This window comes from Nelusetta ayraudi, unplaced genomic scaffold (genome assembly GCF_046127955.1).
Source record: "Nelusetta ayraudi isolate G7.1 ecotype Tasmania unplaced genomic scaffold, CSIRO-AGI_Nayr_v1 ptg000088l, whole genome shotgun sequence".
Lineage (NCBI taxonomy): Eukaryota > Metazoa > Chordata > Actinopteri > Tetraodontiformes > Monacanthidae > Nelusetta > Nelusetta ayraudi.
The window spans coordinates 1,161,609-1,298,536 of NW_027466138.1; the positions used below are offsets into that span (position 1 = coordinate 1,161,609).

Here is a 136,928-nt window from a genome sequence, read left to right on the forward strand (position 1 = left end):
CAGGAAACTTAAATTACTTTGAAAAGACTGACGTCAAACAACCTGTAACAACATGTAAAAAGCGACCATTGTTTTAGCTTTTAGATTTTCTAAAAACAAAATACAAACAAAACAGACAAGACATACAAACAACCAACACACACACACACACCACGTTTCCCTTCATGTTTGTTGTTTCTACGGCTGCTGTGAGTTTGTGGTGCTTGGCAGTTTGTTTTCTTTTTTACACGTCGGTGAAAACTAAGTTCAGCTGCACTACATTTTCTTTTTTTTTCTGTATTGCAGATTGTGGACGTAGGCCACGGGCATCCATGAACATTGCATGTTGGGGACTTTGTGTTGGCGCCTATGAAGGGGTCAACACACTTGTCACAGAAAAAAGTGGAGCCGACGTCCCCAGTGAGCCTGTTACCTCCTGAGGGAAAATAAGACTGAAGACAACAAGGAAAACAAATGTAACCCGGTTAAAAGTACCTAAATACCCTAATGTGGAGGGGCAAAGTGGCCTCCCCACGAAAAAGGGGATCTGGACCGACCGGATTGAGGTGGTGGAGTAGAAGGAGGAGGCAGGCAGCGTCAATTGCAGGAAGAAATTAAGTTTTATTCTTTTAACCCAAAAACCATAAATAGGCGCCAGGAGACAGCTTCACAGTCCTCTAGTCCCTCACCAGACTAGTCAGCTCTCCCCTTCCAACAGGGAAATGAGCCACCATTATAGTGGGGCAGCATTTCATTGCCAATTGGGCCACCCCACTACCCGTGGTGACATCGACACAGTCGAACATTCCAAAACAAAACAATAACCAAGAATCACACCCTTCAATAAGCAGAACACAATCCCCCTTAAACCTACAAACCCTTAAATACAAATAAACCCCACATTCTCTCCTTAATTATACATTCAAACCAAAACCAACACCCCCCTCTTACGGGAATGGGCTACTCCACTTTAGCCGGCGCTCCATAAAACCCCACCCCTGCAGCGGCGCGCGCTTCCGCCCAGGAGCAGTGGAGCCGACTGGGACCAAGCGGGTGCAGGTGCAGGTGAGCAGCATTGTGTGTGTGTGGAGATCGCTCACTTTCTCACACCTAATACTAGTTATATATTATAAAATAGAAATTGGTTAAAGGTTGGTTTTCAGTTATTTTTGTTAAAATGTTTAGTAGGCGTTTTAACGTTTTTTATTTTTTATTTTTTATTTTTTTTATTGTACTTGCACCTGAACCATCACCGGGACTCGCAGCAGGTGTGTTCAGCGTGGGCGGGTCATCAATCACGGATACTTAAGAACCAGGTGTGTTCGGCTGAGGGGGGGGGGGCAAAGAGAAAAGGAAACCAGCGGCGCGGAGGAAGAACGGACTGCAGGGAGTGTTCAACCCGGACTCTCGCCCTAAAAATGGATTATCTGCAGCCGGCTCAAGTTTGTCCTGAGGAAGGACGGAAAAACCTAGCAGCTAACCCAGCAGCTAGCGGCCCCACGCTCTGCGGCAGTTAGCCTCCCGCTAACTGGGGGAGCGGAGACCGTGGGACGGGAGGAGCAGCAGACGGCGGGCGAGCGCCCCGCACATCGTCACCCTCCATCGTGAAGCAACGCTCTGACAAACAAAAGCAACAAGGGAATGCAGCTACGAAAGAATGTTTATTTCACAGAATAAAACGAAAGTTAAATGCTACAGAACACAACAGCCTATATCTGTAATGTTGGTTGTCGGTGGTGTGTGCGAGTGCATGACTGTCAGTGTTGTCAGCGAACTAAGCATAAAGAAATAGTTGGTGCGCTGCAGCATCCAGCCGGTGCATGGCGGGCCGCTGGCAACAGAGCAGCAGTTGGGCAGCAGAGAGGGAACAGGTGAGCTCTGCAGGTGTTTCATTCACGTGGCTCTCTCTCTCTCTCTCTCTCTCTCTCTCTCTCTCTCTCTCTCTCTCTCTCTCTCTCTCTCTCTCTCTGGAGATGTAAAAGTGGAGAAGCAGTGGGACTACAGAGGGCGTGCACAACGCCATGCTTCTGCTCAGGTGCTGTTCGCCGTGGTGAGGCGTGCCAGTGTAAACATGCCCTTATTGTCCAAAATGAATGAATGTTCATTCAAGCCAAAACGTTTTTCATGTATTCAAGGAAAATTGAAAAAAACATTTGGTTCTTTTATTTAGTGGTCTGGCACATTATACCCACATGTCTACCATAGTTATTATGGTTATTGATCCACCTCAAAGGATATATTTGTGAACATGGATGGCTCTTCAGTTCCAATGAAGAAAAGATTGTATTTTATCTTTCCTTCTAGTTGCACTTTAGAATTTCAATGTATACAGGTGTGTATATTTGACATTTGTAGCATGTTCATTTGCACTGTATATTTTGTATAATGTCATGTATCAAAGTTTGTTTTATTTTTTAAGTTGTGTTTTGTGATCAGTTTTATAATCAGTTGCACTTTATATTGTTGCTGGTTGCTTGAATAAAACGGATGCTTGAAGAGTAGTTTGATCTCGTATAGTTTCGTGTCGTATTCACTGAAGTTTCTTCTAGTTTTAGAACTTGTATTGAGCTTTCACTTCTTGTTAAGCTGCTGTAATCGTGATCAGACCAGTGTTAATGGTCAGCAAAGAAATTCTGTTTGGGCTTAACTGGTGCAATTGAAACCCACCAACCAATACCACTTGGAAATATCACAATACAGCAAAAAAATATAGAATTTATTTTTTATGTCCCCCCCAGGAATTTTACTGTTTATTGTCCCCCCCCAACAATGAATAGGGATTTTCTCCCCTGATTGTAACACTAAAATAAATCACTGCATTTGACTCACACAGCCTCAGTCACTTACCCTTAATTCTAAGAATGCATAGTCCATTAACAATCCTCTTAAATTACGTGGTTAAAACTAAAAGCTAAAGATACGTGATACTCATCAAGGCAGCTGTGAGGCTCTGACCAGCCAAACCTCTTCACTAATTAACAAGCCAACGACACTGCACATTGAAACACAACTGAACCTCTTTTAGACCTCATTCCAGAAAATGTCAATCATATTAAACAATACCATGTTTATGAAAATAATATTGTGTCGCAAATATATTTAATACAGTTAAAAATATATTTATACAATAATAAAACAATTGCCTAAAACATATTTAGTTTTTTTTTATTCTCTTTGTGTCTCTCCTACGACGTTACAGCATCCATTGCGATAAAGTGCAGATTGTCAATTATGCAAATTAGGCGATGACTGTAGTGGTAAAATTAATGCTTGCATATATTGTTGTGAAGACTGCTAAAATAACCATGTCTGTACAGTGTCGACAGAAACTGTCCGCAGCAACCCAGACGGCAGACACGTTATCTGATCTACAATTGTCAACAACAACTCCTTGTGAGGTGTTGTTGTTTCACACCCCGAAAGAGCAGTCTGTACCCTAAACTGTTAGTTCCCGTTTTCCAGTTATTCTTATCTGCTGCTCAAACTTGCCGTCCAAACTTGCAAGTCCCCGTTATCTCTGAAGGTGCAGCCACTCCCCCATTGCGCTGCTGTGTACTTAAATGTCTTGCTCACCAGTGTCCGGTGAGCATTTTCAGCAATTCTGTCTGTGTGCTCCCAGCTGTAATAAACTCTCACTGAGCTCGTGAGACCGTGAACTAAAATGAGTTTGACACCCCTGCTCTAAACTGTCCCAAGTTGTCTATGTGTGTGTGAATGGTTGATTGTATGTGTCCCAAATAAAGTGGCCACTTGTCCAGGGTGTCACCCTGCCTTCAGCCTATGACAGCTAGAGGAGGCTCCAGCAGACCCCCGACACCCTGAGCAAGAAGTGAGTATAGAAAATAAATGTATGGATGTTGTAGATCAGCGGTCCTCAATGTGCAACTGGTTTGTGGCCCTGAGGTTCCCGTTCAACCCGTTCCTCCAAAGCGTGTTTTTTCTTTTTTTGGACTGGGTTGTGTTTTCTTATATTCTGTGTTTTATTTGTCGGTTGTGGTGGTGAATGTTGCCCCATGAAGGCAACGCAGTATAATAGGCTGAGGTTGGGTCGGGGTGGTTCCCAGTGCGGAAGTGAGAGTGAGACACGGTGAACAATTCAGGGTCTGCTTCCTTCGAAGCCTGCATTTAAAGGCCAGTTGCATCATAGCACTGCGCAAACGCTTGTCCCAATTCACTAAAATTCAAAGGACGCTCCAAATGCACCCTTGAAATGCGCCCTACTTTTAGCCAATTTGAAGGATGCACCGCTACTTTCCTTTGCGTCCTTCTGTATCTTCATATTTAAATTAAATTTTTTTGGCATGCATAGTTTTTTTGTTTTTTTTTGAAAGTCCAAAAACAGACCATGACTGAAAGTCTGCAATAGGAACATTTATCATGAACACAGTCGTCCTGTCTGCCATTTTACAGCTTTGTCTTTTTGCATTGCAGTCTATGGAAAAATACTGTTTGGGCCCCATGGGACCTGTTGCTGCAGTACTTACAGTGTCCACACGAGTCCGGCACTTACCACAAGACGTGTGTGCAATTTACCCAAGAAACAATAAACCAAAGAAAAAACTAGAAAGAAAACAAAAAAAGGGGCAAAAGAAAATGAGCAAACTAATGACCTCCTTTTTGGATGATTAAGGCAACAGGTTTGTTATACTGGTGGGACAGAGACATGATTCCAGTTTAAAGAAAATATATTTATTTTGGGACAATAAACAACCAAACCAAAGGGGAAAAATAAGTGACCACCGGCCTCACAGACTAAAACAGAGCTCCTCCGGGACAGGGCCTTACTGAGTTACTGCAGGTGAGGTGAAGGACCACCACGTGAAACACACACACACACACACACACACACACACACACACACACACACACACACACACACACACACACACACACACACACACACGGGGCAAAGGAAAGAAAGGGTGGGGGGTCACCTGTGTGTCCCACAGCACCTGGAGAGAGCAACAGAGACACATTGATGGATAACAACATAATAATAATAAACAAACAAACATAGAAAACAACCAAAACATTTCAAACTAAACTGATGACCTGGAAAATGTTTTTTTTTAATTTAAATATGATAAAAACTCAGGATGAAAGTAAATGACTGGCAAATCAGGAGACGACGAAAATCAGGCAGTCAAACCAAACAAACAACCCATGGAGTGAAGGGAGCATGAAAGAAACAAGCAAAGCTCAGTGTGGAGGTGATGTGGACCTTCCAAAGCAACAGCAGATGCTCCAGTTGGTGCTCCTCGAGGAGATGCTTAAAAGTTGCATGAACTCTCACTCCAATCTGGAGACTGGGGCACAACATGGATTAATCACGGTGTGATCTGATTAATCTCCTGGCAGCACGACTTCACAGCACAAAGTAGGAACTCGTGTCTCTCTGCTATTTGGTTGTGTTATTGTTGAATCAAATCTGTTAGCAAGGAGCTTTGTACCAGCAGAAGACCCGGGACTGATGGCCACTCCCAGGCTTAACCCAACTGCGTTTTTCTTCCCACCTTTTGTTGTCACACACAACTCTTTTCTTTCTTTTTTTTTTTTTTTAGCAGGGCCGGGGCCCAGGACCACATCCTCACCATCTTCTCTTTCATTTTCATGACTTTCAGCAGCAGCGCTCATTTTTCCACACGAGGAAACAAAGTAAACAGACTGACATGCGTGCCGCAGCCTACAGCCTTGCAACACACGCAGCACAGGGACGCACGTACGCACTCACACGCTGGCACCGTCGTGCCTTCCCTGTCAACTGCGTGGTCCTAAAGTCCTTCCCATACAGCACACAAACACCAAGGCAAGCAGACACAGACACACACTGCATGGCGAACCAAACGGAAAAAAAAAAAAAAAAGCACGTTCCCTTTACCCGGGAGGCGGGACAAACAACGCGCGCGACTCCACTTGGGACAGAAGTCGAGGTTTGCTTCCTCATTCCTGCTTCTTTCCAGCTTCTTCTCAGTCAGAAAGTCGCAGCAAAAAGCTTCAGTATGTCCGTGTGGAATGAATCTATGGTGGATGTTGGCTGCTGGAGATAGAGACTCACGGCTGAGGGTGAGTAGGCAATTACGGAGCATTACATTACATTACATTACCCGAACAATGTCGACGTGATCGTGTGGTGGATCGCCGAAAACACCACAAGGCTTTGGTTTGTTTGTTTTTTCCAACGAGGTCCAGATGTTAATTGTACGTCAGAAGTCGTAAGTCTGATCTTGTGTTGCTTACAAAACAATTAAATTGAGTGCATGTTCACCAGAGAGAGACCAAACGTCTTCAAGATCTCCAGAACTGAGTCCAGTTGCTCCAACTCAACCCTTCTACACTACACATTAGTACTTATTTTTAAATCAATCACTTCATAGTAAAGTTTATGCTCAGTTTATTATTATGTTCACGTAGCTGTTCTCACTGTGTGTTGGATACGTGTCAGTTCACTTGTCCATCCATCAGCCACAAACACATGAACACACTCAGACATTTCCTGATGACTCGTATTCACATTCTTTTTCTGAAGACTCACTGAAAAATGATCAGTGATTCATTTCTGTGTCTTGCCTAAATCTTTTAGACTCCTTTCTACCTTCCAGTTTACTACTTAGTTTACAGTTTATTGTCAGCTGTGTCATCATAATAATCAGACTGCAGAATTATATTTTGTCCTCAACCTGGTTTCAATAAATGTTTTGCTAGCAATTTAAAAATGTCCTCAGGTGTATTGCAGGGACGAGTGGTTAATAATCCTTATAACAGTCATGATAATAGTCAAGGATGCTCTCAGGTCTGAGTGCAGCGTTACTACAGTAAAGCAGTGTCAACTGGCAACTTTCAATTGGCTGTAGGTGTGAAGCTGAGTGCAGGAGAAGCAGTGAGAGAAAATGTATCCTCAGTTATGATTCTAAAATATATTAAATTAAATTGAAAAATGATTTCTCAAAATAAAAGCACATTTTAACACAATGCAGGAATATTAAGGTTTGACACTTCCAACACAAAGATAGAACAGATAGAAAATCAAACTCCAGTTGATGGAAAGTCTAATCAAACATTTGTCTTTATCAAATTAAATGTGTTAACTTGAATTTTCTTTTCCTTGTTTTTCCAGTGATGGATGCAGTTTTTCCAGTTGGTGTCCTGGTGATGTTGACATTTTGCTCAGAACTCAGTGTGATGACTCCTTCAAGATATATGATAGAGTCTGCCACAGTGTCTTTTCTAATGGTAAAATAATTTGTAAATTAATCTTTTATTATCTATATTGTTTATGTATACATTTCTACTGTGCTGTATTTCATACAGTGTCTTGCTCCTCATCAACTTTTGCCTTTATTTCTCAGTCTCATACACTTCAGGACAATATTTAGAAATAAATAAATGGAAAACACAGCTTGTGTCACATTTATATTTTTATATTATATATATGAAAATGTTTATTATTCATTCATTCATTCATTCATTCATTCGTTTTCCATACCTGCTTCTTCCCGAGCTCAGGGTCTCGGGGGTCTACTGGCGCCTCATGAAAATGTTTATTTTTTGTAAATTATTATTGCATTTCTCAGCCATCAAACCATTTGAGAAAGTGTCTAAACAGGCCAGTGGTAACTGAGGACTAAGAGGCTGTAATGCTCAATGAAAACTGTTGTTGTTGTTGTTGTTTTTTTAACCAAAATTATTGTGCATATATGTGGAACACTGATGACCATGTAGATATGAGGCAGTATGATGAAAGTGTTTGACAGATTTTTAAATACCACACATGATCAACTCAATACAAATATATTTGATGAAGTACTGCAACTAATAATTAGCAGTGAGAAAAAAATAAAAAGCTTTTACTCTTTCACTTTTCACAGGTTCTGCTGCTGAATATCAGTGGATGTTTTTCCCAGCAGTGTCATCCTTCAGAGTATTGGAGTGGAACTGACTGTTGTCCAAAGTGTCCTGCTGGTAAGGTCCAACTCACACAGTTGTTTAGTCTACAATCTATTTTATAGACTAATCATTAGCAATCAGTCATTTTTTAGGGTGTCACATACACATTTCATAAAGTCATTTCATAGATCTATCTGTCCATCCCACAAGATATAAATGAACAGACCTGAGGATTATTATAATCATTGCTTCATGTATTGTTTTTTTCCACCAGGTAAACATGTCAAAACTGACTGTACTCAGCACCGAAGCACTTCCTGCACATGGTGTGAGGGAGGAACCTTCATGGATCAACCAAATGGACTCCAACAATGTTTTCCATGTCAAAGCTGTGACACAGGTAGAGCCACCTTCCCCCCAATTAATAACTCTTGTTGATGTATTTACTGAAGTGCTTTTGTGTGACTGTATTGCAAACAAAGCAAATCTCATTAAGTGAGAAATACTTCCTGTCAGGGATAAAAAAAGAAAGTGAAGATATCAGTTCCTATGAGTCACTTTAACTTGTAGTTTTAAATGGAAAGCAGACAGATCCTCAGCTGACATGTGGACTCTATCAAAACAATGTAGAAGGCTAAAGTTGAGGCAACTGGACTTGTTCTGGACCAAAAGGCTTGTTCAGTTCCGAAGAACAGGTCCAGTTGACTGTGCCATTGACCAGTGGTACAATGTTTCACTGTTATTTCACTGCATTATCAAGACAGTAATGCGCCTCCACAACACCTGTGCACTCGAGATGGACAGCAGCGCACTCACACCTGCAAAATATATAAGAATCCTTATAACGCCCCCTACCTGAATCTCAGGTGCGTGACAGCGTAGCCACCCCCACCTCCCTGCCTCCAGAATCCAGCAGTGTGTTCTGGTCTTCAAGGCCAAACCTGCATCCATCAGCTAACTGACTGCAAAAACCACAATGTCACATCAATATGATTTGGCATTTGTGATAAAGACTGCACAAAGTTTGGCTGTCACAAATATTCAGAAGCTAGCATGACACAAGAGGAAAGCTTTCCTCCTTTTTTGTTTCAGAAACTTTGAAAGTGTTCAATATATACACTTCTTATTGCAGGATTTCTTTGTGCATGAGTGATTTCTTTCCAGTCATCAGGTTAAGCAGGGCTACCAGTCTAATAATAAAGAGTGGTGAAGAGAGAACACATAGAGAGACATGATCTATGTGTGTAAATCTGCTGTTCCTTGCTGGCTTTGCAATAGATGGCCACACTGACAATTAGGGAGGAGGAGTCAATGGTGAAAAAGTGCTTTGTTATATTGAAGTTCTTGTTTCTGTGTTGACAGATTCAGGATTAACTGTAAAGACTGAGTGCACAACAACTTCAAATGCAGTTTGTGAGCCAGTGGAGGGATTCTACTGTGTGGACGTCAGTCAAGGAGGCTGTGCAGCAGCAAAGCAACACTCAAGCTGCCAACCAGGACAATACATCAGTAAGAAAGGTTGGTTTCAGGACTTTGACTCTTGACTGTGGACCAAAGTTTTCACTGTGTGGGAACAAAAGTTGTCGGTCCTGTCTGCTCTTGTTGTGAATGTCACCTGATTGACACACACAAAACAAAAACAATATTTTAACCTGACTGGAAACTGTCGATCACATTTACATGAATTATATATGAATAAGACACTGCATGTGGTGGATTGTGCACACTGGACAATGACATTTAGAATATGCATTATGTTTTAAACTTCCCAAATTCCCAAATGTAAACAGATTTTTAAAATCTCTGTAAACAAAACTTGTCAATAATTATTAGTCTATGCATCTGTTTTCAATGATTTTAGAATTGTTTTCTTGAAATTATTACTTAATCCACTGAAAAAATGAAACTCTTTGTTGGATGTTGTTGTCACAGGTTCATTGTATGAAGACACTGAGTGTTCTGCCTGCCCTGGTGGAACCTTTTCAAATGGAACCTCTTCCTCCTGTCAGCCACACACACAGTGAGTGAAGCTTCAGACAGCAGGACAGCCTTTCCTCTGAACGCTGCTCGAACCTGCTCTTCTGTCTTTCCAGATGTCAAGCTTTGAATCTGGAGTTGATTAAAGCAGGAAGTTCATCAGCTGATACTGAATGTGGACCACCAGGTTCTGATCACACGGGAGTCATTGTTGGCGTTGCTGTGTCACTGATAGTGGTGGTGGCCTCAATAGCTGGAGGACTTGTTTACTACTGCTCACGCCGAAAAAGAAAAACTAGAGGAGAAAACAAGAAAAAAGAGATGGAAAATGAAAATGACCAAGCAGGTATGAAAAGTACAGTTGGCAGAATACACAATGCTAAACAGTGTAGTAAATATTATTTATTATATTGTATCTTGTCCCAGAGAAATTGGTGTTATACTGCCATCTATAGGCTGGAGGACTGTCAGGAAACTTAAATGACTTGATTGAGACGGATATAAGCTGCCGTTGTTTTAGCTTTTAGTTTCTGTAAAGAAAAAATACAGGTTTATTTTCTTTTCTCTCTCTCTCTCTCTCACTCTCCCTCTCTCTCTCTCTCTCCCTCTCTCTCTCTCTCTCTCTCTCTCTCTCTCTCTCTCTCTCTCTCTCTCTCTTTCTTTCTGTAATGCAGAAGGTGTCTCTTTTCAAAGTCCGGAGTCAACAAACTTGGTCCTGAAAAGACAAAACAGAACTCCCCCAACTGAATTGCAGAGTTCTGACCATTGATAAGAATGAAGACAGCAACAAAAAAAAAGAAAGAAAAGGAGTGGATTCCATTTTTTTTTTTTTTAACAAAGTGGAAAAAAGGCTCGCAGCACTGCAGGACTCCATGCAAAAATACCTCTTAATTAGGTATTGCTTAATTAAGAGTTCTTAATTAAGCTCTTAATTGACTGTTACATGTGTATTTTCTGCTGATACACAGTGGGTTGCCTGTGTCCATTGCTATATTGTAAACCTACAGTGTGCAGAGCTCTTAAATTTTTCACGACTCCCTGACTCAGACTGGACTACAGACTTTTTCATTTGTTTATATATCTGTTTTTGAGAATATGCATTTAATTCTTCAAAATGTTTGCCTTATTGTATTTGATCTCTGTCACGTATTTAGTGCAGCTGATGTGTCACGTGACGTTAATAATACCACGTGACTCGTACTATTGAAGATGGCTGCGTGCAAGGTGTAACTGTGTGAAGAAGAGCTATAAGCGTACGTCACAAATACATTTTTCTTTTTGCATGGAGTCCTGCAGTGCTGCGAGCCTTTCCTGCATTTCATTCACCTTTGACTCAGCACCTGCCATCCTTGCTGAGGTGTGCGTGTCTTCAACTTCACTTTTGTTGTTTGTTTTTTAACAAAGCTTCATGTTTCAGAAGAGCTTTGTTATGGTTACTGGAAATACGACTATTGCAGTTGAAAATGTGTCTGTTTGAGCTTCCTTCACCTCTGTTGACCTGGTCACAGCTCAATGCTTCAACAACTGAAGTGATGAGTGTTCAATTGAAAACAGAGCAGAGACTGTGAGCTGCAGAGGATTCCCTGCTATTGTGTTGCTGATGGTGCTGGTGGTCTTTCTAGCTGAAGGAGCTGTTTCCTCCCACAGAAAAAATCGAAATATCTGCCAGAAGAATTGTGTGTTTACATTTTATTTATTTATTTTTTTGTAGTTTTGAGGAGGAAATTACTCCTCAATTGTAATTTGCAAGATCAGTCATCAGTTTGAGTCCTGAGTCCTGGACACAGCAGGTGAGGTTGGGTCATGACCACGAGGCTTTCACTACTGGCTTTTTTGCGGTGGTCACCGCGAGACATGAAGCGATGTAATATTCTTACCAACCACCAGGGGGCTCCTGCCTCACTGACTGAATATCCTGAAAGGCACCGTATTGACTGGACCTTGTGTTATCAGAACTCATAGGAGGACATTTTAAGAATCAAATCCAAAGCAGATGTCAATGAATTCAGTCAGTCTGGCTGGAGACGAGTTCGACTAAGAAGTTGTGAACTTACTGAATGATATGAACTTCAAAGATTCCTTGAGACTCAACAATAGCATGTGTGTGTTTTTTTTTGTTTTTTTTTAAATAAGAGCTTGTGTGACAGGAGACCCCTGGTGGTTGGTGAGAATATCAATTTTATTTTCAAGTAACAATGAAGTTGTTCACAGATATAGATTTTAAAAAAAATCCCAAAACAAAAATATTTCATATTATACAAAATATTTGAGAAAGGGGAAGAGAGCAATGAGGGCGGGTCTACATTTTACTTTCGGTTTTGATGGTGAAGACGCACGAGTCCACTTGGGACAGAAGTCGAGGTTTGCTTCCTCATTCCTGCTTCTTTCCAGCTTCTTCTCAGTCAGAAAGTCGCAGCAAAAAGCTTCAGTATGTCCGTGTGGAATGAATCTATGGTGGATGTTGGCTGCTGGAGATAGAGACTCACGGCTGAGGGTGAGTAGGCGATTACGGAGCATTACATTACATTACATTACCCGAACAATGTCGACGTGATCGTGTGGTGGATCGCCGAAAACACCACAAGGCTTTGGTTTGTTTGTTTTTTCCAACGAGGTCCAGATGTTAATTGTACGTCAGAAGTCGTAAGTCTGATCTTGTGTTGCTTACAAAACATTTAAATTTAGGGCATGTTCACCACGAGGGCGCGCCTCGCCCTTGTTAGGTGAGAAGTTTGCGTCAAGTTTGGGGCAACCGTGATGTTGGCGCCCCCACCCTCAATAAAACATTTTCAAAATACTTTCAATCGTTTGTGCTGGTTTGTGCAGCAAAAAGTTTCGTTTGTGCTGCTTTACTTTTTGAGATATTAAACGTTATTGCTAAGTGGATGGGCGCGGGCGCGAGCCGCTTCTTTACCTCGTGACGTCAAGCGGAACCCCTCCCCTCCCATATCATCCCATTGAACTCAAAATGGTCTTGTTTGTTTGTGCTTGATTTGTGCTTTACTTTTTCATACGTGAATATGTTCAGTAATAAAGAAGTGTCCAGAATTGCCTGTCGTTCCGCGTGACGTCACAGGTCATGGATATATTAATATCTCAAATAGTAAGGCAGCACAAACAAAAATCTTTGCGGCACAAACAAACGAGACCATTTTGAGATCAGTTGAACGATACTGGGGGGCTGCGTGACGTCACTCGTTATGGATATATTATTATCTCAAAAAGTGAAGCAGCACAAACGAAACTTTTTGCTGTACAATCCAGCACAAACGATTAAAAGTATTTTTGAAAAGATTTTTTTGAGGGTGGAGGGCCAACTTCACTGAGATCATGTAGCAGCACTGAGAGGTCACTGTCACCTCAAGCCACTTTGCACAGTAGGAGAGAACGGGGCTGGCTGTCACACCTTTTAATGTGCTGTGAATTGCTCATCATCCAAACACACTTCAACACACATTCCTACATCAAATGGAAGCGGAAGGTTTTGGCTTGAAATATGCAGCCCTTTCATTCTTCATCTTAAGGTAAACTAGACTACAGGCCACCCCCGGGGCTCCAGCCCCGTAGCACAGTCCCCCACTCGCACCAGGGGGGCCCAGCCTTAGGTGGTTGCAGTGTGCGGCGCCCTCTCGATCAAGCTGTCCCCCAGGCCACCCAGTCGGTTGCATTAACCTCCCAGGTCTTAAAGATGAACGGTTAAGTTGGAGCAACTGGACTCGTTCTTGTGATCTTGAAGATGTTTCAAGGCTTCTTCAGTTGGAAGCCTTTCAGATGAGAGACCAAACGTCTTCAAGATCTCCAGAACTGAGTCCAGTTGCTCCAACTCAACCCTTCTACACTACACATTAGTACTTATTTTAAATCAATCACTTCATAGTAAAGTTTATGCTCAGTTTATTATTATTTTCACATAGCTGTTCTCATCCATCAGCCACAAACACATGAACACACAGGCTCCTTTCTACCTTCCAGTTTACTGCTTATTTTATAGTTTATTGTCAGCTGTGTCATCATAATAATCAGACTGCAGAATTATATTTTGTCCTCAACCTGGTTTCAATAAATGTTTTGCTAGCAATTTAAAAATGTCCTCAGGTGTATTGCAGGGACGAGTGGTTAATAATCCTTATAAAAGTCATGATAATAGTCAAGGATGCTCTCAGGTCTGAGTGCAGCGTTACGACAGTGAAACAGTGTCAACTGGCAACTTTCAATTGGCTATAGGTGTGAAGCTGAGTGCAGGAGAAGCAGTGAGAGAAAATGTATCCTCAGTTATGATTCTAAAATATATTAAATTAAATTGAAAAATGATTTCTCAAAATAAAATCACATTTTAACACAATGCAGGAATATTAAGGTTTGACACTTCCAACACAAAGATAGAACAGATAGAAAATCAAACTCCAGTTGATGGAAAGTCTAATCAAACATTTGTCTTTATCAAATTAAATGTGTTAACTTGAATTTTCTTTTCCTTGTTTTTCCAGTGATGGATGCAGTTTTTCCAGTTGGTGTCCTGGTGATGTTGACATTTTGCTCAGAACTCAGTGTGATGACTCCTTCAAGATATATGATAGAGTCTGCCACAGTGTCTTTTCTAATGGTAAAATAATTTGTAAATTAATCTTTTATTATCTATATTGTTTATGTATACATTTCTACTGTGCTGTATTTCATACAGTGTCTTGCTCCTCATCAACTTTTGCCTTTATTTTTCAGTCTCATACACTTCAGGACAATATTTAGAAATAAATAAATGGAAAACACAGCTTGTGTCACATTTATATTTTTATATTATATATATGAAAATGTTTATCATTCATTCATTCATTCATTCATTCATTTTCCATACCTGCTTCTTCCCGAGCTCAGGGTCTCGGGGTTCTACTGGAGCCTCATGAAAATGTTTATTTTTTGTAAATTATTATTGCATTTCTCAGCCATCAAACCATTTGAGAAATTGTCTAAACAGGCCAGTGGTAACTGAGGACTAAGAGGCTGTAATGCTCAATGAAAACTCACTGCACTTTTCAGTTCAGTTGAATAATTTGTTGTTGTTTTTTTAACCAAAATTATTGTGCATATATGTGGAACACTGATGACCATGTAGATATGAGGCAGTATGATGAAAGTGTTTGACAGATTTTTAAATACCACACACGATCAACTCAATACAAATATATTTGATGAAGTACTGCAACTAATAATTAGCAGTGAGAAAAAAATAAAAAGCTTTTACTCTTTCACTTTTCACAGGTTCTGCTGCTGAATATCAGTGGATGTTTTTCCCAGCAGTGTCATCCTTCAGAGTATTGGAGTGGAACTGACTGTTGTCCAAAGTGTCCTGCTGGTAAGGTCCAACTCACACAGTTGTTTAGTCTACACTCTATTTTATAGACTAATCATTAGCAATCAGTCATTTTTTAGGGTGTCACATACACATTTCATAAAGTCATTTCATAGATCTATCTGTCCATCCCACAAGATATAAATGAACAGACCTGAGGATTATTATAATCATTGCTTCATGTATTGTTTTTTTCCACCAGGTAAACATGTCAAAACTGACTGTACTCAGCACCGAAGCACTTCCTGCACATGGTGTGAGGGAGGAACCTTCATGGATCAACCAAATGGACTCCAACAATGTTTTCCATGTCAAAGCTGTGACACAGGTAGAGCCACCTTCCCCCCAGTTAATAACTCTTGTTGATGTATTTACTGAAGTGCTTTTGTGTGACTGTATTGCAAACAAAGCAAATCTCATTAAGTGAGAAATACTTCCTGTCAGGGATAAAAAAAGAAAGTGAAGATATCAGTTCCTATGAGTCACTTTAACTTGTAGTTTTAAATGGAAAGCAGACAGATCCTCAGCTGACATGTGGACTCTATCAAAACAATGTAGAAGGCTAAAGTTGAGGCAACTGGACTTGTTCTGGACCAAAAGGCTTGTTCAGTTCCGAAGAACAGGTCCAGTTGACTGTGCCATTGACCAGTGGTACAATGTTTCACTGTTATTTCACTGCATTATCAAGACAGTAATGCGCCTCCACAACACCTGTGCACTCGAGATGGACAGCAGCGCACTCACACCTGCAAAATATATAAGAATCCTTATAACGCCCCCTACCTGAATCTCAGGTGCATGACAGCGTAGCCACCCCCACCTCCCTGCCTCCAGAATCCAGCAGTGTGTTCTGGTCTTCAAGGCCAAACCTGCATCCATCAGCTGACTGACTGCAAAAACCACAATGTCACATCAATATGATTTGGCATTTGTGATAAAGACTGCACAAAGTTTGGCTGTCACAAATATTCAGAAGCTAGCATGACACAAGAGGAAACTTTTCCTCCTTTTTTGTTTCAGAAACTTTGAAAGTGTTCAATATATACACTTCTTATTGCAGGATTTCTTTGTGCATGAGTGATTTCTTTCCAGTCATCAGGTTAAGCAGGGCTACCAGTCTAATAATAAAGAGTGGTGAAGAGAGAACACATAGAGAGACATGATCTATGTGTTTAAATCTGCTGTTCCTTGCTGGCTTTGCAATAGATGGCCACACTGACAATTAGGGAGGAGGAGCCAAAGGTGAAAAAGTGCTTTGTTATATTGAAGTTCTTGTTTCTGTGTTGACAGATTCAGGATTAACTGTAAAGACTGCGTGCACAACAACTTCAAATGCAGTTTGTGAGCCAGTGGAGGGATTCTACTGTGTGGACGTCAGTCAAGGAGGCTGTGCAGCAGCAAAGCAACACTCAAGCTGCCAACCAGGACAATACATCAGTAAGAAAGGTTGGTTTCAGGACTTTGACTCTTGACTGTGGACCAAAGTTTTCACTGTGTGGGAACAAAAGTTGTCGGTCCTGTCTGCTCTTGTTGTGAATGTCACCTGATTGACACACACAAAACAAAAACAATATTTTAACCTGACTGGAAACTGTCGATCACAATTACATGAATTATATATGAATAAGACACTGCATGTGGTGGATTGTGCACACTGGACAATGACATTTAGAATATGCATTATGTTTTAAACTTCCCAAATTCCCAAATGTAAACAGATTTTTAAAATCTCTGTAAACAAAACTTGTCAATAATTATTAGTCTATGCATCTGTTTTCAATGATTTTAGAATTGTTTTCTTGAAATTATTACTTAATCCTCTGAAATTATATTCATGCAGAACTCCTTTTAAAAAATGAGACTCTTTGTTGGATGTTGTTGTCACAGGTTCATTGTATGAAGACACTGAGTGTTCTGCCTGCCCTGGTGGAACCTTTTCAAATGGAACCTCTTCCTCCTGTCAGCCACACACACAGTGAGTGAAGCTTCTGTTACATCCACCTGGTGAACCCAGTTGGTGGACAAACACGAGACAATCAGAAAATCAAACAAGTCTTAATGAAAGTGAACAAAGGATTTCTTTTGATAAATGAACACAAGGTGGGGGAGGACGGGGCAGGGTGCCTGTGCCAAAATAAATGAAATCAATATAACAAAAGTAGGCCTGCCTGGCTGAACTCTAAAGAAAAACAAACAAAATGCCTCACTGCCTTATCTAAAAAAAGGTCTCTGAAAACGTACAAGTGTGGCACAACCAATAAACCTAGTGGGATAACAACAAATCAACTGCGTGCGTGCAAAATGTATAGGTAGCCTATATAAGGTAGCCTCCGTCTTGATAGGCCATCTGGAAAGACAGGAGGCCAACAGGAGGCGTGGCCTGCTGCTGCAGGCGAGCGCCTGAAAGAAAAGGAAAAACACAAAGGGGAGGGTAGAGTGAAAACACAAAAACGCACGCTATCTGCTTGACACGTAACACTTCAGACAGCAGGGCAGCCTTTCCTCTGAACGCTGCTCTAACCTGCTCTTCTGTCTTTCCAGATGTCAAGCTTTGAATCCGGTGCTGATTAAAGCAGGAAGTTCATCAGCTGATGCTGAATGTGGTCCACCAGGTTCTGATCACACGGGAGTCATTGTTGGTGTTCCTGTGTCGCTGATAGTAGTGGCCTCAATAGCTGGAGGACTTGTTTACTACTGCTCACGCCAAAAAAGAAAAACTAGAGGAGAAAACAAGAAAAAAGAGATGGAAAATGAAAATGACCAAGCAGGTATGAAAAGTACAGTTGGCAGAATACACAATGCTAAACAGTGTAGTAAATATTATTTATTATATTGTATCTTGTCCCAGAGAAATTGGTGTTATACTGCCATCTATAGGCTGGAGGACTGTCAGGAAACTTAAATGACTTGATTGAGACGGATACAAGCTGCCGTTGTTTTAGCTTTTAGTTTCTGTAAAGAAAAAATACAGGTTTATTTTCTTTTCTCTCTCTCTCTCTCTCTCTCTCTCTCTCTCTCTCTCTCTCACTCTCCCTCTCTCTCTCTCTCTTTCTCTCTCTCTCTCTCTCTCTCTCTCTTTCTTTCTGTAATGCAGAAGGTGTCTCTTTTCGAAGTCCGGAGTCAACAAACTTGGTCCTGAAAAGACAAAACAGAACTCCCCCAACTGAATTGCAGAGTTCTGACCATTGATAAGAATGAAGACGGCAACAAAAAAAAAGAAAGAAAAGGAGTGGATTCCATTTTTTTTTTTTTTTAACAAAGTGGAAAAAAGGCTCGCAGCACTGCAGGACTCCATGCAAAAATACCTCTTAATTAGGTATTGCTTAATTAAGAGTTCTTAATTAAGCTCTTAATTGACTGTTACATGTGTATTTTCTGCTGATACACAGTGGGTTGCCTGTGTCCATTGCTATATTGTAAACCTACAGTGTGCAGAGCTCTTAAATTTTTCACGACTCCCTGACTCAGACTGGACTACAGACTTTTTCATTTGTTTATATATCTGTTTTTGAGAATATGCATTTAATTCTTCAAAATGTTTGCCTTATTGTATTTGATCTCTGTCACGTATTTAGTGCAGCTGATGTGTCACGTGACGTTAATAATACCACGTGACTCGTACTATTGAAGATGGCTGCGTGCAAGGTGTAACTGTGTGAAGAAGAGCTATAAGCGTACGTCACAAATACATTTTTCTTTTTGCATGGAGTCCTGCAGTGCTGCGAGCCTTTCCTGCATTTCATTCACCTTTGACTCAGCACCTGCCATCCTTGCTGAGGTGTGCGTGTCTTCAACTTCACTTTTGTTGTTTGTTTTTTAACAAAGCTTCATGTTTCAGAAGAGCTTTGTTATGGTTACTGGAAATACGACTATTGCAGTTGAAAATGTGTCTGTTTGAGCTTCCTTCACCTCTGTTGACCTGGTCACAGCTCAATGCTTCAACAACTGAAGTGATGAGTGTTCAATTGAAAACAGAGCAGAGACTGTGAGCTGCAGAGGATTCCCTGCTATTGTGTTGCTGATGGTGCTGGTGGTCTTTCTAGCTGAAGGAGCTGTTTCCTCCCACAGAAAAAATAGAAATATCTGCCAGAAGAATTGTGTGTTTACATTTTATTTATTTATTTTTTTGTAGTTTTGAGGAGGAAATTACTCCTCAATTGTAATTTGCAAGATCAGTCATCAGTTTGAGTCCTGAGTCCTGGACACAGCAGGTGAGGTTGGGTCATGACCACGAGGCTTTCACTACTGGCTTTTTTGCGGTGGTCACCGCGAGACATGAAGCGATGTAATATTCTTACCAACCACCAGGGGGCTCCTGCCTCACTGACTGAATATCCTGAAAGGCACCGTATTGACTGGACCTTGTGTTATCAGAACTCATAGGAGGACATTTTAAGAATCAAATCCAAAGCAGATGTCAATGAATTCAGTCAGTCTGGCTGGAGACGAGTTCGACTAAGAAGTTGTGAACTTACTGAATGATATGAACTTCAAAGATTCCTTGAGACTCAACAATAGCATGTGTGTGTTTTTTTTTTGTTTTTTTTTTTTTTTAAATAAGAGCTTGTGTGACAGGAGACCCCTGGTGGTTGGTGAGAATATCAATTTTATTTTCAAGTAACAATGAAGTTGTTCACAGATATAGATTTAAAAAAAATCCCAAAACAAAAATATTTCATATTATACAAAATATTTGAGAAAGGGGAAGAGAGCAATGAGGGCGGGTCTACATTTTACTTTCGGTTTTGATGGTGAAGACGCACGAGTCCACTTGGGACAGAAGTCGAGGTTTGCTTCCTCATTCCTGCTTCTTTCCAGCTTCTTCTCAGTCAGAAAGTCACAGCAAAAAGCTTCAGTATGTCCGTGTGGAATGAATCTATGGTGGATGTTGGCTGCTGGAGATAGAGACTCACGGCTGAGGGTGAGTAGGCGATTACGGAGCATTACATTACATTACATTACCCGAACAATGTCGACGTGATCGTGTGGTGGATCGCCGAAAACACCACAAGGCTTTGGTTTGTTTGTTTTTTCCAACGAGGTCCAGATGTTAATTGTACGTCAGAAGTCGTAAGTCTGATCTTGTGTTGCTTACAAAACATTTAAATTTAGGGCATGTTCACCACGAGGGCGCGCCTCGCCCTTGTTAGGTGAGAAGTTTGCGTCAAGTTTGGGGCAACCGTGATGTTGGCGCCCCCACCCTCAATAAAACATTTTCAAAATACTTTCAATCGTTTGTGCTGGTTTGTGCAGCAAAAAGTTTCGTTTGTGCTGCTTTACTTTTTGAGATATTAAACGTTATTGCTAAGTGGATGGGCGCGGGCGCGAGCCGCTTCTTTACATCGTGACGTCAAGCGGAACCCCTCCCCTCCCATATCATCCCATTGAACTCAAAATGGTCTTGTTTGTTTGTGCTTGATTTGTGCTTTACTTTTTCATACGTGAATATGTTCAGTAATAAAGAAGTGTCCAGAATTGCCTGTCGTTCCGCGTGACGTCACAGGTCATGGATATATTAATATCTCAAATAGTAAGGCAGCACAAACAAAAATCTTTGCGGCACAAACAAACGAGACCATTTTGAGATCAGTTGAACGATACTGGGGGGCTGCGTGACGTCACTCGTTATGGATATATTATTATCTCAAAAAGTGAAGCAGCACAAACAAAACTTTTTGCTGTACAATCCAGCACAAACGATTAAAAGTATTTTTGAAAAGATTTTTTTGAGGGTGGAGGGCCAACTTCACTGAGATCATGTAGCAGCACTGAGAGGTCACTGTCACCTCAAGCCACTTTGCACAGTAGGAGAGAACGGGGCTGGCTGTCACACCTTTTAATGTGCTGTGAATTGCTCATCATCCAAACACACTTCAACACACATTCCTACATCAAATGGAAGCGGAAGGTTTTGGCTTGAAATATGCAGCCCTTTCATTCTTCATCTTAAGGTAAACTAGACTACAGGCCACCCCCGGGGCTCCAGCCCCGTAGCACAGTCCCCCACTCGCACCAGGGGGGCCCAGCCTTAGGTGGTTGCAGTGTGCGGCGCCCTCTCGATCAAGCTGTCCCCCAGGCCACCCAGTCGGTTGCATTAACCTCCCAGGTCTTAAAGATGAACGGTTAAGTTGGAGCAACTGGACTCGTTCTTGTGATCTTGAAGATGTTTCAAGGCTTCTTCAGTTGGAAGCCTTTCAGATGAGAGACCAAACGTCTTCAAGATCTCCAGAACTGAGTCCAGTTGCTCCAACTCAACCCTTCTACACTACACATTAGTACTTATTTTAAATCAATCACTTCATAGTAAAGTTTATGCTCAGTTTATTATTATTTTCACATAGCTGTTCTCATCCATCAGCCACAAACACATGAACACACAGGCTCCTTTCTACCTTCCAGTTTACTGCTTATTTTATAGTTTATTGTCAGCTGTGTCATCATAATAATCAGACTGCAGAATTATATTTTGTCCTCAACCTGGTTTCAATAAATGTTTTGCTAGCAATTTAAAAATGTCCTCAGGTGTATTGCAGGGACGAGTGGTTAATAATCCTTATAAAAGTCATGATAATAGTCAAGGATGCTCTCAGGTCTGAGTGCAGCGTTACGACAGTGAAACAGTGTCAACTGGCAACTTTCAATTGGCTATAGGTGTGAAGCTGAGTGCAGGAGAAGCAGTGAGAGAAAATGTATCCTCAGTTATGATTCTAAAATATATTAAATTAAATTGAAAAATGATTTCTCAAAATAAAATCACATTTTAACACAATGCAGGAATATTAAGGTTTGACACTTCCAACACAAAGATAGAACAGATAGAAAATCAAACTCCAGTTGATGGAAAGTCTAATCAAACATTTGTCTTTATCAAATTAAATGTGTTAACTTGAATTTTCTTTTCCTTGTTTTTCCAGTGATGGATGCAGTTTTTCCAGTTGGTGTCCTGGTGATGTTGACATTTTGCTCAGAACTCAGTGTGATGACTCCTTCAAGATATATGATAGAGTCTGCCACAGTGTCTTTTCTAATGGTAAAATAATTTGTAAATTAATCTTTTATTATCTATATTGTTTATGTATACATTTCTACTGTGCTGTATTTCATACAGTGTCTTGCTCCTCATCAACTTTTGCCTTTATTTTTCAGTCTCATACACTTCAGGACAATATTTAGAAATAAATAAATGGAAAACACAGCTTGTGTCACATTTATATTTTTATATTATATATATGAAAATGTTTATCATTCATTCATTCATTCATTCATTCATTTTCCATACCTGCTTCTTCCCGAGCTCAGGGTCTCGGGGTTCTACTGGAGCCTCATGAAAATGTTTATTTTTTGTAAATTATTATTGCATTTCTCAGCCATCAAACCATTTGAGAAATTGTCTAAACAGGCCAGTGGTAACTGAGGACTAAGAGGCTGTAATGCTCAATGAAAACTCACTGCACTTTTCAGTTCAGTTGAATAATTTGTTGTTGTTTTTTTAACCAAAATTATTGTGCATATATGTGGAACACTGATGACCATGTAGATATGAGGCAGTATGATGAAAGTGTTTGACAGATTTTTAAATACCACACATGATCAACTCAATACAAATATATTTGATGAAGTACTGCAACTAATAATTAGCAGTGAGAAAAAAATAAAAAGCTTTTACTCTTTCACTTTTCACAGGTTCTGCTGCTGAATATCAGTGGATGTTTTTCCCAGCAGTGTCATCCTTCAGAGTATTGGAGTGGAACTGACTGTTGTCCAAAGTGTCCTGCTGGTAAGGTCCAACTCACACAGTTGTTTAGTCTACAATCTATTTTATAGACTAATCATTAGCAATCAGTCATTTTTTAGGGTGTCACATACACATTTCATAAAGTCATTTCATAGATCTATCTGTCCATCCCACAAGATATAAATGAACAGACCTGAGGATTATTATAATCATTGCTTCATGTATTGTTTTTTTCCACCAGGTAAACATGTCAAAACTGACTGTACTCAGCACCGAAGCACTTCCTGCACATGGTGTGAGGGAGGAACCTTCATGGATCAACCAAATGGACTCCAACAATGTTTTCCATGTCGAAGCTGTGACACAGGTAGAGCCACCTTCCCCCCAATTAATAACTCTTGTTGATGTATTTACTGAAGTGCTTTTGTGTGACTGTATTGCAAACAAAGCAAATCTCATTAAGTGAGAAATACTTCCTGTCAGGGATAAAAAAAGAAAGTGAAGATATCAGTTCCTATGAGTCACTTTAACTTGTAGTTTTAAATGGAAAGCAGACAGATCCTCAGCTGACATGTGGACTCTATCAAAACAATGTAGAAGGCTAAAGTTGAGGCAACTGGACTTGTTCTGGACCAAAAGGCTTGTTCAGTTCCGAAGAACAGGTCCAGTTGACTGTGCCATTGACCAGTGGTACAATGTTTCACTGTTATTTCACTGCATTATCAAGACAGTAATGCGCCTCCACAACACCTGTGCACTCGAGATGGACAGCAGCGCACTCACACCTGCAAAATATATAAGAATCCTTATAACGCCCCCTACCTGAATCTCAGGTGCATGACAGCGTAGCCACCCCCACCTCCCTGCCTCCAGAATCCAGCAGTGTGTTCTGGTCTTCAAGGCCAAACCTGCATCCATCAGCTAACTGACTGCAAAAACCACAATGTCACATCAATATGATTTGGCATTTGTGATAAAGACTGCACAAAGTTTGGCTGTCACAAATATTCAGAAGCTAGCATGACACAAGAGGAAAGCTTTCCTCCTTTTTTGTTTCAGAAACTTTGAAAGTGTTCAATATATACACTTCTTATTGCAGGATTTCTTTGTGCATGAGTGATTTCTTTCCAGTCATCAGGTTAAGCAGGGCTACCAGTCTAATAATAAAGAGTGGTGAAGAGAGAACACATAGAGAGACATGATCTATGTGTGTAAATCTGCTGTTCCTTGCTGGCTTTGCAATAGATGGCCACACTGACAATTAGGGAGGAGGAGCCAAAGGTGAAAAAGTGCTTTGTTATATTGAAGTTCTTGTTTCTGTGTTGACAGATTCAGGATTAACTGTAAAGACTGCGTGCACAACAACTTCAAATGCAGTTTGTGAGCCAGTGGAGGGATTCTACTGTGTGGACGTCAGTCAAGGAGGCTGTGCAGCAGCAAAGCAACACTCAAGCTGCCAACCAGGACAATACATCAGTAAGAAAGGTTGGTTTCAGGACTTTGACTCTTGACTGTGGACCAAAGTTTTCACTGTGTGGGAACAAAAGTTGTCGGTCCTGTCTGCTCTTGTTGTGAATGTCACCTGATTGACACACACAAAACAAAAACAATATTTTAACCTGACTGGAAACTGTCGATCACAATTACATGAATTATATATGAATAAGACACTGCATGTGGTGGATTGTGCACACTGGACAATGACATTTAGAATATGCATTATGTTTTAAACTTCCCAAATTCCCAAATGTAAACAGATTTTTAAAATCTCTGTAAACAAAACTTGTCAATAATTATTAGTCTATGCATCTGTTTTCAATGATTTTAGAATTGTTTTCTTGAAATTATTACTTAATCCTCTGAAATTATATTCATGCAGAACTCCTTTTAAAAAATGAAACTCTTTGTTGGATGTTGTTGTCACAGGTTCATTGTATGAAGACACTGAGTGTTCTGCCTGCCCTGGTGGAACCTTTTCAAATGGAACCTCTTCCTCCTGTCAGCCACACACACAGTGAGTGAAGCTTCTGTTACATCCACCTGGTGAACCCAGTTGGTGGACAAACACGAGACAATCAGAAAATCAAACAAGTCTTAATGAAAGTGAACAAAGGATTTCTTTTGATAAATGAACACAAGGTGGGGGAGGACGGGGCAGGGTGCCTGTGCCAAAATAAATGAAATCAATATAACAAAAGTAGGCCTGCCTGGCTGAACTCTAAAGAAAAACAAACAAAATGCCTCACTGCCTTATCTAAAAAAAGGTCTCTGAAAACGTACAAGTGTGGCACAACCAATAAACCTAGTGGGGTAACAACAAATCAACTGCGTGCGTGCAAAATGTATAGGTAGCCTATATAAGGTAGCCTCCGTCTTGATAGGCCATCTGGAAAGACAGGAGGCCAACAGGAGGCGTGGCCTGCTGCTGCAGGCGAGCGCCTGAAAGAAAAGGAAAAACACAAAGGGGAGGGTAGAGTGAAAACACAAAAACGCACGCTATCTGCTTGACACGTAACACTTCAGACAGCAGGGCAGCCTTTCCTCTGAACGCTGCTCTAACCTGCTCTTCTGTCTTTCCAGATGTCAAGCTTTGAATCCGGTGCTGATTAAAGCAGGAAGTTCATCAGCTGATGCTGAATGTGGTCCACCAGGTTCTGATCACACGGGAGTCATTGTTGGTGTTCCTGTGTCGCTGATAGTAGTGGCCTCAATAGCTGGAGGACTTGTTTACTACTGCTCACGCCAAAAAAGAAAAACTAGAGGAGAAAACAAGAAAAAAGAGATGGAAAATGAAAATGACCAAGCAGGTATGAAAAGTACAGTTGGCAGAATACACAATGCTAAACAGTGTAGTAAATATTATTTATTATATTGTATCTTGTCCCAGAGAAATTGGTGTTATACTGCCATCTATAGGCTGGAGGACTGTCAGGAAACTTAAATGACTTGATTGAGACGGATATAAGCTGCCGTTGTTTTAGCTTTTAGTTTCTGTAAAGAAAAAATACAGGTTTATTTTCTTTTCTCTCTCTCTCTCTCTCACTCTCCCTCTCTCTCTCTCTCTCTCTCTCTCTCTCTCTCTCTCTCTCTCTCTCTCTTTCTTTCTGTAATGCAGAAGGTGTCTCTTTTCAAAGTCCGGAGTCAACAAACTTGGTCCTGAAAAGACAAAACAGAACTCCCCCAACTGAATTGCAGAGTTCTGACCATTGATAAGAATGAAGACAGCAACAAAAAAAAAGAAAGAAAAGGAGTGGATTCCATTTTTTTTTTTTTTTAACAAAGTGGAAAAAAGGCTCGCAGCACTGCAGGACTCCATGCAAAAATACCTCTTAATTAGGTATTGCTTAATTAAGAGTTCTTAATTAAGCTCTTAATTGACTGTTACATGTGTATTTTCTGCTGATACACAGTGGGTTGCCTGTGTCCATTGCTATATTGTAAACCTACAGTGTGCAGAGCTCTTAAATTTTTCACGACTCCCTGACTCAGACTGGACTACAGACTTTTTCATTTGTTTATATATCTGTTTTTGAGAATATGCATTTAATTCTTCAAAATGTTTGCCTTATTGTATTTGATCTCTGTCACGTATTTAGTGCAGCTGATGTGTCACGTGACGTTAATAATACCACGTGACTCGTACTATTGAAGATGGCTGCGTGCAAGGTGTAACTGTGTGAAGAAGAGCTATAAGCGTACGTCACAAATACATTTTTCTTTTTGCATGGAGTCCTGCAGTGCTGCGAGCCTTTCCTGCATTTCATTCACCTTTGACTCAGCACCTGCCATCCTTGCTGAGGTGTGCGTGTCTTCAACTTCACTTTTGTTGTTTGTTTTTTAACAAAGCTTCATGTTTCAGAAGAGCTTTGTTATGGTTACTGGAAATACGACTATTGCAGTTGAAAATGTGTCTGTTTGAGCTTCCTTCACCTCTGTTGACCTGGTCACAGCTCAATGCTTCAACAACTGAAGTGATGAGTGTTCAATTGAAAACAGAGCAGAGACTGTGAGCTGCAGAGCATTCCCTGCTATTGTGTTGCTGATGGTGCTGGTGGTCTTTCTAGCTGAAGGAGCTGTTTCCTCCCACAGAAAAAATCGAAATATCTGCCAGAAGAATTGTGTGTTTACATTTTATTTATTTATTTTTTTGTAGTTTTGAGGAGGAAATTACTCCTCAATTGTAATTTGCAAGATCAGTCATCAGTTTGAGTCCTGAGTCCTGGACACAGCAGGTGAGGTTGGGTCATGACCACGAGGCTTTCACTACTGGCTTTTTTGCGGTGGTCACCGCGAGACATGAAGCGATGTAATATTCTTACCAACCACCAGGGGGCTCCTGCCTCACTGACTGAATATCCTGAAAGGCACCGTATTGACTGGACCTTGTGTTATCAGAACTCATAGGAGGACATTTTAAGAATCAAATCCAAAGCAGATGTCAATGAATTCAGTCAGTCTGGCTGGAGACGAGTTCGACTAAGAAGTTGTGAACTTACTGAATGATATGAACTTCAAAGATTCCTTGAGACTCAACAATAGCATGTGTGTTTTTTTTTTGTTTTTTTTAAATAAGAGCTTGTGTGACAGGAGACCCCTGGTGGTTGGTGAGAATATCAATTTTATTTTCAAGTAACAATGAAGTTGTTCACAGATATAGATTTAAAAAAAATCCCAAAACAAAAATATTTCATATTATACAAAATATTTGAGAAAGGGGAAGAGCGCAATGAGGGCGGGTCTACATTTTACTTTCGGTTTTGATGGTGAAGACGCACGAGTCCACTTGGGACAGAAGTCGAGGTTTGCTTCCTCATTCCTGCTTCTTTCCAGCTTCTTCTCAGTCAGAAAGTCGCAGCAAAAAGCTTCAGTATGTCCGTGTGGAATGAATCTATGGTGGATGTTGGCTGCTGGAGATAGAGACTCACGGCTGAGGGTGAGTAGGCGATTACGGAGCATTACATTACATTACATTACATTACATTACCCGAACAATGTCGACGTGATCGTGTGGTGGATCGCCGAAAACACCACAAGGCTTTGGTTTGTTTGTTTTTTCCAACGAGGTCCAGATGTTAATTGTACGTCAGAAGTCGTAAGTCTGATCTTGTGTTGCTTACAAAACATTTAAATTTAGGGCATGTTCACCACGAGGGCGCGCCTCGCCCTTGTTAGGTGAGAAGTTTGCGTCAAGTTTGGGGCAACCGTGATGTTGGCGCCCCCACCCTCAATAAAACATTTTCAAAATACTTTCAATCGTTTGTGCTGGTTTGTGCAGCAAAAAGTTTCGTTTGTGCTGCTTTACTTTTTGAGATATTAAACGTTATTGCTAAGTGGATGGGCGCGGGCGCGAGCCGCTTCTTTACATCGTGACGTCAAGCGGAACCCCTCCCCTCCCATATCATCCCATTGAACTCAAAATGGTCTTGTTTGTTTGTGCTTGATTTGTGCTTTACTTTTTCATACGTGAATATGTTCAGTAATAAAGAAGTGTCCAGAATTGCCTGTCGTTCCGCGTGACGTCACAGGTCATGGATATATTAATATCTCAAATAGTAAGGCAGCACAAACAAAAATCTTTGCGGCACAAACAAACGAGAGCATTTTGAGATCAGTTGAACGATACTGGGGGGCTGCGTGACGTCACTCGTTATGGATATATTATTATCTCAAAAAGTGAAGCAGCACAAACGAAACTTTTTGCTGTACAATCCAGCACAAACGATTAAAAGTATTTTTGAAAAGATTTTTTTGAGGGTGGAGGGCCAACTTCACTGAGATCATGTAGCAGCACTGAGAGGTCACTGTCACCTCAAGCCACTTTGCACAGTAGGAGAGAACGGGGCTGGCTGTCACACCTTTTAATGTGCTGTGAATTGCTCATCATCCAAACACACTTCAACACACATTCCTACATCAAATGGAAGCGGAAGGTTTTGGCTTGAAATATGCAGCCCTTTCATTCTTCATCTTAAGGTAAACTAGACTACAGGCCACCCCCGGGGCTCCAGCCCCGTAGCACGGTCCCCCACTCGCACCAGGGGGGCCCAGCCTTAGGTGGTTGCAGTGTGCGGCGCCCTCTCGATCAAGCTGTCCCCCAGGCCACCCAGTCGGTTGCATTAACCTCCCAGGTCTTAAAGATGAACGGTTAAGTTGGAGCAACTGGACTCGTTCTTGTGATCTTGAAGATGTTTCAAGGCTTCTTCAGTTGGAAGCCTTTCAGATGAGAGACCAAACGTCTTCAAGATCTCCAGAACTGAGTCCAGTTGCTCCAACTCAACCCTTCTACACTACACATTAGTACTTATTTTAAATCAATCACTTCATAGTACACTGAACAATAGCATGTGTGTGTGTGTGTGTTTTTTTTTTTTTTTTTTTAAATAAGAGCTTGTGTGACAGGAGACCCCTGGTGGTTGGTGAGAATATCAATTTTATTTTCAAGTAACAATGAAGTTGTTCACAGATATAGATTAAAAAAAAAAATCCCAAAACAAAAATATTTCATATTATACAAAATATTTGAGAAAGGGGGAGAGAGCAATGAGGGCGGGTCTACATTTTACTTTCGGTTTTGATGGTGAAGACGCGCGACTCCACTTGGGACAGAAGTCGAGGTTTGCTTCCTCATTCCTGCTTCTTTCCAGCTTCTTCTCAGTCAGAAAGTCGCAGCAAAAAGCTTCAGTATGTCCGTGTGGAATGAATCTATGGTGGATGTTGGCTGCTGGAGATAGAGACTCACGGCTGAGGGTGAGTAGGCAATTACGGAGCATTACATTACATTACATTACATTACCCGAACAATGTCGACGTGATCGTGTGGTGGATCGCCGAAAACACCACAAGGCTTTGGTTTGTTTGTTTTTTCCAACGAGGTCCAGATGTTAATTGTACGTCAGAAGTCGTAAGTCTGATCTTGTGTTGCTTACAAAACAATTAAATTGAGTGCATGTTCACCAGAGAGAGACCAAACGTCTTCAAGATCTCCAGAACTGAGTCCAGTTGCTCCAACTCAACCCTTCTACACTACACATTAGTACTTATTTTTAAATCAATCACTTCATAGTAAAGTTTATGCTCAGTTTATTATTATGTTCACGTAGCTGTTCTCACTGTGTGTTGGATACGTGTCAGTTCACTTGTCCATCCATCAGCCACAAACACATGAACACACTCAGACATTTCCTGATGACTCGTATTCACATTCTTTTTCTGAAGACTCACTGAAAAATGATCAGTGATTCATTTCTGTGTCTTGCCTAAATCTTTTAGACTCCTTTCTACCTTCCAGTTTACTACTTAGTTTACAGTTTATTGTCAGCTGTGTCATCATAATAATCAGACTGCAGAATTATATTTTGTCCCCAACCTGGTTTCAAAAAATGTTTTGCTAGCAATTTAAAAATGTCCTCAGGTGTATTGCAGGGACGAGTGGTTAATAATCCTTATAAAAGTCATGATAATAGTCAAGGATGCTCTCAGGTCTAAGTGCAGCGTTACTACAGTAAAGCAGTGTCAACTGGCAACTTTCAATTGGCTGTAGGTGTGAAGCTGAGTGCAGGAGAAGCAGTGAGAGAAAATGTATCCTCAGTTATGATTCTAAAATATATTAAATTAAATTGAAAAATGATTTCTCAAAATAAAAGCACATTTTAACACAATGCAGGAATATTAAGGTTTGACACTTCCAACACAAAGATAGAACAGATAGAAAATCAAACTCCAGTTGATGGAAAGTCTAATCAAACATTTGTCTTTATCAAATTAAATGTGTTAACTTGAATTTTCTTTTCCTTGTTTTTCCAGTGATGGATGCAGTTTTTCCATTTGGTGTCCTGGTGATGTTGACATTTTGCTCAGAACTCAGTGTGATGACTCCTTCAAGATATATGATAGAGTCTGCCACAGTGTCTTTTCTAATGGTAAAATAATTTGTAAATTAATCTTTTATTATCTATATTGTTTATGTATACATTTCTACTGTGCTGTATTTCATACAGTGTCTTGCTCCTCATCAACTTTTGCCTTTATTTCTCAGTCTCATACACTTCAGGACAATATTTAGAAATAAATAAATGGAAAACACAGCTTGTTTCAAAAAAGTTTGAAAGTGTGTAAACAGGCCAGTGGTAACTGAGGACTAAGAAGCTGTACTGCTAAAAGAAAACTCACTGCACTTTTCAGTTCAGTTGGTGATCTAGCAACAGGTTGGTGCTGAGAAACAAAGAGCATTTCAAACACACTGAGATTTTGACACAGAGCAGTCAAGTCCTTTAGTTTCCACTTTATTTCTCAACTTGAGAGCGTCAAGCTTACTTTAAATGTCAGAAATAGTGAATTAACCTGTATGCAACAAACAAGGCTGTAAACTTGTGGTGGCCTCCTTCCTGCCTCCCCACCACCCTGAGTGAAATATTGAATATATATGTGAAACACTAATGGCACTGCAGAAGTGAAGCAGTCTGACACAACTGTTTCACACAGTGTTAAATGCCACACACAACCAGCTCAATATAAATACATGCTAAAGTACTGCAACTACAACTTGGCCGTGACAGTGAGTGTCTTTTACTTTTCACAGATTCTGCTGCTGAGTATCAGTGGATGTTCCTCCCAATGTTATCATTCAGAGTACATGCTTGGGACTAACTGTTGTGCAAAGTGTCCTCCTGGTAAGATCCAACTCAAACAGTTTTTCAGTCTACATTTTACTTTAGAGTCTCATTATTATCAATCAGTCATTTTTAGTGTTTTTAATGATGGAGGTGTGTCACAGAAACAGATAATAAAGTAATATTATACATCTATGTGTCCACCTCCCCAAACATAAAGAGACCTGAGTGTTATTATGATTATTCAATTACTTATTTTTTCACCAGGTGAATATGTGAGGAAAGACTGCAATGAAATCCGTCCAACATCCTGCAGGGGGTGTCGAGAAGGAACCTTCATGCATCAGCAAAACGAACTCCAACACTGTTTTGCATGTCAAAACTGTGATGCAGGTAATCATCAATCATCATCAATCATCATCAATCATCAGGTTCAGTAGAGCCCCGAGTCCAATAAAAGGATAATGAAGAGAGAACATACAGAAAGACAATGAAACATTAAAGAGGGGCAGCAGTGGTGAGTGACACCAGAGTAGGAACAACAATAACAGAAACAACCACCAGTCACAACATCCTTAAACAAACACAAACATGAACAAATGTGTAAGCAAAGAGTGAAAGTGGACAAAGCTGCCACCACTGCACATTGAAGCACCAACAGCAGCCCCACATGCAGCACCAGTTTGACCAAATCCTAAAGGTCCCTAATGCCAGAGTCTTTGTGGGTCATTGTGCTCGGCCAGTGTGTCATCATGATCTATGTGTGTAAATCTGCTTTTCCTTGCTGGCTTTGCAATAGATGGCCACACTGACAATTAGGGAGGAAGAGTCAAAGGTGAAAAAAATGCTTTGTTATATTGAAGTTCTTGTTTCTGTGTTGACAGATTCAGGATTAACTGTAAAGACTGCGTGCACAACAACTTCAGATTGTGTTTGTGAGCCAGTGGAGGGATTCTACTGTGTGGACGCCAGTCAAGGAAGCTGTGCAGCAGCAAAGCAACACTCAAGCTGCCAACCAGGACAATACATCAGTAAGAAAGGTTGGTTTCAGGACTTTGACTCTTGACTGTGGACCAAAGTTTTCACTGTGTGGGAACAAAAGTTGTCGGTCCTGTCTGCTCTTGTTGTGAATGTCACCTAATTGACACACACAAAACAAAAACAATATTTTAACTTTTCTGGAAACTGTCGATCACATTTACATGAATTATATATGAATAAGACACTGCATGTGGTGGATTGTGCACACTGGACAATGATATTTAGAATATGCATTATGTTTTAAACTTCCCAAATTCCCAAATGTAAACAGATTTTTAAAATCTCTGTAAACAAAACTTGTCAATAATTATTAGTCTATGCATCTGTTTTCAATGATTTTAGAATTGTTTTCTTGAAATTATTACTTAATCCACTAAAATTATGTTTATGCAGAACTCCTTTTAAAAAATGAAACTCTTTGTTGGATGTTGTTGTCACAGGTTCATGGCATCAAGACACTGAGTGTTCTGCCTGCCCTGGTGGAACCTTTTCAAATGGAACCTCTTCCTCCTGTCAGCCACACACACAGTGAGTGAAGCTTCTGTTACATCCACCTGGTGAACCCAGTTGGTGGACAAACACGAGACAATCAGAAAATCAAACAAGTCTTAATGAAAGTGAACAAAGGATTTCTTTTGATAAATGAACACAAGGTGGGGGAGGACGGGGCAGGGTGCCTGTGCCAAAATAAATGAAATCAATATAACAAAAGTAGGCCTGCCTGGCTGAACTCTAAAGAAAAACAAACAAAATGCCTCACTGCCTTATCTAAAAAAAGGTCTCTGAAAACGTACAAGTGTGGCACAACCAATAAACCTAGTGGGATAACAACAAATCAACTGCGTGCGTGCAAAATGTATAGGTAGCCTATATAAGGTAGCCTCCGTCTTGATAGGCCATCTGGAAAGACAGGAGGCCAACAGGAGGCGTGGCCTGCTGCTGCAGGCGAGCGCCTGAAAGAAAAGGAAAAACACAAAGGGGAGGGTAGAGTGAAAACACAAAAACGCACGCTATCTGCTTGACACGTAACACTTCAGACAGCAGGGCAGCCTTTCCTCTGAACGCTGCTCTAACCTGCTCTTCTGTCTTTCCAGATGTCAAGCTTTGAATCCGGTGCTGATTAAAGCAGGAAGTTCATCAGCTGATGCTGAATGTGGTCCACCAGGTTCTGATCACACGGGAGTCATTGTTGGTGTTCCTGTGTCGCTGATAGTAGTGGCCTCAATAGCTGGAGGACTTGTTTACTACTGCTCACGCCGAAAAAGAAAAACTAGAGGAGAAAACAAGAAAAAAGAGATGGAAAATGAAAATGACCAAGCAGGTATGAAAAGTACAGTTGGCAGAATACACAATGCTAAACAGTGTAGTAAATATTATTTATTATATTGTATCTTGTCCCAGAGAAATTGGTGTTATACTGCCATCTATAGGCTGGAGGACTGTCAGGAAACTTAAATGACTTGATTGAGACGGATACAAGCTGCCGTTGTTTTAGCTTTTAGTTTCTGTAAAGAAAAAATACAGGTTTATTTTCTTTTCTCTCTCTCTCTCTCACTCTCCCTCTCTCTCTCTCTCTCCCTTTCTCTCTCTCTCTCTCTCTCTCTCTCTCTCTCTCTCTCTCTCTTTCTTTCTGTATAATGCAGAAGGTGTCTCTTTTCAAAATCCGGAGTCAACACACTTGGTCCTGAAAAGACAAAACAGAACTCCCCCAACTGAATTGCAGAGGTTCTGACCATTGATAAGAATGAAGACGGCAACAAAAAAAAAGAAAGAAAAGGAGTGGATTCCATTTTTTTTTTTTTTTTTTTTTTTTTTTTAACAAAGTGGAAAAAAGGCTCGCAGCACTGCAGGACTCCATGCAAAAATACCTCTTAATTAGGTATTGTTTAATTAAGAGTTCTTAATTAAGCTCTTAATTGACTGTTACATGTGTATTTTCTGCTGATACACAGTGGGTTGCCTGTGTCCATTGCTATATTGTAAACCTACAGTGTGCAGAGCTCTTAAATTTTTCACGACTCCCTGACTCAGACTGGACTACAGACTTTTTCATTTGTTTATATATCTGTTTTTGAGAATATGCATTTAATTCTTCAAAATGTTTGCCTTATTGTATTTGATCTCTGTCACGTATTTAGTGCAGCTGATGTGTCACGTGACGTTAATAATACCACGTGACTCGTACTATTGAAGATGGCTGCGTGCAAGGTGTAACTGTGTGAAGAAGAGCTATAAGCGTACGTCACAAATACATTTTTCTTTTTGCATGGAGTCCTGCAGTGCTGCGAGCCTTTCCTGCATTTCATTCACCTTTGACTCAGCACCTGCCATCCTTGCTGAGGTGTGCGTGTCTTCAACTTCACTTTTGTTGTTTGTTTTTTAACAAAGCTTCATGTTTCAGAAGAGCTTTGTTATGGTTACTGGAAATACGACTATTGCAGTTGAAAATGTGTCTGTTTGAGCTTCCTTCACCTCTGTTGACCTGGTCACAGCTCAATGCTTCAACAACTGAAGTGATGAGTGTTCAATTGAAAACAGAGCAGAGACTGTGAGCTGCAGAGGATTCCCTGCTATTGTGTTGCTGATGGTGCTGGTGGTCTTTCTAGCTGAAGGAGCTGTTTCCTCCCACAGAAAAAATCGAAATATCTGCCAGAAGAATTGTGTGTTTACATTTTATTTATTTATTTTTTTGTAGTTTTGAGGAGGAAATTACTCCTCAATTGTAATTTGCAAGATCAGTCATCAGTTTGAGTCCTGAGTCCTGGACACAGCAGGTGAGGTTGGGTCATGACCACGAGGCTTTCACTACTGGCTTTTTTGCGGTGGTCACCGCGAGACATGAAGCGATGTAATATTCTTACCAACCACCAGGGGGCTCCTGCCTCACTGACTGAATATCCTGAAAGGCACCGTATTGACTGGACCTTGTGTTATCAGAACTCATAGGAGGACATTTTAAGAATCAAATCCAAAGCAGATGTCAATGAATTCAGTCAGTCTGGCTGGAGACGAGTTCGACTAAGAAGTTGTGAACTTACTGAATGATATGAACTTCAAAGATTCCTTGAGACTCAACAATAGCATGTGTGTGTTTTTTTTTTTTTTTTTTTTTTAAATAAGAGCTTGTGTGACAGGAGACCCCTGGTGGTTGGTGAGAATATCAATTTTATTTTCAAGTAACAATGAAGTTGTTCACAGATATAGATTTAAAAAAAATCCCAAAACAAAAATATTTCATATTATACAAAATATTTGAGAAAGGGGAAGAGAGCAATGAGGGCGGGTCTACATTTTACTTTCGGTTTTGATGGTGAAGACGCACGACTCCACTTGAGACAGAAGTCGAGGTTTGCTTCCTCATTCCTGCTTCTTTCCAGCTTCTTCTCAGTCAGAAAGTCACAGCAAAAAGCTTCAGTATGTCCGTGTGGAATGAATCTATGGTGGATGTTGGCTGCTGGAGATAGAGACTCACGGCTGAGGGTGAGTAGGCGATTACGGAGCATTACATTACATTACATTACCCGAACAATGTCGACGTGATCGTGTGGTGGATCGCCGAAAACACCACAAGGCTTTGGTTTGTTTGTTTTTTCCAACGAGGTCCAGATGTTAATTGTACGTCAGAAGTCGTAAGTCTGATCTTGTGTTGCTTACAAAACATTTAAATTTAGGGCATGTTCACCACGAGGGCGCGCCTCGCCCTTGTTAGGTGAGAAGTTTGCGTCAAGTTTGGGGCAACCGTGATGTTGGCGCCCCCACCCTCAATAAAACATTTTCAAAATACTTTCAATCGTTTGTGCTGGTTTGTGCAGCAAAAAGTTTCGTTTGTGCTGCTTTACTTTTTGAGATATTAAACGTTATTGCTAAGTGGATGGGCGCGGGCGCGAGCCGCTTCTTTACATCGTGACGTCAAGCGGAACCCCTCCCCTCCCATATCATCCCATTGAACTCAAAATGGTCTTGTTTGTTTGTGCTTGATTTGTGCTTTACTTTTTCATACGTGAATATGTTCAGTAATAAAGAAGTGTCCAGAATTGCCTGTCGTTCTGCGTGACGTCACAGGTCATGGATATATTAATATCTCAAATAGTAAGGCAGCACAAACAAAAATCTTTGCGGCACAAACAAACGAGAGCATTTTGAGATCAGTTGAACGATACTGGGGGGCTGCGTGACGTCACTCGTTATGGATATATTATTATCTCAAAAAGTGAAGCAGCACAAACGAAACTTTTTGCTGTACAATCCAGCACAAACGATTAAAAGTATTTTTGAAAAGATTTTTTTGAGGGTGGAGGGCCAACTTCACTGAGATCATGTAGCAGCACTGAGAGGTCACTGTCACCTCAAGCCACTTTGCACAGTAGGAGAGAACGGGGCTGGCTGTCACACCTTTTAATGTGCTGTGAATTGCTCATCATCCAAACACACTTCAACACACATTCCTACATCAAATGGAAGCGGAAGGTTTTGGCTTGAAATATGCAGCCCTTTCATTCTTCATCTTAAGGTAAACTAGACTACAGGCCACCCCCGGGGCTCCAGCCCCGTAGCACGGTCCCCCACTCGCACCAGGGGGGCCCAGCCTTAGGTGGTTGCAGTGTGCGGCGCCCTCTCGATCAAGCTGTCCCCCAGGCCACCCAGTCGGTTGCATTAACCTCCCAGGTCTTAAAGATGAACGGTTAAGTTGGAGCAACTGGACTCGTTCTTGTGATCTTGAAGATGTTTCAAGGCTTCTTCAGTTGGAAGCCTTTCAGATGAGAGACCAAACGTCTTCAAGATCTCCAGAACTGAGTCCAGTTGCTCCAACTCAACCCTTCTACACTACACATTAGTACTTATTTTAAATCAATCACTTCATAGTAAAGTTTATGCTCAGTTTATTATTATTTTCACATAGCTGTTCTCATCCATCAGCCACAAACACATGAACACACAGGCTCCTTTCTACCTTCCAGTTTACTGCTTATTTTATAGTTTATTGTCAGCTGTGTCATCATAATAATCAGACTGCAGAATTATATTTTGTCCTCAACCTGGTTTCAATAAATGTTTTGCTAGCAATTTAAAAATGTCCTCAGGTGTATTGCAGGGACGAGTGGTTAATAATCCTTATAACAGTCATGATAATAGTCAAGGATGCTCTCAGGTCTGAGTGCAGCGTTACGACAGTGAAACAGTGTCAACTGGCAACTTTCAATTGGCTGTAGGTGTGAAGCTGAGTGCAGGAGAAGCAGTGAGAGAAAATGTATCCTCAGTTATGATTCTAAAATATATTAAATTAAATTGAAAAATGATTTCTCAAAATAAAATCACATTTTAACACAATGCAGGAATATTAAGGTTTGACACTTCCAACACAAAGATAGAACAGATAGAAAATCAAACTCCAGTTGATGGAAAGTCTAATCAAACATTTGTCTTTATCAAATTAAATGTGTTAACTTGAATTTTCTTTTCCTTGTTTTTCCAGTGATGGATGCAATTTTTCCAGTTGGTGTCCTGGTGATGTTGACATTTTGCTCAGAACTCAGTGTGATGACTCCTTCAAGATATATGATAGAGTCTGCCACAGTGTCTTTTCTAATGGTAAAATAATTTGTAAATTAATCTTTTATTATCTATATTGTTTATGTATACATTTCTACTGTGCTGTATTTCATACAGTGTCTTGCTCCTCATCAACTTTTGCCTTTATTTTTCAGTCTCATACACTTCAGGACAATATTTAGAAATAAATAAATGGAAAACACAGCTTGTGTCACATTTATATTTTTATATTATATATATGAAAATGTTTATCATTCATTCATTCATTCATTCATTCATTTTCCATACCTGCTTCTTCCCGAGCTCAGGGTCTCGGGGTTCTACTGGAGCCTCATGAAAATGTTTATTTTTTGTAAATTATTATTGCATTTCTCAGCCATCAAACCATTTGAGAAATTGTCTAAACAGGCCAGTGGTAACTGAGGACTAAGAGGCTGTAATGCTCAATGAAAACTCACTGCACTTTTCAGTTCAGTTGAATAATTTGTTGTTGTTTTTTTAACCAAAATTATTGTGCATATATGTGGAACACTGATGACCATGTAGATATGAGGCAGTATGATGAAAGTGTTTGACAGATTTTTAAATACCACACACGATCAACTCAATACAAATATATTTGATGAAGTACTGCAACTAATAATTAGCAGTGAGAAAAAAATAAAAAGCTTTTACTCTTTCACTTTTCACAGGTTCTGCTGCTGAATATCAGTGGATGTTTTTCCCAGCAGTGTCATCCTTCAGAGTATTGGAGTGGAACTGACTGTTGTCCAAAGTGTCCTGTTGGTAAGGTCCAACTCACACAGTTGTTTAGTCTACACTCTATTTTATAGACTAATCATTAGCAATCAGTCATTTTTTAGGGTGTCACATACACATTTCATAAAGTCATTTCATAGATCTATCTGTCCATCCCACAAGATATAAATGAACAGACCTGAGGATTATTATAATCATTGCTTCATGTATTGTTTTTTTCCACCAGGTAAACATGTCAAAACTGACTGTACTCAGCACCGAAGCACTTCCTGCACAAGGTGTGAGGGAGGAACCTTCATGAATCAACCAAATGGACTCCAACACTGTTTTCCATGTCGAAGCTGTGACACAGGTAGAGCCACCTTCCCCCCAGTTAATAACTCTTGTTGATGTATTTACTGAAGTGCTTTTGTGTGACTGTATTGCAAACAAAGCAAATCTCATTAAGTGAGAAATACTTCCTGTCAGGGATAAAAAAAGAAAGTGAAGATATCAGTTCCTATGAGTCACTTTAACTTGTAGTTTTAAATGGAAAGCAGAGCAGATCCTCAGCTGACATGTGGACTCTATCAAAACAATGTAGAAGGCTAAAGTTGAGGCAACTGGACTTGTTCTGGACCAAAAGGCTTGTTCAGTTCCGAAGAACAGGTCCAGTTGACTGTGCCATTGACCAGTGGTACAATGTTTCACTGTTATTTCACTGCATTATCAAGACAGTAATGCGCCTCCACAACACCTGTGCACTCGAGATGGACAGCAGCGCACTCACACCTGCAAAATATATAAGAATCCTTATAACGCCCCCTACCTGAATCTCAGGTGCGTGACAGCGTAGCCACCCCCACCTCCCTGCCTCCAGAATCCAGCAGTGTGTTCTGGTCTTCAAGGCCAAACCTGCATCCATCAGCTAACTGACTGCAAAAACCACAATGTCACATCAATATGATTTGGCATTTGTGATAAAGACTGCACAAAGTTTGGCTGTCACAAATATTCAGAAGCTAGCATGACACAAGAGGAAAGCTTTCCTCCTTTTTTGTTTCAGAAACTTTGAAAGTGTTCAATATATACACTTCTTATTGCAGGATTTCTTTGTGCATGAGTGATTTCTTTCCAGTCATCAGGTTAAGCAGGGCTACCAGTCTAATAATAAAGAGTGGTGAAGAGAGAACACATAGAGAGACATGATCTATGTGTGTAAATCTGCTGTTCCTTGCTGGCTTTGCAATAGATGGCCACACTGACAATTAGGGAGGAGGAGCCAAAGGTGAAAAAAATGCTTTGTTATATTGAAGTTCTTGTTTCTGTGTTGACAGATTCAGGATTAACTGTAAAGACTGCGTGCACAACAACTTCAAATGCAGTTTGTGAGCCAGTGGAGGGATTCTACTGTGTGGACGTCAGTCAAGGAGGCTGTGCAGCAGCAAAGCAACACTCAAGCTGCCAACCAGGACAATACATCAGTAAGAAAGGTTGGTTTCAGGACTTTGACTCTTGACTGTGGACCAAAGTTTTCACTGTGTGGGAACAAAAGTTGTCGGTCCTGTCTGCTCTTGTTGTGAATGTCACCTGATTGACACACACAAAACAAAAACAATATTTTAACCTGACTGGAAACTGTCGATCACAATTACATGAATTATATATGAATAAGACACTGCATGTGGTGGATTGTGCACACTGGACAATGACATTTAGAATATGCATTATGTTTTAAACTTCCCAAATTCCCAAATGTAAACAGATTTTTAAAATCTCTGTAAACAAAACTTGTCAATAATTATTAGTCTATGCATCTGTTTTCAATGATTTTAGAATTGTTTTCTTGAAATTATTACTTAATCCACTGAAAAAATGAAACTCTTTGTTGGATGTTGTTGTCACAGGTTCATTGTATGAAGACACTGAGTGTTCTGCCTGCCCTGGTGGAACCTTTTCAAATGGAACCTCTTCCTCCTGTCAGCCACACACACAGTGAGTGAAGCTTCAGACAGCAGGACAGCCTTTCCTCTGAACGCTGCTCTAACCTGCTCTTCTGTCTTTCCAGATGTCAAGCTTTGAATCTGGAGTTGATTAAAGCAGGAAGTTCATCAGCTGATGCTGAATGTGGACCACCAGGTTCTGATCACACGGGAGTCATTGTTGGTGTTCCTGTGTCGCTGATAGTAGTGGCCTCAATAGCTGGGGGACTTGTTTACTACTGCTCACGCCGCAAAAGAAGAAATAGAGGAGAAAACAAGAAAAAAGAGATGAAAAAAGAAAATGACCAACCAGGTATGACAAGTACAGTCCTCAGAATATGCAATGCTAATATTGTACTATATATTACTTTAATATATTGTATCTTCAACAAAATATTACTGTTATTCTATTAAAGGGCCAGAGCAGCAACCACCTCCTGAGGATCTTGAACCCCTGCAGGGTCAGCAGGGCCCTTTTCTGGCCATTCTATGACACTGTGGAGAACCTGAACGGCTCCTTCAGCTCAAGACTGCTGCACCACAGGTAATTCCTGCCTGCAACTATCAGGCTGTGTAACTGCCCTCAATAAAATGCATCCTCTTAACAGCTTTACTTTTTTCTCAAAGGTGCAATAAAGTCTTATTATTGTCAGTATGTAGATAGCTGTAAATTCAACTGTCCATAAGATGTAAATATCTTGTTTTTTTTCTTTTTATACCTACAAATATTCTATTTGTATTTTTTAAATATTTTATTGCCTTATTTCTTTAATTAATATAATTCTCGATCTTCTTCTGCTGCAGTATCCTGGTCCCAGTCACCTCCTCCAGCTCATCCATTGGGACCCCATAGCGTTCCCAGACCAGCCCAGAGACCTAGTCCCTCCATCGGGTCCTGGGTCTCACCCTCTCCACCACACTCTGGACAGACAGCAGTGTGTCTTCTCCAAGAGACTGAGGCAGCTGCATTGTCTGAAGGATCGCTTCAGAGGATCCTTCCTACCGAGAGCCATCACCTTGTACAACTCTTCCCCCCTCTGTGACAGATAGCATTCTGGACTTTTTATCTGGACTCAATGGCAAATAATGCACAAATGTTTTCTAAAGCCTGGCTTATCCCCGCCTTTGCACATCTGCCACAGGTGTTTGTTGTACATATATTTCATATATATATATTTTTTAATAGTTTATCGTGTAACTATATGGATTTTTTATATTTTATTGTATATCTTGTAAATACAGTATAGTTTAACAAATAAAATACTGTAAATACTGTGTAGTTTATTATTATTATTATTATTATTATTATTATTATTATTATTATTATTATTACTTTTTGTATTGTTTTTGACTGCTGCAACAAAGTTGCAATCTAATCTAAGTCTGAAGGATCTCATCCTCTACATCCTATCTCTCTATCTCTCGCTCCCTCTCCCTTTCTCTCTTTTCTTTTTTCAGAAGAACTTTGTTTCTTGTTACTGGAATTACCACTATCGCAGGTGAAAATGTGTCTATGATAATGAGACTCTGAGAAAATAAAAACCTTGGAGGCAGTGATGTCATTAGGCCTTTGCTTTTCCAGCAAATGCTTCAGAACTTTTGCTTTAGAACTTTTACATTTTTTGGATCTATAAATAATTTGTAAATGATTAAACTAGTAGGATCTGGAAATAATTGCATTTTGCTTGAAAAATGATGTCTGTAATTTTTATTTTATCATTTTATTTTTTAAATAAAATAAAAATAAAATGTTCTGACACCATGGACTGCCGACCAACATTTTTAAAGCTCTGTATATGTTACATTTACTGTAGGACTGACAATAAAGCTGCCTTGATCAATTTTTGTATCAGATTTGTCAAAATTTGACACGTTTTATTGACAAGAATTTGAAATATAGACTCCAAAAAGAAGAGAACAGAACAGATTAATTGATTAATTTAGGTAAGGTATGACCATTCAGGAAACAATACATTTTTCACCTGCAGTATTAAATCAAATATATTTACAAAACTCGTAATGGTACAAAACATGGTAGAGTATAGCCTGAAATTGAAAAAAAATATTTCGAAGTGTTGCTGATGACGAGTTGACCTCGTTCGACTCTTCTTTCGAGATCAGCCATCGGTTGTTCCTACATGAATCACGAGGTGTCGCTAAAACTAAAGGTTTTGAGTGAAGCCCTCACTGCCAGCACCGCAGACCTTGAATACGCTCTTCGACAAACACTTCTCTTCCGTCAGCCTTTAATTTGTATTGAAAGGTGAATTAACGCGATAAATTGTTTGATTTTACGAAAATATTTCATCACTGGACGTCATTTGTATTTGTAAAAAAACAAAACAAAACAAAAAAACAATGGCAAAGTTGCTATTGTTGGTCTTCAACTTCTCTGCTGATTGAGCTTCAACTCATTTGATTCTTTTTCAGAATCAGCCATCTGTTATTCCTACATGAATCACTAGGTGTCGCTCATACTAAAGGTGTAGAGTGAAGTCCTAACGGCAAGTACTCGCAGACTTTGAATACTCTCTTCGAAAAACAGTTGTCATTTGTCAGCCTTTAATTTGTCTTGTCTCAGAGGGTGTATGAAGCCTATATAATATGGTATATTTTTATGTTTTACATAAGGGCGTTATTGTAGGATTTTGTTTTAAATCATAATCTCGGATATAGAAAAAAAACTGAAGAACATTGTCGTATTTACTGTTAAATTGTATAATGACAAAGTTGCTATTGTTGATCTTCAACTTCTCTGCTGATTGAACTTTGCAAACTTTGCGTTGTGTGACCAACACGCCCCGTTCCAGATAACATAACAGGTGAACATGGATTCCGGTAACCATAGTGAGCAGACAAAGTGTGGCAAAGTTAGCATCATTGCGCGCTAAAACACTGACGGCGCCAGCAAAGTTTCCGCATCAAAATAAAAGCCCAGCTGAAAACCGAAGACTGGTTGAGGGAGAAGAATGACCACTGGTATTTTATTTCGAAATGCAAAGCAGGAAACTGTCTCGGGAATTTAGCAGCAGGGACAGCCTGTGACGTTTCAACGAGCCGCTGATGTCTCGAGAGTAACTTTGAAGCACCTTCGACAAACTTTAACTCGCTTTGACTCGTGTGGACGAACCGTAATGTTCACCACCGAGACACATAGAGGTTTGACTGTCGAGCCGCCTGGTTGTCAGCAGCGGTGAGTTCGGGTCCAGTCCACTGGAGTCAGGAGAACACCACAGAATCGCTTCCAATGCAAATGCTGCCGTCGAACGGATCCATCATGGACCTGCACTCGGAGCGGGTGAAAGTGAAGGCGCACTACTGTGGGTAAGTCAGTACTGTGGCTGAGCACAGCAGACGGGACCAGACAGTGGAGTGTTGAGGTGCTGCAACACTTCCGGTGGTGGTAGGGGGGGTACATCTGGGCAATGGCAATGGAGACGCTTCAATGTTGTGGGTTCGTCTTGAGAAGGTGTCACCAGGTTCCACAAGTCCACCCAGGTCGAGATGATGTTACCTCAGATGCTACCAGACACTCCTTGGCTGCGTGAAGATAGTAAAAGTAGACGTATTTACTGTAGTTGAGTGTTTCTTTTCAGCCTTGACATTGCAGGATAGACCTCCCATGTAGGTATTTGCTGTTGCAAATAATATCTATCTTCTCAGATAAGCTGTGCCCTGCAGTCTTCTTTAGCTACATTCTATACTTCCCCCTTTTGCTCGTCCATCTAATAACCAAACTACATGAATAATGTAACATAAACAGCCTTTTGGTGTCTTGAAGAGACTCTTTTACTGTGACTTTGCCTAACGGTGGCAGGTATGGAGTGGAGGTTTATGTGAATGACTTCTTGCTTCATCGGAATGCTCCAAGAACGTTTTTTTACGGTTTCAAAGTCCACAAACTTCCAGAAGCGTTGGTGACAAATGTGTATGTTTGGGGTGGAGACAACAATATATCTACCTCGCGTCAATTTACGACAAGCTTTTATGACGCAAAACGTGTAGATCAAGTTTCCTATGATCAGGCATGTATTCATTAACAAAAAGCAAGCAGTGACGATAATGTACAATTAATATTTTCTTTATCAATATTTCTTCCTCACGTGCATGGTCTAATTTTCTGCTATCTATCTATCTATCTATCTATCTATCTATCTATCTATCTATCTATCTATCTGTCTAGAACACACACACATGCTCTCATGAATGGAGTGCAAGATTTCCAGATGTTTGCCAGACTTACAGTGACAGATTGTGCAGCATCTAGAGCCTTGTGTGCACTGTCAACACCTCAGACATCAGAAGAGGTTGAATAGAAAAAGAAAATGTTGGAAAATAATAAAGCTGAAGAATGAATAGCTACTTTGTTCTCACTAATCCAGTCCGCATGCATCTGGTGCAGAGTTCAAACTCCCAGTTTCTGTTGAATTTGTCTCTTTTACAAACCAAAACCAAATGTTCAAATGACTGATGGAGCTTCAATGTTGTTCAGATTTTTGTTCAGTTTGTTGTGTTATCAAGAGACGTGGTGGGTGGGCGGCAGTGCTAAATATGTCACAATATCTCACATTTTGATGTATTTTTCATCTCAGTGAGGCTGTTGGGATGACCTGATGAACTTGTTGTTGGAAGTTTGCATGTTGGGTTTTTTCCCTTCCCCCCCCCCCTCCTTTTTCTGGCCTTGTTCAGGAGTGGCATTGCTGTGATTTTAGCTCTAGAAGTGTCACAGTCAGGTCGGTCTTGAAAACCTCTAATCTGATTTGCTTTAAGTAAGTTGGAATCTGAATAGACCAGAGGCAGTGCCCATGGCTTGGTTGTTGTCTCCCCCCCCCCCCCAAAAAAAAAAACAAAAAAAAACTTCATTCATGAATCGAGCTGCAAAGTAGGGAATCAAAGGTCTTCCTTAAAACAGATTTCTGACTGGCAAGACTGTGAAGTGAGTGGCTTGCTTTGAGTGTGACAAACAACAATTTCTAAACTATGCTTAAAAGCTTTCGTAATAGGCTCTGCTTTGACTCTCTATGCGACTCCTCCCATGATTTAGTCGTCTGACCAAAGCACGACGACCTGACAAAGTATGTCTGTCTCTGGGAACATCATGATATACAATAATCGTCAATACATCAATTGTTGAACAATTCGAGTACTTGATAAAAAGCAATGGAGTGAAAAGAAAGACAGTCAGAAAAAAATTGCTATGTCATAATTTGGGACAAAAGCTGTGTTTAAAATCACAAACTTACCACTCAGCTACGTATTGAATACGTATGGAAGAGTCAATATTTTGATTGAAAGTGCATCTATTATTCCCACCCTCTAAATGATCCACTAATGGCTTGATACACCTGCATTCAATTAACTTCAGCAGTTATGGCTTCATGCCAGTGACATATTTGTCTTGTAATTCCAGGGGTCAAAGATCAACTCATTTATTGGCAGGTTTGCACTTGTGAATGACCAACCCTGCAGTATGTTGGCAATGCTAACTCCTGGGTGAACAGTGCAAGGGTCAGGCACTGGTACCAGAGACACTTCTTCACACAAATACCCAAGCAGTAGAGAATATCCTCAACACTTTTGATACACCTAATGTGTTAAATTCCAAATGTCTTTGTACGGTTTGTAGTCATGAGGAAGAAAGAAGGGAAGTGTTGGACTCTTGACAAGATGTCCCAGAAAGTAAACCCAACACATTCTGCATCACATTGATCACATCAGAGCAGAATCAACACTTAATTTTCATTCACACCACTCAATTTTTTCCTAGGTTGGACTCGATACACAGTGAGTGCGTGTGCTTGTGGTAATATTCCAGACTGCCTGTTTGCTGCAGTGCCTGCTGGGAAGCCAAGTGTCTCTGCTCCACCTTGTCAGAGTCCAACATACACCTGCCATAAACTCTCAGCTCAACACACCCAGAAAGATTTCATCCTCATTCTTGTGGAGTTTCGTCGTAGTAGCAGCGGCTCAGAACACTCTGGAGCACCGACACTCAGACACTCAGATAGTCCAGACAGTCCAGACAGTCCAGACACACCAGACAGTCCAGCCACTTCTCTCCTCCATCTTCAACAGTGAGATGGTTCATTTGAAAACAAGACAAAAACAAAATTCCCTCCATCTTTTCAATTTCTTGTGCGTCTTCTCATATAAAACAATGTAAATCACTAGTGAGTCTGCAGGAGTGCAGTGTTGTGATGACTTGCTGCAAACTTTGTGTATCTATCTGTCTATCTTTCATCTGCATAAATATGTTTTCTTTTCATTTTCATGTCCTCTCACAGTCTTACATATATTTATTTCTTTATTTCAGACCCAAGAGATCCATATCACAGTACATATACACATATAAGTATATGTGTATATATATATATGTATATGTAGTACATACAGTATATACAGTATGTATATACTATACTATTATACTCACCTTTCTCAAAAGTGGGCCAAGGCAGGTAACAGGTGGATGTTTCTCCTCTTCCTCAGAATCCACTGACAGCATTGCTTGTGCTGTTGCTGGTTTCATTGAACTCCTGAATGGGCCTCTTTGATCTGGTTCCTCTCTGCACAGCCGGTCAATTTTGACATTTTGTCTGTGTGCATCCCATCCAGGGACATGCTGATCACAGACCTGGCAGCAACTCTGACCTTTGGGGAGTTGTGTGAGGAGGTGAGGACAATGTGCAGCGTTGCCCAGCAGCAGCCCATCACACTCAAGTGGATTGATGATGAAGGTAGGTTGGTGTTTCACTTGGGCCTCTCTGTCCTGTCCTGCCTGCTGTGGCCTCGTCATTCAACTGCTTACAGACCTGCTGGCTCACTTCCAGGTCTTCTGACCAATAAAAAAAACTTGTCACTGCAGCATCATCATTCAGTCTGGAATGGCACCAGACTCAGTAAAGATCGTGTGTGTGTGTGTGTATGTGTGTGTGTGTGTAAGGTTGTGTGTGTCTCAAGTGTTGTGTGTTGCCTGTGCAGGAGACCCTTGTACCATCTCCTCTCAGATGGAGCTGCAGGAGGCTCTTCGTATTTACAACAGAACGAGGAGCTCCGGTCTGCTTCTACATGGTAAATTCAATTCTTTACTTCCAGTTATGATGTCATGCTTTTGCGTATTCCAAAACTTTTTATTTTTGGTTTTTACTTTTAGTTGCAGTTTAAAATGAATTTCAGTAAATATGCTTTGAGGAAAAAAAACTCTGGTGATGGAAGTGTGTGTTGAGATGATGTCCCAGCGTTGGTTTGACCTTTGTTGACATATCACCCTGTTCATGGTCTGTATTTTGCAAAACCTGAGGATGTTTTGCCACTGTTCTGCTCCTCCTCCATCACTGCTGAGAGCAAACAGCTAAACTGTGCTGTTTTCTTTCCATGTCCGTGTCCTCTCACAGTCTTCCCCAGCATCCCAGAGAGACCCGGCATGCCGTGTCCAGGAGAGGACAGTAAGTAAACCAGCCCAGCCCAGTGGTGTGTAGAAGGTGGTTGGCCAGCTTGAGGGAACATGCTTTTATTCAAATTTGCCTTTAGACTTGCACAGTGCTAATGATGATGATAATAATGATGATGATGGGGCAGTGGTGTTACAGTTGTTGATGGGTTTAGCGGTTTGAATCCCACACTGAGCCCTAGATTGCTGGCAATGGGCCTTCCAGTGCCTTGCATGGCAGCAGCTGCCAGTTGGTGTGTGAAAGTGTGTGTGAATGGGCAGATGAGAGGCTTTATAAAACACTTTGAAATACCGTGAAGGTGCTGAAAGAAAAAATACCTGATAGACTGAGAATGTGGAAAAATCCTGCTAGAAGTACAAGAAGTTCACACCTGAAGGAGAGATTACCGGTCTGGAGTATTGACACTGGTGGCGGGAATTAATGGAGTTGGTCGATTTATTTAAATAAAATTCACTCAGATCATTTGCTTGAAGTTTTATTATCCTGAACTGATCCAATACGCACCCTGTCTATAAGGACATACAGTCAATGTCACATAAACTGATGCATAATAAATGATCGTCAGCATAGCGTAAAAGACATTTAGGTCTGGCCGCCATCGTCTTTGTATTTGTTGGCTGTTTTTATTGATCTATTTATTGACCTTTATTTATACAGGTTGAAAACCTCATTGAGACCCAGGGTCTCATTTACAAGAGGGACCTGTTACAAACAAACAAGACATACACATTGTGTACACTACAAACGCACGATGTGTAGCTAGCTAGCCGAGTCTCGCATGGTTACGTGGCTTCTTGCAAACGTTATAAGTTCCGCCACACAAAGATGAATCCAAGTGAGACTTGCTGCGATCAAGTGAACACTGACAGTTCAGCATTTAGATGCATCTTTTTAAGTGGCAACTTACAGGCATTCCAGTGAAAACACGACTTTGATTTAACTCTTTCGCTACTCCGAAATTTCCGATTGGATTGAACCTTGTACAGACTGGACGTCATTCTGAAAGGTTAAAATCTCAATGGAAACGCAGCTATTTTTTGTCTTTTGTTGGTTGGGACCAATGGGAAACCAGTGGTCAACAAATTGAAAATGACAAAAACAAATGTATTTGTTTTTATGTTCTATTTAAAGCATTCCTACGCTGTGTGTGCAGTAGCTGTAGGTGTGAACGGTGTCAATGTGACGACAATCTCTCTGCTGCTCCCATGTTGTTTGCTGCACTCCCTCACTGTGTGTCTGCTGTGACAGCAGCTTTCAGCAGATTGCGGTGTGTGTGCACGCACTACTCAGTGTACTGGCACTACTCAGTGTACTGTGAGTGTGTTCCATGGGAGGAGAGCGTTGAGCTTTGCTTGCAGCAGACCACTGGCTTACAAGGGTTTTTTTTTTTTTTTTTGCAAGGTAATAATCACGACACACATCTGAACTTACACACACACACACACACACACACACACACACACACACACACACACACCTGATTGAGTTCTGTTGTTGTGTGTCAGGGCTGTTTTGTTGCTGTGCGTTTTTATTTCACTTTTTCCCTGCTGGGAGTTTTCTGTCAGTCACGTCGTGTTGATGCCAACACATGGAAGGAGAAGGAAGAGGAGAGATGTTTTCCTTTCAGAGCTGGAGATGAAGGGAGGGTGCAGCAGCATCCAGGACTGTGGACAGGAACATTCACTCTGCGCCTTTAATAGGTGTTTGTGCTGTTGGATGCCCAGGCTGTGCTGCTATCAGCTGGTTTGCTGCTTTGGAAACATTGAATCATCAAAGGTTTTTAAACTTGAGCGTTTGGAACTCAGCGTCCAGATAATGATGTGAGTCATTTGGGGGTAAAGACTGTGAATTTTGTTGTGCACAAACACACACATACACACACGCACACACACTGCAAATCTGTTGTGGAATTTCCAGAACTGCCGTGTAGTTTTCAAAGTGTGTAATCATATTGTTTAGATCATACTTGGCCTGGCATTTCAATGAATTCATCTTATTTATTAGAGTCTCTGCTTTATATTTGTTGATTCCTTCCCTCTGAAAATATCTTTCCCTGTGTGTCATCCACCTCCCTGCTAGTCTTCCTGTTCTTTTCACAACTGCTTGATGGGTTTTTATCCATAGTGTGTCTTTGTTGACTGGCGACCAGTTTGTTGCTGGTATTGAAACTACCTGGAATACACTGCTGCTGCTGCTGCCTGGCTTTTCTGCTCACTTGGCACATGGTAGATGGTGCAGCAGCATTGCCTTTGATAGACAAACCACACAGTAAGTGAGCAATCTTGAGCTGTTGGGTTGTTTTCTGGTTGGAAGACCAACGCTGCCTGGTCCACTTTGCCTTCTTTACCTCACAAGTTTTCTGTCATCAGTTCTTCCATTTTTAGACCCCAGATGGTGGCGCTATAAATAAAGCTGAAGGAGGTTAATGATCATCCTGCCTCTCCTGCTGTTTGAAATGACACTTTGCAGTGTTTACTGGCAGACAGCGAGCGCGGCGTGTCCTTACAGTTTGACAGGACTCTCGTACCCCACTAGATCTGAATTAAAGACGATCCAGACAAAACTATTGTGTGTATTATATTTTGGAAAAATGTATAAATGATTTTGAAGTGGAGCCAATCCTGGGATAAAACCAACCATGACTGCTTCTCACCTAGCATGCGCTAATGCAGAATATGCCCATTTGAAACCATGCATTCATTTCCAATACCTGCTTCTTCTCGGGGGTCTGCTGGAGCCTCTCCCAGCTGTCACAGGGTGAACAGAAACTGTCATGCTCCTTTATTAGTGTAATTACTGCTGCTGAGGTTCAGCACATTTAGCGCCATTCATTTCCCTGATACATAAACACCAAATATTTGACCACAAGAGGAGATAAATGTTTGATCAGTCCATCAATTAGTTTCAGTGTTCACCACTGCATTTAAACACACTGCATTTACTTAAATCAACTGAATTTCTTTATGTTTCTTTCTGTATATGGGCTTGTGTGTGTGTATGTGTGTCTGTGTGTGTGTGCGTGACTGGAGTGACGTGCGCTGGGTTCTCCCCCTCCTGCGTCCCCACCCCCACCAGCCAGCATCACCAGCCGGCATCAGGCCACGCCCCAACCCCCCACAGCTCCGCCCCCTTGCCCTCTCCACCCCCGCCACCCTCTCCACTTTTTTTTTTCCCAGCATCCCCTTCTCCTTTTTTTCAGCTGTGTGGCACCACTGTCTCTCTCTCTCTCCAGGGAGGAGCTTACAGCGCTGCTGCATCAGAGAGAGAGGGAGAAAGGCTGAGAGGTGGGCGAGCGACACAGTGTGACACTGAGGGAGAGAGAGAGGGTGGAGGAGAAGGAGAGAGGGGGAGTGTTGTTCCATGAGGATTTTTTTTAGATGTGAGAGGAGGCAGATGCTGGTTTTCTTCACTAATTCTAAAAAACAGAGAGAGAGAGAGAGAGAGAGAGAGAGAGAGAGAGAGAGAGAGAGAGAGAGAGAGAGAGAGAGAGAGAGAGAGAGAGAGAGAGAGAGGACTCTGTAACGAGGACGAGGAAGAACAGACAGGAAGAATGAAAGAGGCAGGCGGAGGGCGAGACGGCTATCAGCTGTGAGGTGGTGGAGGGAGGGGGGAGAGCGGGGGAGGGAGAGAGAGCAAAATAATTAAATAAACCTTGGGAGGAGAGAGAGAGAGAGAGAGAGGGAGGAGGAAGGGAGGGAGGGATCGTCAGAGTGAGGCAGAGGAGGGGATGTTGCAGTGTGTATCCCTCGCTGGCACACACACACATGAACACACACACACGCACACACACACACACACACACACACACACACACACACACTCGTGCACACTTAGCCTGGATTATGTGCCGCTGACTGAGAGGAAGGAGGAAACCAGAACCTGGTGAGCTATCCGTCCATCTCTACATCCATCCATCGCTCCATACATCCCTCCACCATCCCTCCATCCCTCCATCCCTCCATCCATCCATCCATCCTTCCATCCATCCTTCCATCTTGTCCTCTCTCCTCTCTGGCTGTGACCAGACACAATGGACCAGGGCGTCCTCGCCTCGTTTGGCATTCCCCTGTGTGTGTGTGTGTGTGTGGGTGTTGTGTGTGTGTGTGTGTGTGTGTGTGTGTGTGTGTGTGTGTGTGTTTAGGGAGCCTGTTCTACCTCTGCGGTTTAGCACAGTGTGATGGATTCACAGTGTTCAGCAGCATCACGACAGCCACAGATTGTGTGTGTGTGTGTGTGTGTGTGTGTGTGTGTGTGTGTGTGTGTGTGTGTGTGTGTGTGTGTGTGTGTGTGTGTGTGTGTGTGTGTGTGTGTGTGTGCAGGGAACCTGCTAGCGTGCCTGGTGCTTCTAGCTGCTATCAGTCCTCAGTAGCGCTGCAAGGCTGCTGTCTGGCGAGCAGGCAGCGAGCAGGCGGCACCTGCCACTGAGGGCGAGATGCTGGTTGTGATGCTGGTTGTGGTGCTGTTTGTGATGCCGGTTGTGGTGCTGTTTGTTTGCGTGTGTGTTCACCACGGTGTGTATCGTCATGATTTTGTTGGCGATGTTATTTTTAGCCGATGCTGCGGCGCCTGCCGCTCGTCTCCGGCACGTCAAGGCTCAGGTGGCTCAGGTTGGACGCTCGCTGGGACTGTTGACGATGTTTCTGCGTTGAAAATGCTTCAGAATGAATGTGAATCCTCGGTGGTGTCCGTGCTTCCCCACACAGATGTCACCGGAACAAGTGACCTTTAAATCAACTCTGTGGATGATTTGGCAGCCAAACCAAAATGTCTTCCCCCTCTCAGCCACAGTGCTTCTGTGTATATTGTGTAGGCATCTCGCAGGGTTGCCAGATTACCTGGTGGCGGTGCTGCTTGTGACAAATGCACTGCCACGCAAACACCTGTGTTGCTTTCTCGTCCTGTCTCAAAGTGCAGTCGGGGACACTTGTTACTGTGTGTGGAGGGCAAATGAGGGCAGAATGAGTTGATTTTTTTGTAGCATGATAAAATTACTGTCTAATATCCTGGGGGCTTCTGGGGCTTAATGAGCATTTTTAACACACAGCTCAGGACAGGAAGTTTGGAAACAGTGTTTTTATAGTGTATTTATATCGATTTTTAAACCGCTTTCAAGGCATCTGGTGCAGAATATGGAATTCACTGTAAGGTTTGACTCAGAGGGATTTAAAACTAGAGTTTATTGGCTCCTGCTGTATTGTGACCCTCGTTCGCAGAGGGCAGTTTCTCTATCGCAAGCAAAGATTTATGTAGACGGTAAATATTCAAATCAAAATCATACGGTTTTCGTTTTCCTCTCAGACTTATGTCGTTGGCGAGTTCGGTTAATATTTTAGCATTTAAGCTGGAATCACCACTGCAGTGATCTTCACTGATTTAAAGAAGAAAACAACATTGTTCTTCTGTTGATATTTTGTAATTTAAGGTTTGTTCGTCCAGGTCCACACTGACAGTTGACACCCAACCTACTACATTTTCAAACTGATCAAAGGATTTGGAGTTGGGTCGCCCACAGTGCAGTTTACCAGTGAGTTTATGGCAACATTTGAATGAAAACAAAATTGTGTCACCCACTGGCAACCATTTTATTATCGCAAATTAGAATTTGTTCTCAGTGATCTTAGCAGAGTTTCCAGGATTCACTCTCTCACTTGGAACCAATGGGTGTAACTGAATGATGTCAACATTTAACGCACACAGGAGGAGGAAAAGGGGAAATTTGTACTTACTGTGCACAATCCATGTGTCTTCATAGAGGAAACACTGTGTCGCCCTGCTCTACCTTCTCTAGTTTGATTATGGAGAAGATTCTCTTCATACTTCTTGCTCATGCTTTGAAATGTTGAGGTTTTTTCCATTTCTGGAAGTTTCAAATCCATGCAGCCAATGATTGACGCCCAGTCACGTGACTCCTCCTCTTGTACCAGTTCATTTCTCTCACTGTGTGAGTTTTATTGTTGTGGGTGTGGTGCTGGTACTGGTGCAGGTTTCCAGCCTGTTGCTAGTGGCAGAGAGCAGAGTCACTCAGAGGCTGCAAGTGAAGTGAGGAAGCTGCCGTCACTTTAGCAGCCTGTGTGAACCCGTGACCTTGGTGGACCTGGGTGAACCTGGGTGGACTGGCCTTGTGCAACAGTTGCATGTAGTCACAACTCAGGCGCGTGCTCTCCAGCAGAATTGTTCCTTTTCCAGAACTTTCCCAGGGTGGACCGCAGGTGCAAACCAGCGTAGCAACAACGTGTTTTCTCTTCAAACTCCCGATATTGCCTGTGATTAAATGAAGTCGACTGTCTGTCTGTCTGTTTCCAAGGACAGACGGCCTGAGCCATCTGCAGAGCGTTACATTCTCTGTCCTGCCACCCGGCTGCGTGCTCATCCTGCAGGTCCACCGTGATTCACTGTCTGGGTGACTCTGTTCATCGCTGTAGTGGATCGCTCTGATTCTGGCTCGCTGCTCAATGGTTCAGTCCCTTTTCTCTCTTTTTAAACGTGTGACTTTTCTCTTGGTCCAAAGTGATGAGGTGCTTTGACGTTCCTCATCTTGGTCCTTGAATGATTCTCTGCTGCACTGGGATGAGAGGGAAACACTTTGGAGAGGTTGTACTCTGTAGAATGTGAGTCACTCTGTTTTGATTGGCACACAGGACCACAGCTCTATGTGTCCCTGTGTTTGGTGTTTATTACTTTGATGCCCCCAAACATCATAATCTGCAGTGCAGTTATAACAAATTATACACCTGTTTCCATTTATTGCAGTCATTTATTAATCTGCCTCACGATCTATCTATCTATCTATCTATCTATCTATCTATCTATCTATCTATCTATCTATCTCTGTTCATGTCTTTCTGTTATATTGATTTGCACTTTTTTAGAATGCTAACATTAATAGTTTTATTCAAAACTTGCAGTTTCTCCCAGAGTTTCTTTAACAGTGTCTCTTGAGAAGCTTCTTTTAAAGCAAATTATTATTGCAGTTCTGCTGTCGAGTCTGTAGTATAGTTTGGAAGATGAAAATCAGCAACCCCAGTGTAATAATTCTGGAACCAGAAAGAATTACAAAGCAATTCTAAAATCTTAAACATTCTTTGGTTTTGCAGAAGCTGTGGCTATGTTCAGAAAATACTTTTGTGCCAGTGGTTCAGTCAAGGAGAAACAAAGCGTTTCAAAAGCCTAACTGGCATTAAGAGGTTAATAGATTTACATCTGACTGATGACTCATCTGATGCCCGCGTCTCATCGCAGCATCCGTGCAACATTCATTTACTGTTGCGGGCGGCATATTAAGGAGGACAAGTACAACAGCTGTATCTATAACAATAGTGTTATGTAACGCACTTGCAGGAATTAATCACTGGCTTAAAAACTGCCCCTCTCCTCCCCCTCCCCCCACCCCACCCCTCCCCCTCTTCCCAGAGTGAAAAACACCCTGAGCTACCAAATACCAAACCAGTGCAGGGCAAACACTGGCTGCTTTATGGCAGCTTTAATCACAAACTGTACTACAATAAATATATATATTAATATTTTGTCAGTTATTGGACAGATACAGTGTTATAGTTGACACAGCACTGAGATGGTTTCTTTGATTTAGACAGGAAGGTCAGTATTTTGTAGTTTATAAAAGCAAAATATTGACATGAAAGAATTTCAACATCTGCCTCTGAAATGATGATATAATTACCTTGCACTTGTAGATTTTATTTATTGGTTCATGTCTGTGTTTTTCAGAAGATAGACAGATTTAACTCTAAACTAAAAGTTTAGGTGTAAAAATGGAGGCAGTTTAAAACCTATTTAATTCTAAATTCATTCATTAAATGATACGTCATGCAAGTTGCTGCAGGTTGCCATCATGTTTTCTCAGTATACTTCTTTTAAATGCCCCCACTTTTGCTACCGTGCAGAATAGAATGAAAAGTAGAGGCTAAGTTGCAGCCATTGGCATTTATTTTTCCTTTTGATCTCCATATTATTCACATGTTAGGAGTGATTGTTGGAAGTGGGCTGCCCAGCAGCCTGGTGCACAAACTACAACAAACTACCTTCCAATCCACGCCTGCTTCCTGCTCAAACACCCTGATGCTTGTTACTCAGACCCACACACTTCCTGTGCTGCAGCTCAGACAGTAACCAGACAAGGATAAAGATAAAGATGATATCACTTTGTGGGCTGATCAGCTATGAAGCAGCTGCACAGTGGACACAGTGTCCCGTCAATGCTGCTGCGCTTCTTGCTATTCTTCTTGCTTCTGCCATCATCATCATCATCATCATCATCATCGTCATCGTCGTCGCAGACGTTATAAGTTTGCTTTTGTTCTTCATCATTGTCCCCATCGAGGGTTAGTAACCAGGAGAAGTGAGATTCATCAACTTGTGAACTCCTGCATGTCATTCTCATTCTGAAGACTGAACTCTTTGTTGGAATATCACACCTGTCATGTTTCCTTGATGTGAGTGCATCCATCCTGGGTGAGGAGAGGCCCAGGCCTGTTTTTCACTGCACCAGCGAGCAGGCGATTAAAACTGAAGCTTGGAATTGGTCCAATTACTTAAGCGTAGATGCCTGAACTCCAATTCACTCAATCCCATTTAATGATGGTTGTAGGTCAGAGCCCCCCGCCCACCCCCCCTTTAATGAAGATCCACCAATGTGTGTAACAGTCTAGTGATTGCTGTGTTTGCTCTGATAATGCGTCTCATTATCATCTTTTGTTTTGTCCTGTTTCTTCACACTGAGAGAATTGGATTTGCACAAGACAAAAATAAACATGATGATGTTTGGCAGTGAGAAAAGAGAAGCCAGTGACTGTGGTTTGGAGGCCATGGCGACGAGGTCTTTGAATGGTTCCTCACGTTGCCCTCAAGAGAAACCGTTGAGGCAGAAGTTTAAAAACACATCATGAATATAATACAGTTCAAATCCCTCTGTTTTCCATCCCGTCTTCCTCCTGCACTCGGGGTGGGAGGGGGTGGGGGGGGTTTGCTGCAACCTGTTCCAGCCGTGGCAGGGTGAAGGCAGGGTGCAACCTGGACAAGTCTACAATTAAACTCTTCATGAAATTAGAGGCTGGGACAGGTTAGCGTTACATAGTCTCTTGTAGACCATTGATAGACTCAGAAACAGAGCTGCTTTGACATCTGAAATCGCTTTTAAGTCTTGACGCATTTAACAAACCCACTAAATCTGTAGCTTTGCTGGTGTTAAAAACGAAACTGTGACTATTTTTCACCTTTTTCTAACGGTGTTCACATTTTAAGTACTTACCTGGAAGACGGACATTTAGTCGTGTTTGACGCGTCCAAGTGAGATGGATTTCTGTAAACCATCGCAGGCAAAAGGCTTTTGGTGTCACAGGCTTTGTCCTTTCCTCAGGACATTGTGAATATGTCACACATTACTGCTCGATTGACTTTACCAACACAAATACCTTTGTTCTGCAATTCCCTTGTTAGTTGGCGACCAGTCTCAGGGTTACAGTATCTACAGGAATAGAGAAATACAGCAATAAGAAGAACAACCAGGAAGTGAATGAGGATTTTTGTGGTCACGAATACTGCTGTAACCCCTGGGTCACTAAATCGCTCATCATTTTTCATCACATATAGATGGATGGATAGATAAATGGATAGATGGATAGATGGATAGATAAATGGATAGATGGATAGACAGATAGATAGACAGATAGATAGATAGCTAGATAGATAGATAGATAGATAGATAGATAGATAGGTAGGTAGGTAGATAGATGGATAGATGACCAGCCTTGTTTGGAACAGTGTGTTCCAGCACCACATCACACTTTACTTTGTATTGTTCTCCACCAGCTGTGTGGAATCTCGCCTAGCAGCTGAACTACCTACTGAACCTGCAGGCAATGACAGTGCAATAGCGTCAAATTATTGTTTGCTTCATAAAGACACCTGCCTCCAACCTCACGCTGTCACTACTGTAATTTAGTCGTTGGTCATGTGAACGTTTGCAACGAACGTGATTATCACACCGTGGAGAAGCAAACGGCAACATCTAAAACAAACAATAGCAAAATCGTCGTTGAACGCCGTTGCAAAATCAGGAAACGGGGAAGAAAAATCACGCTGTGATCTTAAAATTTCAGTGATTGTCGCAGAACACAGTATTCCTGCGGTGTGCTCCTTTCTTAATTCAATTGATCACAACTGACTTGAGGGAAGGGAAGGTGTGAAATCTGTCCTGCCATCCCCCTCATGTCAAAGGACTTGCAAAGACTCATGAAAAACAGCAGATTTGAGCTTTAACGCTTCTCTAGTTGTTCCTGGAGTGTGAAGAGGAAGCAGCATAAACCTGGGCTGGAATGCACTGGCAGACTGTGGCTGCATGCGTTTCACAAGAACTATGAACTATTAATGAATACCAGAAACAGTCTTTTTGATCGCGTCACTTGTCGTATACCAAGTGGTTCACGCCCTCCACTTCAGTACGTTGAATTCACACTTGCAACGCCACAAGACACAAGACTGTTAGTGTTAATGGACAGTAGGTACACACAGTATGGGAGTCTGCCAGTGTGCCATTCTGCCATTCTATTTCCCAGCAGCGGGCTGTGCTGTCTGTCTGTGGGCCTGAGAGGTTTCCAACTCTGACCTTTCTCCAAATACAGGCTAACAGCCTTCATGTTTATTGCAACGTGTGGTTCTGTTGTCATTGTGCAGAATGTAACCGTGCGTGTGTGTTTTTGTGTCAATGTTGTATTTTAACCGTAACAATATTTATTCCTTGAATTATCATACGCAGTAAACACGGTTATGAACTTATGTTTTCTTTGACTAACGTGGATTTCGCTGCATTATGCGTGACAACAGTGGAAAAATAAATCCTTTACTTCACTTTTTTTTAAAACTAGACTTCACTTCACAGGGCCTGTCATGTTAGCGTCATTGGCACTCTATTGTGACACCATCTAACTGGTATTTAATCAGCCATGATGATGGCAGGGAGGCGGGGGCTTGATGGGTTCAGACAAAGACGAGTTAGCGTGAAGCTGCTTCACGCCTCACAGGGCTCAACGTGTTGAAGCCACAGAGCCACTGGTGACCTCAGTGTGTGATGACACACTGGACTCCACCTATCAACACACAGAAGAGAGTGAGAGAGAGAGAGTGGCTGAGGTAATGGAGGGAAAGTTTAAACACGCTGGATTGAACCAGTTAACCTTTGAATGAAGCTTCATGGCCAGAAAGAATTCAAGCCGTGTCAACTGCAGAGTTTGCACAGGGAAGCTTTTTATTTTGTTTTATTCGTTTATTCAGACGGGACAGTGCATATTAATAAACACTGCGTGTATAAGTACTCACTGTAAATACGCCGGACTTAGCACTGCTGCTAAATTTCATCTGTAGTCTTCAAAACAATATAACTATTGAAATAAAAATTACAACAATTAGTGCAACAATACAATAAAACAATTGACATGAACACATCTGACATAAAAAGGTCACTTTTAAATAAGTGAAACATATGTTTTTTTTGGGTATTTTAAGTGACCCTCCCTCACTGGAATCAGTGGCACCAGTTTCATATGAGCATCTACATTTAAAATTAAATCCGACTTGCAGTCTTGTCCCCTTATCACTGTCATGCACTGGGAAAACAAGCTTGTCATTGTGGAGAGAGGAGTGATTTGGATGCATGGTGTCAGTTGTTGGTTATGAAGCAGTTGGACTTGCACTTGCCAGAGTCCACACCCGGTGTTGTTACCACACCTCTTGACTCTGTTTCCAGGAATAGAAACGGTAGTTTTCTAGTAGCTTAGGTCTCCCGGCTGCACTGCAGCACGCCAGCGTCTTCTCATTGATGCTGCTCATTAACTGAGGTGTTGGTGGATGCAGGAACGAGGCAGGTTTTCTAGGATCCAGTTTGTTCATAAATAAGCTTTCACATTTTTTAAAAATATATACATATCCTCTGTTAGTGGGCAGAATTCATTTAAAGTTTTAAATAGGAAAGCAAATGATAGCAAAGTGGAAAACACAGCAACAATGTCTGTGCATGTCTGTTGGCTTTTGGGTGTTTAGTTTGTTTCCACTGGAGATTTCGGGGCCAGTTCATCCCTTGCAGTGTAGCAGTGGAGCACAGAGATGATCTGGCTTTGAATCTTCAAATGGCAGCCTTGTCAGCGCAGCGCTGGCTGTGGCCCAGCTCGCCTCCATTGTTCGCCCTCAAACACACTGTGGTTCCTATACAACCACACCAAAATGTTACATTGTCAAAGGACAGATGCTCTTTTCTGCCACAACGCTGCCTGTGTGTCCACACTATATGTGTGCAGTGCACAACTTAAAGGTTTCCTTGTATCGGGCGTTGCAGCCAAACACACAATCGGCAAAGTGTTCACTCGGTCTCTCCTGAATGTTAGTTGTAGCTTGTGTGCACGGCTGTGTTGTGTAAACACAACACAGCCGTGTAGTTTCCTCCACGGCTGTGTTGTGTTTACCAAGCCGAGGCATTCACTTCTAGAGAGTTAATTAAGAAATGATAATAATTTAATGCACGTCCATGCTTGTCACACAAAGAGCAAACTCATTGGAGGACTCAGTGACTTCAGTGGGATGTTCAGGACCACTTTGAAGGACAGCTTACAGACACAGTCAGCAAGTATCTAAGGTGATGAGAATGGCTGTGGCTTTTTTTCAACAGAAGTGGACGTTTGACATGATTGTAGCATCAATGCTTCTGTGTTGCTGTCTTTGGCCTAAGTTGGACTAAGTTACTATGTAATGAAGTTGTATACGTCCTAATCCTTGCAATGTTCGGACAAGGACGTGCTCGACAAAAGACAAAGAGAACAGTCCTTCTCAAAGAGGTGGCTTCATTTGCTCTTCTTCAACACTGCTAACCGCCAACAGGAAATGGGCTGAATGTATTCCTTCAAAATAAAACTGGAGGTAACCAGTGGCGGATGCCTTGTGTTGTGTTTGCCATTGGTCTGAAATCATTGGTTATTACTCTGTAGTTTAGCTTGAGACTAGTTTTAGTGAGCCAGAGGTAAACCTTTGACAGGGGTGCTACTCAATAGACTCACTAAACTGTCTTTGCAATCAAATTCATCTGCTTTTATCTGTCAGTGTGACATTTGTACAGTCAGGGTGAAGGAATGGATGGGGTGTTTTGTGCTACATGTCCTTGGTACCAATAGTCTCTATCTACTCATGATAACTCATCTGGACTGAGTCTGACCACCTGCTAATTAACACTTTGCACTGCAGTCCATCAATAATAATACAACAAAGGCTGTAAATATGCTTCCACATCCTGCAGTGGATGAACTCAAGTCACTGACGTCTAAATGCAACCAAATGGCCTTCCCAGAACTATTGATATGCACTGAGCTGTGGCCCACTCTCAATTGGATTCCACTCACGACTCATGTTGCTCTTTAGCTATGCCATGCAGTTAACTCTGTGGCTGTGCTGCAGTGGCGTGGTGAGACACTAGTTGAATGGTGGAGTCTGTGTCTTTGGTGCCTTAACAGCTTGTTTTTTAAGAAGGGTCTAGACGGAGGAGTATGATGGAGCAGTCTCTGACTCCACTGTGTGTTATCCCAGACAGCGTCAGAGCAGAAGCTGGGAGCACAGTGAGGTCTCCCAGCTTTGATAATCGTCTATCAGCCTTGCACCTGCTTCTTGGCTCAATTTCAACCAGTTTGTTTTTTTCCCTTTAGAAAGAAAGTCACATTTCACAACTTGGTCTCACTGACTCCCCTTTTATTTCCTAAAAAAAAAACAACATTAGAATTTAGTTATCAAAAAAACAGCATATCATTGTTTTATAAATATTATATTTTTTCTCAGATTATCACACTGCAAGGCACCACTGCTTCCAGCAGCAACATCAGGAAGCTGGTGTACCCGGAGAAAACCCACGCAGATACAGGGAGAACATGCAGATTTCACTGTGAAGGCCTGAGGCCCTTCTTGCTGTGAGGTGACAGTCAGAAGCACTGCACCACTGTGTGGCCCCCCCAAATCAAACTGGTTTCCTCCTTACTATTTTAATACTAGTTGTTGCATAAAACCAGAGCTGTGTGGCTTGTATTTGACGTTAAATATTTTATTTTGTTCATATTTTTGTTTTATTTAACTGAGGTCTTGGACAACCACTCAGCTACCAACAGTCTTGATGATTCAAGAGCATTTTTTGTTCTCTGCTTGTTTTTACTAACGGGGTTGAAACTAAATCTTTGAGTAACAGAGTGGCACCACTTCCACCCCCTTGAATGTGGCTTCTGTCATCTTCTACATCATCAGTGTGTCACATAAGAACCAACAACTGAAACTCTGTTAAGCTTGACTCTCTTTGATCAATCTCTTTCCTCAAGTCCTGATAAACTGAGTGATCAGAGCTTCCACAACCGGAGTTTTCTGCTTCTGCTGCCAACTTCTCACTTCTGATGTTGACTTTGTAGATTGCAGTTTATACATAAACTTTCCCCCCCCTCCCTCTGGCTCTTCTGAAGGGGTTGCTTGTACAGCTGAGGCCTCTCATGCTAGAGCTTATGAGATTACAGTGTGTTGAATGGTTCACGCTAAATTGAAACAGAGAGGTGTTTTTTTTCCTCCTCTTAAAGGGGGAATAACATGGAGAAAGTGAGGATGCATGTTGCCAGTAGAACTGCTTGACTGCAGGGACGCAGCGTGTTGATCTGAGGAGGATGACTGAAACTGACAATGTTGCCCAATGTTTATAAAGGAATTTTAGATTAAATTAGAATAGAATAGAACGCGTTTATTTATCCAACTTTGGGGAATATTGCGTAATTACAGCAACAAAATGTATGGCAAAAGAGAAGGAAAAATATAATTATTCAAATTAAATAAATAAATAAATAATAAATAAATAAACTATTTGCATGTTATGAACAGTTGGATTATTTACAGTTATCTACATAAACAACACAAGTAAAAATGTTTTGCTAAAGTCATATTGCCAATTGTGCAACAGAAACCCAACTCAAGTGTAAAGTATCTTACAGTTGTGTTCACATCATCAATGAAGTGTTTGATATTAGTTTGAAGCTGATTCCTATTGGCTCTACTGTAAAGACAGCGAGTTGGAACGCTTCCCTGCTCTGTGTCTCTGCCACTGCATGGACCCGGAGCCCTCAGTTGCCTTGTCCTGCCATTGAACCACTGCAGTGAAGAGTGTTTAGCCTGAAGCGGATCTGCTCGCTGGGCTGCTCCACAATGGGCCGCCCGCTTGCATAATGCTCCCACTGGGCAGCCCTTTCAACTGGCACAAACAGGCAGCAGCGTCCCTGCAGAAGCTGTGTAGTGTGTGGCCCTGTGCTAAATTGAGACGACTTGTGTTTAAGTGCTGGTGACTAAGGCAGAGCTTTTAGCCTCATTTCGCAGATGAGACCCCCCCCACCCCCACCAACCCTCCACCCCCTCAACTTTTTTTTTTATTATTAGTATTTTTAAAATATATCTATTGTGGGAGTTTGGGAACAAAAGGCTGAAGGACACTTTTGTGTACGGAGGAAATAAACGTTTTGTTTATTGCATCTCATTCCAACTGAAAACACCACATGCACGTAATACTTCCTCAACCTCATCACCGCTAAGGAACATGGGTAATGTAGTCTCACTGTGACATTGACAAGGGCTCGATCGCTGTGGACTCTAACCCACAAAAACTATATATCGTCCTGCTAGTGAGCGGCCACTGCAGCGTAGTTACAGAGAAACTATTGCTGATTTATTTTGCAGGGCACACAGTTCGATTCAATCGTTCAATCATTTATTTACTAGACATGACAGAAAGTGGGCTGGTGTTTTTATTATTGTGGAATAGATTTGGGTCACGACACAATGATGAGGGAAACAGTGTTGGTTCTGATGCTCCACCAGGTGGGAACCACCAGTGGCTGAGAGCATGAACCCATCCAGGTTCTCCTCTGCTGTCTCTGACATTGTAAAATCAGACTTTTTGTTTTTGCAGAAAGTGTTGAAATCCCCTTTTTAAATCAACAGCAGATGGACTGATGGGACAAAGGCTTATTTTCATAGATGCATTTGCTTCTTTGGGTCTCGTAGACTTGAATAAACCTAAGAAGTTGCCGCTCAGTATGTGTAATACTGCAACTCTTTATTGGCTTGCTTGCAGTGAGTGAGTGAATAATGATTCTTCATGCTCTCCATCACTCTAACAACGGAAACTAGTCTCTAAAGCAGTCCAGAATCAAGGAGGGTTGCTGAACAGAGCAGAGGCTGACAGACTTTAACAACACAATTCTGTTCTGGAAAAGATTTTTTATTTTATCTTAGCAGTTTGTGTTCTTTTCAGAAATTTGTCTTTGAGTTTGAGTGCAGAAAAGTTTTAGTGAAAATCACCTGGTGTTTCCCATCACTCCCAGTGTGCCTGAGTGACTGCACCACACAGCTCCCTCCTGGCAGGGCTGATAAAGGAAAAATGTCTTGAAGGTTTGCTTTGATAGAGCCGTGGCTCCAGAGAATAGCTCCCCACCATCACTGTGAAAGAATGCAGAAAATGTGTGCACAGCCTCCCTCTTTTGCAACATCGCCAGGCAGGAAGATATGAATGTAAATGTCTCCCAAGTGGCAATGAAAGAGTCTTGCACACACACACACACACACACACACAAAGCTTTTTGTGTGTTTAACCTGCACAACATCTCATGCTCACGATAACCACACATCCCAGAGTGCAAAGACAAAATATTATATCAGGGTGTGTTGTGTTGGAAATGATCAGGTGTTCTTGCAGCTGTTGTCGTGCACGCTAGGAAGCATTTTGCAGTTTGCCGACGGCTAAAATATCAAATCTGCTGAATATATTTCATGGCTTGTTTTATGTGATGACAAAAAATCGTGACTATGCTGAGAGTAGAGTGACTTCTCTCTCACTGAGCACACAGAGACTCTGCAGACGTAGAGTGAAGACAGCTCGCAGGATTCTTGCTATCTGTGTTCCTTGACCTGGCAACCTGTAGACCTCCTCGACCACACGGCTCCTGGGAGTGTGTTGGGCCTGACACCAGTTCAGCAGCGCAGTGACGTAGCACCTTCCCACTGTATGTCTGTTTGTGTAACGTTTCACCCAACCGCAGACCTTGCAGATATTGAATTTGTGGGCAAGGACTTTAAAAAGGTTCAGCATCATTTTTTTCGCTTTGGAGAAACCAACAGTGTTTGTCTTCGTAAGGAAGACAAACACTCTGTGCTAACACTGAAACTATAGAAATAAGTCTGAGGATTTTGCTCATGAGTGAAGTGTAACAGTGTTTACTAGCTAGCCTAGCAAGTCTTATTGCAAAAACATCAAGACCATTCAAGTAAAGTCAGAAAAGAAAGACAGATCTCTTGCTGCGGTTATTTCGAGTGTTGTTAGTTTAATATTGACACTGTGCAGTGTTCTCAGCACTGTCTTGTGGGCTTGTAGGACCATAATGCAGCACTCAGAACAGTAAAGGGTAAAGTTCAAAATAGTATCTTTCTTTGAGATAAACATCACTCTTTCTTCTTAATATTTGCTGTGAAAGTGCGCTTTGTGTTTGTGCCGTGACCGCGATAAAGCAAAAGTGTAGCTCGTCATCTGGCATCGTGCTCCATCAGGCCCTGTGCAGCCACTAAAAATAGTCAACAAGGTTTAAATTTAGGTCAAAGTCTTTGTTCCAAGATGATTCTGTGGCTGGATGTAGCGCTCTTTCTGCCACCTTGTGGCCAAAGCGTATGCAGTCGCAGTGTGGCAGGTTGCTTTGAAAACGCCTGAGTCACGTGGTGTGAAGAGCCCTATTCAGCGAGGAGCCTCTGAGCACGGCGAGGATTTTGCAAATATCTGCATACAGCTTATCAGACAAAGGCGACCTGCGGTCTGCGCTCAGTGCAAAGAGGAGACGGAGAGGAGCAGCGGCACGACGGGGGCATGAGAGTGAATAACGGAGGGAGGGAGGGAGACATAGAGTGAGAGAGTGAGCGGCACAGAGGCAAGTGGAGCCGCTGGCTGAGAGCAGATTAAGGAGAAGAAGAGCACGAGACCACCATGATCTGCTGCTGCCAGTCATCCTGAGGAGCTTCTGCAGGAGGGATGCTGCTCACGCTGCTCTTCTACCTCCGGGTTAAAGGTAGGCGTGATGGTGGTGATGGTGGTGATGATGGTGGTGATGGTGGTGATGTCAGTCCAGCCGTGGTTCAGTGCAGCAGTGGTCTCAGCAGTCAGAGAGTGCGAGCGGTTGCGTGACCTGATGTGAGGAGGTTACATAAAGTGAGTTGAGGAGAGCGGCTCTGCCCTGGTCCCTGGCCACTGCCATTACACTGGAGGAGAGAATGAAGTAAGCTGAATAAAATATCTTCATCACCTTCTCTCTCTCTCGTTCACTGGATTTTATCACCAGGCATCACTGGGGTTTTTTTTTTTTTTTTTTTTTTTTATACACTTTTTTGTGAGCATGTTGTGAGAACCCATGGAGAGTCGGAAGTTGACCTATTTTACCCTGCAAGGTCTGTTGGACTGTTTCACTGCTCAATATTCTCCTCTCTCGATGCTTCTCGTCGTCAGCGATTGGCACCTTTTTTGCATAACTTATTTAAATCCTGTGACTGTGTGTGACTAGAAGAGACGTCGAAGAGTGCGGCTGCCTTTGGCTCCCTGGAACAACCTGTGCTGGATTATAGATTTACCCTTTTTTTTTTTATTATTCAATATGATTTTAACCGTAGTGGTCATCAAGCTCCTTGTCAATCGTGTGTATTGAGGGGATTTTGAGAGGCCTTTGTATGTGATTTAGCATTTCATAATAAAAGTTGATTGATTGATGTGTATATTACACATCATCTGCAGCATCTCCATCATCTTCATCGTTTGACTACTGTGGTCCCAAAGTGCTGGAGTACCACATAGTACGAACCTTTAGTGCCTGTTCCTTATCGAATTGGATAACAAAGGCAAATGATTGAGCGATTATTAGTGTTTCTAATACAGTGTTGTTGTTTTTTAATAGCCAACATAGCCAGTGTGCTTTCATTGAAAGCCCAGTTAGTTTTTCCTCTGTTGCAAACACTAAACAATTGAACTAAAGGTCGAGACATTGCTTTGTCATTTCCTCTCCCATTGCTTCCCATCACTTGAAGCCCGTTGCGTTCTAAAAATGGAATGCTGTACCTGCCCTAAATAGGATCAGAACATTTCTGCTACTTCTTTTCTCTCAGGTCCAACTTTGTAAACTTTGAATGAAAAATACATTTCATACATTTTGACAAAATGTTGTGAAAAACAGATGGAGCTGTGTTTCTGTGTTTAGTCTCTCCTGGTTAAACTTGTGTCACCAGGTCTGATACTTGTCATCATTCGATGTTTGCTGGATTCAGTATCATTCACTCTCCTGCCTTTAAAAAAAGGTTCATGTTTTTGTCATGTTTGAACATTTTCCACTCACACGTGTATGAAAGTCTTTGTTTCTGGCGGAAGCCGTTGCGTGCGCTCAGCGGTTATGCAACTGCGCCCATGAGACACAAATCAATGCATTGATTTTTATAGTTTGTGTGACTGTAAGCACAAATGGCGAGATGTGTGTGTGACCACTGTCAGCGCCAAACCAGCGACCTGAAGCAAAGATTGTTTGTGATTCTGACTTAATGTTGATGACTCGGTGACTTAATTGACCCAACATTAATGAGGCTTTTTAATGCTGATGATCATTGAAGATCTTTTCATTTTTGTAGTTTCTTGTAGTTTCTTTGCCTGACAGGTTTCATTCTTTATCAGATTTTTGATCTTGGTTTTACCTCCTTAATCCCAGTAGCACAGCCAAATGACATTAAATCAATATTATCTAGTTATGATAATTATTTAAAAGAGCTCTATAGACGTTTCAGATAACAGCCTTGTTTATAGCCCTCAGCAAAACAAAACAAAACAAGAGGTTTTAGCTTGGAGCTAAAGCTGGAAAATTTGGCTGGGGGAGTTGTGACCATGTGAAGGTATCAAGTATCAATTCCCTTTGTGACATCATAAAAGCTAGGGTGGATTGGGATGTTAGTGCTGTGTTGAATACAGTGTCTGGCTGCAGGATTCTTCAAGCCTCAGAGAGACTCTCTGTTCTTTCTGAGGTTGCAGTTTGAGTATTAATCAGGTTTGAGTTCTACCTTCCTGTGTGACTGGACATGATGGTGCTCAGGTCAATGATCAAAAGATCAATTCAGAACTCATGTACAACCGTTGTTTAGCCATCTAGATGATAATGGTAATATGGTGTAAAGTGCTTGGTTGTATAATCCAGAGTTTTTCAATTCATTTTTGTTTTTCTTTGTATTTTGCATATTTCTTGGTACCAACAAGCAGACATATCTACAGTTAAACTACCCAAAGCTGTACAAACTACATCAAAACCAACCAAGACAGACATATGGCGTCACTGTTTTGGGACAATGTGTATTTATAACGCAACTCTGAAGCGTACCTGCTGCTTCCAGTAAACACAGTGAACTTAGCATTACTAAGCAGTTTGTAAGAGTTGACACCTTGTGGCCCGGACAGCAACTGTGGCTGACATTCCTGTGTTTCCCCGACAAGGCGCAGGGTGTCTACGGCAGGCGTGGGTGCTGCTGGCAGCAACGTGAATGTTGCTACTTTTTCCTGTAAGTGAAAGAAACAATGTCTGGAAAGCAGCCAAGCTGTCTTAAATGTCCTGTCTTAGAAATGCATGCAGTACCACCCTGTTCTCCAGCCACAGCTTCAGCCTCACAGCTTGACCACAGTGTAGCAGCACTTGCAGACCGGTGACTCTGCTGGACCTTTCTCTCTCTCCCACAGAAATGGCAGGGCTTCACACGCTGGACCTGGCAACCGGAGGTGTAGTATTATAGTATTATAGTCTGTGGTCAATAATTTGCCTCAAACGCTTTGCTCGTGAGACATTTGGCTCTTTGTTTTTTCACTCTTGCCTGCATTTCTCATTTCTGTCAACACCTTGACAAAGAAAATGCAGCGAGTTCTCTCACAGCAAAAGAGAAGAGAGATTCTTACAGGTCAGCTCCTCTTAGATGGTCATGGATTATCATTGTAATACTTGACAGAAGCAAAATCCGAAGTACATTTGAGCTAAACTGATTTTGATGGGCAGGTTTCTGTTTGAGAATTAAAAAGAGACTTTTTTGTTCAGACACTTTTGACTAGATTTTCAATGAGTCGTCATTCCTGTGTAACACATACATTCAACATATGGTTCCCTCTCAAGTGCAGTGCACCATATTCAAAACCATGCTGTGTGTGTTTTTAAGGTCAAGAGGAGGTTTGTGGCTGTGGTGAGTCAGTTGGTGTGAGAGAAGTTGATGCAGAGGAAAGGGTTGGATGGCAGCAGATGTTAGTTGTGGTCCCTCCTGAGGAGCACAGCCTCAGGAGGACAGACAGACATGAGGTTGGATCTGCGGGGTGATTGAAAAGAACAACTAAACGATGTTTGTATTTTTAGTTTGGCTTCATCTTGTCCACCACAAACCACTTTAAAAAAACCTGGAGGCAGAAATACCTCATTTTACTGCTGAGGCTGAGGTACTGCTGTGGTAATGCATCTCCACTGGCATGACGATATATTTCTCCCAATAGTCCTAAATAATTGATTCAAGACTCTGGAGGCTGTTAAACATTTGTTTCCACTAATATAGAAGGATTATTATTATAATTAGATTGTATATGAACAGTGAAAACGGCTGCAACTGTGCATTCATGGCAGCCACGATGAAAAACTACAATGCTAAATGCTACAATCTGTCACATATACTATTCATATTCTGTTCATTCTATGTCCTTACAGCTCAGGTTTCAGCTTTGTTAAATAAAACAAAAGCCTTGTTGAAGAGGGACTCAACCTTTAACACCAACTTTGATGGAGACACTTTAATGTCAGGAATGTCCCGAGACAGCGTCGCAGACACAGGGCCAACCAGATCAAAGTACCTGTTGCCAACATTCTGCCGTGTGTGTGGTCTGCCATTCATTCGAGCGGATCCAACGGAGGCGCTCCTTCAACAGCCATGCAAATGATTTGCACTGCTTTAGGGCTGCTGTATTGTCCATGCAGCCCATCAGAAAGTTGTGCTTCAGTGTGTGTTCACTGCGGAGAAATAATGCTGAGAGTCGAAATGTTGCACGGAAACTGAAGTGGAGGTCATCCCTACTGAAGAGGAGGGCTTTCTTTCCCCCCATAAAATGGACGAGATGCAGCCTGATTGGCCAGATTGCAGCCAGGTGTGCAGAGTGAGCGGTCCAGCGCCTGGCGTCACAGGGAGGAAGAGGAGGTTTCCAGTGTTGGAGCTGGTGAAAGAGACAGTCTGGCTGTGAGGCAGCAGGCGGCTCTTTGCTGATGTCGTTGCCGCTGCTGCTTAACGTTGATAATGAAGATTTTGCTCCTGTCGGGTTTTGCAGATCTGCTGCAGCAAATCTGCAACTTCAGCAAGTGAGCGCTCCACTACAGTCATGGAACAACAACAACAACAACAACAACAACAACAACATGTCTTTAAATATGATTCTCAGAAGCCACTGACCCCTCAGATCTGAAGACCCAGAGAGCATCTCTGAACCAGTCTCTCTCTCTCTCTTTGGCCGTGATTAAAAGACAATGTGTGACAACCTGTGACTGCCAGGAGTGACACTCACCAGTTTCCAGGCCAAGGCGTTGTTCATGTTGATAAGATGGGGGCGTCCCATGGATTACCTCATGTCTTAACGTGTACCAGAACGTGCACCTGCAGGTTGCCAGAGAAGGTCAAACTCAGCAGGGGTCAAGTTCGCCAGGGTGAGTCAGGGGGCGGCTGTTTGTGGGATCGTTCCACAACAACACTTGCAAAAATGATGTATATGAGGTGCAGAGGCCATGGGTGGGGAAACTTTTGACTTTTGAAAATGAACAAAAGTGTTACAACAAAATCAGTGTCTTGGAATCTGCACAGTATTTAGCTTTGTTGAAATGACTCTTAAAACACAGAAACAATGAATGAAACACAGCTGTTTGATGATTTACTTACAAATAATAACTCATTTTTCCATCTTCGCCAGGCCAAATTAAAAAGCTTAACGGGCCGCATCTGGCCCCCCCGGGCCGTAGTTTGCCCATGCCTGGCCTAGACAGTATGCATTAGAGAGCCCATTGCCCATGTGGTTGAATGTGGCAGGCCAACTTGATTTTTGGTTGTTGTACAGGCAGACAGGCTTGTGGCAGAGCAGAGCAGAGAAGAGCAGATGCTTGCCTGAAACATTAAAGGCTGCGTGTTCAGACCATGTGGAACAGCACAACAACACGAGGCATTCAATTTTAAACGGCACTCGGCGGTCAAGAGACCGACTGTTTATCTTCTCCACACAACATAATTCTGCTCAACAGTCCGAAATCATTTTCAGGAGAAGCTCTGTCGCCTCCTTTGTATCCGCAGACAAAACATCTTGAGGCGTCTTGACGTCTTCACTGGCTAGCAGAAGTAACGATGGCTGCTATACGGTGAGCGCAGGATGCCATGGCAACAGAGGGAGAAGCCGGAGTGGAGGTGCACGTCACAGCCAACCAATCACTGACGCAACCAAGCAGACTGGATAACAAGTCCAGATATGTTGTGGCTGTGAGGGAGCAGCTACTGAATAATTAGTGGGGGAGGGGAGGAGCTCAAGTTGGTTCCCTGCTGCTGTCTGGTGGTGAACAGTAGGAGGCAGCAGTCTCAAAGAACTGCCTCCTGCTGTTTCTGTCAGGTTTTGATCCACATTTGCTGCTATATGACGTTGCAGAATGGGACAGTCTGTGGAAAACAGAAGAGAAGAGTCCCAGCTGACAAAACCCTTTTATTGTCTCAGAAACTTTGACATCTTTAGAGTCGTTTTTACGTCTGTCTGGGCTGGAAACTGGACCACTGACCCGATAAGAGTGGAATATTTGGTGATTTTGAAGAAGGTTCCATTTTAGATTGCAGCATCTTTCACTCCCCTCCCCCTCCTGAGCTGCCAGTGAACTACGGTGGCCTGCGCACCCAGTTGTTTGGGACCAGCACTGATGATGGCTGATCTGAAGGATGCAAGTGTTGTTCCCTCAGGGGCTGAAGTCCTGCATCACCTTCCCACATTCACTTCTATGCTGTGAAGTGGGTGAGATTTGATTTGGGATGAGCTGGATCGAAAGTTTGGTGCTTTACCAGATTATCAGTAACATCTTGTATTTTTCTTAAGGATTACAGATTATTAACCCAGTGAAGGTTTTCTCTGTCTCAACACTGCTTCTGCAGTGTTTTTGCTGCTTTTTTTGATTTATGCCAATGCACTCACGTTATATTCCATATGAACATAGTCCAATTGTCCATGAGGGAGTGAAAGCATAAGAACAAACTGTTCCAGTGGCAGCCTGCGGAAGGCTGGGAGGTGCGGGTAGATCTGGGAGGAAAGTCCTGTAATCCCACAGGGAATATTGTGCACCAGACGGAGGACTGAAATAGTCTCGCACTCTGTGAGTCGGCTTGTAGGTCATTTCATGGAGCTGACGGTGCCCTGGCAAGACCTGACTTGAGACCTGAGGACGCAGTCTTATAGTTGTACAGGTGTGGGGGCCGAAAATGAGCAGAAAAAGATGAAACGTTAGAATTTGTCCTGCTGTGGTGGCTTATACAGAGTACATAGAATGATAAACTTTATTGTTAATAAAAAAACATGATAGTCTGGGGATAATTTAGAGGAGGATCATGGCTGAAAGGTACATTGACAGTAATGTGTGTTTGCTGACGAGTTACTGCTGCCTCCTGTACTGCTGGCCGAGGTCTCCTCAGCATCACTCCTGATGATTTAGAACCAAGACGCTGGATATCACTTCTTTGCTCCCGACTCTGCCCCAATCTCCTTTGTGTTTGAACTCCATCTTTGAATTAGTGATTAGTAGCAGTCGGAGTAGCAATAATAATAATAATGATAATGATGATAATGAAATAAAGGCACATAAAAATTGTGTAAATACACATGCAAAGTGTATTTTTCTTCTCACAAGAATTTCTCATTTGGAATTTTTGAATTTTTGTTGCTCACTAGACAGAAAAATCAAATCCATCCATATTTATATGATACCAGATCATAGTGGTTGCTGTATCTCAGGGTACTTTATATGCTGAGCAGGCCTAGACAAGGCTTCCACAGACAGTTGTTCCCCATGGAGACCAAGCTTAGGCAATAATAGATGTGAAAAAAATTCTTAGAATAAAGTTGAATTTTACTTGGTAAGAAAAAAAAACCCTCTTGGAGGATAGAAAATCATAAGCTGACCATTGCGAACAGCTCTGGTGAATAAACAGCCTGGAGCTACACAGTTCATGTCAGCCAATAACCTGAGGCCTTTGATTCAGGTGTGAGAAGGTGCATTTGTATTTTTGCAGGAAGCCTCACTTCACACAGGGTTTCAGGGGACAGCAAAGTGATTATCCAGGTCCATAAACAGCTGGCATTAGAATCACTGGCATACATACGTTTTCACCTCATAAATGGGCAAAACATCTGATTTCATCTGCTTGAAAACAATGGTTCGCCTCACTGAGTCAGGACGTTTGTAGCTGAAACTGGCAATAATGCCTCTGATGTCTGGGTCCTTTGAAAGTGTTTGAAGGATCCTGTTTGAAAGCGGAACGAGGACATCAACCTCCCACGGCTCAGAGTGCCACTCCAACACGCCGCAGTGTATTAATAGCTGACTAGCTGCTTCTATTTTAAAGATTCCTTTAAAGGTCCATTGTGTAATATTTGGAGATTTTGAAGAGGAAAAAGCGACATCAAGCGGTTACATTTTAGACTCTGGACCCTCCCTCTCCTGAACTTGCCAGTAAGTTACGGTGGCCTGCGCACCCAAACCTAGACACCTCGTCCACCTTCTTCCTCCTTGGTTTATTTGAGGACGCGAGCGTTCACCCTAAATTAGAAGCGCGCTGTCAGGCTGCTGGATTGTCCACACCAGGCTTCCTTAGAAAAGTGCTGGTGCAAGATGGCAGCTAACTGGGAGCAAGAAGCTTGATCTGTGGAGATGTTTTTCTTTGCTGCATAATTCCAAGTATCTTGCTCATATATTTGATGTCTTCAGTATCTGTCTGCAATGTAGAGTGGTGAAGATAAACAAGACAATTGCATGAGAAGCTGTGTCCAAACTTTTGACTGGTAGCGTTTATATAAGAGCGGTTCTGAGAGTAGGAAAACCTTTCATTGTACTGCGAGTATTCACTTTTATTAATGTATTTGTGGTCGGTATTTTAAGCTTTTACCAATCTAAAAATCACAAATTAGGCCACACTTTACACACCTCACCTTTAAAACTGCTAACCGCGGCTCACTGGCTCATGAACAGAATGTGAGGGCAAGAGAAGGATACATGAGGGAGTGGTGGAACGGAGGGGAGGGAGGCGGGTGTGCGAGGGCGGTGGGCGGTGTGGAGGCTCTGCGTGCGGTTGTGCGTCTGCGTGCGCGATGGGCAGCGTGCAGAGCTCTCAGCCGCACGCAGTCCAAGCGGACGCCGGTCTTCTCCTCACGTCACCTGCAGTCGCTGTGTGCCAGGAGAGAAAAGCCCCCCTGGCTCTGCTCTCTCTCACTCTCCCATCCTCTCACCTTCCCTCCGCCGTCATGCTGCTGCTCTACAACTGTTTCCTGTCTCTCCTAGAGTCCATCTACCGTCGCGGGGCCAGAAGATGGAGGAAACTCTACCGAGTCAACGGTCACCTTTTCCAGGCCAAGCGCTTTAACAGGGTGAGTGTCCTCAGCACCCGGCATGCTGAGCATGAAATCCAAGCCATGCTTCCTTCAGATTGATTCCTGTATTCTGCCTTTACATAAGGATCTTCACAAACAAATAGGCAAACAAGCATTTAGCCATTTACTTTAGTCACATTTTATTGAGATGAACTCTTTTAAAAGTGTTGGTTTGTTGCTGGCTAAGATGTCTGAGTGCGCTCTATAATCCACTGTGCCCAATGGATGCATAAAATATGAATTATGTATTACCAGCAGGTCTGTTGTGATATTTGCAGCAGCTCCATCAGCACCAAAGGAATTCACTTTCACAGCATCTGCTTGAAATTGCCTGAGCTCTGCTCAGGTCCTGGGATCTCAGATTACTGCTGTGTCCAGTTGTCAAGCATCCGTAGTGCCGGTGGTGCTGTGGTGTTTGCTGCGCTGCCATGTTGTCTCCCTGACTGCACACAGCGTCGGTGCTTAGCAGCCCCAAACTCAGGTTGTTGAACTGAGGAACCTCCACTCAGTGTAATATGTCCTGCTAAATGCTTCTTCATTTGAATCCGGCCAGAGTGCCTACAGTGTCTCTCTCTCTCTCTCTCAAGGTGAAATAATCCAGCGTCTGAGCCGTTATCTTTGTGCTGTTCCATGGCAAAAACACCATCATATCACGCTGACAACCTTTCTTTCTTGTATGTATTTGAAATTTCATAAAAGTCTCGATCTTGGATGAGATGGTTGCTCTAAAATTTTGTTAGTGTTTTTGAAGATGTAACTTGCTGAAATGGATCCAGCCATGTGTGTAGTAGTGTTGTAAACTTAGTGATAACTAAATTAATCATTAATAATTGAAGTTTATTCTTTCAGTGTCAGTGTTTGAGCTGATAATCCCAGTTTTTCCCTGCTTGTTGTGTTGATGTTGTGTGCTACTGTACCCCACTGTGTCTTGGGGCTTGGAGGAAATACTCCTCAATGCTGCCAGTGTCTTAATGTGAAGACAAAATGTGGATGAGCATTGTGATGACTCAGCGCTGCTCTCCTTGATGTGGTCTTTGTAGCTAATGCATGGTGGACCCTGGCTGATTCAATGAGCCTTGACATGCAGTCGTACATTAGTGAGCCGGATGATCTGAACCACTCCCCTCTGCCTGCTCTTTGTCTTTTCACTTTTTCTGCACACTGTGCTGCATTTACACACCTTTTTTTTTGCCAGTTCACAACAAAAAAAATGTTCTACTATTTACACACTTTTTACTTAAGATGTTAAAATGCCAAGTTTCTGCTGAAGTGTGACCAGGATGGACAGAGCAGGATGTTTTGGAGGTAAAGCCAGAGAGGCCAGACTGAGATGGTTTGGACCAGGATGTCTGTGGGGGGGGGGGGGGGGGCACTAAATATATCAGTAGAAGGATGCTGAGGTTGTAAAGTGTCACACCGGAGGCCGAAAGGAAGAGCAGAGAGCAAATTTATGGTTGTAGTGATGCAGAGGTTTGGGGTTAGACGGAGGCAGATGATTGGCTGTGGTGACTCCTGGAGGACACAGCAGTGAGGTGGCAACACACTCCTCATCATCAGTTTCAGCTTAGCTCCAATTCCATCAGCAAGTAGCATCTTGATGAGAGGACCAATGAGAAGCTGCCTTTAAAATGCCAGAAAGTCTCCAGCTTTATGGACGTTCATCTCGCCCAGGTCTGCTCAACAGAGTTGCACAGACACTGCTGGATATACACCTGCAAGTCAAGTTACTGCAAGTACAGTGACAAAATAGCCATGAATCCAGTGGGTGATTTGGGGATTGTGGGTAAATTGGGGTCTTGTTTTGATATAAATGACCTATTCGGCAGTAATTTAATCACTTTAATTTCACGCCGAGGTGCCAGTGATTGTTGTTGCTATGCAGGAATCCAGGCTGCTGGTTGGCTGGTTGGCTGGCTGCTGGTTTGCTGCTGGCTGGCTGCTGGCTGGCTGCCTCATTGTGCTGTCCTCGGCATATAAATAAGCCGAGGAGAAGTAGGTCAAGTTTCCCCTCCCTTCTTTAAATCCATCTCTTTCCTTCATCTTGTTTTTTCATGTCTGTCTCCAGCCCCCCCCCCCCCCCGCCCCCCCCCCTCGCCCTGCTTCACCTCCCCTCAGGCTGCACTTCACAAACACCCTTTTTTTGTGAGGCCCATCTTTAAGACACACACACACACACACACACACACACACACACACACACACACACCACGTTATCAGGCTTTCAGAAGGAGAATTTTACTTTGGTATTTTTTAGCAGGACTATTCAGGGTACTGAGAATATTACAATGACTTGTTTCTAATGTATGAACTGACTTTTGACTGATTTACTTCAGTACAAATCAACAACTGAACTGAAAATTCTGAAAAAGGATTGGACAAGGATCCATCGTGAGGGAATTTCTCCAGCAGTAAGATGACCTGCAGCTGTTGTTTCTGATGACCTCATTATTTGCATAGAAGAGGGTGTGGCTTCATGCAATTAGAATATATTCAAATGAGTCAGCCCTGAGTCAGCCCTGGCGCTGCCTTCACTGCCTGCGCCTCACAGTATTTCCTGCTGAGTTTTACCTTCTTGTGCACTCTGTGGCCGGGGCGCATTTTTATTTTTCATTTCTTTGGTCCCATTTGCACGTTTCGTGATTAATTTTTGTTAATTGCGTTTCATTTTAATTTTCATAAAGTGCAGTTTAATCACTGGATGGCACTTCATGTGTATCCCAAGCACCATCTGACGAATGAAGAGAGGATTTTCACCTTCAGAAGTTTCTGTCTTTTGTATATAGGTCTATTCATATAGACCTATATAGAAAATATATTTATACATAGGTCTGGATTTGCTGTAAAAATCCACATATACAGCTCAAGAGTGCCCACTAATAAGAACTACAAATGATTGAATCCCAAACAGATTGACTGTGTTGAAGTATTTGACATGTAGCAGTTTTCGCAGCGGCGTCGCAGATGCTCCTGTTAAATTAAGGGAAATATTTCACCACCATCTTGCTCCCCAACGCTCCCACCTTGCAGATCGATTATCCGACTCTCTGGCCGGTGTTGTCAGCTCACAGCACCACCGTGTGCCAGGAAAACCAAGTCATTCTGAAGTGTGACCTCATCAGTAAAAGGTTCCGTCATGGTCTGTCAGATCTTGTCATGGAAGCTTGGAAATATATTGAGCTGACTGCTCTTATTGCCATGTACTGTATTGCAGTGTTTCTCAACTGGTGGGTTGCGATCCAAAAGTGGGTCGCCTAGAGGATTTGTTTGGGTCGCGGCTTCTTGGGCAGTTTCCCTTTTTTTTTTAAACAAAAAAAGGGTGAGTTTTAAAACATGTATATTTATCAAGAAAATGTTTGACTTTTATTTTGCAGGAAACACAATTCAGTTCAATACTTTATTGACTAGACACGATAGAAAGTGGGCTAGAAGTTCCTTCGTGATAAGGAAAAAGATGACTTGGGTCCTGAGACTCAACCAGTTGAGAACCACTGCTGCATTGTAAACTTCCAGCTGTGGTCCACTGAAGTGCACTGCACTGGCCAAGTGGGTTTGTCCACAGCAAACCCAAATGATTTGATTGTAATGATTCTGCCATAATTGATTGTATTGCTTGTGACTCTCTTACCTCCACAGCCAAGACCTTATATTGTAATGGAAGATCAAACTCTGTGTGTGTGTGTGTGTGTGTGTGTGTGTGTGTGTGTGTGTGTGTGCGTGTGTGTTGACAGAAAGCCTACTGTGGCCACTGTCGTGAAAGGATATGGGGGCTGGGGAGTCAGGGCTACAAGTGTATCAACTGCAAACTGCTGGTCCATAAGCGCTGTCACAGACTTCTTCCTCAGACCTGCCAAAGGCTTATGGTGAGCACCACACACACACACACACGCACACACACACAATAAGTTTTGACATTAGGAGTGATTTGATTATAATGTATCCGTCTGTTGATTCATCATTTTGCCAGGGAGGAAAATGTGGAAGTTCAAATTCAGATATTAGAAATCAAGTCAGGTCATGGTCCAGTTGGTGGTGACTTGCAGGCTGGTGTTTCATCTCGCGGTTCACACATTATTAAACTTCAAATAAACTACAGACAAGGCCTTTTAAATCAAGTTTTAATTTTTTTTTTTTAATGTTTCTAAAAAAAAAAAAAACTGTTACTGTTTTGAAAATAGTGCATTTGAAAACATAGTGGAACGTCTCAGCTTAGCGACGCTAAAGTTGACAAGTGCTGTCTCACACAAGTTTAGAAAGGAAGAAAGAAAGAAATGATGAAAGCAAAACGCTGTGAGAGTTGTTGAGATTGTGTGAGCTGATCTTTCAGTGTTGAATCCTTGTGGTCAGGATCCAGTCATGCCATCGCAGGAGCCCTCTTCTGATGCCAAGACTGACGAGGTGGACGTCCCACCAGATGACACAGAGGACTCAGACGGTGGTAGGACACCGAAATCGTCTAATTGCTCATTGGCTGCGTGGTTTTATTATAACTTACGCACTTGAAGTGAAGTGCAGTGAAATCCCTTCATGATTATGAAAATGGGCCATTTTATTAAACCAATTCAAACACTTTGTTATAATTCTGATGTTAAAACACATTGATGATAATGCATAGTTTATTTAGCGATTAATGAAAATACAACTCATCATAATTTGAGTTTTACATTTTGAGTCTTAATTTAATTTGAAGGTTTTGTGAAGTGAGTCAAGAAAGAAAAAAAGACAAGCTTGGAGTCCACAGTGTAGTACTGTGAAGTTTTTTCTTTGGTTAAAGATATAATTTATCTTTATATATGACAGCTGTAACAAAACAACGTGTGCCTGGTTCTGATTGGATCCCATGCAACCAGGACTTCATCCCTCTGGGTGTCTGGGTGGCTCTCCCTGCACAACGACCCCTTGTGGCTGATCCTCATTATGGCACTTTCTTGAAAAAGCTTGTCTTGATTTTTCTTTTTATTATTGCGCTGCAGCACCATCTGCTGGCTTGGTAAAATGTCTACAATTCTGCCACTACTGCCACAGTTTTCCTGACTCGGTGTTTGTCTGTTTGCAGTTTCCTTTTTACCGCACAAATGCACCGTGGATAAGTCAGAGGATGCAGAGGTGAGAAGGCTGCAACTTGCCACCAAAGTGAATCAGTCCGATTCAATCATTCAATCAAGAGCGTTACAACGTCCTCACCAGTGCCACCTCATTCATGATTCTTGACTTGACGTGTGCGCGTGCAGGACATCAGTGCGGTGGTGGACGGCCTGGAGGGCATGAAGCTGAGCCAGGCTCTGGCTCTGGCCCTCGCAGACTTCGAGCTGATCCGGGTGATCGGCCGAGGAAGCTACGCCAAGGTACTGCTGGTGCGGCTGAAGAAGAACGAGCAGGTGTACGCCATGAAGGTGGTCAAGAAGGAGCTGGTGCACGACGATGAGGTGAGAGAGAGAGAGAGAGAGAGAGAGATCACGGCGTTGAGCTTCTACATGCAGCACTTTCAAAAATTCTAATAATTATTGCACTGGTCCAATTAAAACCTGGCTATTAAAATGCAGGCAACCTCGATCGCTGGACAAAATTGGAAGTTGGTAAAAAGTTGGAGAGAGAGGTCAGTTAAACATTCAAATAACTGCTTGACTGATTTATTATTTCAAGATTTGACATTGATTGGATATAAAATATAACAGAACTTGAGTGCAGGAGAAGCAGCCAATGGAAATTGACTCTGCCTTCTCTTTGATTAATATCAATGGTCACCTGTCGTCTTAGTCTGGTCAATTGTCAAATGTCAAAGATCTTCCACCGGTGCAAGTCCTTGTACAGTAGATTATTAAAACAAATATTAGATTTAGAAATAAGATACATAAATAAGTACAGTTACCTAAAAACTTTATTTAGTCTTTGGAAAAATATATAATATGTGATCAAAGAAGAGATACACAGTAACCACCACGAGCCACTCTTTGCTTTTCCCCACGAACTTGAAGAGATGAAGCTCTCCATCCTCTCAGAATCTATTCACTCACAGATCATCAGTAACTCGTCTGTGTGACGATGTGTAATCTCACTCTTCACGTCGACACTTTCATTTTCCCCTTTTATAAGTGGTACCAACCCAGTGGCCAGGTACACAACACTAACTAGTTGCATGTTGAATACATCAGCGCAAACTTTTAAAAAATGTTTGAGTGCCAGCTAAGGTAGAAAAATCATCTTAGCACAGAATTTTTTTTTACATAAAAAGAGAAAAGTGCAACTTTTTAAAAATTCAGTGTGTGTTTGAGGTTTTGTGCTGCAGACAAGGTGACCTTGCTGGGTGTCTGAGTGCTGTGGGTGCACTGCCTCCCCTCAGGCACACTACACCCGTTTGGTGGGTTGCTGCTTCAAGAAAGCAGCTTCACTTCAACTTCTTCATGGAGCGCAGAAAAAAATGTGACTTTCAAACTTCAGGACATTCAGAAGCCTGAACAAAATAAAAAAACAGGTAGATGATTTATTAATGACAGTGAATTGTGGCTGCATTTGGAGCAGAATGCCGCTGCAGACGGGGGGGAAAAACAGAGAAAATGAATGGTAGTTTAATGAGGTTAAAGGAGTTAAAGGTGCGACCAGAGGGAATGCAGAGGAGGACTCATTTGCACAAAGAGGACCAGCGTGAAGCTGCTCCGATGTCTTTGGAAGGAGGCGCTGCAGACACTGGCAGCATGTCAGGTTGGCAGAATGGAAGCGGCAGCAAAGTGTCAGTGAGTTGGAGGCTCGGAGCGAGCGAGTGAGTGAGTGGGTGATTCGCACCAGTCTGAGGCTGCGGCGGCGGCAGCGTGACATCTCTCCTGCTTTGATGACTGTCGTGTAAAAAAAAAATCACTTCAGAGAGAAGAAAGTGTGCATAATGTGCATCCACACACACCATTTACATTCATTTTATGGTAAATGTGAACGTGGCTGATTGGAGTTTGGCACAGTTCCATTTGAATATGGGAACACTTGCATGTGTGCAGAGATAAAGGAAAGGCATGCTTTGACTGGCCTGGATTCATTTGAGGTGTTTGCACTCTAAATGGTCCGACTGACATCATCTCCATAAAGAAACACTGGCAGGCCTGAATGTGTAAAGACGGGAGCACTGGAGCCGTGTAAACTCACTGCCACTGCAGTGGAGCGGTCATTAAATATTAAAGTTGCATTAAACACAACCTGTTTAACTTCCTATATGCAATATTAATGCTTTCATGTTTTTAAAACTAGTCCAATTTGAGACAAGTGAGTGACTTGGGAATTTTTCATATCAAATATCCAAAGCCATTGGCACCAGTGCAGCATTATTCAGTTTAAACATTGTGCATTTTAGGTGCGTTTTGAAATGTCATCCAAATGCTGACTATCCCAAACTTTTTGTCAAGGTTGTATTTGATATTCATGTAATTATGAATTAACTAAAAAAAAACAAAAAAACAACGACCTTAATTTAAAATAAATAACAAAAATAACTGTTATAGTTGATAAAAAAAAAAAATCAATTTAATTCTACACAACTTTAGTGATTCACATGGCTACACCAACAGCCAATGAACGGCGTCCGAAACAGCTCGCCGACGCCCTCTTGTGGTCGACACAGTGCCAGTTAGAATGTACGACAGAGTCCACAGGAACGATGTAAAGGGAGTTCAACGCTGAATATAAGACAAGAGTCCTCCCAGCATCCTGGACTCCTTCTTATCTGGTTTGAACCATGTGTGAAAACCCCTGGCAGCAGGTGGGAATCTGGACCCTGAGTGGAAACTTTGTAAACGGCCTCCAGGGGGCGTGAGCGAAACATTCAGTGGACAAGATGCGGATCTCGCTGCTCAGTAACACTTTCTGCCTCCTTTCTAACCACACGGCCCCTGGTCACACAGGGGGAGGCACGCGGGTCTTCTATTGAGATGTTTCATCTCCTCAGTGCTCAGTGGAGTTTGACTGTGCTTCACCGCTGCCCTCTCTGTTGAGCTTTCATAGAAGAACTGCTGCAGTTTGTTTATGATAAACCCTGCACAAAAGTGCAGAGAAGACATTTTGAACGTGTGGGCGCGTGTGTGCGAGCTTGATTTACGTTTTCAATTTGCCCACTAGATGGCAGTCATGCCTCGCACACAAGCGCTCCGAGCGCCGTCATCTCAGCCGCTGCTCCGTTCAGCTCCACATCTGCACAACCAATTCACAAGACTGTAAATGATGTCACGTCACATGTCTGCACACTGGGTCCAAATGAAGGTCTGATCCGCTCAGCAACAGGTGCTGAAGTCCACAGCTGGCAGCCGCGGCCGGCGGCACGTTGACTCCGCGACAGGAGGAGATGGTTTGAGCCCTAATGAAGAAGAATGGAGGCAAAGCTGGAAGCTCCCGACTGTTTTCATTGGACAGCCCATTTAAACGTATTCACGGCTGCGTTCACGCTCATTACGTTAATAATTCATCTCTTAAGTAGCCTAATGCCTGACATCAAAGGCAGCGCTGCCTGCGCTGAGAAGCTGGAAGCAGCCGGACGAGACGTGTTGTGACAGATTATCTGCTCCGTTCTGAGGTTCTCCTCCAGTAATGAGTGGACCAGAAGGAATTTAGTATCACACGCGCAACATGGAGCCTGTATTGTTGAGGGCATGAATTAACTATATGGTGTGTTGGAGGCCGGTGTGGCGAAAACAGAAAATTTAGGCGCTCTCTGTTACTTAGTGACACTTTGAATGAGCATAAAACATTTTAGCCTGGAGCTACACGCTCACTCTGCGTAGAAACACGACGGTCAGTGAATACACACTCCTGTTGTGAAAGATGATTTATTCATCTACTGAAAGACTTCATAATAGTGCTCGTGATTGTGTTCTTCTGAAACTTTTGAAGGTTCGCTTTTGTACCTCGTTACTGAGTGAATCCAAGAGGAGAAGCTTTCCACTCTGGGGGCGGCGGCGGCGGCGGCTGGAGGTCTCAGCAGATAGAAAAGCCAGATGTTGGCCGGCCGAGCCAGCCAATCAAAGCAAACTATCATTTCTAAGAGTTTCTAGGGGGGTTCTGTGTTAATAAAGCTATTGGGAAATTGTTCCTGTTGTGTGTGTGAATTTTAAACGGGTTTTTCACCCCAAAAAAAATAACCATTAAAGCAATCATTTGACAGATTATCTGCTAATGAGAGCTTTGAGTTTCTCTCTGAGCACCGAGGAAAAGTCTCATCTTTTTTAATCACTCTCTCTAATTGAGGCTGTTAGAATGATTCATACCTGATGTTCAACTCAACATTTTGATGTTGGATATTACACAACGTGTGTTTTTAACTTTTTCTATTATTTTATACAGAGAGATTTTTTATTCTTCACCTGCTCCCGGTCTGGTCTGCTGCAGGTGTATTCTGCCTTTATACTGCACTGGCATCTTGATTTGATTTGAAAGATCTTCACTGTCATTGTCTAAAAACGTGTGAAGCCTGTTGATGGTCGATGGCGTCATCATGCCTCCGCGTCCCTGCAGGATATTGACTGGGTGCAGACTGAGAAGCACGTCTTCGAGCAGGCCTCCACCAACCCCTTCCTGGTGGGACTTCACTCCTGTTTCCAGACAGAAAGTCGGTAAGAGCTCACTGAGACTGCAGAGCACGTCTCACCGCCGGTGTTGCCATCACACTACACGAGACAGCAACCCCGCTACACGTTTCAGACGCGTAAAGTTCATTTCTAAGTCTGTTTTTTACCACCTGTTAATAATAACAGGATGTGATTTTGCACGGCAGCACATTTCTGGAAAGCCGAGGCCTTTTGAAGTCATCTCCACTTGTGATTTATCAACTTGTCATGTTTCTCCACTGCTGCTGCTGCTGCTGCCGCCAGTGGACTTTCTTGCTGTCGAGGCAGCTGAACTCCACCTGTGGCTGCAGGCGGAGTTGAGCTCTCTCCCCAATGAAAGGATTTGAAGCCTGACAAACACGGTTGTTGAGCAGTCAGGTTCCCTGACAACTTCATACCTAAAAACAGATCCCATGGGAATAAGTGCATTATTTTCCAACTGGACAGGATGCCACACTCTGCAGCCTAAAGCTGTTAAAATCAATACCAAACCAAAAAGTCCAGAAAGTCCCAGCAGAAGTTGCAGTGCCAGTAGGAAGCGATGCCTGTGCTCAGCATGGGTTGACGGCATCTTTGGTTGCCTGACTGTGTTTCCTCCTTGTGCTCCGCCTCGCAGGTTATTCCTAGTGATTGACTACGTGAAAGGCGGGGACTTGATGTTCCATATGCAGCGGCAGAGGAAGCTCCCTGAAGAACACGCAAGGTAACACAGCCACATGACGACAACACCTGCTTTACGTGCAAATGTAAACAGGGAAAAGGTGCACCGTCCCAGTGGCAGGATTCCCCTCCGCCCCTCAGCAGAAAACTCTGCATCCAACCTGTCATCATTGTCATGTTTATGATTCAAACCAGCATGATTCTGTTTGTTTTGACCAAGAGTTCCACCCTGAAGGCAGCGCTCATGTGCAGTGATGCATCCTGGGAGTCAGTGATGCATCCTGGGAGTCGGTGTTTCACTCCTGGGAGTCAGTGTTTCACTCCTGGGAGTCAGTGATGCATCCTGGGAGTCAGTGTTTCACTCCTGGGAGTCAGTGATGCATCCTGGGAGTCAGTGATGCATCCTGGGAGTCGGTGTTTCACTCCTGGAGTTGCTGCTCTGACGACAGAGAACTGGTTGAATGTTGCCGTTGGTTTGGTTGAATCGACGTGGTTCATCCCACCACACTGAGAACAGTCTGTTGAAATGCTGTCTGTACTGCTGACCTGTACACGCTGAACCTACTCATACATTCTTCACCTGATGCTACTACAGACAGAACAACTGACCCATATTTCCTCCCTTTAAACGCATTTTTTGTTGCACAGGGATTTCAGCCGCTTTTTCTTCTGCGCTTTAGCTTGAAATGTTCCTCGACTGCATTCTTCTTCTCATCACCGCTCCCTGCAAGCATTTGCTTAATGGGCTGCTTTATCAGCCTTCCGTGGACGTGCAAACACTGCCAAAAACCCAACTTCACATTTTTTTTCTTCCCCCACCGCCACCACCTCAGAGAAATATAATGAGCCCCCATAATTCATTGTGCCTGTCTACTTGCAGTGCACTCCAACCGCGGCTCTGATAAATGCTGGATCAAAGGCTGGGTAATTTAGAGAGGCACCACTGGGCCTCTATCGGTGCTGGCGATCTGCATTCAGGAGACGGAGGCTGTACATATGCAAAGCAGCATGTTAATCACTTATAATGATTTTACATATTCATGAGCTGACGCTCTTGTGCGCAGAGAGGAGCGGCGGCGCAGCAGTGTGGGGGAGGCGGGCCGGGGTGGGCGGCGGCAGGATGGCGGCGCTGATAGGACGCAGCCTCCATCAGTCTGACGCCAAGCCATGAAACGGCGGCGCACAATAGAGGCTGTCAGCGGAGGAGCGTGGGGGAGCATCGTGGGATTTCTCTGTCAAACCAAAGCCCTCCGCGCTCTCCTGCGTCTTCTGGCTCCGCAGCGCCGGCTTTGACTGCAGTCAGACGGGGAGAGAGGCTTGTCAGTGCTAATGAAGGCTTATCTCCCAGACACAGAATGCACTCCACTACCTACACAGAGGAGTGGGGGGGGGGGGTGGAATCGGAATTGTGCGAGTGACTCACTACAAGACACACACACACACACACACACACAATCACGTCGCGGCGGTCAGAAACTTGCAGGCTGGGTTTGAGTTTTTCTGCCTCGGTGACGTCACGACGCTGCTCGAGTGTCCGCAGCGTCCGCAGCACATTTTTCCTTTTCTGCTAGTTTGCACTTTCACTTTGAAATGCTCACTTTGAACTTTCTTTTTTTCTACATTGTTGAGGATTATTTTAATTAGGGATGCAGAGACACCAATACCAGTATCGGGTATCGGTACCAACGCTGGGGTGGAGTACTCTACTGGTACTGGTAAAATACGTGCTGATACTGTGACACTGAGTCCAGCTGTATATCTACACTAGCAGTCTGTAGTGAATGGTTCTTCTTCCATTGTCATGACTATTGACATTGTAGATTGTCACTCAAGGCATCAGAACCATGCACGAACACATATGGAATATGTATGAATGAAAAAAAGTGTGAAATAACTCAAACAAGTTTGATATTTGAGATGATCTAGAATAGCCAGCCTTCATATAAAATATATACAACATCACATATTTACCTATTTAACATGTTTTTTCTTTTGCCACATTAAACAATGTAGAAAGTAGTGAAGATGAAGAAGAAACAGGTGAGTCCAAACTTGAACACACCTGTGAGAAAATGCACGAGTTGGTTCAGTGTGAACGAGTCAGCATTTCGAACAGACTGTTCTCCGTGCAGTGGATGAACCACGCCGATTCAACCCAACAAGCAGCAAAATTCAACCAGTTCTCCGCTTCTTTGTCATCAGAGCAGCAACTCCAGCAGTAAAACACCGACTGCCAGAGGTGGAACTAGTGGTGTTAAAAAGTGACTTGACTAGTAAACAGTGAGAGAACAATTAGAAAATACAAAAATAAAAGCACACACGTTATTGACAGTGCAGCATGTCCTGTAGTGCTACTATAAGTTAGCTGGACGTTGCTCTGTTGCACTCACATTAAAATGAATAAATGAGTCGAGCACGTGTAGACGCTGCAGGAAGAGTGAAATTCAAGTGTATATTTTCTAAGATCCTCAGTTTGCAGTGACGCTGCAGTTCCCAGGTGTCTCACTGACACGACAGGAAAATCACACTTTCTGGGGTCACTGCTGGTTGTGGTGACGCACACTGAGGTTTCTGGCTGCAGCGTCGCGTACCTCACTCACACTGAAGCCCACATTTAGAGGGAAACACTGTTTTTTATAAAAGTGTTGTCCTGCTGTCTGATTCTGCTTCACAGGTTTTATGCTGCTGAAATCTGCATCGCTCTGAACTTCCTGCATGAGAAGGGCATCATCTACCGGGACCTGAAGCTGGACAATGTCCTGTTGGATCATGAAGGGCACATCAAGCTCACAGACTATGGCATGTGCAAGGTGGGAGAGCCACTCATCTCTCAGTAGTTTGGTGGACGGCCAGCGCCCGTTGATCAATAATGCAGCCGATGTGTATTGAATGAAGAGCTGCTGCAACTCCCTGCTCTTTGTATTTTTAATGAAGTAGCGGCTCAACGCTTCCTGCCTTGTTTTGCTCTCCACTATTCTTGATTTTATTTCCTCCTCTGTTACTAGTTCCTCGTTAGCCATTCCCAGAGTGCTCTCCTTGATTTTCTTCACCCGCCTCTTCTCTCTCTACTGCTTCTCATTCTTCCTCTAATGTTCTTCTGCTCCTCCCCGCAGGAGGGAATCAGACCAGGCGACACCACGAGCACCTTCTGCGGTACACCCAACTACATCGCACCTGAGATCCTCAGAGGAGAGGACTATGGCAAGTAACACAAATAGTGTGTGAATGTAGATATGAGCCGCTTCTTTTCAGCTAGAGGCTGAACTCATGGTTCCTGAAGAGCAGGTGACACTTTGTAGCAGTTTGTAATTTTAGTTCTATTAAGTTTTAGAGATGTAGTTTGATTTCTTCACCACTGGTTTACCTGAGGTGCCCGTCAGGCTGAACCTGACAAGTCATTTGTTTTCTCTTAGTTCTGTTCTCCAGTTTTTCTTTGGTGTTTAAATAATCCCCCCCAAAAAAAACTTAATATATAATTCACAAACCCCACAACGGATGACAAGTGTAAAACTTAACAACCAAGATTAAAAATGAATGAAAAGGAACACATTTCTTTCATTCTTCAAGAGAGATGCATTACAACCAAGGGAGAACTTCAGTCAGTCTTGTAAACCAATATAACCGAGGGAAAAATCAGTCCTAAAAACAAAAGAAGTCACAAAACGCAAGTGTGCGGCTACGTCTTCAGCAAACTCCAACACTGGGCTCAGACACACACTTCTGGAAATGTTGCCCTTTGTGATGTCACAGGTAGCCTCCCTAGATGAGTTGCAGCACCCTCTCCTCCAGACAAACATGAAGCCCTGAGAATCCGAATAACACGGAACCTTGAACTGCAGCTGGTGCATTTTTCAATGCACGTTTTTAAGTTTGCAGTCTCCTCTGTTAATGCTGTGTGTGTGTGTGTGTGTGTGTGTGTGTGTGTGTGTGTGTGTGTGTGTGTGTGTGTGTGTGTGTGTGTGTGTGTGTGTGTGTGCTCTCTCTCTCCCAGGCTTCAGTGTGGACTGGTGGGCTCTGGGCGTACTGATGTTTGAGATGATGGCTGGCAGATCTCCCTTTGACATTATTACTGACAATCCTGACATGAACACGGAGGAATACCTCTTCCAAGGTGAGTGTGTGTGTGTGTGTGTCTGCAGTGCTGAGACAGAGCTCCAGTGCTCTAGAGCAGAGGGTGTGTCTGCGCTGCTCTCAGTCTGTGTCAGCTCCAGTGTGAGTGCGGCGGTTGCTCGTCTCTATGCAGCCCTGTGATAAAGTGGCAGTTTGTCGGGTGGGGGTGGGGCCGGGGGGGACGGTAACCCCGCCTTCACGCGAAGACAACACCCCTACAACTATGAGTGCCGGGGGGGGTGAATGAACAAAAACTGTATTGAGGAGTTTTTGTGTCGCTTGGACTTCAGGTTTAGTTTGATTGTAGTTTGAGGCTGGGTTCTAATGAGCTGCAGTTTATGGTCCTGGAAACCAACCCATCAATCAAGCAGCAGGTTCTTTATGTATGCTCAGAGGTTGCCTCATTACTGTTTCCTTCTATTGTTGCTACTGAGTGTGAACTCCGTCTCTTCTCTAGTTGTGTGTCAATGCTGACATTATTTGTAGTTGTACACATGGACACCGAGGAGAAGGTTTGGAATTAGGACCTCATGATGTAAATATCTTGTTTCTTCCTTTCTTACTCTATAGATATTTTATTTTATCCTATTTTTATATATAATATTAATATAATTAATAATCTTGTTGCTCTAATTCTGGAAATGTCCCCAATGTGGGATTAATAAAGGCTTCTCTTCTACTCTCAGGCTCTAACTTTTTTTCTAACTCTTTTATTGTTGTTTTATTTTCCCCTGATAGTCCTGACACTGGTCCTCCTAGAAATGGGCCGTCATTGGTTTGCGGCCGCTGCATCGACCCACAAATTGCTTCATCATCAGCGCAAAGATGATCTTTTATAAAGGTCTCGGTCGTCAGTGGCGCCTTGATTCCACTTGGCCGTCCGTCACTTGTTGTGTTTTGGCTGCAAAGTGTTTTTGCTGCGTCTCCCACACGCTGCTTCTGCACAAGCACAATATTTTGCTCCACCATCTTTATTGGCAGAATCCGTGCAAGCTGAGTGAAGAGCAACTAAAGGCAACCACGTCTCTTTTTATCATCGGAAAATTCCATTTTCCTCTTCCGTGTCCGACTGTCTGTCCCACTTGACTGCTCAGTGCAGACGACCTGCTGCCTGCCTGGAGACATCAGTGGCTAAACTTCATTCTGAGTTGGATAAAAAACCCTGTTGGCCAAAGACACTGACTCTTCTTCTCAGTGATAACCAGCAGGCGTCCTACGCAGTGAAAACACACCGTTCCAACAAAGTCCACTCTCGCAGAAGAGTTTCGGTCCAAAGATAAAATAAATAATAATAATAAAATACTAAAGAAGAAACAACAGTTGGTGTGATCACACCCGATACGTTGGCGCTTTTTATTTGCATTGGTGTTTCCTCCAGCCATATGGTACCTTTACATAGCACACGCCCCCTCAACTCAGCCGGCCTCCCAGCGCCGCGCAGGCTTCCGCAGCAGAAATTCCTCCAAACTACGGCGGCCTTGTGTGTGCGTGACGCACGACGTCTCTGCTGTGGCTGCGAGGAGCTCGGGGCAGCGCCGCCACGAGCAGCTGTCACCAGCGCCATCCGCCTGGCGCTCTCACTGGTCAGGCAGCAGGTTCCTGGCTGAAGGCCTGCCAATGGAGAGCCTCCTCTTGTCCAGAAGAGCCAAACTGCCATATGCCACCATGCAAGAGCCAGCGCCTGGGCCAAGGACCTGTTCTGCTGGGGCTTCAGAGCGCCGCCACAAGTCAACCAGAGAGCTGCAGACACACAGACAGACACACAGACGCTGGATATTTTACTAAGCAAGAGATTTGAAAACGATTGAAACAACTAAGACACAATAAGAAAGGAAAAACATGCATTTAGGTTGGTGAATCCCTCTCTTATGTTGGGTTTAGCGTAGTGTTGTAGTCAAGATGGCACCAACACAGACCAAGAATCCACCAAAAATCCCCAGTCCGCCCAGTCCGAGACCAAGACCAGACCCAGACCCTGAAGAAGTGGCCTGGAGACCAAGACCAACCTCCAGTACTGCAACACCAGTCCAACCTGCAGAAACCTGCAGAAACCTTTGTGTTGGTCTGACTGTGTTTTGTTCCAATGTGTCTCTATGTTTGTGTCTCAATGGTGGAACCTATCGCCGCTGTACTGATGACAGATTGTGTGGTCATTAAAGAACCAACCAATCAATCAATCAATCATCTTATTTTGATCTCTGGCTCTATGATCGTGTTTGGAAACAGCATCAGTGTGTCAATGTACCATATGCAGTATTTTCCCTTTGGCGGCGGTGAAGCCGTCACTGTGTAGGCCTTCATGTCAGGCTTGTCAGTTCGGGGCCTCATTGACTCCTGATAAGCGAGTCTGAGTGACACTCTGACACTCTGACACTCTTCTTCTCCTGAAGCTTTGTTAACAAAAAAAATAAAATCCACATCTTCTACCTATTATATAAATGCTGAACGGTGTCATCCTTTTTTGAACACTTGTGTGACATTGACAAAAAACGTAAACACTGAACCATTGAACCATAAATATTGAATGTAGGATGTTTCCTGTCTGAAGCTGTGGACTTTCTCTGTCACTCGATGCGGCGAATCCTCTGCACTTCTTTCAAAGAGAGCGAAATTAAGTGTCCGCTGCTGTCGGTACTCAACATTTATTGTGCCTCAATCTGAACCATCACGTGTGAATGGCAGTAACGAGGTCCGCTTCTGCTGGACACGTTACCTTGAGTTGTGAGTTGGGGGGTTTGGAGGAGCGGGGGCCGTGAATTTGCACTGGCGCATCTGTGAAGTCGTGCCGCAGCCTTGGATTTGGGTTTGGAGGGGGGAACTATTTGAGCGTTTTTATTCTTATTAGCTGTGGGAGTCTCAAGGCTGCGTGTGGACCGTCAAAAGTGCGAGAAAGAACAGAGCAGTGTCCTGTGTAGCTCCTCAATTGGTCTCCCACGCAGCAGACAGCGTCACCCACAGCCAGGTTGGCCGGTGAATCATCCTCCGCCTCCTCCCCGCTCACGATTGTCCTTTTCTCTCTCCCTCTCTTTTCTTATTTTTGCCAACAGTTATTCTTGAGAAGCCCATTCGCATCCCAAGGTCTCTGTCGGTGAAAGCTGCCAGCGTGCTCAAGGGCTTTCTAAACAAGGTGAGAGCCATCCACTACCAATAAGTCCCTCCATGCTTCTCCGTCCGCCCATCAGTCAAGCACCCTTTTATTGGACGATGTCCTAGAACTTTGGGTTGCGCGGAGAGTTGGGGCTCCGTGGTGTGCCTGTTTTGCACCAAGGAGCAGCGTTCAGCGAGAATTCTACCTAAAGTAAAAATGATGTCATGTTGTGGACGCTGTAATGTCTAAAAAGATTTCACTGAGTTTTCCCCAGCGAGGCCTGCAGTTTTTCTCCAGGACTTTGAGCAGCGAGTGTTCAACTAGATTTAGAGCACAACTACTACAATCTTTAGTTCTTCTCAAAGGGCATTTGAGTGGCCACTGCATTTATAATTCAGGGATTTTTCAGGTGTGATATGAAGAGTGAGATGTGATAAAGGTTTTAGCAGATTGTGTCTGGTTGCCAAGTCTTTACACGACAAAATGACCAATGAGACAAAAACAATGGCGTAACTGAACTATGCTGATGCTAACTAACTAAACCACCTCTGCAACTGCTTCTGCTTTGAGTGGAGGAATCTCTGGATCTGGTTCTGTGACAGAGTCCAGAGTTGAGGCTGAGAGGATGCGACGGGGGGGAGAGAGAAGAAGGGAGGCATAGCGAAAGAGAGAGGGTGAGAGAGAGAGAGATGAGGAAAAGTGGCGAGCCACACAGTTACAGTGTTGAACAGCTATGAAGCTCATAAGATCAAACAAATGTGATAAATAGAGAGCAGCGACCCTCCCTGTGCAGTCAGAGCCCAGTCCTCCGCAGCATCCTGACCACTTCCGTCAATGTTCTTTTCTGCGTTGTCTCCCAGTGGTGCTAATGTAAAATCATGCCTCCTTCCACACGCCAGCAACCTTGTAGCTCTCACGCAGCCTCACTACACTATCACCATAATTGCTGTGATGAAAGAGTCTGAGTTGGCGATTTGCAGGGGGCTCGGCGCTGAGCGTGACTCACATCAGGCCCACCGGCCCTGGGGCCACGGGTGTGTTATTCTCTTCAGACCTCTGAGATTTAATGAGAGAAATACTATATTTCAGCCCCCTTGGACTCCATTACCACCCACATAAAGTCCAGTCATCCAGACAACAAGCCTGCCTTCTTTTTGCGGGAGCTGCTTTCTAGTGATTAACCTCACATTACGCCAGGAGCGCCTCTCTGACCAGTCGTCTCGGTCCCCACAGGATCCCAAGGAGAGGCTGGGTTGCCAGGTCCAGACGGGCTTCACAGACATCAAGGCTCACACATTCTTCCGCAGTATAGACTGGGAGCAGGTAAGAGCTGAGCGGGTCACCAGAGTCATTTCAGCCTTTGTAAACATTTCAACTAAATGATCAGTGCAGTCGCGCCAAACCTGCACTTTCCACGGCCCCTGAAGGAGGCGTAAACAGTGTTTTACTGCAGAGCAGACTGAGAGCCGGCAGCAAGGAGCACTGCACTGGCTGCTCTGCTTGGCTGGCCAACAAAGACGTATATCATGGTTTGTAAAGGTGTGCAAGAACAGACTTCTTTATTTTCTGTCATTATTATTTTTCACTTATTGATATCACAAATTATTTTTGCTTATATTGTTTTCTTATAAAAACAGTCAATGGGAAAGTCTATTAAACTAAACTATTAACTAAAAAAAACAAACTTGAATTAAATGTGTAATAAAGAGGTGAACCTCAGGGCTCAGCCACAGTCAGCAGTGCTGTGTTGGTGAAGAAAGCACAACAGCTGCAGTTTGGTGGCTTCTGTTCTCCTCATCAACTGATTCTCTCCCTCTGAAAAGAACGAGAGCACACAGAGGTCTGGTGTGTGCAATGCGGCTTTATTTATGATTTTTATACTGGAAAAAGTGTAACATACAGCCCATAAATACATCAATAAAAGTGTTTTTCCTACCCACATACTATACATATAGCATCTTGTACCACCATGTTTCTAAGGAAGCCTGGTGTGGACAATGCAGCTGCCTGACAGCGCGTTTCGTATTTGGGTGAACACAACATCTTATAATAAACCAACAAAGAAGAAGGTGGACAAGGTACCCAGGTTTGGGTGCGCTGGCCACCGTAGTTCACTGGCAAGCTCAGGAGAGGGAGAAATATTAAACACTTAACCTTTGGAAGCCACTCAGTCACTGATGACGTTCAAAATTCTTCAACTCTTGTCCTTGCAGTGGTCTAACCTGGTCTGACTGAAGTGTCTGTCCTGTTTTTTTGTTTTTTTTTACAGAAAAACAGGTGATGGTAGTTGGTTCGTCACTCGCACTTGTCAACTTAGCAGTGAAACATATGAACACAAATCTGTTGGTTCCTAAAAATATTGTCAACTTGAAAATCTCAAACGTGTGTCTGCCACTGTACGTAAAACATCCTTTATGACTGAGGGGGGGGTGAGTGAGCGAGTGAGTGAGCGAGCGAGTGACTGTTGCCTCCTGACAGACAGCTGTCGACGGCTGATCTGGGGTTCGACTCCACCAGCCTGTCAACTCTCCCACAGCCGCTCCAACCGCAACAAAGGCCACACACCAAAATTCCTCCCGCCCACACGTGGTGCCAATCAGCTGCGAGCACAAGCCCGGCTGTCATTTTGCGTTGTGATTCGCCTTTTGTCACACTTTATCTGATGTGTCTGCTGTACGTATCGAGACCTTCAGCACAGTAAACACGTCCTCCCACTGGAGAAGCGGCGCAGACAGACGCACTGCACGCACGCACGCACGCCCAGGCCCGTGTTGAACGGTGCCCTGCGTCTCTGCAGAGCAGCAAGGCAAATACAAGTGAATTGCTAATGGCGCACACACACTCTGGCTGTCTGAAACTGGGTGTGCATGTTGAGGTAGCGCTTGCGTGAATGATGGCGTAGCTTCTGACGCACAGCAGCACCATTGAGAAGGAGCCAGAGAATATTTAGTGTCTTTGCTGCAGTGCATGTGGCCGTTTATCACCCTGAGAGTCCAGCAGCTCTGATATCACACGGTTGATATTTCTACAGCAGCGTCTGCCAGTCTAACAACCTCTCTTCCAATTTCTCCTTTTTTGATCCAGTTTGTTTGGAGCCGCACTTATCGGAGGCAGAATTGGCAGTGGCGCTCCCCTTACTGGTTGCCACTGGAGTGCTATTGTGTTGCTTTACAATCGTTCACAACCCTGAATTAAAACCCAATAAGACTAAGATTACTAAAAAAAAGAAAAAGTGTAGGCTCATGTAAGATCGATTTTTTTTTTTGCAAAGTGCATTATATCACACAAATTTGGGCTTTAATGTAAAAGGTTGGTGACACCCTGGACAAGTCACAGGTTCACTGCAGGGCCGCGTGAACACAAACAACCATACACACTGGAAGCCAGAGTACCCAAAGTAGCAGAGTCCAGGCCTGGGAATTGAACCTGCAACCCTCTGGCTGTGAGGAAACGGTGCCAACCACCAAACCAGCACAGTCTATGTTTCTGTTCAGTATATTTCTATAGTTTTCACAGCCAGTGCTGATGGTGACATTTCACAAGCAACCACCTGGTCAAGTTCAGATCATTTTTATGGCGTGAGAATGTCATTAAACACAGAACGATTCAAAGACGCTTCAATGCCAGTGCATTTTTCATTACTGGCTAATCACTGCAATGACTGCGGCCAAATTAAAGATGTCAACAGGTGACGACTTTTCTTTCTTCTCTGAGAATTGGGAGCTGTCAGACTACAGAGGCCCTTTCTGTCTGAATTCTGATTGGTTTTCTCAGATGAGGCCCCTCCCACCCCTGCAGTAACATGCGCTCACACTTCCAGCTTCAGCCACGGCTTTGAAGCAACTTTAATGCTCTTTCTCATTTGATATTACGAGTAACAAAAGGCTAATTTAAGATGAATTAGGGCCATTTCTCTGTCCTCTTTGTTACCGCGTCTCCCACGGGACGACCAGGTGGGGTTGGTAGGTAGGCTGGTGGGTTGGAAGGTAGGTGGTGGCTGATGACGGAGTCGCATGAAAGAGCGGACGAGCAGCAGCCGTCGTTAGCGCGTTAATGAGAGCTGCCACGGTGCCTGTGAAGCACACACCAAAGGCAGAACTTGGGAAAGATATCAAAGCGGAGAGACGCCGAGCCGGTGACAAAGCTGCTGTGTAGCGCCGAGGGAAAAGCCGTTGACAAAGCTGCAAGAGGCGGAGAGGTGGAGAGGTGGAGAGGCGACGCTCTCTGCCCTCAAACTAGCAAGCTGTCTCCACACCTGACAGGCCTGCCTGGCACGCCGCTGCCGTTGTTGCCACCTATTAATATTCATCAGACGGGTTCCTGAGGGAGCTGCGAGTTCCCCCTCTGAAGAGATGACACATTTGAATATAATTTACCTGCCACCCCGTCTATGGCCGCTCCAAATCCACACTCCTTTACTGCTGCAGACCTGTCTGGGCGATGAGAGGAGCCGTTTCAAAAAGTAGCTGCTACATTATTTTCACTAGTGTGGTTTTTTTTTATTTCAGCCGACACTGAGATCACATTTAGATGGAAAGCCAGCAGTTTGTCCTCGTTTGTCTCATCTGAACTGTCTCAACTGTCCTTTTCACTACAGCTGCAATAAAACACTTTTCAACACTCGTTTAGATATGTAAATAATTTGTATATCTATTTTATATCTTCGTTTCTTTTTAATTCTTCTCTTTGGACTCTATATGCTGCGGTAACAACACAAATGTCCTCTATTGGATAAATAAAGGTCTCTCTCTTCTCTTTCTCTGTCTCCTCTTCCTTCTCTTTCTTCTCCTCCTCCTCCCTCTTCTTCTTTTCCTCCTCCTTCTCCTTCTTATATCTGAAGTGCATGTTTACTTCACTTCAGCTACAGAATCAAGGCTTTTCAAACTTCATTTGTCTTTTATCTCCATTTATCTGTTTGCGTGTAAGTCAGCGAGCAGCTGCATGTTTGCTTTTTTATCTCGTTGCCCTTGAATTCTTGAGTCATTTAAACCAAAACCTAAAAAGCCTCAAAGTTCTTGTGCAGACAAGTTTCCGTGGAGCCGCCCTGATCTGTTCCTCTGCATGCAGACGCAGATTTGTTATGTGCTGTTTGAAGTTGGGCCTGACGATTTCCTTGCTCTGAGTTATTATGCAGACTTTTCTAAAGTAGTAACACCCTTAAACCATCAACTGCTGTGAGTTTCAGTCGAAGTCTCTCTGTGGTGGTGGAGGGAGGTCCAAGGCCGCTTATTGTCAAGTGGCTTTTAAACCCTCATGAAGCCGTACTGCAATCAAGTCGCCTTTCTGGGTCTGGCAAGTTTGTGTTTGAGCTGATTTTTGTGCAACTGTGAAAATGTGTGTAAAGAAACAGACGCGCAGAGAAATTGGACGACGACAACAACAACAACAACAACAACAAAAAACATTTGTGCGATTCTGAGCGATGCTTTGAAAGAGTTTTGACCGTTGCTCATCTCCAGTCACTTCGGGTATGCGGGACTGATTTGCGTTGTCATTCGGTTCGGTCCTGGATGATGCTGGAATGATCACAGAGGCAGGCGAAGGTTCTGGCAGCCGCTGGGATCTAAGAAGCGGCGGATGCCTTGTGTTGTCCTGGTGTGCCGCTCCTGCTTTCATGTCCCCCTCTGCCCTCAGGGCCACTTCTTTTGTGTGTGTGTGTGTGTGTGTGTGTGTGTGTGTTTGTGTGGTGTGTGCAAAGGTGCTGGGCCCGTTCCTGGCCTTCAGTGCGCTTCATTACCAGCACACAGAACGGCAGCCTTCCCAGCAACACATCAGAGGGACTGGGGGAAAGTGGAAGTGGAGAGGAGGGCGAGGGATGTGCAAAGATGAAAGAAAGCACAATGAGTGAGCCAGAGACAAATGCAGGGGAGAGAGCTGGAGACAGGATGCAGAGCAGAGGGGGAGGAGGGTGTAGGTAGCTAGGCACCAAAATTAGCAAAAAGACAGAGAGAGAGCGAGAGAGCAGTGTTTGGAGGAAGATGGGCCAGCGTGATGGAGGGGGAGCTGACGGAGGAGGAACGAGGAAGCAAACCGAGTCGGTTTGTGATGTTTGTTTGAAGCTGTTTGTGCTTTAACCCGGTAACACTAATGAAGCACACACAGTTCCGGAAAAACTGGCGGCAGAACTGCAACTTTACTGTGAAACGAACACACAAATACAACAGGAGCATCAGGGTTCCTCAGGGAGACCCTCTGAACTTTCACTTGTTCCAGTTAAGACACATCTTCATGGCGACTACATTTGGAGAAATTTAATATCTCACTCATCCATCATTTCCATGTTAGCATTTGCAGTCCTTTATCTTGGATCAGTGGATTCCAACCACTTTAGCTTCCTTCATGGACAAAGAGTTGTGATAGATGTGACAAAAGCAAGAAGGTGCTGCTTCATGGAATGAGTTGGAAATGATGGTTGCGGCTGAAGAGATTAGATGGATGGATAAATGGAGATGGATGGATGGATGGATGAATGGATGGATGGATGGATGGATGGATGGATGGTTGCCAGGCTCAGTCACTGCAGCTCGGCGCTAAACCTCCATTCTGACCTCACAATCCTGCTGAACATTTCTGTGTTTAATGACAGTAAAGCTGCTTTACCGTTACCTCTACCGACCTACAGTGGAAATAGTACATTTATAATGGATTTTCATTCTTTCATTTTAGTAACCAAGGACACTGTACCAAAAATACTACAAAGGTTTTCAGACACACTTTAAACTCAATCTGAATTGTTGCTGTGTCAACTACTGTCAAGTTTTGGCTGCATCAGAGGCACACTAACAAATTGACAGTGTTTTGCCCTTTATTATTAGTAAGACAAAATAAGAAAACTATGTTATTGTATTCTGGTTGTGTTGCAGTGACGCATCGCGGTGCTGAAACTTTCCGTTGTGAGCTGGACGGAACAGTTTGCACGAGCAGCATGTGGGTAAATGTTGGCGACTGCCCAGAAATAAACTTCCGACTGATTCATAAGACAATTCAGCGCATCACAAAGGCGTGCGTGAGGTGTCCAAAAACATTTTGAAGTGCTTAGTCACTGGGCTCACTGCTGTTGTTTGTAGCGTGAGGGTGAGACATTGGGGAATCCTGCGTTCTCTGTGTTCACTACTGCAGCTCTGTACCTTTATGTATGAATCCAAGGTGTAGGTTTCGTTCCTTGTGTGTTCCTAAAACCAATTATGAATTCATGTTGTGCCAAATCAGGAGTGCCAGCGAATGAGAGAGAAGATGGAAGGCACCTGTGGCCTTTTGTGCAACTTTGCAGCATTCCAAGAAATTCTGCCCAGAGCACGTTGGAACAAGATGAGGGCCTGATGTGAAACCATGGAAACCAGGCAGACAAAAAGTCTCCCGCTGAATCACTGCTGCACAATTATTCCGCTAACTCAACCTCCGCCATCATTTTCTTTTCTTTTTTTTTCTTTTTTTTTAATGTTCCTCTTTCATTCCGGGCTTCACTTGCATGGAGAAATTTAGCAAGGTGACCCTATTCTACTGCAGCAGGACATTCAACATAAAAACGAGCCAGAGACTTTGAATTTTCCTTTTTCCTTTTCTAGGAAACTAACGCAGTGATCAGTCAGTGACTGCACAAATCTGATGTTGGTGCTTTAAAATAACAAACCATTTAAGATGAAATGTGTCCGTTTTAATCCACCTCAATTCTTTCAGTTGTGTTTCTACAGTGGATAGAATGGCAGTAGATCTTTTCAATACATTGCAGTTCATGTACAGCTGCGGTGCGTTTCAGGGTTTTTGTGTTTGTGTTTTTTTCCTCAGCTGGAGAAGAAAGAGATGACGCCACCTTTCAAACCTCAAATCTCTGACGACTACGGTCTGGAAAACTTTGACACGCAGTTTACTAATGAACCAGTGCAGCTAACACCGGATGATGAGTAAGTACTGCCTCTTGTAGCTCTCGGCACTGTGCTCATTAAAGTCAACCTTGGCTGAATAATTTACAATCCCTCCTTCACGCGTGACATCGGCTGGAAGACGACGACTTCATGTATGTTTCTGTCAAGCCAGACAGACTCAGGCTTTGATTATTCATTGTGCAGTGTTTGAAACGCAGTTGTTGATGTATTCCTCCTCTTGCCAGCACAACCTGAGATACCTTCCAACTGACCAGGTCGGACTGGTTTTTATTGGTGTTTATTCTCCCGTCAGTGAGAGCAGAATCTCTGGAACAAACTGAGATTTGTTCAGTCGCTCAAGCTTTGGGTCGTCGCCAGGTGGCAAACAGTAAATTTTTTATTGTGAAAATATTTTTGATATAAATAAACATTGTTTCTGTTTTGTTGTTATTTTCCTTTGATATATAAAGTCTTGGTCCGGTCTCGATCCTCTCTGGTCTTGGTCTGGGTTGGTGCTATCTTGACTAGAACACTGCGGTGAACGTTGAAACTGGTACATCAGGGTCTTCTCTTCTCTTCTCTTCTTTTCTCTTCTCTTCTCTTCTCTTCTCTTCTCTTCTCTTCTCTTCTCACTGTGGACTACCTACATCAGGAGCAAAGGCTCCATGATGAAGAGTGGCAGGGTGGAGTGTTGGGGACGGGTGGGGAGGAACAGGAGTCTTGGGGGCTAATTGGATCTCCATCACATGTCCATCATGCTACTGCACCGACGACACGTGTCCGTGCTGCGACTCTCCCACAGTTTTAAGGGTGCCTGAACGTCACACCCACCTGGATCCACTGAGTCAAAGCCTCAAAGAGCTCCGGCCTCGCCGCCCAGTGGTCGCCCGCTAGACGCTCGTAGCAATGTAGCGCAAGAGAGAGACGCCTGCCACCCTCGTTTGTGGCCGAGTTTTGACGGCAGGAGCCCAGTGACGAGACTTCTGAGGAGGAGGAGGTGGAAGAAGAGGAAGAAGAGAAGAAGGAGAAGGAAGAGAAGGTGGAGGTGGAGGAGGGGAATGAGGAGGAGGAGGAGGAGGAGAGCAGGGGTGAGGGTGGAGGAGGTGGTGGAGGATGAAGAGGAGGAGGAGGAGGAGACTGGGAGGTGGGGTTGGGGAGGGTGGAGAGCACGGCTGCCACTTCACTTCATTGGTGGGAGATATCAAACCTGGCATCAAACACCCGCCACATCAAAAGGAGACGCCCCCCCGCTCCAGTCTCGCGCTTGGTGCCCACCGCCCCCTCTGCCCCCCCGCTCCCAGTGTTACCAGGCAGAGGCGCTGGTGTCGCCCACTCCCGCCAGGAGGGGCTGATGATGTAAAAAGCCTCTCCAGTCTCGACTCTCCCACTGCTGATGGTTTGGCACCACAATAAAGAGACCTGAGTGCTGTGAGAGGGAGGGGGAGGTGGGGGGAGGACGAGGAGGAGGAGGAGGAGGAGGAGGAGGAGTGGGGGGGGGAGGTGAAGAGGAGTAAAACCCTCTGTGTTAGAGATTTACATTGTGACATTGAAAGCCCCCAGTGCTGTGAGAAGGTGGAGAGAAGCTGAGTCTCAGCCAGCTGCTGGAGGTGCTGGTGGTGCTGGTGGTGCTGGAGGTGCTGGTGGTGCTGGAGGTGCTGGTGGTGCTGGTGGTGCAGCGACTCTCCTCCACATCACTGCCTCACCTTGTCTTGACCCTTGACCCGTGTCGCCGTGCAGCTCCCAGTGTCCCCCGACTGTATGGGATGTTTTCTAGAGACCCTGAATAAACTGTGGATGTCACCACCATGGTGTCGCTGTGAGACTGTTGGCTGAGTGCCAGAGACAACAACAATATGGGTCAGTTTCTAGGAATCAGGTGAAATATTCCATTCCTTCTCTTCCATCATCCACTGTTGCTGGTTGAAGTTCAAATGGCTTTTTTCCAGAAGACATGATGTGTTGATGTGGAAGCTGCGTGAAAGAGTGAAACCCTGTGTCAGTCAGACGGAGAAACATTGAGGCCACGCTGATCTAACTGCAGCCTCCACCCTCCTCTTCCTCGTCTCTTCCTCCCCCACCGCTAACCTGAACAGGAGAGGTTCTGGCAGAGAAGTGCAGTCCAGCTCGGTGGTGGCACCGGTGCAGTGATTTGGCTGCTCAGGTTGTGGCCGGGTGGTGTGAGCACGTCAGCAGGAAGTCTGATTAGCGATGAGAGCAGCAGGAGTAGCCGTGCTCGCTGACTCCTGTCTCTGAAGGAGCGCCGCCACCTCAGAGTGAGTCCTTCCCTGTCGTCTCTGAGTCCTCCACTCACTGACTCTGCGCCATGAAGACTCAGAAAAACACATTTCTTGCTGCTCTTTTTGCGCCTCGCTCCGGTTTTCCCGTCACTCCTCCTCCTCCTCCTCCTCCTCCTCCTCCTGCTCTCCGTGCTGCATCTGGTAATGCTTTCAAGTCGCCCAAGCCTGGAAAAAGGAGCAGCATTTATGTTGGTCGAACACACTATTTGTGTTGGTCCGCTCCCAAACCTTCTCCCTCCTCTTTTGTGTGTCACTCTCTGCGCTCCGCCCGCCTCGCTCTTCTTCTCTCCCCTCCAAAACATCCAAAATAGAAAAAGCAGCAGTTTTTTTGGCGGGATCCTGGTCGCTGTGCGGCCGTGTGGCCGTGCGGCCGGCTGACCTCCTCCTACAGCGAGTGCACTTCAGCCCAGATCAGATGGACAGAAAAACATTGACCTCATCAGTATTCCAGTCGTACTGATACAAAGACACTGCGGTGCGTTCATTCTCTGTCCCCCCCTGCGCCCCGTGTGGGTGGGAGCCGCAACCCGTTCCACGCCGCCGGTGGCCGCTGGAGCAGGAGGGAAGCGCAGTGAACGCACCTATTGTTTTAACTTCAAAGCTCCGATCTCGGCTGTGAAAGGCCTCCTTTGAGTCTCGGCTCCTCATCTTCTCCAACCGTCGGCGCACTCACACGTTCGCACGCACACAGTAAAACAGCCTGTTGCTGCAAAACAAGACTCTGCTGCTGCTGCTGCTGCTGCTGCTGCTGCTGCAGAGGGAGATGTTGGAGCAGTCACACTGGTCACCATTGGCTCTGCTCCGTTCAACCTGTGACCAGGCGGGTGGGACCTTCTCAACACAACACAACACAGATGCATCATGGTCTCCATAATGTGTCTGGCATGCTCATTTGATCTGTATGTATGAATATTTGTACCTGTGGAATTCCATCTGAAGGTTTTGAGAAGATCTTGATTCTGCATAGGTCTTGACAGTGAATGTCTACAATAGTTCTATATGGGACCTTTATAGTTTTGATTGTACCTCTATTTAAAATGTGATGGGATGTCTGTTTTGACCTGCTTGTGATGGCGCCGCACAATATTTTTCAGGTTACTTGAAGGTCCAGTGGCCACCTGCTTTGTGTTGCAAACTACACCTCTAACGCCCGTTTCCCCTCTGTGGTTCCTCCTGCAGGGACGTCATCAAGAGAATAGACCAATCAGAGTTTGAGGGATTTGAGTACATCAACCCCCTCCTGCTGGCCACTGAAGAGTCTGTATGAAGGAGCGTCGCTTCCCCTCCTTCGCCCACACAACGTTTGTCCAAGTTGCCGTCTCTGCCAAAAAATACAAGCTAAAAGCCACCACCAGTCGCCCGCAGCCAAGCAGTGCTGCCAGGCCAGTGAAGGACAGCATGGAGGATGGATGGATGGATGGATGGATGGATGGATGGATGGATGGATGGATGGATGAATGGATGGATGGATGGATGAATCGATGGATGGATGGATGGATGGACTCCCCCTCAGGACCTGGCAACAAGCAAACAGCAACAGCAGAGGGGAAGGACAGAGTTTCCTCCTCGGACAAATTTAGAGTTTTTGTTTCGTGCAGAACCAAAAGCTCCTGTTGGTTGGCAGCAGGAGAACAAAGACACTGGACTTCAAGAACATTCCCCCCGTCTCTCTCTCTCTCTCTCTCTCTCTCTCTCTCTCTCTCTCTCTCCTCCATCTTTCCCTTTTTCTTTGTCATCGTTTCTCTCCGTCCTCGCGTGGAGACACGAGCGGCTTCGTCAGCTCCCTCCTTTGAGCAGAGAAGCTGTTTCATTCTGTGCCTGCCGTCATGAAGCATTTCACCTCCGTCTCTCTCGGCGTCTCAGCGCAGCCCTGGATCAACACCACACTTGAGGAACTTGAAACTTTATGTGCACTTTTTAAAACAAAATGTTTTTTTTTTTTTTTTGTTTGTTTTTATCTTGTAAGGGGAGGGGGGGGTCACGCCTCACGAGAAATAAGAATGTACAATGACAGGTAAAAAAAAAAAAAAAAAAAATTAAGTTATTAATATGTATAATAATGTAGGTAGTGGATCCAAAATTGATGATGCCTTTTTATTGATGCAAGCGGCACATTTTTCATCTGCAACCACGAACCTTTTGTTCATCTTTTATGAATTTCACAAAGGATTTTGGGAGTGTGCGGAGGAGGCGACTGGGAGATGACTTTTTATTTAAGAAGTGCCTCAAAGATTGTATTAATTACCGCGTCTCTGATTGCACTTATCTCTTAATGAACTTTTCTTCACCCGTGGCGAGACCTTCAGATCCTGGCTGAACCTGACTGAAGGCTTCAACACGTTCAATCCTGACAGGTTTGGAGTATTTCTTTCCATTTCAGTGGATCCTACAGAAAAACTAGACCAATAAGACAAACTGGGAAGCTCTGGAGAGGTTTGAGGGTGACGCTGCTGTCCCTGGTGTCATCCTGACCTGATGGCGGTGCTGTTAAGCGGCGGCGTCAGTGTGGTGAGACTCTGCGGGCGCAGCGTCGGCAGGGCGAGCGAGCAGGTTGCTGCTGCTGGCGAGCTGCGATCCGTCCGCACCAACTGCCAGCGTCGGCGGCCCAGCCAAGAGGTCATGTGACCAGTTGGTTGTGCCATCCTGCAGGGACATTCCTGCGTTGCTCCTCGTGGCTTTTTGATTTCTCCTCCTCTGCTGTGTGCGGCGCATCTGAAGCTTGTTGGTTTTGTCCCTTCAGGAGGAAAATGAAAAGCAAAATTTCCAGTGATTGTTGTTCTAGTTCTGAAAGAAATGAACGGTTGCCTTTGAGAGGAATGTTTCTCATCTTGAGGGGAGCTGCTGGTCGTCGTGATGGACAACCTGTCGTAGAAAAGCACGGTGGAAAACTGAGAATCCCAATGATTTGTTTTACATTTTGGGTCAGTTTGAAGTTAGTTTGGTCGGAGTGTCTGGTTCTGTGTGGAGACGGAACTGCGTCCACCGGGTCAAACAGCAACACAACCATCCACTAGTGGGAGCAAGTCCACTAACACTGCCAGGCGACACAACACGCATCAGATTATTAACGGTGAGATTTTCACCTCAACGCTTTGTCGTCTTTTTCCTTTTTTTTTTTTCCCCCAAAAAGTTTTACTTAACGCGACTAAAATGTCAAACAAAGAGACTCGTCTCTTGGCAACAGTCGACTTCGCTGCATTTTTACAACAAAAGGAGACGAAGGAAAGAAGTCAATCTTTATCAGGAGTTTTTGTTTTATGGCCAATCAAAGGAATTTGCAGAAGTTGTGTTTTTATAGTGGAAATCAAAGGTGTTGTGTGAAGCAGCAGCAGCAGCGCCACTGTCACTGGACTCAGACCTCAATAATCCCCACAATCCCTTCAATGGTTCCCATGTCAGAAAATTGATTTAACTCTGGAAAAAAAAATTAAATAAAAAAAGTTGTAATTTGGAAAGAATTCGATCCCTTTGCCAAACCCTGGACTGTCTGACTTGTGATTTCTATCAATTAATTAATCTCTCTTCGCGTCACATGACCTCCACCTCAACGATACAACCATCCGGTTCCTTTGTGGAAGAAAACTTGGTGGCATTTCTACAGCTGATCCACGAGACGACACAGTCATCTAGACGAGTGCTTCTCCACATGGTTTTTCCTCATCAAGAAGGTTGCGCGTTCGATTCCGTGTCTGGGGCCTTTCTGTGTGGAGTTTGCATGTTCTCCCAGTGTCTGCTGGGTTCTCCCCGGGTTCTCCAGCTTCCTCCCAAAGTCCACTTTTGGGTCGCTACCCATCAATTGTGAAACGCTGATCTAGATGGCTTGTATCAATTGCAAACAAAAAAAAAATTTTTTTTTGGTCGCACTCACCCAACGCCGCCTCCACACTCGGCGAGCAACACACATGTCATCAAATCAATTTTGTTCCTTTGCTGTTGAACTGCTGTGAGGGCCTCAGACAACCTGCACAACCCGTGTGTAGGTCCAGCAGGAGCTCAGATTCACGTGGCCCACTGGGACAAGCCCTGGCCGAGCGAGCGACTTCTTCACTGGCTCGCATTCATTTGGTGAAATCGTATCCGTGTTAACCTGATCGGCACATTGATGGGATTCATTGGCTGATTGTGTGTCAAAGGGTCAAAATCAGCTTGAGGAAAGATTGAAATAGAAAGAGGAGGGAAGATGAAGCAGTGACGAGATCGCTGATTGGTCCACGTCCACACACACACACTCGACCGCCACAAATCAAACGCCATTACTTCACTGAAGGAAATGGTCCCTCTGAAGATCTGCTGCATTTTCTTATTTCACGTTGTGTTGCTGCACTGTGTGTCGGCTCATTTATGGGGCACCAATGGAGAACCGGAGAGTCCTTGAATGCAACACGTTACAAAACCAGGGAAGGCCATTCATACAAATCCTCAACTAAGAGTCTTGATCTAAAAAAGAATGAAAATTGTCAAGTTATTGTTTTGTTTTGTCTTTTAGGAAATAACACTTTGTCAAATATGCTTAATTTTGCTTCATCGCATCTTTGTAAATATGTGTAATTATTAAAAATGTTACTGGTTTTTCCGTCAACCGACTCGTTGCTTTCTTGCCGACTGCGGCAAAAAAAAAAAAAAAGATCTAGCAGACGCCAGTTTTGTGTGTGTGTGTGTGTGTGTGTGTGTGTGTGTGTGTGTGTGTGTGTGTGTGTGTGTGTGAGCAGGGGGTGGAGGTTTGTGGGGGGGGGGGTTGCCTCTCACGCCATCACATCCTCTCTGATCACCACTTAGCCAGTTCATACTGGGAGACAGGAGAAGGCAATTAACCAGTAGTAACCACATTTTGCCCAAGTTGGTTGGAACTGGTACAGAAAAAATAAACTATTTCTTTTTCCATTCATACGAATATTAAAACAAATGTGCAGCAATGTCTTCAAGAGATTTCTTCAGCTCTGTAACACTCAGCAGTGCATGTCTGAACTGAAGAGACTCTTTCAGTTTCAGGTTTGAGGTTTGGACAAATGAAAGAGAGCAGCGTAGCATGGAAGGTAAAGTTTTAACACTTTTAATTCACATACACACACACACGTACACACACACATACATACATATGTCTGTCTATCATACAGGATGGCAAAGACACACTGGCCATGAGTGTGTTGTTTCCGCTGGAAATGACTCACTGGACTTGTGCGATGTGAACACAGATCAGTTTCAGGCTGCAGTTTCAGTCTGGCTCACTTCTCTCATGGCATGGTGTGAACAGCGGCTGGTTCACTTGCTCGGGCCATCAGTTCTGGTGTCGACCGCTTGGAGGTGTGTTCCAGCGGTGAGGTTCCTCCTGCGTGGGTGCTTCACCACACCACAGGAGGGCAGCGTCACACGGCGAGGTATCTGCGCTTGGCGGCAGCTTCCTGTTGGCTCACCAGGTCACGTCCACGTTGACCTCCGACAGACACTGCGCCAGGTGGCCGTCGCACTCCATCTGCGAGAACCTGGCCAGACAGGAACAACAAGGAGAGACGCTGAAACACACACACACACACACACACACACACACACACACACACACACACACACACACACACACACACACACACACACACACACACACACACACACACACACACACACACACACACACACACACTTCCATGCTCCCGCATGCAAAATACATGTTGATGTGCTTTACATTGAAAGTTGAGCATGAATTCATTCAATATCATTGTGTTAGTATGTCGACCTCTAAACTAAACCACTGTTTTCCTCTCAGTTTTACCTGCAAACCTTTGTCAAAGTGGAATCCATGAGAATTCTTGTTCATCACTAACTGGGGATGTTGTACAAAAGTCTACAGTTACAAAACCGAACATCAAAAGGTAATTCTGTTGTTCTTCTCACTGGCCACAAGGAATATTTAAAACACAATAAAAAATTGGCAATTTCGCTCTATATTGCAAACCTGCATCGTGCTGACTAAAACCAGTTTTGCCGTTCAAATTCAAAATGTAAAAACGTGACAGCTTCGTGTTGTAAGGTGATACTGAGCCCTGTTCTTTTTCTAGGGGTGGCAGCAAAAGGACTGAACAGACACTCGGGTCCTTGTGAGTCTCTCACCCAGCAGGGAACTCCAGCAGGCACATGGGGCAGCTCTGCAGACCTCCTCCTCCTCCTGCTCTTCCTCCTGCTGCTGCTCCGTCTCTGCAGACTTCCCTCCCTACTGGCCCTCCTGCCTTCACCACCACCTCTTCACTCTGAGCCGCGTCCTCAGCAGAACCTTGGCTGTTTGCAGCTGTACACGATGCTGATGTTGGCTGTCTGCCACGGTCAGGGAGAAAAGGCTGCGGACCCTCGAGGAGGCGGCCAGGTGCCGTCGTCTCCTCCTCCTGATGAGCTCTGGCGTCGGAGGGAGCCGCTGTTTCAGGTGGGGTCTGTGCTGACAGGGCCGGCTCCAGGGAGCTGCTGCTGCTGCTGGGATTTGGACCTGATGAAGTTCTCAGAAGAGCTGGGACGGGTTCAGGGAATGGAGCTACCTCCTCACTGAGGTCACACCAGCGCAACTCATCTGGAGCCAGTCGTGGGGGTCTTCGCTGTGGTAGCAAAAAAAAAATAAAACACAGCCTGAACAAGTTGATACACATTGACACATTTTCAGTACGGTCCAATAAAAATGAATATTGTACATCTCATGCTATTTATCTGAAGGAGATCAGCCACTGCAAAGTGGAGCAGACGGTGTGGACACAATATCCGCCTCTTGGAGCCCAACAGAGAGTCTACCATGGTTGATGTGCTAAGCTAGGTTGGTAAGGCAGAGAGATGGGAGGGAAGGATGTGCTGCAAGTGATCATGGATAAGCAAAGGAGGAAGAGCAAAGAGGAGATTCATGGGTATGGTGAAACAGGACATGCATTGGTGTCAGAGAAGAAGATGAAGAGTTTGGTGGAAGGACAAGAAGACTGAACAGCTTGTGCTCTGCACTATTCCGAAGAGACTATTTCATTCCATTCTGAAGCATAGCTGACGTTATTCCCTCAGTTGTATAAAACCCCAGAGGGACAGTGAGCAGTTTGACTGAACACACACCAAGTGACAACCAACACCAGGTCCAGCTGAACTGTAGCCAAGATGTTTGAGAAGGACAGCAGACCGAAGTCATTCAATCAACAATACGGTGGGATTAATTACAGTGGACCACCTAGTATGATGGTCCATGACAGAGTGCGTGTGTGTGTGTGTGTGTGTGTGTGTGTGGGTGTGTGGTGGCACTGTACCGATGCAGAAGAACATGGCGGAAGCTGAGGGACGAGCTGCCACTGCTGCTCCTCCTGGTGTGGCAGTGCAGACTGCAGCGTCAGAGCCCACAGGGTCTCCACAGAGGTCAGCTGCTCCCTGCTCCACCACTCAGCCACCGCAGGAGACACACACCTGCACAGTGACACACACACACACACACACACACACACACACACACACACACACACACACACACACACACACACACACACAGACACTCTCTGTCATAGCCTGTTTTTACAAATATGGGCTGTGTTTTCTTTCCTTCTTTCTTTTAAAGGAAACTAATACTAATAATACTGATTGCCAACAATTTTGGAGCCTTTGCTATCTGCCATTTGTTCAAATAATTTCAAAAAGTATCCTAACATTTGGTAGAGGGACCGTTGCTTTAAATAAAGGAGTGTCTTTTTGGCACACTGATATTGATATTTTACTCTGGCACAAAGTCTTTAACATTTTATGATAGAACACTTTGATCAATTAATGGTAAAAGAAGAAATCCCAAATTTAAGAGTGAAAACAACTCCAGGTCCCAAACCCTCTTTCTTTCCAGGCCTTCATCCAACATGTTTCTCCTCTCTCTTTTTTCTTTGTTTTCTCTCTCCAGATTTAATCTTGCATTATCCAGCAGGGTCGGAGGGTGGGGTGATGGGAGTGATACTGTTTTCATTTTAGCTTTTTCCCCCCTCTTTTTAATTATTCTGTATGCATTTTTAATCCGTTAATCAAATTATTTATGAAAGTGCTCTTTGATCCGGCGCACAGTGTCAGCTTGTGTAAATAACAAAGCGAGAAGATGGAACATTGATGCTCGCCTAACTGCGGTGAAATATTAAGAACCTTTATACAGCTCTGGAAGGGACTTGTTTCTAATTTACTGCAGTGTGAGATCTATTTTGAAATATAGGTGGGGCTCTCTGAACATTTGATTTCACTCATTCTTCTCAAATGCACATTGTGTGCCCATAACTTAACGCGTTGCAGTTCCTTATTTGACTTTTTGCCCACTTCCCTGTTGCTGTTAAGTAGCAGTTATTGAATCGTTTGGCCAAGCTTCACTCTTGCAAGTGAGCCATTTCTGTGCAGCCCTGTCACATACATTGCATTGCAATATGTTAGACGTTTAAGCCCTGTATCAGATAACGTATAGTATTATAACAGTGACTTCCTAATCTTAGTTATTATCAACCATTCAGAGTTCTATTTTGTTGGAGTATCTGTAATGTCAATATGTGCGCAGAGATTGAGGAGGAGACTCAAATGGTGACTTCTCACCCATTCCCACACACTTTTACCGATTTCACTTTGACGCAATTTACCTTTTTCATATTGAAAATCATTCTCTATTAATAAGGGGGAAAGTCACCGAAACGTTTCTCATTTGCCTTTGACCAAAACGACTTGTGTGGGGGGAAATTACACAAGGTTTGTTTTCGCCGTTTTCTGTGACGTACGGAAACCTTTAGAGTTCATTCACACAGCGAACAGACGAACCTCCTGGGCTGCGCCGACTCCCTGGAGCAGAACAACGCGCTGTGACTTCGGTTCTGAGTTCCGCTCGATGCGATTTTCAGCTGCTTCCCTTCGGCAGACAATTTTCTCCTTTTTAGTTTGGACTTCAACAGGCTCTCGGCCATTCCGTTCTCTTAGTAATCACTTCATTCTCTTCGAAAGTTCGCGGCGGTGCCTGAAACGAGCACTTCCTGGTTCCTGCGCTGTGACGTCATTGAGTACGACCAATCATTGAGGTCGTCCGTCGCGCCTAGTTTCCCCCACCCACCCCTTTTCGTAAAGCAACGCCTACAGTTGTGTTAAAATCACTTTTTCAACCAATGAGTCATTTTTGGCCCACATTGTATTTTGTGCCAGCAATGTCGGTGCTGACCACAGACCTGTGGGGATGACTGATATGTGTTCAGCAGGCAGTGTGCGTTTTGACTGTTCACTACATTTTCGCTTTACTCCTTTGTCATTTAAAGTAATCTTTTTCATCTAGTTCACAGTATAATGTGTCATCAACACTGAGAAAGGGGAAAGGGGAAAGATTTATTTGAACACATTGACAAAAAATAAAACTATCTTGGAAAAGAGAGTTTCAATAAAATATTAAGAATGAAAATATTTCGAATGAGGCACTACTTCACATTGCAAACGTTAGTTACAATCACAGGGTCTTCGTGGCGACTAAGCCTCACAAATAAAAGTTTTTGTGAGCACCGAATAAAAGCCCCATTGAATTTTAAATGATTGGCCTTGGATCAGTGACGAAAATTTTGAGTTAAGAGGGGGCCTCTAGTTCTACCTGATAAAGATGAGATCTTTTGTTTAATTCCTTTGACTGGATGAAAAAGTAAACTTTCAAAAATGTGACAGGAAGTTTGAGTGATGACGTTCTACCTCCTTCCCCCCTAATTTCTAAAACATTTCAAGTACACTGAGTTGACCACTGAATGGAAAGTGCTATAAATAAAGCTGACTTATGTCTGAAAACAGGCACTAAATATATAATGCAACAGATATTTTTTTAAATTTAGATTATCACTCAAAATGATGCTTGTTGACAAAAAAAAAACTAGACCAGATTGGAATGATGAGTTCAACTGGTGAATAGAACCCTGATCAAATGATATTGTTGTTGCTATGCTTCTTCTCACTCCTTTTTGAATAAGTCCCCTTTTTCTTTTGTATTTTATTGATTTTAGCTTCCTTAAATTTTCTTGCTATATTATTTTATGTTGGGGGAATTGCCTAATAGCAGTTAGAAAGCATTGTCAAATACATATTTGAAGGCCTGCTTGCAGAGACAGAGCAATGCTCTGTCTCAATCTGGTGCTGCTCACACCAGCTGTGGTTCTTTCCTCCTGGAGGGGTTGATTTCCACTTGACTGGAACCAGTCTTGACACGGTGGTGCAGTGGTTAACACCCTGCCACCACCAGGTGTCACCAGGGTGGACCCTGAGCTCAGGAAGAAGCAGGTATTGAAGATGGATGGATGGATGGATGGAACCACCAGGGGTCAGCAGGCTCCGCCCCCCATTGCTGCCTGGCAACCAGTCTACACTGCACTGGTTGATAGCCTCCCCCTGCAGGTGGTGGGTGAACTAGTCGTTTGTACCGAATTCTTTATTCAGGTTGTGCCCAACCAGGTCCCATGGTCCAAGACCAGCAACCTGTGAGCTGTAGGAGGGTGCACCAGTAGCTTCTTTCTCTGAATTGAGCTCAGTCTGACCCTTCTCCTGAAAAGAAAAAATATATATATATCTAAAAAAAAAAAAAAATTGCTTCATCATGTTGGAATTATGGCTCCTATGGTGCCTATGAACTGTACAAATGATCTGAAAATCTGGACAAACAACACAATGACAGTGTTAAAAAAAAAAAATGCTACAGTGCTCCACTTTGAAGTGTGTCAAATATTATGTCATTATCGCACAGTGAACGGAATTACATCATGCAAGAATGCTCGCTGCAACGATAACACTTTGTTCCCTCTGCTCGGGCACACGCTAGGTGGAAAGTTGAAGTCATATTTGATGGTGGGACTTTCTAAGTCGTTTAAGCTTTTGGCCACGAGAGAAGGGCCAACAGAGAGTGGCTACAATTATGCAATGGAAAAAAAGAGCAGGGAAAGCTGGAGCGAATGGAAGGGAAGAAAAAAGGAGAGCATTATTCAAAAAGATGGAAACAGCGGGATGGGAAAACCTGCCACTGTGAAATAAGGTGAGAGCATTTTCTGGAAGCGTTGCCCTACAAGATGACTATTCCAGCAGCGCTGCTCCCGATTTGCTGACACTGGCCGACCACCTCAGCCACATAGGGGAAGGAAGACAAGAAGCGGAGCAGTGGGCCAGACCTGCGGTATATGGTGCTACTCTGGGAAAAGGCAACCCGGCGCCTGGAAAAAACCTATTATGTCACACAATCCCACGTGGTTCTGTGTTGTGCTGCGGTGTCATGGCGACGGCAGAGAAGAGAATAAAGTAGTGAGTGCCATCAGCATTCATCACAAATATGTATTCTAGGCCAGCGTTTCTCAACGGGTGGGCCGTGACCCAAAAGTGGGTCACACAGGTGTTTTGATTGGGTCGCGGCTTCATGGGCACTTTCCATTTTTTTTTTTTTGTAAATATATGTGTTTATAGATAAATTCTGTACATTTACTTTACAGGACACACAATAGAATCTGCAATGAACTGGCGACTTGTCCAGGGTGTCACCCTGTCTTCACCCTATGACAGCTGGGAGAGGCTCCAACACCACCCCGACACCCTGAGCTCAGAAATAAGCTGCTATTGAAAATGGATGGATGGATGGATGGATGGATGGATGGATGGACGGACACAACACAATTCACAATTCAATCATTTTAATAATTTACTTACTTGACGTGATAGAAAGTGGGCGAGCGTTTTTATTTTTGTGGAATACATTTAGGTTGCGACTTCATGATAAGGAAAGAAAAAATGTGGATCTTGAGACTCCACCAGTTGAGAACCACTGTTCCAGGCTGAATACCAGGTCAGTGCCCTCTGCCAAGATGCACTGATGAAGATCTAGTTCTGGATCTGGTCCTCGTGAAGGTACAACGACACAACGGCTGCCCGCTGGTCTTCAGGAGAGCTTTGGTCAAGTGCAGTAGTCTGGCTATACATTGTCTATATGTGGCTAATAGGTATAAAAAAAAAAGTGTATGTGCTATTTCACATAACCCTAAGGCTCCATCTAAATTTAAATATTCTCATAATGCTAGTGCTAGTACTGGCACTTCTTCTGGTTTCCCAAAAACCTATCAATTATGATTGTCTTGATGTTGTTCTTAGTCTAAACTAGACTCTGGGTTTTACTTGGACTTTCAGAGTTTGGAAAACACACCCAAGGGTTTCCACTGAGCTGCCTGCGTGTCCTTAAGCATTCTGCTGTGCCTGTGGAGCCAGACCACACTGGAGCCATGGGAAGCTAAAAATGTTTGGCCCCTATGGAGCTCATCCACTCAGCTCTTGTAAATTGGTTACATCAATCTCACGTGCCTGGGTTAGAATGACACTGGATGCAGCGAGCGTTGTTTAGCATGAAAAAAAATTGAAAGTGGGGGAAATATGACTCGGCCAGGTCTACCGTAGAAAAGGCTCTTAAAGTTGTATCTAAATGTACGGTAGTTGTACAGTAAGCAGCCTGATGTCTGACCAAAGCTTTCCAACTTGAGCTCCCAGAAGCTCTGGGATCTGTAATGAGGAGTGAATAAGGATGTATTTTAGGTAGTCAGAACTTGACACATTGCAGGTCCAATGAGGGGTTCTGAAGATATTTACCAGAAAATAGTGGCTGAAAACTGTCAGAAACCATTCAAATTATCTCCCCTGAAATCTCTTAATGCTTGTTCAAGCCAAACACACAAACATTATTATAGCTGATATGTGGTTTTATTCATTTGTTTTCATGAAGGGTTTTCACTGACAGCAACTTCAATCTTTCAACACATTGGTCTCCCTCCCTCAAGACTCATCAAATACACAATCCAACAACTTTAAATGGCTCTAGTGGACAAGTTGTGACCTGCAATTTCACCACGCTTTCAGATGATCACTGATAATTATGCAACATTACGATGCATGAAGCTCTCAGTGGCACAGTTCTAGGCTAGTACCAGTCTAGTACTAGGCTAAAACAAATCAAGTTGTGGGTCTGGATTAGCGAAGAAATCACCGTCACTATCCACCACAAACTCCGCCATGATTAGACGTCAGCTTCTGCTCAACAAAAGTTGTTGCAGATGGGAAAATGTAGAATAAAGGTGCTTCTGAAATCAGCAGTACGTCTGGAATGTAGTTTCAGTAATTCAATAGTTATTCTTTCACAGCGTGGTGAGTGGGCAGGTCACAACAAGAGTCTTTTGGATTTGTGGGATTGTGTATTTGCTGAGTTTTGAGAAAGTGAGACCTGTAAATTTCACTGTTCAGTCTCGTATCTGCTTGACAATAACACTTGTTTGATCTGTAAAACGTGAATAGAATTGTTCAAGAACATCTGTTTATCATTTCTCAACTTTTCAGAGACATCTGCTAAACGAGCAGCCATTGTTAGTGGCCTCATGCTATGGTTGTGCTCAGGCACGGTGGTACGAGGCCCAGCAGTATGCAACTGACACCAGGATGTCTCCAGGCCGAGCGCGCTGAGCAATTCTGACCGAAAATGTCATTCTCTTCGAATAAATCTTGACAACCCACATCCTGGCTCCAGTCTACAGTGATGGAAAGAAATACTTTGGGTAATTACCATGAATACAGTCTGAGAAATGGCTCGTAATTTTATGGTTAAATATGCATAGTGTAAATGTTATTCTTTAAAGGCAGAGGCGGCAGCAGAGGGTGGCCTGCATTTTAACTGGGACCCTGTTGTATCGCCGACAGTTGATTGTCAAGGTATTTCTGAGAATGATGTGCTGCCCTGCAGAAGGGCATTTTCTGCTGAGATATGCCACAAGTACTTCACTTGTCACAAGTCACAAGTCACAAGTCACAAGTTTTCATATGTCGCAAGTATTGTCTTCAGTTGAGCTTGGGCGCACACACACACACACGCACACACACTTTGTCTAGTAAGTTCTTATAGTTTTTTTTATTGTGGATCAAAGCACGGATACAGCACATTTCAGCTTGACTGTTGGGTTTATTAAGTCAATTCTGAGGAATAAATTACAACCACTAATGAGTATTCAGTTACAAAGGGACACTGATCACTATTAACACTGAATTAACACTTGGAGTGAGAAATAATGGAGCTCCAATGCATCCAAGAAGCCAGCAGCCCCCAGTAACGACTCAGTCTGGCCCCCTTTTCAAAGGCTTTGACTTTGTTTTACAGCGGCGCCAGCCTTGACTCAAACACATCCACATATGTTCAATGCATCAAAGACTTTCCTCAGCAATGACAGGTATATTCTACAGCATATCTGCCAAGCCCAACCCAAAGTTCTTCATGCTGGCTGACATTGTGCCATAGTGAACATTGTGTCTTGCAGAAATCTGGAGCAGCTGATCCAAGTTTTCTCTTCTCCCTGTGCCAAGTGCCTGCATCTGTACACATAATGAACTAAACAAACTGTTTATTTTTCCTACCGGTGCCTTCTTCACTTTTTTTTTTTTTTTTTTTGCATTATGGCGTATGTGTGGGTGTCTATAAATGAAACAAACAAAAAGCCCTATGTCCTTTCATAAACGCTGCATTTGATTAGTTCCTCGGCCTGCGCCTGGGCCTGGGCACGTGCAAACAGGATGCAGTTACAGCAGTGTTTGGGTAGGAGGCGCCACAGGAACAAGAAACTGCCAATGCTGATCACTGTTGGAGGTGAACTTGCTCTGGACCTCCTGGGTCTGGGCCTTTATGGCTTTTGGTTTACGTTCAGACAAATAACTCCTGACTGATTATAATTTGAATACAGTATTGTATTTTGCAACGAGTGGTCTGAATTCAAGCAAACCCGAACCCAAAAAGGAAGGGGGGGGGGGGGGGGGGGAAAAGAAAAAAGATTCACAACGTAAAATGTGTTTTTGTTTCTAAAGTGATTGTGGTCAGACAATTTTTTTTTCATGAGAAAAAAAAAAAGAAACAAAATCTTCCCTTTTCATATTATTAGCAAGATCTGTCTCTCGGGGTCTCCAGCACATTGTTTTCTCGACAACACTTGCCAAACAATTTTAACACATTAGAACAGAAGGGAGACAAGACACACAGCGTGTCGCACTGACAGTGCGTTTCCTCGTCCAGAACTAAATGTGTCCAACCTCTCAGTCTCCATCTGTCTTTCCACCACGTTCTCAATCCCTCTGTTAGGTTCAAAGCTCGTGGGAACTATGGTAAATCTGACGTGTCACGGACATCCCGTTTAGCTTGAATTTTGACCACTGTGGTTGCCGCGTGACCGACTCACAACTCTTAACATCACACATGGAAACCTGAGCTTAATTGATATATTTGCGTGACTTTTGTGGGTTGGAAGGAGGTTATTTTTTTGTTTCATTTTCTATGTATCTTTTTTTTTTTTAAACCCACGCCTTACAATAACAGTACAACTAACGATTACGAGATGCTATGATGACTAACTTCGAGTTAAAAATCACACATCAAACTAATAACACCTTAGGGGGCTGTCACGAATTCTCACAATGACAGTCGGGAATTTGAGAAAGCGATCGGCTTTATTTAAAAAGGAAATATACATCAACATAAGGATCAAGCAGTAATACTAGTAGTTTCTCCACCAAAACAGTAACGCTGCTATGCGCTGTTATTTTATTCAGCAAGGGGAAGATGCGCTACATTTTGATTTCGATTGTTTTTCTAAAGTTGACCGCATACGTCAAAACAATTTTGCCTTGTGTGGGTTTAAAAAAGTGGAGCAAGTTACCCCCTCTCCACTCCCCCACCACCGCCATTCCCCTGTTATCCAACTCGAGCAAGATTCTCCCCTCACAGACGACGAATTTCGATTTCTTTTCCCCCTTCTTCCCCTCAATGTACTTGAACGCAGCGTCCCGATCTCCTTCCTTCCTTTTCGGCTCTTCCTCCCCTTCCTCTTCCCCCTCCGGTGCTCTCTGTGGGGGCAGTAGAGGGGCGACGGTTGGTTCCTGGAAGAGCCCGGTCGGCCGGCCTGCCTGCCTGCCTGCCTGCCGGCCTGCCTGCAGAGTCACTCACATTCCTGGCCGCGATTCAATGACTGAGCCAGACACACAAACACAGAGAGAGCGAGAGGGAGAGAGAAGAAGGGAGGGAGGGAGGGAGGGAGGGAGAGCGGCCTAGACGAGAGGGAGGGGAGAAGTGAGTGGAGGGGAGGGAGGGCGGAGGGCGGAGGGACGAGTCAGACTTCTCATCTCCTTCCAGTCAGAGTGAACTGCGGGGGCAGAGCGAGTGCTTCACTGCAGTCCTCGACAGCGGAAAGAGCCTTTAAATACCTTGTTTTTTTCTCCCTCAAATATATTTATATCGAGCGGCATCGACTCACAAAGTCCCCGCTTTTATTCCATTTTTCGCCTACTCGGTTTTGGAATTTGTCGAACGGAACTTTTTCCCTCACCCCCCCTCCTTGTTCTCGGGACTTTTGGGAGCCGCCGCCGCTTTCTCTCTCTCGGCTATGGACAGTCGGCAGCGAGGCTGCGCGGGGAGCGAGCAGCCGCCGATCACTCGCTGCTAGCGGCGGTTACAAGCGTTCACTCGCCAAGTCTGGGAGTCGCTTCATTTCTCTCCCCGCCACTCACCCCAACACCCACCACCCAACCCGAACTGGATGTTTTGATGAAGCGCCCCGTCATTTGGCTCAGTGGTGGGACCCCGTGGATTTACCACCACCAGGCTCGGCAGCAGCGGAGAGACACTCACCAAGCCCCGACCAACACGACGACCAAGACGGCGACGACGACGAGTGGGATTTACGCTTCTAAAGTTGCGGGGGAGAAAACATGGAGACTGTAAGTCGGCAGAGCTTCCAGCCTCACCCGGGACTGCAACAAACTCTGAAGCAGTTCCACCTCAGCTCTATGAGCTCGCTGGGCGGACCGGCGGCGTTCTCTGCCCGGTGGCAACATGAGCTCCTGTTCAAGAAGGACGGCAAGGAGCCCCCCGAGCCGCCGCCGGTGCTCCAGCATCTGCCGGCGCCGGTGATGCCGGGCCCGCTCTTCATCCCGTCGGACCGCTCCACGGAGCGCTGCGAGACGGTGCTGGAGAGCGAGACCATCTCCTGCTTCGTGGTCGGCGGCGAGAAGCGCCTGTGCCTGCCGCAGATCCTCAACACGGTGCTGCGGGACTTCAGCCTGCAGCAGATCAACGCCGTGTGCGACGAGCTGCACATCTACTGCTCGCGGTGCACGGCGGACCAGCTGGAGATCCTCAAAGTCATGGGGATCCTGCCCTTCTCGGCGCCGTCCTGCGGCCTCATCACCAAGACGGACGCCGAGCGGCTGTGCAACGCCCTCATCTACGGCGGCGCCTACCCGCCGCGCTGCAAGAAGGAGCTGAGCGCCGGCGGTGGAGCTGCTGGAGGAGGCCCGCTGGAGCTGGAGCTGACCGAGAGGAGCTTCCGAGTCTACCACGAGTGCTTCGGCAAGTGCAAGGGCTTGTTCGTGCCGGAGCTGTACACCAGCCCCGGCGCGGCGTGCATCCAGTGCCTGGACTGCAGACTCATGTACCCCACCAACAAGTTCGTGGTGCACAGTCACAAGGCGCTGGAGAACAGGACTTGCCACTGGGGCTTCGACTCGGCCAACTGGAGGGCGTACGTGCTGCTGGGGCAGGATTACACGGGGAAAGAGGAGAAGGCCCGCCTGGAGCACGTCCTGGACGACATCAAGGCCAAATTTGACTTTGCCAACAAGTACAAGAGGACGGCGACGTCCAGGGTGAGTCTCTCCTGCGTCCTGCAAGCCCACAACTACAAGGGGTTTCCCTACTTTTTGCTCACTTCTCCGCGTGTTCTGCAGAGTTTTCCTTATCGTTCTTGCCTGCACGGCAATCCAAGCTTTCTAAACCCCTCTCTCCGACATTTTCCATGCAAAAAAAAAATAGAAAAAAAGAGACATTTCTCGAGTGCACACTGCACATGTTTTGGTTTGTGCTTACATTTTTTCCCCCCAGAAGCTCAGTGTTGAATCTTGTTTGTTTGTGTTTTTATGGATCCCAGTTGTGGCCTCATCACTCAGTCATCAGTCTTAGGGCATATTGACATATGGTTGCTAATTGGGCCTCGCCCAACAAAACACCTCTGGTGGCAACAAAGCCATTACCAGTCCAAAACACCCTGTCAGGTTCCTCTTTATTAGCTCGCACTGTAAATACGGACTTGTTTGTCAACAAAAGAGTTGATGGAAAGTGTGAGTGTCCAGCGTGAGCCGCTGAATGTTTGTCTTATTCTGGAGAGAATGCGTACGAAGAGTCATTGCCATGTTCTCTGGATGCATGTTGTCCTGACTGTTGGCTGCCTGCTACCTAATATGTTTCTGTAGAATACCAGAAAAAGCTGAAATGTTTGAGTGTCCAATAGATTTGACGTTGTGCGTTTCGGAATTTCTCCTCGACTTTCTGTGTGTTGACATTGTTTGTCGATTGATTTGACTGTCACGTGCCAGTCGTACAGGAAAAAAAGGCCTGAGAGAGAACGCGTCATTGGTCGCGCTTTGGTCGACTAGCTGGTCACAAACCGTCCCAGCGATGGTCCAGTTCAACCTATAAGGCGACTCTGTAGTTTGACTCAGCGGCTGAGTTTTTAAACAGAAAGGGGGTGAAAGGTACATGATGGAACCCTAACCTGTAATCAGGCAGGCAGGCAGGCAGGAGTTGTGGCAGAGTGTAGTTGGGTGGTAGAATGATAAAAGGATCCCACCCCCCACCTCTCGCACAGGGAAAAGGCCACTGCAGCCATTTGCATGAACTGTTACACATGAATGGAGTTGATGAAGCAGGGTTTAGAAGTATTGTGGTGGAAACATAATATGATCCCAACAAAGGGGAGCATTCAGCAAACACTCCCACCACCACCACCACCACCAAACATCCACCTACCCTCGGCAAGCCACCCACTTCTGACATCAACACACTCACCAATCAGCCCCTCGCTCCAAACTGCTTTTTGTTTTTTTCAGCTGCAATTTGATGGAACCTAGGTGGGCTACAAGTGACTGTAGACTTGTTGGTGTGGCACAGAAAGCAACCACACAAGTGTTTACAAGCAGTCCTCTCCTCTCCTCCTCGCCCGCCCCGCCGCCTCCCTCAGGCTGCTTTCACAGGACTGGGCCAAAGAAAAAGAAAATCCTTGAAGACCCTTGAAGTGGTGGAGAGCCCCACAGCCCCGCCATGCATGGTGAATGCCCACTCTTGGCACACACTTTCATTCAGACTGGAGTGGGCACACCTCGAGGAGCCCCACTTTCAGGGGCCTCTCTATTTTTAAAAGTGCCGACAGGGCACCCAAGTGTTAAGCCCAAGGCTCATTTGAGCCTCCGCTTCACTTTTTTTTTCTTCCCCTCTCTCGACTACAACCCCTCCACCCCCCCACACCCCCCCGACACCAAGTAGCGGGGGTTTTGAAGAAACGCTAATGAGGGGAATACATGCTGGGTAGGACTTGAGGAATATTGCTAAACGTATGGCAACAGAGCTCGCCTTTGTCAGCACATTTCTGCACCAGCCAAGCCCGGCCACTTTAAAAAGCGTCTTGGAGGATGTGAGGCAAAGTGCTAGAATTGCGTCGCACTCTCTCTCTCTCTCTCTCTCTCTCTCTCTCTCTCTCTCTCTCTCTCTCTCACTCGCTCACACTCTCTCGCCGCGCCGAGCCGCTCGCAGGAAGGAGAAAAAAAAATGCCCTCATCTGTGTGAGCCTGTCAGTGGCGGAACTAGGCGTCTCCGTGAATATTAATAAGACGTTTCAAAAGTGTTAGCTGCAGTCTCGCATGCAGACAGACACCGGAAGCAATATTGCAGCACTTCCCTCCTCGCAGACGCTCTTGTGAGAGCTTCTTCCTTCAGACTTGTGCAGAAATGTGAATCATAGGGCAGCTTTTTTTTCAGTCTGATCTTTGCTTTTTTTTTTGGTAATTTGTTGAAACTTAAAACACTGTTGTTTGCTGTTTGGTGCAAAAATAATCAAGTGCACAGACTGAGCTATTGAACTATTGACATTAGCGCGGAAATTTTTTGTGCGGAATGTATCCGTGCATGCAAGTGTGGACGTGTGGGTGGCGCACATAATCAGCGGCTTTCCGCATCAGGATGTTTAGACAAAGATTGTGGCTGTAGATTTAGCATGTTTCTGACTTTATGATTCTTGGCCCTCAAGGCGAAGGTGAATTCTGCAATGTGTGTGTGTGTGTGTGTGTGGAATTGAAAGGCGAGGGAGGCGCTGGCCGGGATTAAAGTAGAGTGTTTACAATTTTTATGTGACTTTCTTGCTCGATAGACGGCGAGCGCCTCACAGAAGCCTCAGTCGCTCTGGTCAGGATGATGCAACTCGACGCTGTGCGCCATGAAACATTTTCAGAAGACAATGTCGGCTTCCATTCCAGGAAATTTCACACAAGCAGTCTTCACTCCAGTATGCTGTGCATGCGCCCATTGTCTGTGTTGTCTGCTGTTGAGAGAATGGAGGAAAGTCCGGACTATTCTCCAAGTCTGGTTCAGAAGCTGTAATAATTTGCTGGGGTTACGGTCGGCAGAGAGAACACAGTAGCGGGGCAAAAGTCACGGTTTGGTTTTCTGCTGCGTATTATGCTCACGTTATAGTCTGCTAGTTTTTTTTAGTTTATCTTTGGTCTTGTGTTAAATTGTACAAAACGCTCAGCAGTAATCTGACCGCTCAGTGGGAAAACAGACAGGACGGCTGTTCTTCCTTCCTGGGGCTGCTTCCAAAGCATTGCGCTCAAAACACGCCACTGCCAATTCCTATAATGTGCAGGAGCTGAAACTTCCTCTTTTACTTCCAAACTACCCCCGCCTCCGAGAAGCCCCCGCTGCTGCCGGGGATCTCTGGCCTCCAGCTGAAGGGGCTGCTTGTTTCAGGAGGGAGGTGGGGCAGCGGCGGTGGGAGCCGAGAGGAAGTTAACTCCCCAAGGGGATATAGGCCCATGTCCTGTTTCATATGCAAGGCGCAGTGCTGGCTAAGCTTGCTGACAGCCAGCCATGTCAGTGAAGTGGACGGGACAACAGCTGGTCGCTGTGCATTTCAATGGCCGCTGTCCAACTATACTTTATTCCTGCTCTGTTTTTGCCCTTTTGAATGCAACAAATTCTCTCTTTCTGGGGTTTTGTCCTCTCGTGCTGTGAAATGGCGAGAGACGCTGATTGGGTTGGACCAACTCACGAGTCACGAGTCAGTCAGTTACACTGAGAAGGATGAGTGACGCTTGAAGAGATCAATGCCATATCGACTCAAGTGTCTTTATGTTACATGTGATTGAAAACTCCATTGTTTCTAGAGCTCATTGAAGTGTGTGTGTGTGTGTGTGTGTGTGTGTGTGTGTGTGTGTGTGTGTGTGTGTGTGTGTGTGTGTGTGTGTGTGTGTGTCCATGTAGTACCGATCGCTGGCTTGCTATTGGAGCACAGTGTCTGACCCCAAAAAGCAGATGTTTTGGTTGACCTGAAAGGATGGATTATTGCTGTACGGTACTGTTTCTGAGATGGTAAATAGTATCTTTGTTTAGAAAGTCAACCTTTGTCTCTTTCTTTTCCCTTGTCATGGGAAAAAAAAACAAAACATTTTTCTGCAAGGATTTTTGACCAAAAAAGTCCAGGAGATAAATGCGGCAAGGGTTTGTGTTTCTGAAAACTGCGTTTGAAGTAGCAGCAGAGAAGGAATGAAGCGCAGTGATTATTGTGATAATGCGTGTCCTCCTTCCACAAGCTGTTTTTGTTTCAAAGTCTCTGCAGTCCTGTGAGCAACAGGGTGCTTTCCCGGCTGCAGCCTAATTGTGCATAACGGATGAAAGAATGGAGTTTGAAAATGTTGTTGAAAACTACATTATGTGCTTTTCAAATTATAGATGTGCAGGCAGCATGTTGGATATAAATATCTAAGTTTCTCCCATCCCCCCACTACACAAATATGTATCTTTTGGAAGAGAGTTGAAAACACTCCATATCATTGCTGTCCTCGATGAACAGCTATTTAGTGAATATGGTTAAACTCACTCCAGCTTCTAGCAGAACAGGTGTCCAGTGTGGTCAACTCACCCTTTGCAATCTGCACTCTGGGTTAAATTGTCTAAAAATACAATTTTACATATTTATACCTGCACCTGACTGCCTGCCTGGACCTTGTGTTAACGTCCCCTCTTTGAAAAATGATTTCAATATACTGTGATAGTTTGCTTTGTTTGCTCTTGGCCAGGTCACCTTTGTGAGAGAGATTCTGACCTCGGAAGGTAAATTATCGAGCTAATTATTACCTATTATGACTTAAATCTCCTTTGTCAGGCCCCTCCCGGCTTCTGCCACCATCAGCACCACGTGACGCCGGCTGGGCCGGCTCTATATGTGTACGTGTAATGAAAGAGGTTGCTTGTGCTCTGCCTTTGTGCTGAAATGACATACGAGAGAAAAAAAAACGAGACGGCCACTAAAACCGCCGGCCGTTTGGACAAAGTTGGATCAAGGTTCCCCAGGAAGTCTGCCGCTGTCGACGTATATTTAGGCAGCCGTGCGTGCAAACTGTCTGGGCGAGCGGTGCACGCAACGCTCAGAGGGAAGCGTGTCCGAGGAGCCGAGGAGGCGGCGTGGAGATGAAGTCCTCCCTCCCTCCCTCCCAGCAGGCAGAATATTCATGGGCTTCTGATAGAGCGTGGAACCAAGCAGCACACTCAGCTTATCGCAGCTATTCTTAAGTCCTGGAAGGAACCTTGTGCGTGTCTCGCTGGGATTATTGTCGGGCCGGCACGGAAGGCAGGAACCCACTGACCTCCTCCAGGTGTGCTGCCGCCTGTTCTGTTGGCTTGTGAACGGCGCGCCATCACTTTTTTTTTTTTTCTAGTCTTTGAATATTGATGATAGGTTACAGAGGCAGCGATGTCCGGTGTGTTTTTTTAATGAGAGACCCTCTGAAATATTCATCCACACACATGGCCACAGCCAGCCTGTCTGTTAAACCCCCCCGCCCCCCCCACCCATCGACACCCTCCAACTGAATATGACGCAATATTAAGCCCTCCAAATTCCAGCATCACACAGAATTTGCATTTGCAAACGATAATGGACACGAGAACATTGCTCTCAGAGCCGTGATGGATGGGGACAACGGAAAATGTATATAATACACACACACACACACACACACACACACACACACACACACACAACACACACACACACACACACACACATCCAGGGAGCCTTCCCACTACTACCACTTTGTTTGCTCATGGAGCTTTGAGCTCCATGTTCTGAAATGTTCCCCTTTCACAGCCTGGCTTGCAGTGCTGGAGAGTCTTCCTCATTTGCAGGAACAGCAACAGTCTTTGCTTCCACACGCCAGTCTGACCGGTACAAAAGCGTAACAATCAACACATCTGAAGAGTTTTCATTCATTCCATCACCGCGATCTAAACTGTAAATGCTTGTAAAACAAACAAGCAAAAAAAAAAAAATGAGACAGAGCGAGGCTGACTGTGAGTGTGAGTGTGAGTGGAGGGCTGCGGGTGTCGTTTGTGCTGCGTCAGCCCACTGCTCTTTGTATGACGGCAGCCTTGTCTTGTGGGGGTGCCCGGTCGCTCCCCACCCCCGTCGTGCACCCGTGTGTTTGAGAGAGCAGCCAGCGCCACGCGACCTTTACCTCTGCAAATAATGGGGGTGACCCGGCCCGGCCCCTCCCCTCCCCTCCCTCCTCTCCTCCCTCCTCTCCTCTTGGGTTGCGGCTGACTGACTCCCACGGGGGGCAGATGGCTGTCTGATGAATCTGCGAGACTCTCCCTCTGTGGATACACAGCGTAAATGCACACACACACACACACACACACACACACACACACATTAGATTTGCATCCGTGATGTAATGAAGCGAACGTCGCCGCTCTTGCTTGACTCTGCGTCTCGTCTGAAACGTTGCACCTTGAGACTAATTGCGACATTTGCATGAGAGGCATTCCCCAGCCCGGTTTGACTCGTGGCTGAGGCGCCGAGTGCTGCTCCAGTGGATGGGATTTCGCAGTTGTTGCGGGCGGGCGGGCGGGCGAGCAAGCGAGCGTGCGTGCGAGTGGTTGGGAGCCTTGCATGCACACTCTGCAGCTCAGATCAGCTGTAGGAGCTGTGGGAGGAGATTAGCATGAGCTCACGGCCTACTCATTTCCATCCCCATCTGCCCGTCTCCCACAGTGATGCTTTCCCCCACCCCCATTCACACACACACACACACACACACACACACACACACTCACATAAATCCACAAGCACAGACATCCACACAGCTCTGAGATTCCACCCCCGCAATACTTCCATAGTCTTATAATGAGTACGGAAGTCAGACAGAAACGCACTCCGACTCGTCAGTTGGGTTAGCATTGTGTGGCCCAACTTCCATCGTGGCCCAGAATATCCTCCCACCGGTAGGTAGAGGCAGGCAGGCAGATGCAGGAGATTCTCAAGCCAATAATAAGCTCGACTAATCTTATTTCTGATTGAACTGGCACCGTTCCTGCCCCGAAGTGAGCGAGCCGCCAAGTCACCGCGGCAGCTTTGCCACAGTCTGTCGATCGCATAGATAGGCAGCAGCATTGGCACGTACAGATTTTTAGTTTTGCATCGACTTAACGGCTATTAAATGGCTTTGTTGACATCTAAGCTCAACAATTGTCAACAAAAATTTTCAGGACGAAGGTTTTACAATATTTGTGCGACACCAGCTGAATTTCCATGACCCCTAAAATTGCACAAAACCTAAATATGGCAATAAAAAAACCTGGTGATGGAAACCGCTAAAGTTGGTAAAACCTCAAATATGACTGAAAGGTTTTGACGCTCTCATGAGATGGTTTTTCAGACGTATCCATATAGAGGTCTATCGCAAAAGTGTCATGGAAAGACTTTTTTCGCATTGACACGTCAGCGGACGTGAGGTACGACCAGTGAAACGGTAAAATGTTTTGTACCTCCGTCCTCCTCAAAGTGGACTCTCGCGGGACGGGGGAATGGAAACACAGCTACTGACAATAGAATTTCAATTTGGCTTTTGGAACATTGTGATTTTTCTCAACGCAACCTAGTCAGCACATTTTTCCACTGTGTCCATGCAGCCCATGGCTGAAACAAAGGGAGATGATTGAGTGTAGCTAAAATTGTTGCAGAGTTCACGCCGGGAACACGTTAAATCCTCCTATACACCCTTTGAGAAATGAAATAAAAAGCCATGTTGATGAGCTGCCTGCACAGGGCCTGGGCAGCCAGTGCAGGGCCAGCCATTGACATCAAGTCTGAAAAGGCTTAAGTTGTGTTTTCTGTTGTGGTGAAGGCAGGCCAGGCTTTGAGGGAGCTCCTTTGTTGTCCTTTTTTTTCTGCATGTGGACTCACAATGACTCGGCCTCAGCCATGTGGAAAGGTGACTCCCCGAGAGCTCTTGGAAGAAGAAGAAGCAGCTTTGTTGGAAGAGTGTGAGGTAGTTGGTGTTGGGGTAGACCGCTGGCTGTCCGCTGCCTGTCCGCTGGCTCACCAGCCATTGTCACCTCCTTTGTGGCGACTATCAGCTGTGGATCTGTGATTGTGGGACAGATAGAGGTGATAAAGCACCACCACCACCAACCCCCTCTACTGTGGGCTGATCAGCGCTCCCAAAGCGCCTGAGTCATGGACTAGTGCTCATTGTTTCCCTCTCTTCCCCTCCTCCATCCTCTATCTGTCCTCTGCTTTGTGCCTCTTTCCTGCTACTTCCATCGTTGCTGCTGCTGCTGTCCAGTCCTGAAACAATCGGAGAAGGTTGTGCAGTCTCCACTTGACATTCTAAAAATCTTTCTATCCAAATGTCGTTTTCGCACAAATGGTCTTTGAGCAATTTGTTTCTGTTCCGACGACTTGGGAGTGCAATTGAAATTTCGACTTTAACAGTGTTTTTCAATCAGTGTTTTAGGATGGACAAGAGGAGAGTAAATACAGAAAATCAGCCTCAATATTGTATGAAATTGACGCTTCCTCGCACCACATTGTGTTAACATCTGCAGTCCATTAGTCTTCTCTGAATCACCGCGTCTAGTCAGTTCTGTGAAAGGCAGGATGAGTTAATCTTAAACTAGATTAATCAGGAGGTGGACAGACCTGCCCTATTGATCCAGCAGGGCGACTTTGTCCTGGACCTCAAATGACATTCTAACCTTGGTCTGGTTATCACCACTGGTGTATAATGGAGGCCTGGGCTGAGCTGCTGAAAGAGGAGTGAGTGGAAGTGGTTCTGGGAGGGTTGAAATGACAGGCCTGCAACCAGTTCCACCGGCGCAGACTGGAAATCAGGGTTAAAGGCTGCTGTGGGGCAGGAAGAGAGCAAACTGGGAGAGCTTTTGTGAAGCTGCAGCCACACCTCAGCGGCAATTTGTCAGGAAGTCAGGGTGGAAGATGAGTGCGAGTGTGAGAGAAGCTACGGCCTCAGTAGACTCAGGCCTCGCTTTGCTTCTGAGACTGAAATGTTTGAAAGGAAGGTGCACCATGTGGTCGAAGTGCGTCCCCCCCCAGACCATCTCTGACCGCTCCACCCCTCCAAGTGGCCAATATCCGGGATTAATGCAGCCTGGGTTTGGGCAACTGTGCAGACACTAAATGAAACAATGTGCGGGAAGCAGAGAAGTAGATCCCTCCTCCGGCCGTCATCTTGTGTTTCTTTGGTTCGTCAGGCCCAGACTCGCTCCCCCTGCTTCAGACGACCCCACTCTCCCCCCCTGCTTCTCTGCACCCTGCCGCCCTCTGCCACACCCGCGAAGCTCACTGCTGTTTTAATATAAACACGCCGTCAATAAAATTCCAGATTAGACGAATTGGCTTTCACCCGCTTCTATTCAGACGGTGGCGAACGAGCACTGGCGGCGCTCAAACAAAGCAGACAATGGACCTTTCCAAGACTGTGGCGGATAATTAATAGAATTGTGAGTCTCTGAAGACGAAACGAAACGTGTGGCAAGAACCGTGTCCGAACCACTGCTGGTCGAAGTGACAGTTATTTCCAGGCTCCTCCTTCAAAAGAGTGAACACGAGCAGCGCGTCATCGGCGTACGCGAGGCACACTGCCATTTGTGTATGTCTGCCGTGTGTGTGTGTGTGTGTGTGTGTGTGTGTGTGTGTGTGTGTGTGTGTGTGTGTGTGTGTGTGTGTGTGTGTGTGTGTGTGTGTGTGTGTGTGTGTGTGTGTGTGGAAGGGGGTTGGGGTTTGTTGGACAAGCTGACTTATCCCATATGACCTCTAGCCTTCTCACTGGGCTCATCTGTCTGCCCTGTTTAATTATCCACACGCACACACGCACACACGCACACACGCACACACACACACACACAAAGGTTAAGGGATGCAGCTGAACCTTGCCCCGCCCCCCTCCTCTTCCCCACAGGCATGACTGCTGGTTGTCTGCATGGCTCTGCGGGGGATTAAGGCAGACACGTGTGTGTGTGTGTGTGTGTGTGTGTGTGTGTGTGTGTGTGTGTGTGTGTGTGTGTGTGTGTGTGTGTGTGTGTGTGTGTGTGTGTGTGGTTTGCACAGCGGTCACACTTTTCCCACCAGCATTATTGCAGCGACAATCCTCGTCTCCCCACCACCACTTTCTAGGACTGAAGCCGCCAGCGAGCCTCTGCTCCCCCCCCCCCTCCCCCCAAAGGATTCATTCCATTCGATTTGTCTCTGAAGGAAGCCGGCGAGCCGTTACACTGACTGCCTCTCGTCATTTAATATGGTTTCCTCCTGGATGTTTTCTCCCTCTTTTGCGCTGCTGCTGCTGCTGCTGCTGCTGCGGCTGCAGCTTGGCCCTCCATCCGCTGATTGAACAACAGCCAGTTGTTGTGGCAATGACATCGATATTATGACTTGTTTCTTCTCCTTCTCTGGCAGTCTGGTCAGGTATAAAATGTTTTATTTGATCAGCGACTCCTCTGATTATTATGGGATGGGAGACAGGGATTCCTTTGATGGTTTAAACCAGGTTAAGATTTTTTACTGCAGCTCTTTTGATAAGACTGAGACACTTTCTGGACGTGTGGACAGAGACAAATGAGCTTGTTTAGGATTTGCTTGATATATATATATATATTTACATATGTGTGTGTGTATATATCAAAAAAGGTTGTCTGTGCTGTTCCTAGAAGTCGTCCAGACAGCAGTGGGTGTTTGGTCTCGGCTCAAGGACGGCACCAGAGGTGTTGTGTCTCTTTGTCGCTGCCTCTATCCGTCCACGTCTAATTCTGTTTCCTACGTCCTCCACCCTCCTCTGCAACCCCCCCCCCCCCCCCCCACACACACACACACACACACACACACACACACACCACCTCTCACTGCTTTCACTGTCGGTGGCCATACAGCTCAGGAAGTGCTGTGAAACATCAGATTCCACTTCCTGTTGCAATCAATACATCTCAGGTCCAACCCCCCCCCCCCTCCACACACACAGTCTGAGAGTGCACAGTCGTCCATGCTGTCCTCTCTCTCTCTCTCTCTCTCTCTCTCTCACTCTCTCTCTCTCTCGCTCTCTCTTCCACACATTGGCAAAAACATTGAGTTTCTCTGCTCTGAACTCGTCTGATCAAGAAACGTGTGTTTACAGTGTAGAAGCCAGACCTGTAAGTCACATACAGACTTGGTCATTTCTGAAAAGATGCGGCTGGTTTTGTTAACACAGAGTTAAAGGCTGATGTCTGGAGGATTTAATCCGACTGGGACGTGGCTTCAAAATCATCAGTTCCAAAATGCCCGTTCCATCTCGACCAAAAAATCCACACGATTAAAGAAAAGTCATCTCCCTGTGGACAGGGCCTTTGTCATGTGAAGTACACACACACACACACACACACACACACACACACACACACACACAGATGTGGTTTCATGGAGGTGTGTATGGCTTTCATTCCCAGGTGAGAAGCAGATGTTGGGACTCGCACGCACCTCTGATTGAGTCACTGACTCCTTGGACTCTGTCGCTGACAAGGGCAGCTTTGCCAAAGACTTGACGATGTCCATCAAATCATCCACTCAGCCGCTGTCTGTCCCGATAAATCAATGGAGCGTTCCTTGTTGTACTTGAAGACAGTAGCGCAGTTGAAATGTATATTTTCAGGTTGGAGAGCCACTGTGGTGAAGTGGCTCAACACTCAGCTCCTTGTGAGGATTGGTGTGAGACTTGTACCATAATGAGGCCGGGGAACCCTGAAGCAGTGGTGACCTGGTTGGGTGGAGGAGCTGAAACGCCAAGTTTCGTTTTTATTGAAGGACACCAATATTTGACATTTGGAGGTCAGTTGGAGTAAACCATGGTGTTCCAGGGGTTAAATGCTTTCTTTTAAGAGTTCTTGGGAACCTCTTCCAAAATTAACATTTTCTTCCTGCAATTATTCTCACAACTTTGACCTCAGCGTTTCTATTGTCGCCCTGTCGGGGCCATAAGTCTCAGGTCTCCCTCTGCGCTGGCTCATTCGTCTCCGGCAGCCCATTATTGACATTGAAAACTTGGGAGGATGATGAATTGGAGAGGAGAGAGAGTGACTGGTGCCTCTTGCCACCTCCCCCCCACCCCCACCCATCCTCCATAACGGCGCTAATAAAATGATGGATCCCTGGCGTGGATGAGAGCAGAGAGGAAGGGATGACCTCAGCGTCACCTAATCGCCGCAGAGGGACGAGACGAGACGGCAGCCTAATGGACACATTAGGCTGCAGCCTCCAGCAGAGGAGGAACCACTGACTGTCTGAGAGGGAGAAGCTGCGTTTCCATGACCCCGAGAATTGCGCAAAAACTAAATATGGCAAAATAATAATAATTTAAAAAAAAAGTGTTTCCATGACAGGAGTGTCATGGAAACACTTTTTTTTTGCATTTACACGTAAGCGGACGTGACATACGGGGGGGGGGTCACATGACCAGTTCACTGACCAGTGAAAATGACGCGTTCTAATTGGACGGAGGAGGAGACAGAATATTTTTTTTTTACAAGTCATTAAAGAGAAAAATATAACAACCACTCTGGACAGCCAACAAACGTAACCGAACGAAAGCAAACAGAATTCTCGTCAAATCTTCCGGCGAGATTTTATGAAAGATTATTATTTTTGCGAAGAGAGAGAGGCAAGAGGATGATGGGATGGAGGAGAGCAGAACGCCCCCCCCCGGCCCCCCCCGCCCCTGGTCACTGTTTGGTTTTGACCAAAGTTGTATCTGCGTTTGTTTTCCTCCGTCTTTTCCTATTTTCTGTCAATTCATTGCCTTCATTGTGTTTGTGACATGGGGCTTTTTTCCCCCCTTTTGTTTTGTTTTGTTAGCGCAAAAACAAAGGCCAACTTTGTGTTTTTTCTGTTTGTTTTTTTTTTTGGTTTTTTTTTTTTCAAAAGACTGCGGTTACCAATTTATGATGATGATTTGTTTGTGTTCTGCGGAGCAAATTGGACGGCGGCTCGGGCCCCAGACGTTGGAGGCCTCGCTTGGTGAAAAGCTGAGTAAAGTCATCTTTGGATTTTCTCATTTTTACCACCGCGACCAAAACCAAAAAAAACAAACAAAAAAAACCAACCCCAAAAACAACAAAAGCCTCCAGACCTCTGACACAAGCCGCCGCTGTGGTTTTGGTGACAGTGTTTGACGAAAGGTTGCTGTTGTGTCCGGCCCACAGTTCAGCAGCGGGGGGTCACAGAGGCTGCTGCTGCTGCTGCTGATACCCGTGAGTTCTCCACTGTTGCCCCCCCCATCAGCAGCACGTGACCCTGGTGGGGTGACCGTCTGTACACAACAGCCTGGAAACACAGCGCATGTACACACACACACACACACACACACACACACACACACACACACACACACACACACACGGCTGAAAGGGCCAAAAACACCATTGAGGATTGATCACGTTTCACCTGCACTTCCCTTTTTCTCAGTAGCGCTGCTGCTGCTGCCGCTGCTGCTGCTGCTGCCTCAGCTGCTGCTGCTGCCTGGCTCTTGGCAGACCCTCGGCTGTGAACTCGCACCGCAAGGCCGGCGCCGCCACTCGCACTTCTGGTTTCGACAGCGCGGTGGCTTCCTGTTGTGCCTCCTCCGCCCTGCGTCTTCTGATGCAACACGGCTGAGTGTCTGCACCATCTCGTCCTCACATGACAACACAACACAACACATAATCATAGTGCTGGGTTCCCTCCTGGTCCTCCAGCTTCCTCTCTCGAGGTGATCTGGGAACTCTGAATTGTCCGTAGTTGTAGGTGTGTGTGAGTGCCAATGGTTGTCAGGGGCGTCTTTCAACACACTTGAGGTGGCTTTACAGAAAAATATTAAAATGCAAAAACAATAGCAGAGATTAAATAAGAAACAAAGAGTAACGCAGCAAACAAAAAGCACATTAAAGTGATGATCTTGCATTGGGAGCTCAAATCAACCCCACTGTGTTGTTGCTGTGTGACAAAACCGCCCGAGCGAGTGAGCGGAGTGAGACCGGAAGTGTGTTGAATGCTAAATTTGATTATTGATCGCACAGACGGCTGGATGTTCAGGTTCAAAGGGAGCCTCTGTTTATAGTATCAGCCTTCCCAGACCCCAGTCTCTCATGTCCGGCCCTCATCCAGCCCTCTCTCTCTCTCTCTCTCTCTCTCTCTCTCTCTCTCACTCTCTCCAATGGAAACCATGTGATTTGGCTGCAGACTGGAGTCTCTCTCTCTCTCTCTCTCTCTCTCTCTCTCTCCCTCTCTCTCTTCTCTCTCTCTCTCTCTCTCTCTCTCTCTCTTGCTCTCTCTCGGCGCTGCTTCTCCCAGAGTTCAACAGTGGAACAAAATGTCCGGCTGCACAGCGGAAAAGCGTCAGTCTGTGTTGGCTGGCCAGCTACATTTTGATGCTGCCCAGCTCCCTGCTTCCAACCAAAGGGCCTCTTAATGCTGCGCTCTTACAAAGCCGTACCCCCAAGCCGCTGCTGTGGGGGAACAGAAAATACTTGGCCAAAAACAAAGGCAGCAGTAACGTCCTGGTCTGGTCAGGGGTGGTGGAGTTGCTCCCAGCCTTACACCCATTGCCCAGGAGGGGGCTCTGCCAAATTTAAAGGTCACGGATGAAAAAAACAAAAAACAAAAACCCCAGTGAACAAGCAGGAGAGCAGCAAGGAAGAAGTTCGGCCTTCAGTTTTGATTGGCGTTCCATTTTGCATGTATTTTTTTTTTTTAACCCCTGGCTAAAAAAAGACTTCCTCATAGTGTGTGTGTGTGTGTGTGTGTGTGTGTGTGTGTGTGTGTGTGTGTGTGTGTGTGTGTGTGTGTGTGTGTGTGCTGTGAAACTGCTGTCACCTGTAACAAGGCAGACACACAAACATGTTTCAAAGAGGAATCGCAAACTGCTGCCTATCGGCGCCTCTCACAGGGCTCAGCAGATAACCAGACACTCTCCACCCGAGCCTCACCCATCCAGCCAGCAGCCAGCCAGCAGCCATCCAGCCAGCAGCCATCCATCCAGCCAGCAGCCAGCCAGCCAGCAGCCAGCCAGCCAGCAGCCATCCAGCCACCAGCCAGCCAGTCACCAGCCTGCCTTAATCACCAGCCCTCTGCGTGTGTGTATCTGTATGTTTCCATGCAAGTAGTGTGTGTGTGTGAACTTTGAGACTTGTCTTGAGGCCTCTGCGATAGTGGAATTCCGTCTTTTTATGCCTTCCAACACAAATCAGCAGCCAATCACTGCAGTATCCTGATAGTTTGCTACATTTTCTGCTGTTCAGCATCCAAACTACTGTGCCCCTGTTCCCTCTCTCTCTTACTCTCTCTCTCGCTCTCTCTCTCCTCTCTCTCTCTCGCTATCACACACACACATGCACGGTATGGCAGGCCATTGTTGACTGCCGGCTGGCTGGCTGGCGGTGTGCAGGGCGGCTGGTACAAAGTCCCATTCAGAGTGTTAATGAGGCTAACCTGCAGTTCAGTGACCGGCAGTTCATTACAGAAATAGTCCGGAGGTCTGGGACGGGACAGGACGGGACTGGGCCGCCTCCAGAGTATCGTTGCCTACTGTAGAATAACTGTATAATATGTGCGAGTGTGCATTTGTATCTGTTTGCGGCTATTGATGTTGTACAGGGCAGCAGCAGCAGCAGCAGCAGCATGTAAATTTCAGTTTGACTCTATTAGTGTGATGGGGGCAGACAGCCAGACACCTCTGTGGCGCAGAGCGAGGGAGGGGAAAAAGCAATAATGGATTTACTTTAGTGTGTGTTTGTCTCTCTCCCTCTCTAAGTGGGCTAGGCAGGAGCTGGAGCGTTATGGCAGTGTAGCCTCTTGCTAAGGAAGGAAAAAAAAACTACTCTCCCTCTTCCTTTCATGCTTGGGGAGAGAGAGAGAGAGAGAGAGAGAGAGAGAGAGAGAGAGAGAGAGAGAGAGAGAGAGAGAGAGAGAGAGAGAGAGAGAGAGAGAGAGAGAGAGAGAGAAGAGAGAGAGAGAGAGAGAGAGAGAGAGAGAGAGAGAGAGAGAGAGAGAGAGAGAGAGAGAGAGAGAGAGAGAGAGAGAGAGAGAGAGAGAGAGAGAGAGAGAGAGAGAGATGCGGTGCCGCCTCCACACAGCACAGAGCAGCGCAGCACTCTGGCCCGACATTATCCCAAATGCTGCTGCTGTGATTGGAGCGCTAATGCGGTTGCTAAGCAAATGCAGTTTTCTTGGACGAAATCAAAATGGGTTTCCTGGCTGGCTGGCTGGGCTTGGGTGCCGCGGCCACCGCCATCACCACACACTGACACACACACCACACACACACACACACACACACACACACACACACACACACACACACACACACACACAGCTTGCTGAACTGCAGCACCGGGCGAATACAGAACATTTTTAATGGCTTTTCCTGGTTTTACTTTGTACGTGAGCTTGGAATCTTTCACAGACTGAACGAAGAGACAAGGAAATGGAACTTTTTTTCTCTGAGTTACTAGTGATGGCTCCCAGTGTTGATTATGCTCCTCTACACTTGACTGTTCCTTGACGTTATTAAACTGTGAACTGTACGAGTTTGAAGGATGAATAGAAGCTGTGTGGTGATAGCAGTGTATAGGAATGTCCTCATACATCCTGACACATCACAGCTGATATGTTGTTAGTTGTTTAACCTCAAATTGAACAGTTCATCGCACTCATACCAGAGAACTCTATTTTTGTACCATTAAATACCAACCTTCTTAGTCTCGTGCACAGGATCACTTATTATTATTATTATTATTATTATTATTATTATTATTATTATTATTATTATTGTTGTTATTGCATATTTTACCAAACTGGACTGACTTGTCCAAATGTGGGTGCATTGCTATGGAGGTGAGGTGCTACATAGCAGACAGAGGAGACTGTGT

General features: G+C 44.3%; 6 protein-coding genes and 1 long non-coding RNA gene across 9 annotated transcripts in view; 6 read left to right on the forward strand and 1 right to left on the reverse strand.

The window, feature by feature from the left end:
- LOC142901413 (tumor necrosis factor receptor superfamily member 5-like) overlaps window positions 1–454 on the forward strand; it is a 3,556-nt gene extending 3,102 nt beyond the window's left edge. Inside the window, exon 7 of the mRNA XM_076045917.1 lies at window positions 286–454. Coding sequence (XP_075902032.1) covers window positions 286–419 — 134 coding nt within the window. The 3' untranslated portion in view covers window positions 420–454. The remainder of the gene's footprint in view (window positions 1–285) is intronic.
- A 5,429-nt stretch (window positions 455–5,883) lies between these two features.
- Window positions 5,884–7,943, forward strand: LOC142901417 (uncharacterized). The gene is made up of 3 exons (XR_012928979.1): window positions 5,884–6,042; window positions 7,094–7,209; window positions 7,845–7,943. It is a non-coding gene; the product is annotated as an uncharacterized LOC142901417 (long non-coding RNA).
- Window positions 7,944–12,100: 4,157 nt separating this feature from the next.
- Window positions 12,101–26,406, forward strand: LOC142901415 (tumor necrosis factor receptor superfamily member 14-like). Of its 3 annotated transcripts, none has more exons than XR_012928978.1 (11): window positions 12,101–12,334; window positions 14,328–14,443; window positions 15,097–15,190; window positions 15,390–15,515; window positions 16,478–16,624; window positions 17,075–17,162; window positions 17,729–17,955; window positions 18,282–20,108; window positions 22,102–22,217; window positions 22,871–22,964; window positions 23,164–23,208. XR_012928978.1 is itself a non-coding variant. In XM_076045919.1 (8 exons), exons 2-8 carry the CDS (start codon window positions 22,104–22,106, stop codon window positions 26,130–26,132), a joined length of 900 nt encoding a protein of 299 aa, XP_075902034.1. In that variant the 5' UTR covers window positions 19,914–20,108; window positions 22,102–22,103; the 3' UTR covers window positions 26,133–26,406. The 3 variants fall into 3 exon arrangements, 1 of the variants encoding a protein (XP_075902034.1); XR_012928977.1 differs by having other exon boundaries at window positions 12,112–12,334; window positions 16,478–16,633; XM_076045919.1 differs by lacking the exons at window positions 12,101–12,334; window positions 14,328–14,443; window positions 15,097–15,190; ... (2 more) ...; window positions 17,075–17,162; window positions 17,729–17,955 and adding exons at window positions 24,252–24,407; window positions 24,849–24,936; window positions 25,503–25,729; window positions 26,038–26,406 and having other exon boundaries at window positions 19,914–20,108; window positions 23,164–23,289.
- A 3,075-nt stretch (window positions 26,407–29,481) lies between these two features.
- On the forward strand, window positions 29,482–42,599 carry LOC142901396 (uncharacterized). The gene is made up of 16 exons (XM_076045895.1): window positions 29,482–29,536; window positions 30,726–30,841; window positions 31,501–31,591; window positions 31,799–31,924; window positions 32,416–32,562; window positions 33,013–33,100; window positions 33,667–33,811; window positions 36,037–36,052; window positions 38,046–38,161; window positions 38,815–38,908; window positions 39,108–39,233; window positions 40,198–40,353; window positions 40,768–40,855; window positions 40,929–41,155; window positions 41,259–41,386; window positions 41,647–42,599. The coding sequence occupies exons 1-15, from the start codon at window positions 29,497–29,499 to the stop codon at window positions 41,333–41,335; spliced, it is 1,653 nt and encodes a 550-aa protein (XP_075902010.1). The 5' UTR covers window positions 29,482–29,496; the 3' UTR covers window positions 41,336–41,386; window positions 41,647–42,599.
- Window positions 42,600–43,808: 1,209 nt separating this feature from the next.
- prkcz (protein kinase C, zeta) lies at window positions 43,809–107,207 on the forward strand. Its single transcript, XM_076045893.1, has 18 exons — window positions 43,809–44,166; window positions 47,455–47,576; window positions 47,821–47,910; window positions 48,234–48,284; window positions 74,948–75,033; window positions 78,765–78,896; window positions 79,381–79,471; window positions 80,090–80,139; window positions 80,265–80,459; window positions 84,520–84,617; window positions 85,228–85,314; window positions 87,946–88,081; window positions 88,385–88,472; window positions 89,263–89,382; window positions 92,429–92,508; window positions 93,703–93,792; window positions 100,255–100,370; window positions 103,808–107,207. Exons 1-18 carry the CDS (start codon window positions 44,090–44,092, stop codon window positions 103,893–103,895), a joined length of 1,797 nt encoding a protein of 598 aa, XP_075902008.1. The 5' UTR covers window positions 43,809–44,089; the 3' UTR covers window positions 103,896–107,207.
- Window positions 107,208–107,662: 455 nt separating this feature from the next.
- Window positions 107,663–111,642, reverse strand: LOC142901449 (uncharacterized). The gene is made up of 4 exons (XM_076045965.1): window positions 111,407–111,642; window positions 109,888–110,041; window positions 108,731–109,203; window positions 107,663–108,108 (listed from the first exon to the last, which is right to left on the reverse strand). The coding sequence occupies exons 1-4, from the start codon at window positions 111,547–111,549 to the stop codon at window positions 108,036–108,038; spliced, it is 843 nt and encodes a 280-aa protein (XP_075902080.1). The 5' UTR covers window positions 111,550–111,642; the 3' UTR covers window positions 107,663–108,035.
- A 7,124-nt stretch (window positions 111,643–118,766) lies between these two features.
- On the forward strand, window positions 118,767–121,497 carry skia (v-ski avian sarcoma viral oncogene homolog a). The gene has a single exon (XM_076045920.1). The coding sequence runs from the start codon at window positions 119,366–119,368 to the stop codon at window positions 120,548–120,550; it is 1,185 nt and encodes a 394-aa protein (XP_075902035.1). The 5' UTR covers window positions 118,767–119,365; the 3' UTR covers window positions 120,551–121,497.
- Window positions 121,498–136,928: the final 15,431 nt, after the last annotated feature.

What these genes read in the sequence shown, in the direction of transcription:
- LOC142901415 (XM_076045919.1), top strand. Translation starts at nt 22,104, where the DNA reads ATGGATGCAGTTTTTCCAGTTGGTGTCCTGGTGATGTTGACATTTTGC. An exon ending in TTGTCCAAAGTGTCCTGCTG is followed by an intron (nt 22,965 to 23,163) that starts GTAAGGTCCAAC and finishes TTTTTCCACCAG; the next exon opens with GTAAACATGTCAAAACTGAC. An exon ending in AAATGAAAATGACCAAGCAG is followed by an intron (nt 25,730 to 26,037) that starts GTATGAAAAGTA and finishes TCTGTAATGCAG; the next exon opens with AAGGTGTCTCTTTTCAAAGT.
- LOC142901396 (XM_076045895.1), top strand. Translation starts at nt 29,497, where the DNA reads ATGGTGAAGACGCGCGACTCCACTTGGGACAGAAGTCGAG. An exon ending in CCAACCAGGACAATACATCA is followed by an intron (nt 32,563 to 33,012) that starts GTAAGAAAGGTT and finishes TTGTTGTCACAG; the next exon opens with GTTCATGGCATCAAGACACT. An exon ending in CCACAGTGTCTTTTCTAATG is followed by an intron (nt 38,162 to 38,814) that starts GTAAAATAATTT and finishes CACTTTTCACAG; the next exon opens with GTTCTGCTGCTGAATATCAG.
- prkcz (XM_076045893.1), top strand. Translation starts at nt 44,090, where the DNA reads ATGCAAATGCTGCCGTCGAACGGATCCATCATGGACCTGCACTCGGAG. An exon ending in CTCCGGTCTGCTTCTACATG is followed by an intron (nt 47,911 to 48,233) that starts GTAAATTCAATT and finishes GTCCTCTCACAG; the next exon opens with TCTTCCCCAGCATCCCAGAG. An exon ending in AGGCCAAGCGCTTTAACAGG is followed by an intron (nt 75,034 to 78,764) that starts GTGAGTGTCCTC and finishes GTGTGTTGACAG; the next exon opens with AAAGCCTACTGTGGCCACTG.
- LOC142901449 (XM_076045965.1), bottom strand. Translation starts at nt 111,549, where the DNA reads ATGGCCGAGAGCCTGTTGAAGTCCAAACTAAAAAGGAGAAAATTGTCT. An exon ending in GAGTCGGCGCAGCCCAGGAG is followed by an intron (nt 110,042 to 111,406) that starts GTTCGTCTGTTC and finishes GTCACTGTGCAG; the next exon opens with GTGTGTGTCTCCTGCGGTGG. An exon ending in CGCCATGTTCTTCTGCATCG is followed by an intron (nt 109,204 to 109,887) that starts GTACAGTGCCAC and finishes TTGCTACCACAG; the next exon opens with CGAAGACCCCCACGACTGGC.
- skia (XM_076045920.1), top strand. Translation starts at nt 119,366, where the DNA reads ATGGAGACTGTAAGTCGGCAGAGCTTCCAGCCTCACCCGGGACTGCAA.